At 42.0% G+C, this 139,558-nt stretch overlaps 2 protein-coding genes across 8 annotated transcripts in view; both read left to right on the top strand.

Moving 5' to 3' along the window:
* Positions 1-35,127: 35,127 nt before the first annotated feature.
* On the top strand, positions 35,128-102,042 carry pcloa (piccolo presynaptic cytomatrix protein a). 7 transcript variants are annotated; one of them, XM_015959624.3, is made up of 25 exons: positions 35,128-35,483; positions 38,640-39,636; positions 40,687-41,697; positions 59,057-59,260; positions 61,487-65,543; positions 65,856-67,402; positions 68,101-70,168; positions 72,191-72,238; positions 72,765-72,847; positions 75,301-75,376; positions 76,836-76,961; positions 79,212-79,320; positions 79,572-79,636; positions 82,252-82,436; positions 82,601-82,651; positions 82,746-82,876; positions 88,107-88,133; positions 88,949-89,042; positions 89,219-89,290; positions 89,368-89,614; positions 92,343-92,484; positions 94,939-95,000; positions 95,260-95,394; positions 99,926-100,071; positions 101,764-102,042. In XM_015959624.3, exons 1-25 carry the CDS (start codon positions 35,272-35,274, stop codon positions 101,905-101,907), a joined length of 12,039 nt encoding a protein of 4,012 aa, XP_015815110.3. In that variant the 5' UTR covers positions 35,128-35,271; the 3' UTR covers positions 101,908-102,042. The 7 variants fall into 7 exon arrangements, with proteins under 7 accessions (XP_015815110.3, XP_054595707.2, XP_015815126.3 ...); XM_054739732.2 differs by lacking the exon at positions 59,057-59,260; XM_015959640.3 differs by lacking the exon at positions 72,191-72,238.
* Positions 102,043-121,072: 19,030 nt separating this feature from the next.
* Positions 121,073-139,558, top strand: part of cacna2d1a (calcium channel, voltage-dependent, alpha 2/delta subunit 1a) — a 122,114-nt gene continuing 103,628 nt past the window's right edge. The window contains exon 1 of the mRNA XM_070548726.1: positions 121,073-121,293. Coding sequence (XP_070404827.1) covers positions 121,214-121,293 — 80 coding nt within the window. The 5' untranslated portion in view covers positions 121,073-121,213. The remainder of the gene's footprint in view (positions 121,294-139,558) is intronic.

Here is a 139,558-nt window from a genome sequence, read left to right as displayed (position 1 = left end):
TGAAGGTGGAAAGAGAAGGGTTCATCTCAACATGTGCACAACTTTCCCCATTTGTTTTGAGACAAATGAAAGAAATAAAGAATAAATAAATCATGCAAAGATACTCCAATGTGCAGACCGAGTGCTCCATCATGACCTTCTCTGCTGCAGCTGGGAAAGCATTGTGCATGTTGTCAGTGTTTCACAAAGCTAATTATTTTTTTTACATCCTAACTATATCAAAAACAGTGTTTTTTTATTTTATTTACTTTACTTTCCAACCCTATGTTTATGTTTTGAGGGCGAAGTTTCACACCAGCCTTCCCTGTGCATAATCCCTTCTGCTCCCAACATCTTCAGAGTAACTTATTATGTTGAGACTGTATTTCTGCCACTGGGCCACAAATCCCAGTGAAAGGCTATGGTAAAAATACAGTCTGAGATGAGGCTGTCAATTTTTGTGTACATATATACAGCAAACCAAAATCTCTGTGTATATACAGTACAAATACAGTACAAGAGCACCACTTGAATATTATTTATTGTTCGTTGTTTTGTGAAAGGGTTGCATTTATTTTTGATATTTTGGTATATTATGCTCATCAGTCTATTGGAGAAACAACAGCAACAAAATCACATTAACAGACCGACTGTTTAAAATTTTGGGATTCCAATAATCACATTTTTGACAACGATAAGCACAATTTTGTCTTTCATTTTGTCCGCCTTCCCCCTCCAGATCTTGCTAACATGTCTTCATTTCACCAAGTAGCTAATATGTGTGTGAAATAATTCTCCAAACTGGTAAAAAAAAAAAAGAAGAAAAAAATGCATTAGCTGTGAATCTCTGTATGAAATAGTGGAGAATAATTTTAAATCTAGTCTGAGGAGAAGACATGGTATACTGCATGTGAATGCTACCTACGGTAAGTGCATCTTTTCTATTGTCTTTTAAGTGTTTTTTGTGTGAGAGGTTAAGATTCCCTTAATTAAAACTGTGTGAATTACTTTTTTGTCTTTTTGCCAAAACCGCTATATTGATATTCTGGCCAAAGCTGTTTTAGATCCAAGCTCCTTAAATCTTTCATTCAAAGATGCCCCCCCCCCCCCCCCCCCAACACTTGATATGAGTAAAGTGTCAAAGCAATAAAGTGCACAGTATTCTGTACCAACTCCCACAGCTCTCTCTCTCTCTCTGTCTCTCTCTCTCTCTCTCTCTCTCTCTCTCTCTGTCTCTCTCTCTCTCTCTCTCTCTCTCTCTCTCTCTCTCTCTCTCCCTCTCTCTCCCTCTCTCTCTCCCTCTCTCTCTGTCTCTCTCTCTCTCTGTCTCTCTCTCTCTCTCTCTCTCTCTCTCTCCCTCTCTCTCCCTCTCTCTCTCCCTCTCTCTCCCTCTCTCTCTCTCAGAGTTCCAAACAGGATGTAGTTGAGAGTTGCTGCTGCTGTACCACATCTTTCTGGCATGCATTCGGTTGTCTAAATAAACATCTCCGTTACAATGAAGTTTCTGCTATTTTTTTAATGAAAGACAAAAGCAAAATTGCTTAACACTATTTCTTTGATGGCAGATGTTTCGCTAGTTGTGTTGCTCAAGGCTTGGAAAACTTTAACTCCTTTAAGACGTGCATATGGACAGTCATGCAAAATATGACAATTTTGCATTAAAATGCCTACAAGCCAGATTCGCACACTTGCTTTTGGAATACTAGTAAAACAATTATCATAAACGTAGCCCTAAACCTCGTGGTAAGCATTGCCCACAAAAGTTGGAGCTTCAGTTTAATGTTTACCAATGCCAACTAAATGCGGCAGCCATCTTGAATGGGTTTGATGCCAATTATTCACTTTTAATAAATAACATCCTGAAGTTTTATTCAAATTTATCAAGTGGTTCATAGTTTGCTTTAACAAGGAGTGACTCAGCAGTTTATGGCAACATTCTAAGCAAGAATTGGGTGAAATGTGCTTGAATCTGGTAGCTGCCTCAATAAATATTAGCTCAATATCGATAAGACTGTCAGGGGTTCCTTAGTGTGGTGCGCGCACCCCTGGGGATGCACGAGCTGCCGCTAGGGGGTGCGCGGGGTGAAAAGTGTAATGGCTGCGGGACCTCAGAGCGTCTGTCACATGTCACAGACGCAATCCAGTGAAACCACGGCCAATGGGTGCAGAAGAGCGCATATGCTGGAGTGAGTGATTTAAGAAACTTGGCTGAAATAGCACCTAACGAGAAGCCCTGACAAAAGCATGCTCTGCTCAGCCTTTCACGGAGCTGCGCCGCAGTGATTCAGTCAGAGCGCCAACTCCTCTGCACCATCCATGGGCGGCGCCAGGCGGATTGGGCCAAGCAACGGCTTCGCAACCCCAACTCTTGAACGCACCACCACCACCACCCCACATCCCCGCGTGCGCTCCGTGTCGACATGAGCTGGCCTGGAGAGTAGCATGACCAGGCTCTGTCTCGCATTTAAGACAGTATCCCATGTCGTGTTTAAATCTTCGTGGAGCAGGGGCGTGTCCAGGGAGTGGCCTGGGGTAGCACATGCCACCCTTAGAATCTGATTGGCCACCCCAGGTGTCACCCTACTAAGTTCCAGTTTAAATTGACTTTACATTGTCGACAAAAGGCTTGAGTTGTAAACTCCAAAAATTGTGTGTGGTAGCATGCACCTTTAACATTGTCTTCTAGCCCAGGCCTACAGAACATTTCTGTAGAATTAATGTTATTTGTTATTTTTTCATATTCAATCAATTTCCCTCTGGGATTAATAAAGTATTTTTGAATTTGAATTTGAATTTGAAATAGTATTTAGAGTCCCACTCAACTCCAGTTGGTGGCAATAATGCAACAAGAAGTGACTTGCTAACCACCACAAAACTAGAAGATGAATAGAAAAAAATGGTGATTGTGCAATGTGAAACTCCAAAATTCACTGGAAAGTAAATAAATAAATAAACAATTTGTGTAAATAAATAAATAAGCATAACCATTGGTGCCACCCATGCATAAACAAGTGCCCCCACATGGGCCACCCCATTTTAAAAGTCCTGGACACGGCTCTGTCGTGGAGGAAGCCGGAGCTGGCATCAAACCGACCGTACATGTCCACTTTTCACTCTCTGTCCAGGGCGTCCGGGGGGGGGGGGGGCTTGCATTCATGATAATGTCCGGTTTTTCATCCAGAAGCAGGGATCAAAGTATGGGGCAGCGTTGGTGCGCTCCAGGCAGCTATGTTCTTCACATGGCACATTGTCAAAGTGGCGTAACCAAAAAACTATAAACACACGGCCGTTCATGTCCTTTTGTATCCTCTGGTATTCTGTCTTTTAATCGTGCCTGACGCACTCGCTCATCATGTGTTGCGCTGATTTCACCTCACTGACGCATCATCGAAACGTGCTCTCCGCTTTGCGATCAGAAGATCTCTTCGATCTGCTCAAAAGTAACTGATGAGGAAAAAAGTAAGAATCCAAGCAGCAACTTTTCTAGAGATTTTAGAGATGCAGGATGAGAGACAGACAGGACAGGAAATAGTTAACTAAAAACAAGAAAACAAAAGTGTTTGAAAAGTAAAATGTAGGTTGATTTATCTCCACTACACGTTTTTACCTGTATAAAACAATAAGTTCTACACATGTAATATTTATACATCTGATACAATTCAGATCACCTTCAAAACTCTGTCACACACCCAGGGCCATTTCAAGGCATTTTGGGGGCCAAGGCCAAACAGAACACCCCCCACCCCTATAACTGTGCTCCCCCACAAGCCTCTGTGTAATTCATACCCTGTCCAGGAGTGTTCAGTATACATTGTTTGTAAAAACACCTCAGGCATTACTGACATGTTCTAATATTGTCAGATGAAAAACAAAACTGTTGGACCGTTGTCTCATCTGCTTCTTCTCTAAACCCACAAAAATATGCCACAAAACCAACTGAAAGCCGCGTTTTGTGAATTCTCTTAACGTTTCCATGGAGTCCATGACAAACATTCTTTTTCATTGATCCCATCGACTAATCTCACAGCTGAAACAACACATTGTTAATAATCTGAAGCTTTAACAACACTGTAAAACACAAGATATGATCATTTCTTATTAATATTACGTTGTTGCAGCACTGGAGCAGCAGAAAAATTAGATTTTGCAATAAATATACAAAACATTTACATATGAATTGTTTTAGAGCCGTTTTGTTGGCAGAATCTGATATTAATGTTAGCTACAAGCTAGGTGTTCTGATAGAACGCCGGGAAAAATGGGTCCCAATGTGGTTTGTGTGCATTGTCATGTAACAGCGATAATGAAAGGCAGGATAAAAATGTTCACCTTTTTTCTGTACTTCATTTTGTTGCCCTGGAATTTCATGTTGTGCCATATTTAGGAGTGCCACTGCCACTCATGGATTATTTTGTAATTGTCTGAATATGTGCTTTTAAGTACTGAAGTGTTTTTTTCTATTTCAGACGTATCCCCTATTAGGAGTAGGTTTGAAATACCCCCCCATCCTCTTGTCATCTATCTATATGGGAGCGCCATGATGGCTGCATGCCCACAGGACAGCCTAATTCTGTCTATGTGTTTTTAATGTGCTGTATGTCAAATCTTGGACGGCTTGCACTGAAACGAAAATTTCATTGTGCCGGGACGCTGGCTCAATGACAATAAAGTGGTTCTAATGAGTTGGCGACCATTAAGGTTTGGGTTGATTCCAAGTCAATCAGTCGTAAAAGTATGGGTAAAGATTACTTTCAGACAGCTTCATTAAAATCTATCCAGTAGTCCAGGAGACAGGCCATGCACCAAAACTTCTCCCACACACACATTCACATGGTGGGGGTGGCGGTGAGCTACGTTGTAGCCACAGCTGTCCTGGGGCACAGTGGCAGAGGTGAGGCTGCCAAACACTAGAGTCATCAGTCTCCAACGACCACCAGCAAGGTGGGTTAAGTGTCTACACAAGGACCAGGGGCCTCATGTATAAAGCTTGCTTACGCACAAAACGGGGTCGGAAAACTGCGTAAGCAACTTTCCACGCAAACTTTGGGATTTATGAAAGAAAACTTAGTGGAAAGATGTGCGCAACTTTAAGTTGACTAAGGACTGGGCTTACACACATTTTGGACATGGAGAGCACCTGCAGTGCTGCTGCTGAGAAGGATAAAATTATGAAATCCAGCAGAATAATCACTTGTACTGCTTTGTTTTCTCACAGAACAAGACCCCCCCCCCCCACACCACACACACACACACACACACGCACGTGCACACACACATGCACGCACACTCACACATACGCACGCACACACACACAGCCTGAAGTGCAGAATACGGAATGCAGAATATCAGCAGGGGGGCAGATTGAGACCGAATGTCATGGGTCTGTGACAGGGTGTGTCCTGTCACTTTGACCCGATTGATCATGCGCCCTGGCTACTTGGACAAGGGAGATCTCTGTTTGGCTGACTGGTTGGCACGTGATTTTCACCCGGGAGTCTGGGGATCAAATCCTTTTCGAATCATTTTCTTTATATCCGCCACAGATCTCTCTGAAGAACTCAGCACTGATGGCTTCAGCAACACTGTGCCACTCCGTGGATTTTCTCTTATTTGTTTTGCAGAAGCGCTTCCTTTCATTTTTCCACCTCACCCACAAGTACCTCAACTTCTGCTTCTGTGAAACTGAGCTTCCTTGATCTGCCTTGATCTACGGTCGCCATCGTAATTGGCGGAGCGCTGCAACGAGCCGGCTTATGTGTATGCATGAGATCCACAAGGAACTTTGCATTGACTATTTATGGCAGTAAGTGGGCGTGGTGAGGGCGGGATGTGACTAAAATGCAGCTGAGAACCTTTCTGGATAGTTTCTGATTTATGAAGCGGAGATTACGTGCAGCTGTGCGTAGTCCATGTTTGATAGATCACAAACCTACTTGGCATAAGTAAAAACATTTTGTGCTGAGCTTAAGTACGGTTTTAGTAAGGAATCTACGCAATGTTTGATAAATGAGACCCCAAAGCCGTTTATTGCTATTTGCAGACTACACAAAGTTGTAGGACCCCACATGGCCACTAGGGGCCCCTCTTCCTGCAGTCTACATCCTCATCTGAGAATCAAAATGACTTGCCTACAGAGCTAATTTCGTTGATTTAATATTTTTGTTACCTTTGTCCTGATCAATTAATTTTCGCATATTAAAACAAAAAAAAGATAAAAATACATGCCATTAAAGATTAAATTATGACAACTATTTATGAACATTTTTGTTGATGAATTAGAGACGACAACAAAAAGAAAATCCAATCTGACAATGGAAAAGATGGGAGGATGGAAAAAGAACCAACCAGAAAATGGAAGAGGTAGGACTAGACGAGAAAATAATCAATCAGAACCAATAATCTAATGTATGTTGGTTCAATTATAATTTGGCAAGATAGGGGCCCTGGAACAGCATCTTGCTTAGAGACCCCACAAAGCTAAAAACAGCTCTGACAAGGACACAACAAACTTCCTAACCGCCAGTTACAGGGCGGGCTCTTAACTCCTCTCACACTGTCGCCTGAGGCTTAAACCCCTTGTTAGATTTGATTCATTTCACCTGGTAGGTTGCGGCTGCAAAAGCTGAAAGGTGTTTCAATTGGGATGAGACTTTGAGACATATTATTTTAATTTGACCAAGCAAAGACATGTGCTGTTTAAGTGATTTTAAGTGAATTGTCTTCTTAAAAAAGAAACAATTGTACTCCCACTTAAACCTTAAACCTGTGGGTTTTGTGTTTTATACTTTGCACATTTGCACACTGAGCAGCTTATTGTGAACCTCTGCTTTAAGGTATAAAATTTCTCTGCAGCCACAAATAGTTTAATATGGACAAGAAAGCGATGCATGATGAATGACTGCATATAAATATGGTCAAAATATCTAAATAAATAATGGTTTGCTTAAGCATCAGAACTCAGATGGGAACACAGGAAGAACAGTGCCATTAACTGGTTAATAGCAATCAAAGAATGTGATCAGAATGAATTAAATGTTCTTAACATGAATAACTAAAATTGTATCCAAGAGTTACTCTTCTTACTTTGGAGTTCTCATGATAAGCAAAAATGCACTTCAAGGGGACACCTCTTAAGAGTTACCACCAGAGGTCACTGTTAAACTACTATTAAAGATATTTCTTTAAAAGGAAACAAAGTAATCTTTTCATTATTTTTAAATAATTTTTTTGAGCCAGAATGTGCTAAAATGATCCTTTACAGGGTTAATGAAAGGTCACTCAGCCCCCTCTGCTTCTTGTGGCCAGAAGACCTGAAGACCAAGGTCCTGAAGACTCTGCTCTTCAGAGAGCATCTTCTTAACTAGCACCTTCCCTGCACAACCTTTGTTCCCTCCTCTCCATGACTGATGTCAGGTTGTTGTTATTGTTGTTGTTAGCCTCAAGGGCAACATGCCGATTTTCACTTGTAAGTCGCTTTGGACAAAAGCATCTGCTAAATACATAAACATAAACATAATACCACACTTGCAACTTTTAGAGTATCTGGATCACTTCCCTGAAGTCTCACAAAGTCGCACTTTTTGGCAATCCATGTTTATGTCCAGGGGGCGTCTTTTGAAATTCTAGGATGTCCAAGGAAGAGCCCGCCTTTCTGTCTCTTGATTGGCTAGAAAGCCTCTACTACGATTGGCTATTTCATTTAACAGCAAACTGGCTGTCCTTGCTTAAAGTGTCCTTCTGCCACCAGCAGAAAGCTGTTTTGGGAAGTTTAGTAAAGAAAATATGAACTTAGCGCTAGAATAAACGTTCAGTCCTGGTTTGCAAAATATTTTACGATTTATGTTTCATAAAAAAAATGAAAAATGTAAAATGTGAATTTTAAATATTGTTGCATTTATCAAACTGTTGGACTTACTTTATATCTCTTGGCTCTGAAGCACTAGAGTACATAGGATAAACATATGTGCCTTACCTGGGTATGGCATTTAATAAAACTGGGGACAGATTGAGACAGAATGTCATAAGTCTGTGACAGTGTCCTGTCACAGTGACCTGATTGATGATGCGCCCTGGCTACTTGGATAAGGGAGATCTTCATTTGGCTGATTCGTTAGCGTGTGTGACTTTCACCTGGGAGTCTGGGGATCAAATACCAATAGGACCATTTTTTTTATATCCGCCACAGATCTCTCTGAAGAATTCACAACATTGACGGCTTCAGCAACGCTGTGCCACTCCGGAGATTTTCTCTTATTTGTTTTGCAAAAGTGCTTCCTTTCATTTCTCCACCCCACCTACAGGCACCTCAATTTCTGCTTCTGTGAAATTGCGCTTCCTTGATCTGCCTTGATCTACGGTCGTCATCGTCATTGGCGGAGCACTGCAACAGCCGGCTCATGTATATGCATGAGATCTACAAGGCACTTTGCATTGACTATTTATGGCAGTAAGTGGGCGTGGTGAGGGCGGGATGTGACTAAAATGCAGCTGAGAAACATTCTTGTTACCCCGGCTTTCCACGGGAGCCGTCAGCAGCACGTTACTGCAGCAGCACGTCATAGCTGCTCATAGGAACCGCTGTGGTCAACAGAACCTTTTCCACTGGAGCCGTCGGCAGCCGTCAGCAGCGCGAGTCGGCCGCGTCTCAGGAGCAGCATGTCGCGGCCTTTACGCGCCGGTTCTATTTTCTATGCGCAACGCCTCTGAAACGGGTCAAGTTCGACATTTTTGGGGAAGGAAAGACAGGAAATCGAACGCGGAAATGGAGAGAAGCTCCCGAGATTTTCAGAATAAAGAACGTACTGCCTTCCGGTTGCTTTACTTTTAAAAACAGTTACTAACTGTGCGGCCCCATGAGAAGTTATCACACAGCTAGCGGTCTCCTTTGTTTTTCAGGTCCGTATTGGCGATTATAAAACGGACAGAACATAAAACACAAACCATGTTGTAATTTTCTCCTGCTTGTTGTTGTGTTTACTGACGAAGTCACTCGTGTGACTTCGTGCTCTGTCGGTGACAGCTGCTCCCCTGCTGCTTCGCGTCTCGTGGGAAGGGCCAAGCAGCAGTTTACGCAAGCAAGACGTGCTGTTGCAGTAACGTGCTGCTGACGGCTCCCGTGGAAACCCGGGGTTAGTCTCTGATTTATGAAGTGGGGATTGTGTGCAGCTGTGTGTACTCCATGTTTGATAGATCACAAACCTACTTCATCTTTGAGCAGAAATTGTCTATCTGTAATCTCATGCTGTAATTCTATCTTTTTCTGCTCAAACTCTGAAATCTGGTTCTCCAGATGAATGTTTTCAGCTTTTAAAAATTTCTTCTCATCATATAGAGTCTGTCGTTTCTCTGCTATGTCCTGTTCAAATTTTTCTTTAGAGTTTAAAAACTCTGATTTCTGGTTCTCCAAAGAAATCGTTTCAGCTTTTAAACGTTTCTTGTCATCATATAGAGTCAGTCGTGTCTCTGCTCTCTCCTGTTCAAATTGTTCTTCAGACTTTTTAAACTCTGGTTTTCCGGTGAATGTGTCATGTTCTGTGTCCCCGTGGTCCCCAGCCCCTCAAGCTACAATTACAGTAATGTCAGTAAATGTAATTCGTTACTTTCCACCTCTGGTGGCTTCAGTTGAGGTATTATTTCAGCCTTTCCAAAGTTAATCAGCTGCTCCCAATTGTAAACCAGCGTGTTGCCATGGTTACGCATCATAACAAATGCTCAAAAAGTAAAAAAAGCAAAATAATTGCAGTAAAAATCCTCCAAGCTTCACAGCACCAGAAACAGAAAAGTAAAATGTCCAACAAAATACCGTTTTTCTTGAGAAAGTAGAAGAAAAAATGTCCAAGAAAAGACAAAACTTACATATCGTCAACAGAGCTTCTCCAACATGCAGCCACCCAGAGCAGCGCAGTTCCGGAAAGTTCAGTCATCATGCCGCTGGGTTGATCCCCAAGGCTGCATACCTATGTTGACAGGGCCTATTGTAACCCATGAGAAGTATTGGGCTACTAAACCTGTTTATGTTGTCTGAACTGTAATACCACAAATGCCCACCAGGGTGCGGGTTACACCTTCTGAAACCTGAGCTATGGACGTGCAACATACTCACTTTTCACCTCCAAGCACATGCGTGGCTGTGCACTGAACGGAGCGAGTAAGTAGCAGAAAATAGTGATGTATGAATCAATATTATTGGATATTTTATTTATAATATACTGTGAACAGGCTGGAACCTTGTGAGTCATCTGTGAGCAACTGGAGTAACCGTTTGTTGAGAGCTAGCTTGTGGAGATCCCGGTGAGTGAAAAGTTAGTTGGCCTGCCTTAGCTTTCGGCTAATGTGTTATTTTGGCATAAATTACTGACTTTTATTTAAAATAAAACCAATCGGGAGTTTTATGGACACTGTCCCAATCTTTTAAATGCTTTGATGTACTCCACATCATCGTAACGTGTGAGAGATTTGTTTAAAAAAAAACGCTAATGCTAGCGCTAGTGGCTACCGCTAGTTCCAATCTTTTACAATGGAGCAATTAGCACTGTAGCAAGAGGGCTCGTGCTCTCTGCGTACCAACAGATTCATTTGTTAGAACGGCAACAGTTGATTGTGAGCCGTGTTAAGTTAGGCTATACAGTTGGCTTTAGTAAATAAATGTTTGTACAAAGTTGACAAGCAATTAATTTAATCTACCTGGTTACAAGGATTAAAAAGATAAAAAATTGCTTTAAAAGTGATGAATATTGCAGTTATATCATATAAATATGATTAAGTCATAAGATGTTTAATTAATTTATGTTTAACATAAGGTTGCTGCTAAACAGCAGGAAAACTGTACACAAATTACAGTTTAAAGTGAAAGCTAAGAGCTGGAACTGGGAAGCATTTCAGTTGTTTTGATAAGGTTTTCCTAAACCGTTGGATAACTACTAGTGATGCTCTTTTGAGTTAGATCTGAGGTCTCATAGGGATAGAAAAATGAACAGAATGATTTACTTTCTGCATTCTATGTAGATTGGTTTTATAGTGACTCTGCATTCTTGACATGATGGCGAGCCAAGCCCAGATGGACTGCGGACAGGTGTAAACGGTGTGGCCAGCCGAGACATTCTTTCGCAGAGGAACCTTCACGAACTGGAAAAGTCCATACAAATCTACAGATAAGACACAAACACTACCCGGGTAGCAACGTTGCTCAAGAACTGAACCCTAAAGATCAACATCTATATTTATTTTTATTTTTTGGGGAAAAGAGCTCTCTTATTTTGGGTATTGTATTTGATTTTGAAAATATTGTAACCACACATTCTCTCTTTATTTTATTTTATTTTATTTATTTTTTTATATGCTGGGTGAAGCAATAAATCACCGTTGTTCAACTTTCGGATGGTTATCCTAATTCTCTTTGTAGATAGAGCCTAGTAGATGTCTAGTACCTGACTAAAACTAGTCCCCTCTATAGGTGCTACACTATCATCAGGTGTCAGGTAACACCAGGGCTGACTCTACCCAATTTGGTGCCCCAGGCTTGATTAATCCTTGGCGTTCCCCGTCCTTGCCACATGCACGCACACACACACTGCACCCCCCACAAACACACACACACACAGACTCGCAATGATCAGAATGATCAGACATTTTAAACTCTCATTTAAATCCTTTTAGACTTTCATTGAAATCACCTTTAGCTTCTTCTACAGCTTTAATAAACTCCCTTTTCTCTTCCTGCAGATTCTCTCTGAGAAGTTGAATATTTAATTCCTCTTTGAGCAGAAATTGTCTATCTGTAATTCAAACTTTATTTATTGCAAGAATTCATATTTTATTTTCAAATTTAGGGGGAAATGATCCATTAGCTGTGCAGGATGTTCATTTTGGGGTAATGAACTGGTGTGTCAGTATGGATAGGGTGTCACTGGCTCTTTCTAAATTTAAAGAGCAAGTCACCCCCAAATCAACTATTTTTTCTGATAAACTATATAAATGCGTGTCTAATCGTGCTGCAGACACGTGTAGTCAACAGTTTTGCACTTTAGTGCATTTTAGTTCAAATTGGAATTTTCTGCCTGAAACTGTCAGTGTTGTGCCGTTGTCAGGGAAAAACCCTTCACTGCATTTGAATTTAAATCTGCCACCGCTATTGGCTAAGAGGTATGCTATGATGTAAACTGGTACATTATGATGTCACAATGTCGTGAGTGTGTGTATTTGTTAGTGGCTCCACCCTCTCGGTCTGCTAGGCAACGTCATTTGTTGCATTTTTCAAACATGATGTGGGAGTGAAGTACGCTTCTTGTAAGGGGTGACTTGCTCTTTAACTCCCCAACCACTACATCTGTGGTGCTAGATGAATAGATTCAATTCAATTCAATTCAAAAATACTTTATTAATCCCAGAGGGAAAATGATCGCTGTAGTAGCTCAGAATAATAATAATAATCAAGTCATCAAAGAGTTGTTGTATATTACAATGGCTGTTGGCAGGAAGGATCTCCAGTAGCGGTCAGTGTTGCAGCGAAACTGAAGAAGCCTCTGACTGAAGACACTCTTCCGTTGTCGGACAGTCTTGTGAAGAGAATGCTCAGGGTTGTCCATCATTTTCTTGATTCTCTGGAGAATCCTTCTTTGCATTATCTCCTCCAGCGGTTCAGAAACTCTGACTGAGTCCTTGAAAGGGCTTGGAGTTCCTCCATCTTGTTGACCAGTGATCTCACAATGCCCATTATGATCGATGGAAGAGATGAGTTTCCTGTTTCTCTGTCTCCGTTTTGTTCCCGCTCTGCATCCATGCTTCTTGCGTTTTAGCTCATTTGGGGTTTGTGGCTTCAGTTGAGGTATTATTTCAGCTTTTCCAATGTTAATCAGCTGCTCCTGATTGTAAACCAGCTTGTTGCCATGGTTACGCATCATAACAAATGCTCAGAAAGTGAAAAAAGCTAAAAAAAATAGCAGTAAAAATCCTCCAAGCTTCACAGCACCAGAAACAGAAAAGTAAAATGTCCAAAAAATACCGTTTTTCTTGAGAAACTAGAAGAAAAATGTCCAAGAAAAGACAAAACTTACATATCGTCAACAGAGCAGCACAGTTCCGGGGGAAAAAAATGCTCATGCTGTAATTCTATCTTTTCTGCTCAAACTCTGATTTCTGGTTCTCCAGATGAATGTTTTCAGCTTTTAAATGTTTCTTCTCATCATTTAGAGTCTGTCGTTTCTCTGCTATGTCCTGTTCAAATTTTTCTTTAGAGTTTAAAAACTCTGATTTCTGGTTCTCCAGAGAAATCGTTTCAGCTTTTAAACGTTTCTTGTCATCATATAGTCAGTCGTTTCTCTGCTATGTCCTGTTCAAATTGTCCTTCAGACTTTTTAAACTCAAATTTCTGGTTTTCCAGGTGAATGTGTCATGTTCTGAATCCCCTTGGTCCCCAGCCCCCTCCTGTTCTCCCTCAGGTTCTCCTCATGAGTCTTCTTGTGGTCCCCAGCTCCCTCTAGGCGTTCCTCATGTTATCCTCCTAGTCACTCCCTTGTAATTCCCATTTGTTTGCATTAGTCCTCCTCACCCCTCTAGTTATAACCGAGCAGCCTATTTGCCTGCACGTTTGAAGCTGACGGTGGTTAGCTTCACAGAGCTCCCACAGCTGAGGAATGAAAGAGGAGGTAAACAGCGAGTGGATCACAGGGACTGAACTGATGTTTTCTTAGCAAAACTGCGGTAAAAATGGCTGTTTGTCCTCATCATCGAAAGTGTATGCCCCCCCACCCCGCCCCGGTTTAGATGCGGTGCTCATGCAGGTGTTTCTTTATGTTCCGATGCTGCTACATTAAGCCTACAATTTATTTTTACTCAGTAATGAATATGATTTAAAATGTAGCGAATTCTTATTCTTCGTTTTAAAAACGACTTAAAAAGTATAAATAAACAAAAAAAGCTACTCAATTACAGTAACGTGAGTAAATGTAATTCGTTACTCTCCACCTCTGCTGGTTTCAGTAGAGGTATAACTTCAGCCTTTCCAATGTTAGCTGCTCCTGATTGTAAACCAGCTTGTTGCCATGGTTACTCATCATAACAAATGCTCAAAAAGTGAAAAAAGCAAAAAAATCAGAGTTTGAGCAGAAAAAGATAGAATTACAGCATGAGATTTCAGATAGACAATTTCTCAGCTGATTTAGCAGTCGCATTCCAGCTTTCCATCATTCTGTCATGCCACCGCTCCAGCCAGGCCCGGTTTCCCCAGCAACCACAACCAGCTCATCATCTACCTGATTCAAACCACCTGTCTCACATTAACTCATCAGCTCCACCTGCAACCACCTCTATATAACATCAGGAAAAACACCAAGCCAGTGCCAGATTATTGAAAGCATTTTGCTAGTAGATTCTCCAGCATTCTAAAACCCTGCCTAAACCTCAAGTTCCTGACCTTGTTTCTGAACCTCGACCTTGCCACCTGCCTGCTCCCTGACTGGATTATCTCATAGTTTCTGATCTTCTGGACTCCTGACCTTGGATCTGTTACATGGACTCTGCCTCTGGATTTCCCCTCCTGACCAAGCCTTCTGCTTCTGCCCGTCCTACAGACTGGTAACACTCCCCATGTGTGTTCTCAAATTAAAACTTTAAAGAGTCTTACTGTGTCTGGTGCTTTCACGGGTCCTCCAGCCCTGGTTGTTACACATTCAGCAGTCAGTTCTAGAGAACGCTACGGAACGGCCGTCCGGAGCGAAGCCTCTTTAACCCTGAGCATTTTATCAGCTTCATAGCTTAACGCAAACCAAATTCTTTCCTTTTACACCCACAGCTCAGTTCTTCTAGATGCGAAAGTTCTGACAACATCATATTCACACATAGTCAGCACACATCTCATTCCATCCACCTAGATCCATCCATCACAGTAAATATTAGTTAACTTGTCATGTCTTAATGTTTGGAAAACAAATTCTTACTTTCTATAAACCTGACTCTTTCCTTGAATCAAGACGAAGTGTTCTACAATCCCCGAATTAACAAAGAATCCTAAAATGTTCTAAATAAACATCCAAAGACCAAGCAGGTTGATATTCCATATTTATATAGAGTATCACAGCTTATTGGTCATAAGTAAAGGTAATATATTAAGCTTTTAAAGCACTACATTTAGCAACTCTTACATTTACAACCTCAGTACAGACGAGCTATACTTGGTTAGCATTTATTGTAATGTGTTTATCATGGTGGAGCATCAGAAAAGACAAAGAAATTTATCAGATGAAACTAAACAAATAAAAATATCGGACCACAACAGGAGTCAAACAAGAGTCAACAGCAGGAATTTTCTGAATCACGAAAGCTCAGAGACAAATAAGGATTCAGACTGGATGCAGCCCTAACCATCATCCTATTGCACTTGCAAGTACAAATGAAAAATGTTTTGTTTGTTTTAGCTTTCCCCAGGTTTGTAATTATTTCTAATTGTTTGTCAGGTGCTAGTGATAACATCCAGTTCCATCACCGATCATACATAAGACCCACATGAACTCTCTGCTTACCTGGCAAATGCTCAGTCATTGATGTTTTCTCATCTCAATTCGAGGTTCTATGGTCATACACCATCAAATCCTTAGAACGTCGTGCGAACCCCAGCTGCCGATGAGCAGCACTGTCAGCCAGTTGGTGCCGCTGGCTGGCACTACCAGCTGTGATCCTGTGGGGTGAGGGGAAGGTTAAAAAAGCAAGAGGGTAATGGTCAGAATTAGGTGAAATGTCCGTTTTTCCGAGGGTATCTGAAACCAACGCTTTGGCATAGTGCGCCTCCCTATGCGTTGGGGCTGTTAACATGTTGGAAACAAACACTTGGTCGCCCATCGTCAGTTTTCGACACTTCGGTTGTGAGAACGTGTTGGTCTTGTCAGCTAGCCGGCACCATTCTAGCTTGCAGAGTAACAAGGCTGTTAAAAATGCACATACAAAACTTCCTATCGAAACATGATATAATGTTTCATTTGTCCCAAATTTTACATGAATGTCATCATTTCTTTCAGCCCTAACAAAATATAATAAAAATTTGTGTTTCTGAGATTTAACCCCTTTATTGTCAGGTTTATTATGATCAATACCAGAATTGTAAAAAAATGTAAAAACTAAATACTTTTAAAAAAATCTATTAATTTTTGTGTTTTATGTTCAGATGACCTGTTTTGGAGTTAAAGTGTCACAGCCTTGGAGTGTCACAAATAGGCATAAAAATTGTTTTTGATCACTTTATAGTTTTTATGTAATTACATATTTCCTAAAAAGGTCACAATTTTAATCTTAGTGTGCAAGAAAATACAGACACAATACTTCATCATATAATATTTCATAGGGTGACGGTGGCACAGGAGTTAAGTGCTCGCCCCGTAATCGGAAGGCTGCAGGTTCAAGCCCCGCTCAGTTTGTCGCTGTCATTGTGTCCTTGAGCAAGACACTTAACCCACGTTGCCTGCTGGTGGTGGTCGGAGGGACCGGTGGCGCCCGTGCTCGGCAGCCTCGCCTCTGTCAGTGCGCCCCAGAGCAGCTGTGGCTACATTGTAGCTCATCCCCACCAGTGTGTGAATGGGTGAATGACTGATTGTGTTGTAAAGCGCCTTGGGGGGGTTCCATGACTAGAAGGCGCTATATCAAATACAGGCCATTTACCATTTACCATTTGGTGGTTGTTGGAGGGACCGGTGGTGCCGGTGCTGGGCAGCCTCACCTCTGTCAGTGTGCCCCAGGACACCACCAGCATGTGAATGTGTGTGTGAATGGGTGAATGACTGACTGTGTTGCAAAGTGTCTTGGAGGGTTCCAGGACTCCAGAAGGCGCTATATCTAATACAGGCCGTTACCAATATTTCACAATTCACACATTTTTTACATGAATTTTGTCCTTGTCTCCAGTCCTCACAAAATATGAAAAAAATACTTGTTCATTCTCAGATATAACCCTTTTATTTCCCCCTTTATTGTCAGGTGTATGAGCATAACCAGAAATGTGAACAAATGAAAACATATTCTGCGTGTGTTATGTTCAGAAGATTGGTTTTCTGGGCAAATTTTCAACACATTGGAATGTCAAATGGGCGTGAAAATATATTTCGTTAAATTTTTTTTATTTGAATGCAGCGTTCGTTATTGCCTTGATATACATAGAGAAAATGTGGAATCTAGTGGAAAACATTAAAAACTCAAAATTGAGTCTGCAGCTGGCCTGGGAATTCAGACAGAATAACAATAATATCTTATGCTGATATTTAGGCTTATTAGAAAATAATTATTTACATGTAGGTCAATGGTGGAAAAAAAGCACCAAGAACATAAACATTACAAAATTATTTAACCGATAATTTGAATGGAGTATAGAAATTTTTCTAATTGTTTTACATAATTTCCCCAAAACACACAACCTCCCTAATAAATTAGAGAAACTGCATTAGCATAGCCAAAATTATTCACAAAAACACACCTGTCAGTGCAAAACAATACACTAAGGGCTTATAAGGGTTAAAGCTCAAAATGAAAACACAAAAAAAGCCCAGAGTTAAAGCTTTAACCCACCAACCTGGTGTGAAAACTTACATTCAGACACAAAATGTAAACAAGTCTACACACAGAAATGAAACACAGATCGATGTTCCTATCTCCAGGTTATGAGCACGTTATGAATTAGCTGGTTGAGTTACCATGACAACTGCCCCTATGTGTTTGTCTGAGTCTTTACTAGACTCATTTTCTGCCTCCGAGTGGAGAAGTCTTGGGCGACGTTTTGGAGGATTTTTATGATTATATGCTGTCCAAACGGTTTTCCTCTCATTGTTCCCCCTTAGCAACCACACTTCTGCTTTGTTTACTCCATCAAAATCCTCATAACTGACTTTTGTTTTACTCTAGAACGACTCATTTATCCAAAGAGAAAAAAAAGAATTCACTTCCTTCTTTGTATGATGGGAAAAAAGAGAGGCAGATGTGACCAAATGAACAAAATGTTTGTAAAACATAAAAAAAAAAAAGTCATTTTCTAATCTAATTTCTGAGCAGAGTCTGATTATGTCATTTTAATACCATGGACTAAACACACATTTAACAGCTCATCTGAACAGCTGATTGGTAATTCAGAACTTGGGCTCGCTCTACAGCCTTTGGGAAATTTAGACTGTTAGCAAGCAGCAAAGAGACGCCTAACAGGATGCTAAGATCACCACACATTTCTTTGTAGGGCTGTTTATTTTATTCTATCTCGTGACTTTCATAATGCTTTTTATTTTGTTTTAGTTATCTTCTTCTGAATGTTTCCTTGCATTTCATCTCACTGTCACATGTTTTGCTCGTTCCTCCGTTTCCTTCAGGCTGCTTCAGTTGTTTTCTTTGTGTCTGCCTGCTCTGTTAGGGTAAGCCTAGGTGGCACTTACACGCGTACGTACATTTGTGCTGCACTTTACCACAGGCGTCTGCAGTGTGCAATATGTTAATCTTCAAGGGTTCTCATAATTAGCAACCCCGCCGGTGAGTGGCAGCTGTAGCAGAAACCACGGCAACTGGAGATGGATCGCGTAAAGAGCAGCTCTCCCTGATGACAGGTGACATTTTCCAACCAGACTGTACCCTGCTGTGTTCATCAGGTGGGGTGTTTTGTCCTTGGCTCTACATTGATGGTATGGTCTAAGAGACATGTGTTAAAAGGCAGTTAGTGACAAAAGAAAACCTGAACTTGGGCTTCTGCACTGAAGGGAACCCGTGGAATTTTTATAACATTGTCATGTTCTGTGTCCCTCTGTCCCCAGCCTCCTCCAGGTTCTCCTCTTATGTCCCATCATCCTGCTTTGTTCTTTCCCCATTAAGGCCCTGTCCACATGTAGCCGGGGATCTGCCAAAACGTAGATATTTTTCTACGTTTTGGCCTGTCATCCACACGAAAACTGAGTTTTTTCACACGAAAACGGATCTTTTTAAAAACTCCGGCCGACGTGAAGATCTGCGTTTTCTCCGTTTTGGGTGTCTGTGTGTGGACAGACAAAACCAGAGTTTCAAGGTCTGCAACGTCACTTTCCGCGACAAAAAAAATGCTGACATCACGTGTGCGACCTGTGTTTACACTAGCCGACAGCATGGGTGCCCTCAGAGCTGCGCTCGCTTTATCAATTGTCCAAGCGCTTTTTGCTTGTTTGTTTTTGCAAGCGGAATTACTGCTCCTTGCGGAAGACCACAGACGAAGGACGAGGTTAAGAACGGGGGAAGTACTGCCGCCTACAGGTCTGGCATGTCCTTAACAACGTATTTATCCGGGTACGTGTGGACAGAGTTTTTTTTTTTAAACGAGGTGGTGTGGATGCAAGTTTTTGGAGGGGCGGATATTCGTTTTTAAAAATCCCCGGCTACGTGTGGACTAGGCCTTAGTTTATTGAATACACATGCCTTCCCTGCAGATCTCACTCACACCTGTCACCTGTTCCCCTGATCACCTCCCTCTGTGTTTAAAAGCCCTGTCTTGTCCCTCAGTGTTTGTCGGTCCATCGTTTTGTCTACGTTGTTCTGTTCCCTCCGAGTTTTGCCCGAGTCTGTGCTCAGTTTTGAGCTTTTGTTTTTGATTTTGGATCTCTCAATCAAGTCTCCTCCTTTTAGTAAAGGATTTACTTATTTTCATCTGCTACTGTCTAGTATGTTCTGCGTTTTTGGGTCCTAACCTCCTGCTCAGCGTGACAAACATTTCTTTAATTAAAAATTAATCAAGTTCAAAATTCTTCTATTATACTTTTCTTAAATATATCTTTTGAAGTTCCACACCCATTTCTTTTATGAAGTTATACTGTAAAGTATTTCTATAATTCTTGTTTGAAGGTGTACAATTTTAGCCGATTCTGGTGAAACAGGTTTTCAAGCTTTTGCAGCAGCACTTCTGATACTTGGGGTGCTTGATTTGAACTCTTACTCTCTGTAGTGTCTTCAAGCTGTTCTTCACAGACTGATAGAAAATAACCAACAAAAAGAGTAAATTATTTTTCCATCATCTTTGGGGTTCCCCAGGGGTCAGTCCTCGGGCATATTCTTTTTATCGCCTCCGTCAGTGTGTCCCAGGGTAGCTGTGGCTACATCATCATCATCATCAGTGTGTGAGTGGATGAATAATTCACTGTGGTGTAAAACCCTTTGGAGTCCGTTCACTCAGAAAGGCGCCGTACAAGTGCCGATCAGTTATCATTCATCACGTATCATTGTTACAGGATTTATTCATACATTTTAAAAGTTCTATGAGAGCTGCATAACTATCGGGCAAAAAGTGAGGCTAGCTTTTTTTTTACATTTTAACTGACCCCATGTACTGGTTTAAAGCAACTATTCCCTCATTAGCTATCTCTAAATGTCCCTAATTGCTTGATATGACATGTGAACAAAACTAAGCTCATTTTTGTTTGGGCTGAAGGAATAGCTGCCAGCTTATGTTTGTCTTTAACTTTTAGAAAAGGTGCTTTTATATTTATTACCACTGGGGGTTTCGAGTGCATAACTAGCACAGGTTGGTATGGAAAGCTGCAACATCATGCCTTGAACACTGAGCTAAAAGCCCAGCAATAATGTTCAGAAAAGATCCTACATGGTTGCACAACTAAACGTGTGATTTATTCACTATAAAAATTTTACCAACTTGAACTAACGTGTACTTTTCACTGACTGGAGGGAACACTGATCCAGACTAAGATTCTGTGTAACATTCAAGGTCTGCCAAAGCTCTCTGGTCCAAATATCATTTGGGATTTTATTAATGCTGTATCAGGACTTGGAAAGGTACCTCGGGGCCAGTATGAGATGGAACTTTATGTAACCCGTCCTTGTCAGATTCATAATGCGATATGTGCACATGCTCATTTAAAATTGTCATCCTGTGACTCATCTGTGTTTAGTCCAGCTACACACGAGGGACTTACCCCCTTGTTGTAATGTGATGACGCCACGGTGCGTGACGCACAACAGGTCTGTGTGTGTGTGTGTGTGTGTGTGTGTGTGTGTGTGTGTGTGTGTGTGTGTGTGTGTGTGTGTGTGTGTGTGTGTGTGTGTGTGTGTGTGTGTGTGTGTGTGTGTGTGTGTGTGTGTGTGTTAAAGATTCAAATGCACGAAGAACAGAGTGTGGGATCTAATTGGCAATCAAAGCCACATCACTGCATTATCTCTCACACCTCTCCTTCTAAAATAAGAGCTTCTTCCTTGAGGGACTACTCACAGTCCTCTGTTGATGAATCAGCCCATTAGATCCTAAAGGAGCTGCAGCTACGACGTCTACTCACAAACACAACTAAAAGGGGAGAGTGGAGGAAGAGAAAGGCACATGGAAGGTAGGAAACATGAAAGAGGACAAGACAAAAATGCACTGATTTTCTATGAGTTCAGTTGTTCCAACAAATATTTAATTTAGAAGAAAACTGGACGTGTAGTGAAATGAGAACATCATTAAAGCTCCGTTTTTTCCTGCTTGGTGGAAATCATGAGTAGACACCATGTCTGCAATGATGTAACAGTTTTGTAGTGTAGTATTTCATAGTTTGTACTTACACTAAGTCTTAACTCCGCAAACCCCAAATATTATGTATTTTGTACATACTTTACATGTTCCTAGATCTCTACTCCTTGAACAGGTTTAGTTCTTTCCCCACAAACCTGCTGTATCACATTCGTCACCGCCAACCATTAGTATAATTGTTAGGCAGAACCTGGGTATTTCAAGCTGAGACAGACAACGGTCCTGGATAAGTGGTTGGTTCCAGAACAAGTTTAAACACTCACCCCCTCTGTAAATAGCTAGTAGATGTGGTATCACATAATAATGTATCAGACTGTTAATGTGATTAAGTCCCTTTACTACTTCAGATGATGAGGATGCTCATATTTAGCTGAACCATTCACCAGAACAGGAACATTTGTCGCAAAAAATGAACATACTTGCAAAAACGGCACTCTAGTTGGTGTCAAAGACACACTGAGTTGTTATTTTTTTCTGTTTCCTGTTTCATTTTGTCACAGCTGTGTTGAATTTGGAATTAGCACAAGTGTTCGTTATATGTCATCACCTAATGGGCCGTTCTGGTTGTACTTTTGTAAGATTTGATTATAGAACTGATCCTTTGTAGTAATTTTGAAATTTTGGATTAAAGGTGCATTATGTAGAAGTGAAGTAAAAAAGACACACTGTGGTAAAATGTGGTTACTGTAACCACTTTAAACAACTCTGGAGCTTTTTCAATTCAATTCAAGTTTATTTATATAGATCCAAATCACGACAAGAGTCATCTCAAGGCACCTCACATAGTAAACATTCCAATACAGGTCAGTTCGTTAAGCCAATCAGTAAAACGTTTCCTATATGAGGAACCCAGCAAATTGCATCAAGTCACTCACTGGTGTCAGTCTTCTCAGCAACCCTCATACTAAACAAGCATTTAGCGACAGTGGAGAGGAAAACTCCCTTTTAACAGGAAGAAACCTTCAGAGGATCCTGGCTCAGTATAAGCAGCCATCCACCACGACTCACTGGGGATCGAGAAGACAGAGCAGACACACACACACACACACACACGTCCACACTGGTAACCACATCCATCTGACGTAGATGAGCTGCGACCATCTTTATTAGGTGATGACCACCCCCCTCAGTCTCTGTCCGTCTCCCCCATGCACAGAGAGGCTAGACGCACCACTTCCTCCATCTCCCCTTCCATATATATACCAACTAGTGTTTCTATGGTTACATTGTCATTTCTTAGTAAATATTCTATTTGGTGAGAAATAAACGTAATTGTATTTATCCAAGTGAATCTATAAATAAACGGGGAAACTAGTAGTTTTGCCGGCTGCCGTCAAATTATAATTGTGAGTGCTGCAGTATTAGCTTGCAGGAGACATGGCACCCCCACACTCATGATAAACAGTAGTGATGGGTAGAAGAGGACTTGTGAAGCCTTTTGGCACATTACCTAAACTGTATCAATACCGTGTCATCGCTGTGTCACCATGTTAATCTACTGACACCTGCTGGATTATAAACATCACTGCAAGAAAACCTAATGGCGAGACTACTGGCATCAAGTCCAAAGCCCCACACGTTTCTCAGGGATCTCTCAGCATTGACAACAGTCTTTTATCAATGTCTGTAAGTTCAGCTCAACAAGTGTGACATTCAAACTGCATAAAATAGTATAAATTATTTAAAAAGAATAATTTAGAAACAAAATTCTGATGGATCAAGCAGAAACTGAGAGGAACAGGATGAAACAAGGAAATAAAAACAAACTAGAAAAATTGCATTTATTGCACAAATGCTGTTTGAATGCTGGATAGCTGAAACTGTAAGCTGAAGCTGCTGAACAGCTGAACTGAAGCTGAAATTAAGCAAAACTGTCAAAATGAGCTGAATGTCTTGAAATATGTAGAAGCAAAAAGCACCAACATGCAAATAAAGCACAAAAAGTAAGTGAAGAATAGAGAAAAAATAATGCTAAATAGCAAAAAAAAAAAAAAAAAAAAAACAACTTAAATCTGTGAACATTAAATAAAAATCTGGACAGCTTAAAAGTCTAAACACCTGTTATTTCAATTTGCCAAGATTAACGGTTTAATCTTTACATTTAGCTGAAATGTGAAATTAGCAGTTTATGCTAAATTTAGTAACTGATTGCTGAAGTTGTTGAATAGCTGAAGTAAGCTGAAACTAAGCTAAACTGTCAAATGAGCTGAATGTAGTGAAAGATGTGAAAACAAAAAGCACCAAGAAGCAAAAAAAAAAAAAAAAAAGTAAGCGAAGAATCAAGAAAACTAATCCTAAATAGCAGAAAACTCAAATCTGTGAACACTGTTTAAAAAATTGGACAGCTAAAATGTCTGAACACCTGTTATTTCAGTAGGACTAGTTTAACAGTTTAATTTTTACATTTAGCTGAACAGTGAAACTAGCATCATATGCTGAATTCAGAAACTAATTGCTGAAGCTGAAACTAAGCAAAACTGTTAAAACGAGCTGAATGTTTTCAAAGATTTAGAAGCAAAAAGCACCAAAATGTAAATAAAGCACAAAAAGTGAAGAACGGAGAAAACAATCCTAAACAGCAGAAAACTGAAATCTGAACATTATTTAAAAATCTGGACAGCAAAAATGTCTAAACACTTGTTGTTTGAGTAGGACTAGTTTAACAGTTTAATTTTTATATTTAGTTGAACTGTGAAATGAGTAGCATAAGTCGGATTCAGAAACGGATTGCTGAAGCTGCTGAATAGCTGAAGTGAAGCTGAAACTAAGCTAAACTGTCAAAATGAGCTGAATGTATTTAAAGATTTAGAAGCAAAAATCACCAACAAGTGTAATAAAGCTCAGAATATAGGTGAAGACTGGATAAAAAAAATGCTAAACAGCAGAAAACTTTAATCTTTGAACATTTATTAAAAACTCAAAATTTGAAATGTTTAACAGCTGGAATTTGAATGAGAATAGTTTAACTTGTACATTTTTACAATTGGATGAACTGTGAATTTAGAAATATTTGCTGATATCTGAAACTGATAGATTAACACATGTTCAGATTCGACATGGGATGGATGAATGGTTGGATGAATGAAATAACGGATGGATTGTTGGATGGATGTTAGATGGTTTATTGGATGGATGGATGGATGGTTGGTTGGTTGGATGGATGGATGGATGGATTCCTTGGGCCAAGCCGATCGATTTGATGTCTCACATGCGTAGGTGTGTAATTCCATTTAGCCAGAAGATGATTGACCTCTCTCAACCAATCAGGGAGCTGGGAGGGAGCGGGGCACTTTCCCACCTTCTGACGGTCAATCAAATTGAACTTGTTTCTAGTTTTAAGTAGAGATAGTCCAAAAAGATCAAAAACAGGAGTCTATTATTGGCTCAATATTCAGCTTTTTAATATTCATTCCTATGAGACTTGGTTAAAGTGATTTGTAGTTCCTTGTGTTGCCATGGTAACAGATAACGCATTTAAAATTGAATACAAGATTCCTGAGACCAAACCGGCCGATTTGATATGTGTGGGTGCTGGATTAGAGCCCTGCACGGGCCTAAAATCTGAGCCCGTGTCCTGCCCGGCCCGAGGGGGTGGAGCCCCAGCACAACCCGGTCCGAAAAGGTTTCAGGATTCCCTGGCCCGACCCGAGCCCGACTTTTTTTAACCAACTAAATGAAAACAAAGTGCGTCAATCCTGACCAAAGTGTTAAAAGATGTGCAGGATCTGATCAATTTGTTTTTCCCTCATTTACCGTCACGGAGATAACGGCGCAGGCTCTGGTGGTAATCAAGTTAAATTTTATCTTTCCAACAATTTTTACAAGAAAACAGAACAGACGAACTGACATTTTATTCGTTATGCACATTGCAGATGTAGCTAAATCACCCAAGAAAAGATTCCCATCTGAACATCTGAGCTGGACACTGCTCAGCGCAGCTCGCTGTCAGCGCATATGTGCACAGCGAGCTGAAGATGTGATGAGGGGCTTGGAGCGCGTTGCAGAACCAGAGCGCATGCGGGACCTCCCACTGAAGCGAGCATTTTCCAAACCCTGTCGCTCAGAGAGATTTGTCACTTAGAAAATGTTCCCTGATTATGAAACTTTGGCTGAATAGTGCTTCTTCCCGTCTCCAATGTGGCGATGCATCCAGGAGCCGTCTGAGGAGAAGCCCAGAATCTCACATCCTCTTCAGCTCAGAAGCGCATATGATTACGCACAAGCGTGACCCGTCAACCCGGTCTCACGGTTAGACCGGGTTGGGCCTGTTCAGGTTTACGCAGACAATCTTTACATACATAGAATTGACACAGATATAAAATTTATTCAGTAAAATATAAAGCATTTTACTTAAATATCCATTCATTATTTTACAAGCACAGAGAGCCGCATCTCATTCAGATCAGCGGGAAGATTCCTCTGACTGAATTCAGTCGGAGGAACCTTCCCGCATGCGCTCTGGTTCTGCAATGCGCTCCAAGCCCCTCTACACATCTTCAGCTCGCTGTGTACCTTATGTAGTGCACGCTGACAGCGAGCTGCGCTGAGCAGTTTCCAGCTCAGATGTTCAGATGGGAATCTTTTCTTGAGTGATTTAGCTACATCTACGATTTGTGTAGAATAAAATGTCAGTTCGTCTGCATGCGTCGGGGTAATTCTTTCTATTCTTTCTCCGTCAAAATAAATGGTCAAATACGGGAACTATCTGGTCAACACAAGCCCTGCTTTTAACTTCTGTTTTCTTGTGAAAATTGTCGCAAAGAGATATAATTTAACTTGATTAACACCAGAGCCAGGCGCACTGCACCAGTATCTCCGTCACTGTAAATGAGGGAAAAACAAAATGATCAGATCCTTTTCTGACCTTCCCCACCTAATTACAACAATCAAACGTGACAGAGCCTGGATTTGTATTCTGAACAGTCTAAACATGTTTTAAAAAGAAACGTATGACAAAAGTGGCACCTGCTCAGTCAAACCACCAACAGGGTGAAAAATATCTAAATATTGTCGGCAGAGACGGGCTACAGCTTCTGGATCCACTTTATATAAATCGTTTTATTGATTATCATCTTATGAAAGATAACTTTGACGTACACGAGCGACCGGTACTGGCTGCTGTCACCTGTTGTGAGCAGCTCTCTGCTGTCTGAGGGTAGGCCCCGCCCACAACACCGCGGCTGCTGTGGCTCCCAGTGTTTTCTTTACTGTGGGAAATGGGTAATAATGGCTCTTTGATGGGATCAGGTTGCCGACCCCTGGTTTAAGTGTTTCAATTTTTTTTTAATGAATTCGATTAAAAATAAAGGCGCCCGGCCCGTGTCCAAGGTAATTACACCATTGTTGGCCCGAAGCCGACCTGAGGGCCTAGGGGCTTCAGTGCAGGGCTCTATGCTGGATGCTGATTGGACAGAAAATAGTTGAACACTCTCAACCAATCAGAGAGCAGCACTGTTTTCCCGCCTTTTCCCCTGGCTGTTGGAGGCCTGCAGCTGTACTCCTGTTAATGAGAGAAGCCTTTAAATCTGTTCTTCAGAAGTGAAATTGGACCAGTCAAACTTCTCATCACCATTCGAAAAGTACTGCACCGAATTGAAAAATTCAAAAAGCGTGAGCGGCAGAAGGCTTTGTTGGTCATCTGTGTCCATTTTATGTGCCTACCATGAATTGTCTAGAAGCTATGACGAGAAACTTTTAGCTGTCTGAAGCCGATCAGAGGAGAAAATCTCTGTTCCTTTAACATGGGTTTCAATGAGGGACAATCTGGGTCTCTCCTCTTTCTGAGACTTGTAGCGAAAGAACGGTAACACTCACAGATAAAATGAAACCCATTCTGAAAAGCTGATTCCTACTTTTTGAGTTATAATTTGTTTTGGTAGTCCAAACGGTCTGGGGGTAGTAAAGAGTTGTTCACAGAAGATGTGAAGTTCAAAAGTTAGAGTGCGGAATTTTCAGTTTAGAGTGGGGAGAGAAATTTTTTTAAATTTGAATTTTCTCAAACAAATGAACCGTACGACCACAATGTTTAGAGTACAGTCATGACTTATAGCTCAAAACGAAGGTATATTCGATAGCTGTAAGCCAGCGTGTGACTCATTTCAATCGGACCTACAGTTCTCTCGGGACAATGCCAGAAATGGAGCGAGGGAGGGTCACTGCTCCTATATTTCCCCATTACAACTTTTGTGAATTTTTCTGAAAATTTTAGGTCGTACCTGAACTTCTACCTGCGATTTTAGAAAAACCGTAAAAGATATCAAAACGCCTCTTTAATATGTTAAACAGGAAAGTCTTGTGAGTTTGTTAAACTTTGAATGAAGTCCCTAAGTTAAAAGGAACCCAATAGAGTTTGAGGTCAAAAAAGTGATAGGAATTTGCTGAAAATTGACCAATCCCATTCATTTCAATGGGAAATTTTTTTTAAAAATCAATGTCTAAATTAATAGCCGGAAAGAGCTTGACGAGCTGAACGTTTTGATATAAAATTGTTGAAATAGCTCAAAATTTGAAGGAGAAGAAGAGGTTCAAAAAGTGTACACGGAAGCAGAATAAGAAGAAGAAGAAGAAGAAAGAAAAACAGGAAAACAATAGTTTGAATGCTTAACAGCATTTAAACACTAACTTATTTGCCAATATTAGAACAACCTTGCATTTTCTTTCTGGCTCCTTGATCTAACAGTGGAATAATTTTGCTTCAAAAGATGTCATTGTGGCAGAAACTCATCCCATTGACAAAGGGAGATGCTCCTGCATTTAAACACAGTTCGATGCTTCACTGACGAATGAAACAGCAGCTGTATCGATCACGTGGCTGCTTCCAAAATGATAAGCACACTGACAGGGGTGTCACTCTAATGAGCCAGATACATGTGCTGGTGCGTCAGCTTTGCTTGATCCATCAGCAAACAGTAGTTACGTCCTTACTTTGTTTTGAAAGGAGAAAAACTGACAACGCCCGCAGCCAGCTGGATAGAAAACATGTTTCAGTAAAACCTTCCTTCCAAAATGACTGAAACTTTAGACTCTTTTGGGATTTTCTCACAGTAAATTTTTCACCATATTCTTACATACTGCGACTTGAATTATTCTAATCAAAACACTAATTTTGTTCTTTGGTGTTATTTTCAATTCAAGAACATCATTATGTTTTAACTACAAACTTTTGTCAGTTTTATCTTTAAATCCTGTTTTCATCACTGACTGCAGCTTGTCCAACATACTTTGCTGCAAATGACTTTATGTAGCACAAGCAACTGACCAGACATGGAAATACCTGATGCACTAGCGGGAATTAAGATTTCTAAGAAAAAGGGGATCCCACTGAGTCATCTGTCTCTCTCTATAAGTCCCTCTCTCTTAGCTTCGGTTTTGAACAAAGTCAAAACTATAGCTCCAGATTCCCACCTCACTTTTATCACTGCAAATGAGTGCAGCAAGAGGCCATCCTGTTGTCACATCAATCCGCTGCTGCACTTGTGGCTTTAGAGATTTGGCCTCCAGACAACGAGTAAATCCTATTAAGAGTCCTGCTACAACGTTAAGTGTCCTTCCTGTGCCCTTCGCTCAAGCTCAACATCCTTCTTTAAATAAATCCAACAGCTTTATCTTCAGGTGTGCACATCTGTGATAAATCTTAGCAGAAAGGAAAATGTAACTCTCTGCAACTTTAGCTGTAATGCTGAAATCCTCGTAAAGAAACTGACTTATCAGACAACTGATGTGCACTTCAGTGATATTTAACACTTCTTCTGCCATGAAGCTTTGTCTGGTGTCATCCTAAGTAGTTTGCCAGCTTTGTGCATACACATTATTTCTGTTTGTTTTGTTGTGAGTTTGTATGAAACAAAGAGACTCCTCTTTTTTTTTGTTTGCTGCTTCAGTTGCATTTAGGGGGATCATCCGAAGTTAACATCATGGCTGCATCCTGCAGCTTAGCAGAAAGGAATATCTGTTTGGCAAAAAAAAAAAGAGAGAAGAATTGATCTTGATAGGATTTTGTTTTGCTGTTTGATTTCAGGTTTAACCCTCAGCGTCAAACATGGGCAGGACTGTTCATACTCCCACTAGATGTGCAAGGAACCCGCTTACAGTTGCAGAGGAGTGAGTGATTGGTCTATCTCTTACGAGAAAAGAGGATTAGAGCAGAAGCTTATGTCTGCGCATGAGTGTGTTATTCAAGAGTGTGTGTAAGTGTGTGCTTCCAGCAGGTGCATCCGCGTCTACCCATGTGGGTTGTCAGGTGGGGTGGAGAAGGCTGTGTCTTTAAAAATACTTTGAGTTCTCAGCACTACTAAGGCCAGGGGAAACTGGCACCGGGGGCAGAATTAGTAGGATGCTAATAAGGATAAGAGAGGCTCAGCCCTACTATGCCAGAAATTAAACATCACTCACAAGGACACTGTTACCTGGGACTCCCTCAAGTCGTCACCACCCTGAATTTGAGGATTCAAGCAAGAACACTCTCCTGTAAGCTAACAACGGTATGTTACTTTTTGCTTTTTTCTTCATTTTCTAGTAAGAGCCGAGGATTGTAGAGTGAAGGCTCTCAGGGGAGGTTTCTTGTAGAACAAAAATATCACAAGGGACAAATGAATCATTTAGGACTCGTTTGAGCTCAGAAGGATGTTAACACAGTCCTTTCAGGTAATTGTTGTGTATTTAGGCTGATTTACTTCAAACTTAAAGTCTAAAAGCCACCTATAGAGAAAAAAATGCTGGCGTTGTTAGCTGTATGCCTCACAATGAGTATTAAAATTAAATGACCAGTGTCCAGTCTGTGTTATCTGGTTACAAGAATCAAGTTACATTAGCAAGGCTAAATACTGACACACACACACACACACACACACACACACACACACATCTCTCAGACAAAGTAAGTGTCTAAGGTGGGAGTGGATCCAAATATAAAGTCAAAATTAGCACAAACAAGAAACATTGCTCTCGTCAAAGCCAACTGATCCCACATTAGGACACTCCATGTGTCTCATTGGAAAAACAATTCAGGTAGAAGATTTCAAATGAAACCACACAACACTAAGCTGCAAGCTGCATTTAGTAGTTAAATAAATTATGTAAGTTTAGGAAACTTTATGGGTTTTAATGATCAGAAATTCCAGCTATTTTCCAAAAACACTTGAATTTTTTTATTTTATTTAGTTCTTTACTTATTTATTTACTTATATTTCGATAGGATAAAACCCCTTGAGATGCATCATCTCTTTTTCAAGGGGGTCCTTCTTTAAAGCACCGAAACAGGGAAGGGTAGCAAAACTATCGGTGGCATTAGCAAAAACTAAACAATGCAATCAAATAAAATCCTAATACAAACAGGAAAGAGAGAAAAGTAAAAAAGAAAAACTTTGCTTCATCTGCGAGATTATACAACATCAAATGCCAAACTCTGTTTCTGGGAACCGCTAGAAATAAATAAAGCCAAATTCGATACATTTTAGTTGTTCAACAAGAAGACATTAAAATACTTCAAAATGTTTTGACTACACAACTCATAGATTCTCAATGTCATAGTGAATAAAAGCCTCACAAATGGATCTAGTAAATAAATTATAAGATGTAAATCGGTGTCATATATATATATATATATATATATATATATATATTCAAATCAGAACTAAAACAGAAAATCCGTAGGTTGCTTTTAATTTAGTTTAAAAAGAAAGCAGACCCAGCTTCAGCCTTAAGTACGGGAAAGGGATGTGAGATGGGTTTCATTATAACACCATCATTTATCACTGAAGTCACCCACTGAAACTCACTTCTGCCTACACATTTACAGAGGTAAGGAGGAGGAGAAGTATGAAGGAGACAACTGTAAAAAATGAGGCACATCTACACACCAGGAAGGTCAAGAAGATGAGGAAAGAATGGAGGGAGTCATGATAAATGATGGAGGGAAAAGAAAAAAAGCATGAAATGAAAGAATGAGGTGGCTGAAACAACAAACTATTTTAAGACTGCCAGGTATCATTAAATGACAAAAGTAAAAATACTTTTAAAAATACTTTAAATTTAAGCAATGAAAGTTGGACTTTACTTTAGAATTGTGCTTTATTATTATTATTATTATTATTATTATTATTATTATTACATTTTTTGTATATTTGTATGCTTTCACTGAAGTGCCAGAATCGATCTTTGCTTCTTTGGCAGTTTCAGGGTTAGTTTATGGAAAGCGTCCTTCTGATGATGCGGGCACTTCCGAGAAGAACGATCTTCTGGATCTCTTGGATTCAATTCAATTCAATTCAAGTTTATTTATATAGCGCCAAATCACGACAAGAGTCGTCTCAAGGCACTTCACATAATAAACATTCCAATTCACTGTTCATTAAGCCAATCAGAAATAATGTTTCCTATATAAGGAACCCAGCAAATTGCATCAAGTCACTGACTAGTGTCAGTGGCTATACAGCAATCCTCATACTAAGCAAGCATGCAGCGACAGTGGAGAGGAAAACTCCCTTTTAACAGGAAGAAACCTCCAGAGAATCCTGGCTCAGTATAAGCAGCCATCCTCCACGACTCACTGGGGATCGAGAAGACAGAGCAGGCACACACACACACACACACACACACACACACACACACACACACACACACACACACATAATGTGTCTATAGTTATATTGTGATGTCTTAGTAAATGTTGTATTTGGTGAAAGATAAACTTTATTGTATTTATCCTAGTGGATCTATAATTAAATGGATAAACTAGTATTAGCACATCAAAAGTCAGTGAAAACAAAAAGTTATTATCAGGAGACGGTTGGGTTTCCAGGAATCTGTTTTGTTCTCTTTTCCGGTCCCTTCTTGATGAGGCCAAGTGCACCCACTACGACGGGTATTATTGTTGTCTTCATCCCCCACGTTCTTGTGACTTCTTTTTCCAGGTCCTTGTACTTTGATAGCTTTTCAAGCTCCTTGGTGGTGACTTTTTGTTCAGATGGGATGGTCATGTCAGTCATGAGGCAGGTCTTCTCTTCTTTGTTTTTGATGATTAAGTCTGGTCTGTTGGCCATGATTTCTCTGTCTGTGTTGATCGGCATGTCCCACAACACTGTGATGTTGTTGTTTTCAGTCACTGTTGGTGGTTGGTGTTCATACCACTTATCTGCAGCTGGTAGATGGAAATGTTTGCAGATCTTCCAGTGGATATAGCTTGCTGCCCTGTCGTGTCTGTGGATGTACTCAGTTCTGGCTAGAGTGGGGCAGCCTGAGAGAATGTGGTCAATGGTTTCTTCATATTGGCTGCACATTCTACACATGGGGTCTGTTCCATCTGTCATGATCTTGTGGTGGTATAATCTCGTTGACAGGCTCTGGTCTTGTGCTGCTATCAACAATCCTTCAGTTTCTGCCTTCTGTCCTGCACTGCGTAGCCACTGATGAGTATGATCTTGCTCTACGTCTGCTTTTTGTACTCTCAAGGGGTATTGTCCATGCCTTGGGTTTTCCTCCCATGTTTCTCTCATCCTCTTTTGGGCCCATTTCTTCTTCTTCTTCTTCTTCTTCTTCTTCTTCTTCTTCTTCTTATTCTTATTCTTCTTATTCTTCTTCTTATTCTTATTCTTATTCTTCTTCTTCTTCTTCTTCTTCTTCTTATTCTTCTTATTCTTATTATTATTATTATAAAGGCCATGGGTCTTCTGATTACACCCCTGGATGACACCAGTGGGGTGTTCTGACATTGTCACGGTGGGGCTCCGGCAGTAACCCAATCGCAGGAATAACAAGCCTTGGTTCTGGTTCAGCATTTTTAATAACCAAAAATCACCACACAAAATTCACCACACACAGTGGGAAAAACTATAATCAGAAAGTAACTACCACAGTGAGGGACTATTGGAATGAGCTGCAGCTGACCTGCTCAAAACACAGAAACAGAGATGATCAGAAAGCCAGTAACAGAAACCAAAACCTGAATAAAAGGAACAAAGCAGAACAGACATTTTCTTCTGTGGCTCCTGATCTGAATGATGTTGAACATCTGTGGAAAGAGCTGGAACTGGAGAAAGAACCATTGACATCCCACAAAGCTTCAGCAGCTAACCTACAAAGAGTGAACCAACATTCTTGTTGACAGATTCATAAGTATATTTGAAATCACAATCACCACAGAAATCATAAAAAATTTCCTTAAATTATGTGCAATAAAAAGTAACAGCACCACCATTCTTGCTCTGTTTTTTCTTCTACCGCAATTAAATCATAATTCAGCATAAACAATTCGGTATAAACAAACACACGGAGGATGATGCATGTAGTCTAACATCTAACTAGCAGAAACGTTGTCTTATTTGTGAGCTTCCTGTTAAGGTGCTTGAGGCAGTGAGTTTTCTCCATGGAGGAGGACACATCTGCCCGAAAGCTCCAACGGCAACACAGCAAATGAGCACTTGCTGTCATATCATTACACGTCCCATTGATACAGAGCAGAGCCGACGTGTTTTATTATCCTTGTTGCTGGATCCGGTAGCTGCTTGAGCATGTTCTCATCACTGCAGAGCTAAATACACTGCAGGTTTTATTTGCAGTGTGTGGATTGACACATTTTTAATGTCTACAGATTAAAATTAGCAAATTTGCATTTGTTGTTTTTGTAAAGATGGAATTCTCCATGATCATGCCCTATGCTTTCAGATAACACTAATGATCAGATCTTCTTGAGAAGATACAGAGCCTGCCAGATCACGTGTCTAGTTTTAACAGACTACGATCATAAAATATTTAAAAACAGATACGACATTTGTAAAGGTCTGCAGATGAATCATGGTATAAATTAGATCCCACATTTTTTTGTTTTTGTTTGCATAATTTTTATCATTTTTTTCATGTTTGGCTCAGGTGGCAGAAGTGTGTAGAGAAATCAGCTTTCAGGCACCCCTGCAAGATCAATCATGAATCAGGTTGCTATGATGTTTTTTCTTCTCCAGGAGGAATTCTCCTTACACAAGACCCCTTTTGGCCTGAAGAGGTCAGAGAAGAGACCACGACTTTTCACCCACGATGTTTATTTACAAATGCCTCTTTAAATAATTTTGTATCTATTTTAAACCACAAATTAAAGGAAAAAACATTCATGTAAGTCGAAGCTGATTAAAATCGTCTCACTCAGATTGTCTGGAATTTGCAGGGAATCATATTGGATATAAATAGTTGAGATGTGCCTTTAAATACATTATTTCTCCGTGGATGTCTTAAGGTATCTTGTCAGAGCAGGAGCATGCGCAGTTGAAAGGAGAAATTGCGTAAAGGTTACCAAAATTGCTTAAGTGCAAGCGGAAGTTTTATTTTACCTTCAGAATAAAGTGTTGAATATTGGATTTGAGGTGTAAAACAAAAATAAAATAAAATCTACGTTTCTGGGAAGTTCATTTTAAGAGATTTTGTTTTGTTTATTGTAGCAGGCTAAGAGGGCACGTGGATGAGAACATTAATTTCAAAAATAAAGTTTCAAGTCATGATCTTTTCAGAAATGAAAAATGGGGTATTTTATTTTGTAAATTTGTTCCGGAAACGACTTTCTGTGGCTGTGAGCAGAAGTAAAACGAAGACCCCGCTCGCGGAAAACTGTGGTAACTGTGGTGTACAGCTGCAGAGATGCGCGACAGAAAAACAACCACAAACGATGGAATTGGAGAAGCAGCACAAGGCTGGAAACTAACCACAGCAATCTAAATCACCCGAAATGCTTCGAGACAGCAAGGGAAGCCGTCTTTTGAGATAATAAAGCGAAGACAGCTCGATCTGAATACAGGGGACGGGAGGGGTCGATCATGGGGAACGAAGCGAGTCTGGAAGGAGGCGATGGGCCGCCATCTGGGCTACCGGAGGGGCTGGCACCTGACGGGAAGGGCGGCTTCGTCAGGGTCTCCGATGGGTCTCCGGTCAACCTGAGCGACCTAAGCGAGGAGGAGAGGAGGCAGCTCTCCGCGGCGATGGCCAGGGCACAAGGCAGGCAGCCCGGAGCTCCAGCGGCCGCACGAAGGCAGGGAATTTCAACCCCCTTATTTTAATACATCTCAAATACCTCCACTGAGACTTGAATGGGAGAGAGCGAGTGGATGTCTGTGGTTGTGTGCATCATTCGGTGGGATGCAATAAGGAGGCGGAGAGCCGTTCACGCCCATTTTCAGTCCTACAAACCGCACAAGAAATCATTATTCAACTGAGCTCACTGTGATGGATTAACACCAACATCCGGTGATGGTGTTGATGTTCCACTCATCGCAAATAGCTCCAAGAAAAAAAAGATTCAGACTGGAGCGTTTGGTGTTCATACCCATCAGAGAAACCAAATGGGTTTGATCAGATCATTTTGTTCAGTGTGAAATCAGAGGAGCCTTGGCTCGGAGACACACCTCCAGTAGACTATTTGTGAGAAACTGTCGAAATGCCTGCTGGGTAAGAAAACCTGACGTACCCAGTGCTATTTTCTTCTCTTCCTACGACGCTTTAACACCGATCCAAACAAATGAACCATGATTATTTGGCGTTTGTTCCCAATTGAATCCCACCGATTTAATCAGGCGTGTCAAAAATCCTGTTTATCCGCGGCAGCGAAGATCTGCAACAAAACAAACAAAAAACATCCGTCTTATTGGGATTTAATTTTTAATTCTTGTCCCCATCTGGATACACTGACGCTCTTTATTGCTAATTGGCTCTAACTTGGAGTATAATTGTTATTTATTACGGAGCTGGAGATGGGGGAGGGGTGCATTATTATTAATATGACTAAAAATAGAACAGGGGCGTTAATGTTGTCCCCAGAACATTCCCCCTGCTGTGTTCTTGGTGTTTATTCTATCTCCCGCCGTCAGAAGCATTGGTTTGAGCCCTGTCGCTGTCCGTGGTGCTGAAACACTCGCGGCAGAAAACGGGCTCCTATCCCGAAATTACAACACAATCCAGCTACCCCCTTACAGTCATATTACTCACTATGAAAATAATCAGATGCTACATTCATTATGACATTAAAACTTTATTGCCCGAGAGTGTAATTTAATCAAGGCAATGCATCAGGGACATGGAAATGCCAGCAATATATTCATGTGTTGTATCCATGCAAGAACAGCCAGTCCATTAGCAGTACACTGATGCTATCCTCTAATATCAATTTGGCTTTAGTTGTGTGTGTGTGTGTGTGTGTGTGTGTGTGTGTGTGTGTGTGTGTGTGTGTGTGTGTGTGTGTGTGTGTGTGTGTGTGCGCGCGCGCACCACAAATTTCTCTGTCTAAGTAATCTGCAATCTACATAACTCATAGGGAGCCTAAGTTATCCTATCTACTTCCGGACCATGCAAGAATGAAAAGTGAATGCAAGTCAATGGGTCTATATGCTATTTAATAATACAGTTTGTTATGTGCTATGGATTTTACATATGATGTCCATTAATTCTACAAACACATTTTGATGCCAAGAAAACACTTACTTTTGAAAGTTATTTTAGGTTTTGTGTGAAAAGATGAGTAGGACTACAAATGTGCATCATTAAAGTGACATCATTGAACCAGACACAGAGATTAGCAGAAGAAAATGGCTGTAAGTTCAGCAAACCTTGAATCCTTCTTTCGGGAGGGAAGAACCACCATAAATCTTGCCTTGAGGTAAGTAGCAGCTATGCTGGGGCAGAGGAGAATCTGTGGTGACGTCATTTATGCGACTTGCAGACAAGCTCATAAATCTCAAAAGTATGTGACTGGCATGGTCGAAACACCCATCATTACTTTTCATTTTAATAGAAGTAGAACATATTTGTGATCCAGGGCGTAAGGCAAAGCAGATCAGAAAATTGCTCTTTTAGCTCCGTTGACTTGCATAAATTTTTTTCGTTCTTCCGGGTTCCCATGAGCTGACCGGAAAGGGAGGAGACTTAGGCTACCTATTAGGATTCATGTTTTCTGTAAACTTTAAACAAAATCTGCCAGTTACTCATTTTTCATTCATTCATTTTTTTGTTCAGTGATGTGTTTAGCAGATCGAGGGAGGTAGAGGGCTTTAGCTTTGTATTTGTAAGCACAGCAAAACATTTTTGGCATGTAATGCAATATTTTTATTGCAAACTGTTCTTTTATCCTCAGTGTAGCATGATGGGGCTAGCAATAGCCCAGGAGCACTGATAAAATGGTAAAACACAACCCCATAATACAAATAGAATGGTTTACCCACCCCACTTGGCAAGGACACAACTATTACATGAGCTGCATGCTGATTGGCCAGTTTATTCTGATGACTTGATGAGCCTGAAACTATAAAGCGTATAGATGTATGTATCTGACATTCATTCATAGTCTGGATGATCCTAGTACATCCTGGAACATTACATTTATGTTCCAACATTCTTTTTTGTTGTTTTCCTCTTATGCGACAAAAGACGTTAGCATGAGCTCAGGCAAGCGTTGCTCCGTGGTTAGCAGTATTTTCATCAGCATTTAGGTTTAAGTGGGTTGAGATATGAAACTGTAAGGTGGTATGTCTAATCTTGTGACATGTTAAAGAAACTTTTCTCAGAACAAACAATTTCTATTTGACTGTTAAATAATGCTTATTTGCACAAGACAGTGCTGATATTTTGGTATGCTACATTAGACACCCACATCTGCCTATATTCAGCAACTACAAGTTGAATGCGGGTTGGAATTCTAGAACACATTTAATGTAACAATCAATGTGTTCATAATGTGTTTTCAGTAGTTTGACTCAGATGAGGTTTTAACGTTGGGGTTTGTAGCATTCTTTTTGTTAATCTATTCATAATTTAGGACAATATGTCCCCAGGATGAATGTGTGTGTGCTTCAGCATATCTGGTGTCGACAAACACATTATTGTTTCTTCTCAGGAACAATGCACTCACAACTGGATCTTTCTGAATGTGTTTGTATTGGCCACAGGCTAACTATTAACTGCTACCAGATGTTAAAAAATTCCATCAGAATAATAATGAATAGCATACATGAAATATTTAGAGCAGAAGTACATAGCAGTACATTTCAGATATCAGAGTGTGAGGCTCCGTTTGGTGGTTTATTTTTGTTCTAGAACAGCTGTGAGTCGGTGTGGACTTGGCAACTAGCATTTGAAGACAGTGCCAAATAAAACACATGTGGTTATAACAAATGCTGTCTCTTTGTCTCTTTTCCAGACCTTCAGAATCTGATGCTCAGCAACAATACCAGCAGACAGGGGCCTCCAGGGGCCCAACAGGTTTAAGTAAAAGCAGAACTGTTGACGCCTTCAATCAGGGTCCACCTGGCAAGCCCACACCAGGCCGCAGCCCCTCATCCCTCAGCCTCTTTGAATCTCGATTCCGGCAGGAGCCAAAAGGCCCTGAGACCAAGTCATCCGGCATGTTTGGTTCCAGCTTCCTCAGTGGGGCAAACCCTCTCAGTGCGGTATCATCAATGACATCCTCTGTTTCATCCTCCATATCATCAATGGGTGATGCTGTCAACATCCCCAAGTTTGGGCTGTTTGGGGATGAAGAAGTGGAAGATGCATCTGCAAAAACTGAGTCCAAACAAGGAGGGAAGCCACCGGGAAAAGGTTCTCAGCAAGGACCGAGCCCAAAGGGATCACAGCAAGGAGGACCCCAAAAACAAAGTCAAGGTCCTCCTGGGCAAGGACCAAAACCAGGACAAGGACCCCCTGGGATGGGACCCAGGCAAGGTCAGGGTCCCCCGGGTCATGGACCCAAATCAGGTCAAGGACCTCCAGGCCAAGGACCCCCTGGTCAAGGACCTAGGCAAGGTCAGGGGTCTAAATCAGGTCAAGGTCCTCCTGGTCAAGGACCCCAGGGGCAGGCCCCCAGGCAAAGTCAGGGAAAACCAGGTCAAGATTCTTCAGGGCAGCAAGTATCGAAACCAGCCCAAGGTGGGCCTCCTCAACAAAAAGCTGGTCTTCCCCAACAAGGATCTGAAAAGCCTGGAAATAAGCCCCAAGAACAGCAGGGCCATCCTGGAATGTTGGTAAAGGGTCCTCCTGGGCAACAAAAAGCTGGAATGCCAGCAGGGGGACTCTGCCCATTGTGCAAGACCACCCAGCTGAACACCGGATCTAAGGACCCACCAAATTACAACAGCTGCACCGAGTGTAAGAACCAGGTCTGCAGTCTCTGTGGTTTTAGCCCCCCTGACTCAGCGGTAAGACAACAGCTATGATTTCTCTTAACTCCATCTGTCTTCATAATTTGGTCAAATGCTCAGAAGACTGCTTCAACCTGAACCTAGCCCCATAGAAAGAGTAGGGCCAATTTAGCTGAAAATAGTTCTTATTTGGACTCATAATACAATCAGTAAATGCACACATACAATTTCACAAACTAACAGCTCACCATAACCTGTCAAATTTTAATTGTAGAAGGGTCTGGAAATCCATGAATGTCAAATATTTTCAAAACACAATTGAGCGTATCGCTGTCTGCCGTGCCTGGTAGAGGAGGGAGTGTGTCTCATGAAAGCACCACACATGATTTGAGAAATTGAGGGACCATATGGACTCAGGGAATGCTGATCAAGGTGACTCATATCAGGGCCACAGGAAAATACTGTGCCAGCGAGTGAGGACACTGCCACACATGAACTGTAAATGCCGGTGGGCCACGATGATTAAACACAGCTGAATAACCGGTTCTGCCTGCCTGGGCTTTTGTTTTCTTTTCAGGCATTGTGGATCAAATCTGGGGTCAGCTGTCTCCCATTTTTTAGTGCCAAAGAAAAAGTCATTATTTACATTTTGGGCTTATGAAACTGTCGACATACGTGTAAGCAGGAAGCATGGTTACATCCACTGCTTTTAACTAGATAGCGATCAAACTGTCAACAGTGGACTTATTCAGCACCGTGTCTCACACACAGTGGAAACCAAGGAGATGTCCTAACACTAAACAAAGAGCTCTGTGATGAAGCCATTTTTTTGTGAACAGGTGTGTTGGATGGTAAAAACAAACACGTTGAATTGAGACATTTATTATCAACATTTAATTAAACCGGCGTTGACATAGAAACGATGTGCATCCCTCTGAATGACCATCTAGCTGTTTCTGGGTTTGAAGGGTCTTGTTTTAGGAAGCCAACTAAACTAAGCACATAAACACAAGGATAATGTAGTTAGTTTGTTTTGTTTCATGTGAAGGTGCTGAGTCATGTTGATATGTATGTTTACAGTCATTTGGAAATCTGTTTTATTTGCAGGGTAAAGAATGGCTATGTCTGAACTGCCAGATGCAGCGAGCAATGGGAGGAATGGACCCCCCTGGCATGGCGAGGCCCAAACAAGGCTCAGCTCCACCCTCGCCCCAGAGACAGGCGTCTGGTAAACCTGGAAAGCTGCTGATAAAGCAGCAGAGCACCACCGACCAGGGCTTAACACCACCAACAACACCAAGGCAGAAATCCCCAAGTCCTTTGTCTCCAGGACCCCTTTCCCCAGGTTCATCAGCAGCAGGGTCTCCCAAAATTGACCCCAAGACAGGTCGTCCCATTCAGCAGAAGTCTAGTCCTCAGCAGTCTCCAGCTAAAGCCAAACAGGAGTCCAGCTTCTTCAGTGGTTTAGGGGGTATCAGTTTGGGAGGCCTCACAGATGCAGCTAAGCCTCCTGCAGCTGCTACACAAGCTGCTGAATCTGTCACAGGAAAACTGTTCAGTGGTTTTGGTGGTTTGATGGACTCATCAAAGCCTCCAGCACAGGCTGCTCCTAAACAAGAGGAGTCGGTGGCTGGGAAGTTGTTTGGAGGTTTTGGGGGGTTAGGGGAGTCGGCTAAATCTCCTGCTGCTGCTTCTCAAGTGTTCAGCTTTGGATCGTCTCTCCTGAATTCAGCCACCATTCTCGTTTCTGGAGAGGATGTCAAGGCGCCAGAGTCTCCCCCTGGATCACCACGCTCTGCTCCAGAATCAGGGCCTGGTTCACCACCTGACTCTCCATTCTCTGCTCCTGGTTCTCCCCCAGACTCAGACTCTGCTCCAGACACTCCACCTGCTGGTTCTAAGAAACCCCCCAGACAAAGCTCTGTAGAACAGAAACAGAAAGTCCAAGCTGATGAATCAGTTCAAGCTTCGGCTTCTGTTCCCAAGAAGAACTGCCCTCTCTGTAATTTGGAGCTGAATATCGGGTCAGCAGACACACCCAACCACAACCTGTGCACTGATTGCAAGAAGGAAGTTTGCAATCGTTGTGGGTTCAACCCTAATCCACATTTAGGAGAGGTAAGAAACCTTGTTATAATGACAACTCTTCAAATTGCTGTGCTGTAACATGTTGCTCATTCCAGTAATGTATGCCTCTTGTTGCTTATAAATAGATCATTCTTCTATATGTTTCTTTAAACAGGTCACTGTAGAGATATTATCAGGCGTTTTCGACAGATTTGCCTCAGCAGTACCTATAGTGAAAAACTTGAAGCAAGGATTTTATATAATTAGCTGCACTAAGCACATCTGTTTACCTGAAACCCACTTTGCACACATTTAACCCTCTACTTATTGAAGGTGCTTAACTTTGGTGCATTTGAACAGTTTGACATAAGAGAAATGCAGTTACAGCTGTGCATGTTTGCTTGCTTGCAGACTCTTGTGACCTGCTTAAATCTCGTGGTGCTGGGACCTCCACAGTCTAGTCTGTATTGAACGTCCCTAGAGCAGATGGTGATTTATGGTGTGGTACATTATGGGAGGAGTCCAAATACGGTTGTTAGTTGAACGGATTCTCAGCTTGCAGCAAGACAGAGCCACATGTTATTCTCACTTACTGTGTTCAGTGTGATAATTAGTCATTGTTCTGTTTAACACCAATGTCATATTTTTCTAAAACTATATAAACCCCACTGGAGTGGATGAACTAAAAGAGTGTTTGTCTGTGGTCTCTTAGAACCGATCACGTGTTTTTTAAGCATCTTCACGTGTAAAACTTCCTCCTTAGCTGGTGGTTTATTTATGTCTTCACTAAGCTGTTGGTTATTTCTGGCTCTCTCAGGAGCCCTTTGTAGCAGCAAGCAGAGTTAAGCTGGTGATGAACCTCCGGACAATGTCTGTCAAGGATGCCTTTTTTTATATGTATTTGTTTATTGGGGAAGGGGTGAAGATTTCATTTAAAATTGGATTTAAAATAAAAGCATTTGTCCTGGGTATCTCAGGGCTATGGATGTTGTAGGGCTGTCATGGTTGACACGTCTCTGCAACATTGCGTGGTCATCAGGGGCAGTTCCTGTGGAGTGGCAGACCGGGGTGGTGGTCCCCATCTTTAAGAAGGGTGACCGGATGGTGTGTTCCAACTATAGGGGGATCACACTCCTCAGCCTCCCTGGAAAGGTCTACTCCAAGGTACTGGAGAGGAGGGTCCGATCGATAGTTGAATCTCAGATTGAATTTCTTGGTGCAGCCGTGGTGTGGAGTGTGTCAAGTGTGGTGGGAGGAGAATCTCGTCTCTGCTTTTTGCGGATGATGTGTTTCTCCTAGCTTCATCCAGCTCTGACCTTCAGCTCTTGCTGGGTAGGTTCGCGGCCGAGTGTGAAGCGGCTGGGATGAGGATCAGCACCTCCAAATCTGAGACCATGGTTCTCGACCGGAAAAGGGTGGCTTGCCAACTCAGCATCGGTCCTACCTCAAGTGGAGGAAAGTATCTCGGGGTCTTGTTCACGAGTGAGGGTAGGAGGGATCGGGAGATCGACAGGCGGATTGGTTCGGCGTCTGCAGTGATGCGGACGCTGAGCCAATCTGTCGTGGTGAAGAGGGAGCTGAGCCAGAAAGCCAGGCTCTCGATTTACCGGTCGATCTACGTCCCAATCCTCACCTATGGTCATGAGCTTTGGGTAATGACCGAAAGAACGAGATCACTATACAAGCGGCCGAAATGAGTTTCCTCCGTAGGGTGGCCGGGCTCAGCCTTAGAGATAGGGTGAGGAGCTTGGACATTCGGGAGGGACTCGGAGTAGAACCGCTGCTCCTCAGGATCAAAAGGAGCCAGTTGAGGTGGTTTGGGCATCTGGTCAGGATGCCTCCTGGACGCCTCCCTGGGGAGGTGTTTTGGGCATGTCCTGCCGGCAGGAGGCCCCCGGTCGACCCAGGACACATTGGAGAGGTTACATCTCCAATCTGGTCTGGGAACGCCTTGGGGTCCTGCAGGAGGAGCTGGTGGAGGTGGCCGGAGAGAGGACGGTCTGGAGCTCCCTAGTTGGGATGCTGCCCCCGCGACCCGGACGGAGGAAGACGACGACGGCATCATTCAAGAAAAAACATTTTTTCTAGGTAGTTAACGGCAATATGTAGCATTTTAGATCATTCAAAGTTGATTCAGTGAATGAAGTTTATAATCTGTGATTTTCTTTCACTTATTGCTTTAAGGTGGATTTGAGCTACTCCTACGTGTGTTAAAGAAATATTGTTCCATCAGAAAATCTTTAAAGTACCTTAGAAGGAATCTGTCAGATCAGCTTCTATTAGATGTATCAAGAAATAACTTTTTACAACTAGTGGTTATTGTCAGTCAGGATAACACGGACAAAAACAGCCAATTTTAGCTACCTGAGCACCTCGATGCACCTGGTGCACGATCTGCACCATAGCACCTTTCTGGGTCAGAGGACTCCAAAGCACTTCACACTACATTAACCCATTCACTCACTTATGGGGATGAGCTGGTATTTATATACGTAGCACCTTCTAAGATTCTACAACCCCCCAAAGTGCTTTACAACACAAACACTCATTCATCCATTCACACACATTCACACACTGATGATGAGGAGCTACATTGCAGTCACAGCTGCCTGGGGCTCACTGACAGAAGTGAGGCTGCCTTACGCAGGCACCACGGCCCTTCTGACCACCAGCAGCTGGCAAGATGAGAGAAAAGTCTTGCCCATGAACACAATGACTTAGACAGACTGAGCCGGGCTCAAACCGGCAACGCACCAGTTACAAGACAAACTTTTAACCCATGAGCCAAGTCACCCCCTAAATGAAACATGGAATGTGAAGCAGAATAAGCATTTCCTAGTCGCTGGTTCCCATTCACGCTTCATGTTACTCCCCTTTCATGAAAACAAATTGGACCCAATTAAACTACACCCTAGATAATTTTGTAGTTGTGAGTTCTTGTTCATTTATTTATTTATTTATTTATTTCACTTGCCAACAAATTTCACTGCATGTTGTCTCCGCCAGAAATGCTAAATAGATGAGTCGAGTAATTCGGAGCAGGGAGAACTGAAGATGCGGTTAGGAAGGAAAGATGGGCATCCAGAAACCGACGCTGTAATGTAACCCAGATTTCACTTCCCGAACTGTTTTTTGTTTTGAGCCTCGAATCGTCAGTCCAGTGTTTCCTTCAAGAGCAGCGGAACGAGACTTTTTATTTTTATTTTTTCGCAGCATCAAATGAGAAACAGATGTCAGTCAGAAATATGAGACTTGTACAAGTAATGTTGACAGATAAAACAAGCGGGACAAAAGTCTGGAGTATTCTGCACACAACACCTTGGTTGAGTCATCTCACCCCCTACGTAGACCGCCTCACTGCTATGTCAGTCGCTGTCATCATGTCAGCTGTCAGCAAAGGTTCATTTGCTGACGCATGTGAGGGTGTGAGTGTATTTGCAGGGATGGGAGCATGAGGGTGCTTGACAGCATTGTTTTATTTGCAGAACTTGTAGACTTCTAGACTTGTGGAGAATGGCGTAAATGGGCAGGTTGCCGGGAACTCAGCAGCTGTAAGTTTGTGACTTCTTTTTTTTTTGGCGTAATGTTGTTGAGAGTAAGAACGTGTGGAGGCGCACCTCTCTGTTTCCAAAAATGGCTACAAGGAGTTAGACATCTTTATAGAGACTCGATCCCAGACTAAAGTTTCTACTTGATCCCCGTTAGGTTGTAAAAATAAGTTTATTTGTTTCCATCTTTTCCTTTCTGTACAAAATGGTTTGACATCCTTTAAAACTCAGTAGTTCCTCTGTCAGATTATCCCTTGGATGCCCTACCCTCCTGAGTTTTGCTCTAGCCGTTCCCTTTGATGTCGAGGATGTCTGTAAAAGTATGTCTGGTGTTGCTCAGCCATGTTGCTGCAGCTCAGGCTCCATGTCATCTTGGCCTTTTCAGTAATGAGAGTGCATGTTGTAGAAGTCTTATATAAGATCAGAGAGGCATTGCTTTGCTAACGAGCACAAATCAAAGAACTGGAGCAGTTCATCTCTCATCATCAGCACCAACAGGATATACAGCAAGATTTAGGAGGGATTGCACTTTAAAACTTCAGAGAAAGCTTCATGAGAGTTGAAGCGTTTAGACTAAATATGTTTTTTGTGCTTTTCAGTGTTGATTGGAAGTAAATTAATTAGTTGCTTTCTAAACTAGAGCTTGTCTTTAGTAGGGAGAAATGCAAACGTGCATTGCTTCAGGAGTTGCAGTATTATTTTGGAGTATACTGGAATGCTCTATTAATAAAAAATGTACTTTGGACTTCTGTTCTAAAGTTTTAGGCATCTGACTCATTCATTCCAAATATTTAAAGTTTTTTGATGGATTTTCTGTTCTCACGCCGCCTCAGGATTATTTTGAATTATAAGCTCATTGAACCACATGATTTAATGTAATAAAAACTGCATCCAAATTCAAACTTCATCTGTGATAAATTAGAGTAACAATCAGCTCCTTTTTAAGATGTAGAGTTTGAGTTTTGTCCAACATTACAAGGCCTGAAAAAGTTGGTGCTGTATGCTAGAGTTTTCATTCTTAAAAAAATACCGCGTCAAAAACAAACGCTTGGTCAGCCACCCTCCGCGTCAGACCCCTGATGCCAAAAAGACCCTTTTTCATTTCTTATGTGTGAAAAGGGGTTTTTCCCTTTTCTGACTGCAGATCCCAATGCAGCGTTACACTGACGCGATGGGATGTCCGCAGCCAAGGCACCAAACAAGCTCATTGTACCTCACCCTAACCTTATCCTCTTGTTATTTAACCTTCCCTTCACCCCTATCCTAACCTTAACCATCTTGCTAGCGAACACGTCAGTGATGTGCCGGTCGCTCTATTTGTAACCTCCCCTTCGCCAGATGGTATGTTCTAACGTTCCCCCTTGGGCGGCAAATACGAAAACTCACAGTCAGAATGCATGGGAAACAAACTCTTGATCACAGTGAGAGTAATGTTTTAGGTAGCGAGAGGGTTAAGGTTAGGATGAGGGTGAGGGGAAGGTTATAAATAGCAAAACGTTAAGGTTTAGGTGTGGTTAAATGAGCTGGTTCGGTGCCGCATCAGCGGATATCCCATCACGTCAGTGTAACGCTGCATTGGGATCTGCAGTTACAGAAGGGAAAAAACCCTTTTCGCACATAAGTAACGAAAAAGGGCACTTTTGACATCAGGGGTCTGACACGGAGGGTGGCTGACCAAGCGTTTGTTTTTGATGCGCTGGGAGTGAGAATGTGTTGATATGTATCATGTAAATTGATATGTAGATGAATGACCTCAGTTTGGAGAAACAGAGTTTAGTTCTGGTCAGACTGAATAGCTAACACCTAGCCAAAGTAGGCCATGCACAAACAAAATGTCTTAAAACAATTGTAATCTCAAAATATCCATGGTAGTTAGAGCAAATGCTATTTTATAAACTTTAAATAACTAAAAATATTTAACTTCTTGGTTATTCCTGCTTCAATATTAAATCCCATGATGGCAAAATGGTGATTTTAAGCCATGTTTTCAGACTCTCTCACACACACACACACACACACACACACACACACACACACACACACACACACACACACACACACACACACACACACACACACACACACACACACACACACACACACACACACACACACACACACACACACACACACACACACACACACAGACACACACACACACACACACACACTTGTCTCTGTATCCTTGTGTGGTCCCTCCATTGACTTCCATTAGTTTTTGGAAATCCACTATGCCTAATTCATACCCTAAACCTAACCATAACCAGTGCTGTTCTATTCCTAACCCTGACTTAAACCAAAAGTTAATTCACACCAAACCTCTAAAACCACGTTTAAGGGTATTTTGTCATTGTGCAGATCAGCTAAATGTCACTACAATGCAGAAATGTCCACACACTACAGGTTAAACACTACAATTTGTCCACTTTAGCATCTAAATACAAATACACACACACACACACACACACACACACACACACGTTTTTCACATCAGAGGCTTGCTACTAAGCATATATCCACGCTTGTGTGGTGATCCTGTGTTCTCCTTCCTCATTGGTATTCCTTGGTTATTCCCAAACTCATTCTGAGTATGCACTGGGAGATAAAGCCTGGCCACTCTTCCTGACATACAGTTACATATTAGAGCTAAACAAAACTATTAAATGAATCTGTCTCTAATTTGAAACCCTCTGTATTTAACTGTATGTGCTCCATACACTTTCCTTCCCTCACAGCTCATGAGCCCGAGGTGTACAAAAATAGTAACAGCCACAAAGGAGAGGGAGGGTAGGACGCAAAGGACCACAGGGCAGCCCCCTCTCTTCCTTGGCAGCTCTTTTGTGTTTCCTCTTTCATATTTCTCAGGGTCTTTCTGTGACATGAGACCACTCACTGAGTCCCCACATGGCCACATTAGCTAGAAATAAAGATTATTTTTAGCTTTTCCAAGATTTTTGTGAGATCTTTTGGTTAATGCTTGCGAACTCAATAGTCTGCATATTTTTCCTTACTCAAGCAAAATATATGCTTGGTTATTTTCCCATGTTTCGCAGAATCTCTTAGAAGCCACGAGAGGTTTACCACAGCTAATTATTGTGATGCAGATTAGCAGTTTTTAGCCTGTATTTGTGCAGCTTCACTTCTAAATGACTTATAATTATCCTCTTTCTATTTTACTAATTTGGACACTCTCAGCCAAGGCCAAATTTTAGCTATCAAGAATCATGTTCCACCAATAGGGGAGAAAAGCCAAGACGTCTAGCGTGCCAGCGCCGAGCCCTCGTCAGACGGAGAGCGGAGGACAGGCAGGCGGAAGCTCACAGGCACTTGAAAACACGCATTCTGGCACCGACCTCATCTTGTTAGTATAGGCTGCTACATCCTGACTGTTGCTGCTCTCTCTGTTGCCTTTCATCACATACAGTCTTTATTTTTTATTGTAGAAATGCACCCTGATGATACTCAGTGTGTCCAGCAGCACAGCGTGGATTAATATTCAACTCTGCACGTCATTTTTATGCATAAATAGAATGAATTTGAGATCCTGCTGAAGTGTGCACATTTCAGACGAGGGTAGGTCGTTGAGAAAACGGACGGTGAAGGCAGCTTGGAGGTTTTTGATTGAGAAATTAACATTTGTTGTAAAACTTAAAGCAAGAAATTAATTAAAAACACAAAATATTTCAGTGTGGAGAGAGGCAGGACAGACTAGGAACAGAGGAGGAGAAAAGAGACAGAAAGTAAAGCGACAGAAATGCGAGTCAAATAAAAGATGGAGGAGGAGAAGGAGGAGGGGGTGGGGGACGTGTGTCACAAAGGATATGGGTATCACCTTATGCAGCTGTAAGGACTGCAGACCATGACAACCTGACTGCTGTGATTTGTCTCAGCGCTTGTGACTCATACTCGTGAGTCACATCAGCAGCTATTGGCAGAATCCCCCATCAGGCAGAAAACATCTGATGAGGCAAAAAAAAAATTCATCATCAGTTAAGAAATTGAGGTGGCAAAAAAATCAGTTGTTCTGAGTCCAGAAATCTGTTTTTGGATCAGATTGTGAAAAAGGTTTCCTGTAAGAAAAAAGCTTGAAGGAGATCCATGTCAGATTGAAATGTTGCCCAGTTACATCAGCTAAGAGCAGTGGGGAGAAGTTTCTTGGCTTTTGAATAAAATTGTTTTTATCAATCAGTTTTGTCCTTGGAGTGGAAAGGCTCATTTTTCCTAATCAGAGCTACAAATGAAAAGGATTTAATGGAAAATGCACGGATTCTGGTTACGAGAGCCGATACCGTTTCCCAATTTTTGTAGCATGGAGCTTCCAGTACTGATTGTGGCTGATTTTATCCATCTCAAGGAATTATGATTCAGCTCAAAATGTATGATTCTTGAAGCAAAATGTCAGAATTAGAATATGTTCTTAGTGAAGGTGAATTCACAAACCGGGAAAATGTGTCTGATTATTTAATGTCGCTAAAAGGCAATAGTTCATTTATATGGTTTAATTTTGAACAGCCATGTTGAATATTGGTCAGTTCTGATTACCAGGCTCAAGACCCATCTATTTCGGGTAGCTTTTATCTAATTATTTACTATAGTTTTATTTCTCGTTTTACATGATTATGTTTGATTGCTTGCTTTGCATGTTTTATATGATTATATTTTAGCATTGTTTCATTATTTAATATTATTATTTTACTGTCTATATGATTTTATTTATTAATAATTGTCTTACATTTGTCATTTATATTAGCTCTTTTATTTTCATATTTTTACTCATTTTAATCCAGTGTTTTCTCCGTAGGGGCCCTCTGCCCGGGGGGGGGGGGGGGGGGGGGGGGGCGACTGTTGCTTCCTGGGCGTTCTATGGGTAGTGTTTAAGTAGAGGTGGGGGTCTATGCTCCCCCTCCTCTGAATACCCTGACCTATTGTGTAGAAGACCTGATGCTGCCGGGGCAGACGGCTCCTCTGATGGCGTTTGCTTGCATTACCTTACTTGGCTCATCTGGACTCTGCCAAATATAATGTTTTACTGGTGTGTGTGTGTGTGTGTGTGTGTGTGTGTGTGTGTGTGTGTCTGTGTGTCTGTGTGTCTGTGTGTGTGTGTGTGTGTGTGTGTGTGTGTGTGTGTGTGTGTGTGTGTGTGTGTGTGTGTGTGTGTGTGTGTGTGTCTGTGTGTGTGTGTGTGTGTGTGTGTGTGTGTGTGTGTGTGTGCATATGTCTGTTAATGTTTTTAAACTGTTACGGGAATTTGGGGACATTTGGTAAAGCACTTTGCTTGAAAAGCGCTTTATAAATAAAATCTGATTGATTGATTGACTCTCTGATTTGTTTACATTTAATTGTAATTTTCTTAAGGTGATGTGCAGCAGAGTTGCCTTATCTTCAGTCTTGTCGATCCAGTTGTTATTGTTCTATTGAAAATATTGTCTCACTGCTTCATTCTTCCACCAAGGATGTTCCTCATTCCTGAAAATTATTTAGTTTTTTCCCGGGGCTTAAAACAGTCTCCTGTTTCCTCTCATGTAAAATGTAGTTTGTTTTTCAAAATTAAAATCTGATCAGTATATGAAAACATAATATGAGTACTGCACACTGAACCTGATGTAACATCTATGAAAGTAAAACATTTATCAAGACAAAGCTCTTTTTCGGCTTGCAGAGGCGCTGATGCTGTAACGTTCCACTTCCAGGCTGGTGCATTATAATTAAATTGGCTGGGTGTCGATGAGAAGAAGGGCAACGACTCACAATGTTTTTAATTTTGCAAAAGCGTTGGCATATATAGGTAATTCGAACCATGGTGATACAGCTGATTTCTCATCTGTCATCTTATGTTTGTACTGTTTCTGGTTGGTTGTGGGACTGGGAGAGATTGTTGGTGCATGTGCTCGCTTCTTTCAGCATGCCCCAGGACAGCTGTGGCTACAGTGTAGCTCATCACCATCTGCATGTTAATGTGTGTGAATGGATGAATGATTCACTGTATCGTAAAGTGCTTTGGAATCATTGGACTTTGAAAGGCACCATACAAATTTCGCTACTTGAATGCATATCTGTTTTCTGCATTTTGGGTCCAAACCCCTACTTAACATGACAACATCGTCTTTGGTAAGGAATTAGAAAAACATAAATAAAGAAGACATGTCTTACTATTTAAAATGATAACATTTAGCATTTATTGATCAAGTATCCCACTTATTGTACAGTATTTTTCACTTGCAGGCTATTGTCATAATTATCCTCAAAACAGATGCAATGCTAGAATTAGTACTTTCATCACACACCTGCCATCTAGTCCTAAACGTGTCTTCTGCCCTTTAGTAAAAGATCTACAGGCGGTGAGTGCCACTTTTATTTCTTTAATTCTCTTATATTGTTATAGGATAAATAAAATGGATTAATAATTAAAAACAGGTAGAATTGAGCACATCAGTGGGGTCATGACTCTCATGAGTCGTTTAAAAAAAGCTATGGTGCTCCTGTTCTGAGATGCAGTCGTTTGCTGGTGCAGAGGTGGGCTGAAAACAGCAGGATTGCTCATTATTTTTAATGATATGGACACACCTCACTTCTGATTGGCTAACAGAATGCGTTCAGCCATGTTGCAAAGTTACAATTAACAAGACACTCTCCTCTCTTTCTCCTCGCTGCAAAATACATTTTAAAAAGCCTTCCTGTGAGCAGGTGCGAGCCAAGATGGGCAAGGCCATTAATGCCAATTCACAGTGTGACATAGATATGTGAGGATTTTCAAATCCTTGCATTTGACCATCTTATCAATTGCTCATATTTTACCATTAAATGATATCTAGCTGCTGTAAACCAAGGAAAGAATATTTTCATTTCTTTTGCATTATCACCCAAGGATACATCTAATCAAAGAGGTAGCTGCTCACTTTTCTTCTTATTAATCCGAATACCAACAGACTGTGTAATTAAGGTGCCACCAATCAAATCCAGGTTGAAAATCTTATCTTTAAATACTCTTTTGAATCATTTGAATCATATTAATAATCATATCTAACTTCCAGAATGAATGCAAATATCTTTCCTATGGAAGTCTGATATTTTCGGTCTAGCATTAATATCGGCCGATAAAGTCATTAAACTTTAATATTGGAGAATTATTGGTATCGGTTCTTAAGTCTTTTAATGACCAAACTTTTACATACAAAACACACATTATCAGAATCAGAAGGATTTTGTTGCCGTATGTGTGAGAATCACAACATTAGGAAATTGCTGCGGTACTTGGTTCAAGAAAAATAAATGAAAAGCAAACTTAGAATTAAGAAATAAACACAATGAAATGATGAAAATGTAGGGAATCAATAATTAGAGAAGCAGCTGCTTTATACAAGTCAGTGTAGGTGCTGGTCAGAGGGGGTCAGTTCAGGTGCAAACACAACACAGGGTCATGTGACTGAAACAAAGCAGCTGGAGTGGGCAGGTCAACGATTGACATTAATGAGACCGGCTGCAGAGGGGAAGAAAGAGTTTTTGTGGCTAGAGGTTCTGGTCCAAATGGATCGGAGCCTCCTGCCAGATGGGAGCAAGTCCAAGAGACTGTGTCCAGGGTGAGACAGGTCAGCTGTAAGCCAACGTGCACGCCTCAATTTCCTGGAGGTGTATAGGTCCTGCATGGAGGGGAGTTTGCAGCCAATGGCCTTCTCAGCAGAGAACACGACACGCTGCAGTCTTTTCACGTCCCTGATGGTGGCTCCAGCATACCACACATGGAGGTGCAGCTGTTGGTGTACACGGAAAAGAGCAGAGGGGAGACAACACAACCCTGAGGGGAACTTGTACTAATGGTCCGCAGGCCAGAGGCATTTTCCCCCAGCCTTACTTTCTGCTTCCTGTCTGTCAGGAAGTCACTAATCCACCAGCAGATTGGGTTAGGCACGTTCTTCCTGGACGGTTTGACTTGGAGGAGGTGTGGAAGCATTGTGTTGAAGGCAGAGCTGAAGTCCACAAACAGGATCCTGGCATGGGTACCCAGGTAGTCAGACGCTGCAGGATGTTGATGCATCATCTGAAGACCTGTTGGCTCTGTAGGCAAACTGCAGGGGGTCCAGGAAGGGGGCTGTGGGGGTCTTGTCAAGGAGAACAACTTCATGACCACAAATATCAGAGCCACAGGTCTGTAGTCATTGAGTCCAGTGACCCTTGGCCTCTTGGGGATGGGGACTATGGTGGAGGTCTAGAAGTAGGCGGGCACATGACATGCCTCCAGTGAGGAGTTGAAAATGCCCGTAAACACTGTGGTTCAATTACACACCAAACTCCTAAACTTCTCCCCTCTCTCAAAACATGAAAATATGACTGATCTGAGGTTTAGTTTTTGAGATATTTTGGTTTATTAGGCACAACCTGTGAAGTAGAAATTAGCAGAGTGTAGAGACAAACACCCAAAACAAAAACAAGATTCTTCACCCAAGGCTGCTTTGCTTATCTGAAGAATTTTTTAAATGCTTATCATTGTAACTGCAATATACAGAAAAAATACATTATAACTAATGAACACATCTTAACTTCCTGTTTAGGGAGAATGAGGTTCAGCTAACTTAAATTAAAGGAGGTAGAGCAGGTTGATCAGTAATCGGAAGGTCGCAGGTTCGATCCCGGCTCTGACAAGAGAATGCTGCTGTTGTGTCCTTGACACTTAACCCGCCTTACCTGCTGGTGGTCGGAGGGACTGGTACCGCCAGTGTTTAGCTGGCCTTGCCTCTGTTAGTCTGCTCCAGGGCAGCTGTGGCCATATCGTCGCTCATCCCCACCAGGGTGTGAATGGGTGGATGACTTGTTGTGTTGTAAAGCATCTTGGGGGGGTTGTAGTACCCTAAGAAGGCACCATACAAATATAAGCTACTTACTATTTAGTTGTTATTATGTGGTGCAGGTGATGTTTGTAACCCGTTCTAATGTTTAATTTTTTCTTTTTTATGAGATGAGGACACAGCATATATCGGTATCGGCTTCCCTGAGGTCCAGTGACCAAAGCCTACTGGTTGTGCAACACCAGGATCATTTGCTGCTGTGGTCCCCAGACTCTGAATCTCTCTCCCCCGAGCCTGAGATCTGTGGGCTCAGTGGTCTCCTTTAAAAAGCAGCTGAAGACTCACCTGTTCAGGCTGGCTTTGGTGTGGCCTTCGCTTGATTTTTCATCACTACCTTCTCATCATTCTGCTCTTTCTACCAAATCTGCCTTTCCCAGTATCCACAGATTACATTTTTCATGATCATTTTTCTTTTTTACATTTCTCACATTATTGTAATTTATCATTTTTTATTCATTTAAAATAATTAAAAAAAATTTTTTTTTTGTTCTTGTGAAGCACCTTGTGATGTTCATCTTGAGCGACACTATATAAATAGTTTATTATTATTATTATTATTCCTCTTCTTCTTCAACAGCGGTATATCAGATATTGGTTAAATGCCATTGTTGAGCATCCCTAATTTTTCCCAAAGGTTTTCAGACCAACTTTCAAATTGAGCTGAAGCAGGACTTTGAGCATTTGAATGTCACCACCTGTACATCCTCAGTCTATGCTGTAACATTTAGGGTAATTCTTTTGTAGATGTAAAGGTTTTCATCCTCATCCTCTTTGGGTGTGACTGGTTGTTGCTTCTAATCGTCGGCATATTTATGTGTACTTCTTCTACCACCTGCTTTCCGGTTTCTTTTCATGCCAACTTCACACTTTGTTTAAATTTAGATCTGCTAATCCCACTTAGAAACCCTCGTGTTGAAATAAAAATCTACTCTGACCTTCACAACATTTCAACTCGCAGTGGGAAACACTATCCAAATATTCCTCATCCATTTCTAGTATCGAAGTCGTTTTCACAGTTGTCAGAATTTCTTCCCTTTTTGACCTCAGAAAAAGCTCCCAGGTGGAAAGTTTTGGCACATTTTGACTGAATTTGTTCCCATTTTTTATGTATAATCTGCACCATCACAAATCCATTTATGCAGCTCTCAGTTCAGTGTCAGCACTTTGGTGATGGTCTCCATCGATACAAGAGTGACTGACATCCCTACTTGTATGTGTCATCCATGTTACAGAAGCAATCTCAGAATACACAAAGAATACTTTGTACTCTGTACTTGCTGTGAGCAGAAAGGTGAAATACCTTGGTCATCATTTAAATGATCGATTAAGTGATGATGAGGATATGTATGTATAGGCAGTGCTGTAAGCTCTACACTGAGGCAAATACTATTGCTCACAAGATTAGCTTTTGCTCGTCTCCAGTTAAAGTGGCTCTGTATTGCACTCCGCTTTATACCGCCCAACTGTGGTCGTCATATAAACAGTGCAGCGTGCGTAAGCTGTGTGTTGCACTGAGAATCATCCTAAGATGGGGGAATGCCAGTCAGATGTTTGTAAATGCAGGTGTGTGCACTTTATAGAGCTCCGGACGTCACGTGACTCTCAGAGTAGACGCCATGTTGGCAGGCAACAAGGGTAAACAAAGTGAACGGGATCGGCTTGGATTTTACTTCGTCTGAGTTTTTTTCACACTTTAAAACCGAAGAAATCGTTTTATATAGTCAGAAATTGAACAGACTAAACATCTCCGACCCTTACCGTGCCCCTGGGATACTTTTTGAAAATGCCAGAAGCTGTCGGAGCGGACTTCTTACCGGACCTGGCCGGGGAACACCTTGGGATTCCCCCGGAGGAGCTGGCTTAGGCGGCTGGGGAGAGGGAAGTCAGGGCCTCTCGACGCTACATGCCCCCGCAACCCGACTCCGGATAAGCGGATGAAAATGGATGGATGGATGGACAAATAACATAGATTTACTGTACATGTAAGTAGTTTAAATAGAGTGCTGTGCTGTTTGAATGTATAAACTGAACACCAAGAGAAATCACTAGTTTGATTGTTTTCCGTGAATAAAATAAATATGTCAGGCAGGAGCGTCTCAGGATCTGTCTGAGATCTGTCATGGTGAGACATATAACAGCAATCCAAAGTGATTTTTATGTGTGATCTGACAATTGATCAACCATTGCTTAAAAATTAAATACAGCTTAGCCGGTTAATTGCTGTGATCATAAAACACGTAAACGGCAGCACGCAGAACTCACGAGGAAACGTTTTACGTGACGTTTACTTGTTGCTGTGAGTAATAAGACAGAAAAAGCCACACCAAAATAAGTTTAGGAAGCCCACTAAGAATCGTAATAAAAGCATTTAAAATAAATACCATACACAGTTGAGGAAACGTTGGTTTAAGTACCTGATATGAAGTGGTCGTTGCATAAGCGAAAACCTTTACTCTCGGGATCCCACAGTTTCATTTTAGCCCGGTCACTAGTGCGTTTAATTACAATGATCCAACGTTTGCGGCACTCCGGATCTTGGGAAATCCTGTAGATGGCTCATTCCTTATGTCGTCCGCGTCTGTTCTGCATCCTGGGACACAACAGGAATCTACCATATTTCCCGTTTGATTGAGTTTTCTGACAATAACAAATAGTCCAGCTGCGGGCTTCTGCCTGCCAAATGGCGCCGTTTCAATTTGAACTGTCGCATGCCGGGAAACGTGACGTCAACTCCCGGAGCTCTATAAGCACTTTTAAGAAAACTGATATTTGGATTCAGAGAAAGTGTTGATGGGTCAGATAACAGTATTATTATAGCAATCTTTGATCCTACTGTTAGTTGCTGTCGTTACTCATCAGGATTAAGGAAGCACTGGTTGATGAGTCTGTGTGCTCAGATTGTAGTGTGTTTTATTTGAATCTATTTTTACATTTTTTGTAGCTTAATCTTTATTATCTTTGTATGGTGCTTTTATGTCTTTTATCCTCCCATTTCTTTTTTGATGTATTTATTTATTTTTATACTTGTATGTTTAAGTATTTATTTTAGGTGCTGTTTCTGAGTTTGTACTGGACCTTTGAGTCTATTAATAAAGCCTATCTATCTTTCTAATACTTGGCAAGGAAGCAAAGTGTGTGTGTGTGTGTGTGTGTGTGTGTGTGTGTGTGTGTGTGTGTGTGTGTGTGTGTGTGTGTGTGTGTGTGTGTGTGTGTGTGTGTGTGTGTGTGTGTGTGTGTGTGTGTGTGTGTGTGTGTGTGTGTGTGTGTGTGTGTGTTTTGAGTAGAAGACTATTTACATGATCAGCCCACATGACAAACTCGGAGTCACCGATTATAATCAGAAACAAATAATTAAATAAATAAATAATGTATTTTAGGTTAATTAAGAGACTTTTATAATTAGCATTATAATTAGCATGATAATATGATCCAATAAATAAACTTATATAAATCAGTCTACTGTATTTTTGTCAAGTCTTTATTTTGTGTTTAAGTTATATATGCATGTACATTTTTAGCAAGGCACAGACTTCATTTTGTAACAAGCTAGACTTGGCTGCAATGAGAAGTTACATCAACACATGTGTTATCTTTTTTTAACTGCTGCTTAAGATCTCTGCAGCTGGCAGAAGCACATTGATTGAGTGGATTTGAAGGGGTAATAAAAAGCTTGCCTGTTGCAGTTTCTTGATAGCATCAGTGATGATAGATGCTGAAGTGGCTTTGAGTCTGGGCGGCTTTTCAGCATTTACTATCAGCAGCCACCTCTCTCCAGCTTTCTTTTATTTTTATTTTTATTTTTTTGATTTATCTGGCTGAAAAAACTCCCAACTCAGTTCACTCATACACCCGTGAACATCTGCTTTGCTTCCAACAGTTTCTGGTTTCTTATTATTATAGTAAATCATGTGAGGTTTTCTATTATTATTTCTAAAATATAAGTTCTTCATACTGAAACATGGCGCTTCATGCTTTATTAAATCAGACTGCACTTCGCTCCGGTTTAGCTTTATTTTTCTACTTTAATATACTTGAACAGGGAATCATAACTTTGCTGTAAGGTCCAGGAGAGGAAAAAAGGGTGTGGTCTCCAAGGAATTTGTTGAAAAATGAACAAAGGTTTTTTTTATGACTACATGGAGTTCATGCAAACTCATGGTTTGGTGTGTTTGCTCGAATTGTTTTGTTTTCCTATCTCAACATATTGATTGTTGATCATTTTTTCACTTTAGGCAAAACAAAACATGAGCTCCTCAACCCCAATAATAGCTCCAGTTATTGAATTATTGCACCTGGGAGAGTGTTCAGTTTACATGGGATATTTTTATCTGGCGTACTGTTTCCAGGCAAGTGGATGGGAACATACGGTAATGACGATAATTGTGACATTGAAGTTTTAACAATAAAATATCCCAGAGGTGTTTAGCTAGGAAACCGTGGTCAATTATTTCATAGAAAAAATGAAAACATTATTACAATGGTCTTTTACTTGTTGTTTTAGTATCAAATTTAAATTGGAGAGCAGAGAATCCCAGAAAAAGTCCATTCAAGCTGACAAATGTGGATGAAAGGCAGAATTGTTTTGAGGTTTAAATGGTTTAGACATATGTAAAACATAGCTGTTTGTCTATGGTTTGCATAGATATTAGCATAATAAACAGACAGGAAAGCACGAATACACAGTCTATATTTTGCCACGTGAAATATCTGCACAGTGTCTTTGAAATACCTCAGTAAACCTCTGTCCCATTACCATACATTATGAATGTGCCCATTTCTTGTGTCCCACTCATGTGAAAGCCTCCCTTGAAATAACCCAAAATGCACTGTCAAAGCTGGAGATGTCAGAATTAACAATTAATGCATATGCATTTAAGAAATGTTACATTCATGTGAATCCTTGACCATTATTATTAAGCCATTAAATCAAGCAATCCAGTTTAACTTTATGGTAGATAGTAGATGGAAGAGATACATTTAACAGAATTTTTATTTTTATTTATTTATTTATTTATTTCACAGAAAGAATGGCTTTGCCTCAACTGTCAAACGCAACAAGCCATTTCAGGCCAGTTGGGAGACATGCCGCCTCCATCTATGGCTTCTCCAGAGACGCAACCACCTGCTGCTCAGTCTACTCCTTCCTGTGTTCCCGCTCCTGCTTCTGTAGATAGCAAACCTGTAGCCGAAGCAATAGAACCAACCCCACCAGCTCCCGAGCCCAAGGTAGCACCCTCAATCATACCAGAAGCCACACCAATTTCACCGGAGCATATTTTTCCTTCTCTTGTGAACACTACACAGGAAATGCCTGAATCTGAAGGATCAAATCAGCAATTAGTAGATGAGTTAGTGCTTGAAGATGTGATTCAGCTTGAAAACAAGCCTCTGAATTCAGAGAGTTTAGCTGAAAGCAGCCCAGGAATCCCACAAACTGACCAACAGCAGGACAGTTGTGAGAAAAAAGCAGAGGACCCCCATCACTGTGATACAGAACCACCTTTTTCTAATGAGCACAATCAGACATCACCTGTTAGTGAAATCCCAATAGTAGATCAACAACAGAGTTGCTCTGAGAATTGCACCAAAGCTGTTGTACCTGCATGTTTAGATGAGACAGTAACTTCTGTAGAGGAACAAACTAAGCCAAGTCCAGAGACTACTCAAAGTGAAGATACAACTTCCCCACCTGATCACGAGAAAAGAGAGCCACCAGAAAAGCTTCTAGACATGACAACAAATCCAGTTGAGTCTCCACCTGCTTTGATACCTGCCGTTGAAACACAAGAAGTACCTGTCGATCAGTCAGATTTCTTAGCAACAACTACAGCTGAGAAGAAAATAGCTGAGATTTCCTCTGAGAAACCTCTAACAGACACCCCCCATGCCATTCCCGTGGGACAAACTCCATCAACTCCACTGGACAATACATTAGATGTCAATCAAACAGACATGAACATAGATAAAACTGGTGCAGCTATCATTACATCCGGTGTCATAAATTCAGTTAAAGAAGCAATACCCTCTTTTGGCCCTGCTGACCAAGTCAGTGTTCTTAAATGTGAAAAGATAGAGCAAGAATTACAACCAAAGCCAGAAATGTGTCCAGAAACTGAAATCCCAGCTTCCCAGGGGCTTTCCCAAACAAGTGAAATAGACAAAGAGAAGGTGACTACAGCAAATGAAAAAGTCGAGATTCCTCCCGATGCTGCGCTGTTTCAGGGAGAATCTAAAATTCAGACTAATAATGAGGAAATTGCTATGGAGAAAGTGCTCAAAAGAGCCGATAAAGAAACTTCAGATGAGCATAAAATAAATCTGAGTGCAAAAGGAGCTACAGAGGTAAAAGCTGATGAAGGAAGGGCTTTAGAAAAGGAGGGAGTTCAACAGAAAACCACTGAGAAGACAACTGTTCTGGAAAAGAGTGGTAATAATTTAGACTCCGCTCAAGCAATTACTGGTACCGAAACAGAAAATATCAGTATTTCAGAGAGAAGAATAGATTTACAAATGTCAACAGAATCAGCAAATGAAACCACCAAAGAAATAGTTCAGACAATTAAAGAACTTCAGCCAGAAACAAAAACTGAGACGTTTGAAATAGAGAAATCAGAGGAAAAAGGCCAATCTTTGATCTTAGCAGAGGAAGGATCACCAAAAAGGGAGAAACAAGAAGTGGACGATCCTGTAATAAAGGTGGATGACGGAGCAGTGCTTATATCTGAGCTCCCACCTGTTGAACAGAAAGAGAAAGAAAAAGTGAATGTTGGTGTGCCAGTGAATACTATAGATGTGGTTTCAAACTCAGTTGTCTTTAGTGAGACAAATCTCAGTGAGAAAACATGTGAGGCAAAACACTTCCAAGTAGAGATAGAGGCTGGCTCACTAAAGGGAAGCAATGCAGCTGAAAATCAAAATGAGCCTCAGAAAAATCTTCAGCTGTCAATCAAGGAATGGAAAGCAGAAAGTGACAGGAAAGAGGATGAGTCACAGCCTGCTGTTGGTAGCATCCAGGAAACTGTTTTAATAACTGAGGCAAGTGCAAAGGGCAGCAAATATGGCAATACAGTGTTTGATGTAGGAGTATGCACAGCATCAAAGCAGGGGGAAGTGTCAGAGTGTGCACATGCATTGGTACCTTCTGTCCTTGTAGCAGAACCTGAAACCCAGTCTGTAGTTAGTGAGCAGGATGAAGGCACAAGGCAAGAACACACGGAGAAGAAAACGGAAGCTAAAGCTAAGCCTCTGGAAAAGCACAGGGAAGAAGATACAGAGTCTAAGGTGACCATAGTATCTAGCAAACATAGAAGTAAAATGTATCATGTTTTGGGCATCAGTTTATTTACAAATTATTTGATTTTTGTGTAAATGGAGATCAATAAAACCATTATGAAAATTTTGCCAGAATATTGTTTTAAATGAACGAATGAATGTCTTTTTTCAATCCATCAGATTGAAATGATGAAGACTTTGAAGGAGCCTGATGTAAGGGAAGTGAAGGCCAAAGAAGGCAGTCCCACCAGTCCCTCAGACATTTCAAAACTAGAAAGTTCAGTCCTTCCCATTCTTGAGGCCCCAGGGAGTACACCAGAGGAAAAACAAACTCTAAAGGCCAGGCGTAAATTAGAGGTACTCCCTCTTTCACCTGATTCTCCTAGTTCTGAAGAGGATAAGGAACTTTTGGAGAAGAACATCAATGGCACCACAAAGAAAAAGCTCCTTGTCCCAATGGATGTCAAGGCTGATTCTTTAGATGACAGCAGTGAAAGCTTTGGAAAAGAAAGCCCAATGTCAGGAGAAGATGAGGACTTTATTAGAAAACAGATCATAGAAATGAGTGAGAATGAGGATGCCTCACCATCTGATGAGGAAAACCTGATCAGGCGTAAGATCAGAGAGGATGAGAAGAAAAAAGTGGAACAAAGGAAAACTGAGACTACAGACAAGAGCTCATTGGGGAAAGCTAGACGACTCACAAAGAAAACAACTATAAGTCCAGATGATGATGATAAAGATTGTGCATCCACACTGGATAAACCTCTTAGTGATCAAATGGAGCAACAAGAAGAAAAACAGGAAGATGATAAAATCAGTACCGCAGTCCGCAATTTCCAAACCATGGAGCTGAATACAATCAGCAGCCCAGTGCGTATACCGATTGCTGATGGAGAGGCAGAAATGGAAAGTCTTACAGACTCTCCAGAAGACCGGTCCAGAGGTGATGGGTCTTCTAGTCTGCATGCATCGAGCTTCACACCAGGAACATCCCCAACATCACTTTCATCACTGGATGAAGACAGTGACAGCAGCCCGAGCCGCATCCGGTCTGGTGAGGGTAAACAGCACAGAAAAGCCAAACATAGACAGACTGGTCAAATGCTGCCAACTATTGAGGACTCCTCTGAGGAAGAAGAGCTGCGAGAAGAGGAAGAATTACTCAGGGAGCAAGAAAAGCAGAAAGGTTCAGGAAAAAAATCTAAGAAAGACAAAGATGAGATCCGTGCCCAGAGGAGGCGAGAACATCCAAAGACAACACCAAGTAACCTTTCTCCTATTGAAGATGCCTCGCCTACTGAAGAGCAGAGGCAAGAAGCAGAAATGGAGGAGATCAGACGATCATCCTGTTCTGATTTTTCCCCGAGTTTTGAATCAGATCCTGAAGGATTTGAAATCCACGCTTCAAAGAATGCAGCAGTCCACAAAACATATCAGCTGCCTGTATCAATGTCTCTTCACTCACCAACAGATGACCAAACCACTGATGAACCTCAAACAAAACCTCTCAAATCTGCTGATGAAGCCTATGAGGAAATAATGCTGAGGGCCAAATCACCAACAGTTGACAGAGTTGAGATTCAATCAGACAAACAGTCTGTTTATGGACGTGTGCTAATTGAAGACTATGCCTACTCATCTTTTGATCTAGAAGAGCCAGAAAAAATTACAGTTCCCACTCAAAATAAAAAGCTAAGGTCACCAGATGAAGTGTATGAAGATATGATAAAGAAGAGAAAAGAATTTATGCAGCTGGAACAGGAATATGAAAAAATGAAGCCAAAACATGAAACGCCAAATCCAGAAATTGTGCTTCAACTTGCTGAGAATATCTCCAAAAGCAGCACAGTAATATTAGGTAAAGATGGGAAACCATTGTTGGATGCAGAGACTGCCTATGAAGAGCTAATGAAAAAAGTCCTAACTCCGGGAACGAGTCCAACTCAACTTGAACCAGAAGTGGAATTTACTGTAACAAAAAAGGCCCTCCGTCCCATACCAGACCTAAAAGTGACACAGTGCTCTTCAGGAGAGTTATCATCTGATGAAGAATCTGCAGTTAAAAAGGAACAGGAGACAGGTGCTGTGTCAGTTGTAAAACCTGAAGTGGAGCCTGAACCTTTGAAAGGTGTTTCTGAATCTTCCCCATTGCCCACAACTGATCAGCAACCTCAGACAACAGTAATAACTTCCCATGTTGCTCTTGTAGACTTATCAAGCACTTTCACAAGATCATCAGCCCCTGTAATTGCCAGTGCATCGCCTTTGCCCACAGTCCCACAGTACACACCTAGTATACCCAGTGTAGTGTCAACAGCACCACCTGTCCCCCCTAAACCAAATGTCTTGCGTAGGGCAAACTCTCAGGAACAATCAGAAGAACCTGTTGCACCACCCATGCCTCCTCCCACTCCTCTAAAACCTACTGTTTTCCCCAGAAAAGCTCCAATACCACTTCCACCTCAGGCTTCAGCTCCCCTGAAAAAAACAGAGTCAGTGGTTATGACAACACCACAAGGATCACCTGTAAGACAAGCAGTTACCCCAACATATAAGCCTCATGTTCCTCCTCCTGTTCCCCCAAAGCCAGCCATTCCTCCTGGAATTGGGGACAGTCATAAAGCAGGACACATTGCCAAACCACCAATTGCACCAAAGCCTGGTTCACAGCCACCTTCACCTGCTCATGCCCCACATGCAGCAAGACCCACTGTACTACCTACCAGTCATGGTGACACAGTCCTTAATCTGAGCCCTTCTTCTGAAAGCAAGATATTTCAGCCCTCACCAAAGTCTCCTTCCTCTCCAAGATATGTCAGCAACCTCCGTGACACATATGTAGTCATCACACTGCCATCCCAGCCTAGTTCTCCTGTTGACAGTGTCACAACTCAAGCTCCCTCTAGTCCTGGACCAACACCCCCATCACGTCAAGCTCAGCCCGAAAGTTATTACCAACCACAGTCTCAACAACACCAATATTCACAGCACTATCAACACCCAACTCCTCCTCAAACAACCAGGGTGCCTCTGGCATACACACGTGTCACTGAATCTATTGAAAACCAAGAGGTTTGTAGCCCAGAAAAACATGTATCCAGTTCTTGTCATATAATTGAGGCAATATCGGCCTCAGCACAGCAACCCGTTGTTATGCCTAACCTCATATCGCAAGTGGTTACTACAGAAGTTCAAAGAACCACTGTCTCTGTTGTTCATGAAAGAACACCAGCACCAATACCAGCCCCAAGGGCAAATGGTGTCCCTATCTTGATGGAGAAAGCTATGCCCCTGATTTCTGCTCAGAATGAACAGGTCTCTCAACCCACTGAGGTTGTGGATCTTAGAACAGTGAAGGTTGATTCAGAATTAAACATGAATGGTGTTGATCTGACTACCAGCCCAGATTCAAGACGCCCATCTTTTGCAGGGGAAGGCAGCCGTCACAACAGTGCAGTACAATCACCAGTGGTCAACCTCAGCACTGAATCATCCACTGTTTCTATAGTGACTGATAGCATCACCATTGTAACTTGTGCTGCTACAATCCAGCAAAGTGACATTGTAGAACTATCTCAAGCATCTTCAGTGCCCCTCCAGCTAACAACAAACAAGTCATTTGAACCAGTTTCTCAAATTGTATATCGACCAATTGATTCCCAGCCCTCCACTCTTGCTACCACAGAGATCCCAATCAACCTAACAGTTGGATCAAACACAATTGTAGGAAGTTCACAAGCCACTTCAGCTTCTTTTGCATCCAATTATGTTGCAAGCTGTGTTGCCAATGGATTAACAACAGGAAGAACAACAGTGGCAGGAGCTGTTGACCTCAGTACCACAAAATCTTTCAATACTATGGTGTGTATAGATGATAAATCTACAGATGTGGTCACAGCTGTAATTACAGATGACGGCAAACCAGTGGATCTGACAGCAGGGAAAAGAGCTGTCTGTTGTGACGTTGTGTACAAGCTCCCTTTTGCAGGAAGTTGTGCAACTCAGCAGCCTACCACACCTCTTCCCGAAGATCGTTTTGGATACCGTGATGACCATTATCAATATGATAGAACACCTTATGGCATGAGAGGATTTGGAGGAATTAAACCGTCAATGTCAGATACCAACCTAGCAGAGGCTGGCCTGTTCTTATACAGGAGTAAGAACAGCTATAATTTCATAACTACAACAGATGGTGCAGTAGATCTTACTTCAACAAAGATATCAGATGCAGGTCAGTGCAGTGACATTGCTGACCTGTCACTAAAATGTCATTTTGAACTGCTTCCACTTATTCATGGCTAATGTGACATTTTTTATTTCTTTGTTTTTCATTTGAGTTTATTTTGCATGGACTTTTCTTTGCCTTTTTTTTTCAACATCAGATTTTTGCATGCTCCTGTGCCTGTTTTGCTTGTTCCACATCAGTCTTGGATTATTTTTTCCTTGTTCGGCTTTTAAAAATATTTTTTAAAGGCATGGCTTGCTTCAGTGTCAAATGGGTCTACCATAAATGGACTGAACATATATTTTTGATTTTTGACAGGTGAAGCTGTTGACTACTCCAAGAAAGGGAGTTATTCAGGAATGGGAATTCTACCGCATTCCCAAGCCAGTGTCGCAAGTGCTGTCAGTACACTCTTTGGCACAACCAGTGTTTTGAGGTCATCAAATGGAGTGGTCTATTCCTCTGTTGCAGCACCAATACCATCTACATATGCCATTACTACCCAGCCTGGTTCTATATTTAGTGCCCCAACATACAATGCCATTGCAGGTATGCACACAAGTGACACAATGCCTTCACTGTCTGCTCTCCAGAACATACCACTTACAAGATCCCAAAGTTTTCTGTCGACCGTCCCTGCGTCTTCAACGGAAGATCAAGGAGTTGTGCCTCTCAATCTGGAGATCACCAGAGGTGGTGCTTTAAGTATTGATACTATGTCTAAAGCTACCACATCTTTATCCCTTGACACTTATACAGATGCATCTCTGGAGGCTATAGCTGCTTCTCTTGAGGCCTTGTCCTCACCAATGATTCCTGGGGATGGCCAGTATCAAGCAGAGCGTGAGAGGCTAGAAATGGAAAAACTCAAGCAGCAACGCCTGGCTGAAGAATTAGAATGGGAGCGACAGGAGATTCAAAGGTTTCGGGAACAAGAACAGCTCCTGGTACAAAAAGAGTTAGAGGAACTACAATCCATGAAGCAGCAGATACTGGCACAACAAGAAGAAGAAAGACAGGCCCACCTCATGATGCAAAAAGAAACCTATGCCCAGCAACAGCAGCAGCTTGAGCAAATACAAAAACTCCAAGAACAGTTGCGTCTACAACTTGAAGAACAAAAGTTTCGCCAAATGTACCCAGATAGGGATTTGCTAGGGCATGGAGTTCAGGAAGCTGTTGTCTTGGGCCCTGATGGCACAGTTCTCTCTCGAAAGATCACTGACAGTGGGTGCCAGACGGATGAGGAAGATGAAGCAGTAAGCAAAGCTTACACAGCAGGAAGAAAAAAGAGAAGTGCTAAAAAGAGTGTTGATAGCTGTGTGCAGACTGATGATGAAGATCAAGAAGAATGGGAGGCACAAAACAAAAGCCATCAAAGCCGTCCACGTACTGCTAGAGGTGACAGGACTGGGTATTCTGAAGTGTCTCTTCAAGCCCACACTGAAATTTCAATCCAAACTGACAAAGAGGGAAATATTCGAATGGACACCAGAATGGAGTTGTCAGACTCTGAGAGAACCTCACCAAAGAGGCGACCTACTCCCATAGAAATTGCCCAGTCTCCTAGCCTTAAACCAGACTTTTCTTCCCTTCAAGCTGCTCCTAAATCTCCAAAAGTGTTGTATTCTCCTATATCTCCCTGCATATCACCTAGCAAATCTCTTGAATTTGTGTCTTATGATAAGTCTCTGGGTGACACAAGTCCACAAAAGCTAAGGGAAAACATAGACCCATCAAAAGGCTCTCCAGGAAGCACCAGAGGAATCAAAACCATTCAGCGATCCCAGTCTGACCCCAAGTCCATGAGTCCAACTGCAGAGGAAAGAGCAGCTTCAGGCACCCAGTATGCTGATGGCCACACAGTGAGTACTTTTGCTACACGTCATTTTAAAGGTTACATAAGCATGAGAGAGGAATCCAAAAGGGTTCAAATCAAGGCAACTGGACTTCTTTGGTTTCGTGAAGACGTTTTGCTTCTCATCAAGGAACTTCTTTGTCAATTCTGACAGGAATATGGGAAAGTCAAACTTATAAGCTGTAGCTGTTTATTGTTCTTTAAGGAGCAGAAACTACTTTAAATATTGTCTCGGAATGTGTCATTAAACAACACTACAGCTTATAAGCTTGACTTTCTTGTATTCCAGTGAGAATTCACAAAGGTCCTTGGATAAGAAGTAAATCGTCTTCAAGAAACAGAAGTGCAGTTTCCTTTATCTGAACCTTTTTGGATTACCATGACCTGGATGACTGAGAACCTTCGCCAGCACACGAGAGTGCAAGATAATTAACAATTTATAGGCAATATATAGATTATGAAAATCTAGAAAAGGGTGAATAAAAAGTATTTAATGTTAAAAAGAAACAAATACACATAAAGTTAATGGTTGAACTCTCGATTACATCACTTTGTACAAAAAGTCACATTTCTATACATATTTTTAAAACATGGTTGAAAAAAATAATGTTTTTCTGTCTCTGAAGAACCAAACCTAATTGGCTTCTTCATGTATACAAATTATTGGCTAAAGAATTCTACAAATCTCACCTTTCATTGTTACAGGGGAAGGGCTCTGGAGGCACACCAACAGGCACTCAAAAGAAGGTGAAGAGAACTCTTCCCAATCCACCATCTGAAGATGAGTCAACAACCACTGGCCAGACTGCATACAGTACTGGTTCTGCCAGGAGAAGAATGTGCCGCAATTCCAACATGGCACGTGCTAAGATCCTACAAGACATTGATCGTGAGCTAGATCTGGTGGAGCGGGAGTCTTCCAAGCTTCGCAAAAGACAAGCTGAATTAGATGAAGAGGAAAAGGAGATTGATGCTAGACTCAGATACTTAGAAATGGGGATTAATCGGAGAAAGGATGCACTCCTGAAAGAGAGAGAGAAAAGAGAACGGGCTTATCTACAGAGTGTCGCAGAAGATAGAGATTATATGTCAGACAGTGAAGTTAGTAACATTCGAGAGACGAGAGGTGTTCATGAAGGCGGTGATGACGAGGAAATTGAGAGTGTTGGTCTTGAACGTCCAAGGACAGCTCCTCATTCAGAGCTTGATGACTTTGTTCCACCTCAAACCAAGCATGAATATGGAAAATACTCTCAGTACCAATATCCTCACAGCCAGTACCAACAGTCAATCTACCAGATTCCACAGTCCTATCAATCTCATTCTATCTACTCATCTGTTCCCTCCCTCACTACCTCCCAGCAGCAGAGTTACCACCAGATGCTTTTGTTACAACAAAAAGCTGCCAGACAAGCTGCCCTCCTCTCAGAACTTGATGCAACTAAATATGATGTCATTAGTCAGCAACCTGATCCTACATCCTCAGCTTACCTTGGTGTCAAGTATGACAAATATGGCAACCATCTTGACCTCAGAGCTTTAGAGGTGGGAAGTATGGCAGGTAGTCCATTGCCAACTGTCTCAGATTCCTATTACACAGATGTGGACCATCATACACCTCGGAGCTACATGCTGCTAGAAGATGCTGCAGAGCTTGCTAAGACATCTACAGGACTGTCTTCATCATATAGTCTGGCTGAGAGAGAACTGGCTAAGGCCGAGAAGCTATTGCGTAGAAGTGCTGCAGATCTTGGGTCAACTGACTATCTGGGTTCCTCCTCTCGAATCCATACTTTTGGAAAAACCCCTGATGAAGAGGACACAATGGAGGAACCCTATGAACTGAAACTTCTGAAGCAGCAGTTAAAGCAAGAGTTTAGAAGAAGTACAGGTGGGACAGAAAATTTAGAGCAGCTGACAGGTGTCTCTCAACACTACTATACTCCAAGTTCTGGTATCTCTAGTTACTCTCAAAGACAATATCCCAAGTCAGAAAAGTACAGCATCAGTCGACTTACTTTGGAGAAGCAGGCAGCTAAACAACTTCCGGCATCTGTGTTGTACCAAAAACACAAAACTCCACTGATAGATCCTAAAATCTCTTCCAAGTATTCCTCCATTTCAGACAGCCGAGGTTTGGAAACTGATTATACCGGCTATCTGGGCTCTACCAGTGCATCTCCAAGATCAAGCCGGCTGATGCAAGATGAAATTACCTTCGGTCTTCGTAAGAATATTGCAGAACAACAAAAGTATCTTGGATCTACCTTGGGAGCCAACTTAGCAGGGTCACTAAATCTAGGCCAGAGCTTGGGTTTGGACTCCGCCTATCCTAGTGGTAGTCGGTCAAGACCCTCATCAAGACCCACATCTTGTTATGGCCTAGACTTGTCGATCAAACGGGACCTTTCAAGTTCTTCACTGAGGCTTAAAGGAGATGGAGAAGCATCTGGAGATGTTCCAAGTTTTCAGACACCCTCTGGTCGCACTAAGCCCACAAGCCTTCCTATTGTGCAAAGTGGCCGTGGACGAATCCCAATCGTGGCCCAGAACTCCGAGGAAGAGAGTCCCTTGAGTCCTGTTGGTCAACCCATGGGCATGGCACGTGCATCAGCGGGACCTCTGCCTCCTATCTCAGCTGATTCAAGGGACCAGTTTGGTTCTTGCCTGTCTTTGCAGGATTCCCAGCAGCAACATATAAGGGAAGAGACAACGAGGGGTAGGGGTTATGCATTGCTCGATGATCTTCAAGGAACAATGTCGGACAGTGAAGGTAAAAATCAAACTTGTCATTTATTCACCATTTTCCTTTTGAAAGTTTTATGAGTAAGACTTTGTAAGTTTGACTTCTATTAATTATATTTAGCTTCAATGGTTCAAAGTCTGCATGTTACTGTGTGTTTGTGCTGTACCATATTTTTGGTGAATGCATGTTGTACAACCAATACAGCTCGGTTGGTATGTTTAGATGTGGTGTGACTGCATGCCTTTGTGAATCTTTCTTTGTCTTGTCCTCTCTGTTGCTTTTTTTCTGTATTCCACACGTTTTGTAATATATTTTCATCTTGTATGCTACTTGACAGACATTTTCTTTCTTTTAATCCTTTTAATTTTAAGCATGCTGCCATTTTGTATAAACTTTACTTTCTTCTTGGCTATAAAGAGTTTAGACCACAAAGGCAGATTAATGATTTCCAGTTTGGGTTATAGTCATTGAGTGTAGCGTGGTTACTGTATATGATTTAGGTTGTTTCAGGTCACATTTATTTCCCTTCTTATAATAAAAAGAAAAGTTATTATCATTTAAAAATTAATATGAGTGAAATTCTTGGGGGAAAAACAAGAACAAGGCTTACTAATAGACATGTATTTGTTCAAAAGGCAATGTTTGATTGCAACATTTCTGCACGTGAAATAAATGTACAACTCAACATTGCATGCCTTGTCTTGAATATTTGTATTGTCTGATATTTCAGCTGATTTATGAACATATTTACAGTACGTCCTTTATACTTTTCATTCTTTTTTGTGTTAGCTCCTGGGCTCTTCTGCCCAGGTGATTAATTCATAGTCTTAGTTCTCATTTTTAAAAACTGTGACTTGAATTCTCCCTGAAATTCAAGGAGGTCATATTATATTTTTTTTTCCTCTACTAAAAATTTTATGCATAACATTTTGAGAATCTGTAATCTACAATGTTCCTTACTTTACTCTAAAACTTCACAATGCCTATTTCAAATAGGTTTAGTTACAGTGCTGTGCAACATTGTCCCAAATTTCAATTTGTTTGCAGGGGCTCAAACTCTCTTGAAAGATTTTTAAGTAGTTTTGAAAAGTGTATCTTCTGATTTTTAGAGATAGATTTTCTGTATATGTTGGCTTTTTTTAAGAAAATTTCTGTCTCGTACCTATTTTTCATCAGTGATAAAATCACTTAGCCTAATTCCATAATAGATTCATGGATGGGTGGATGGATTCAATTAATATTTTCTTCAGAATTCTACACATAACACCCCATAATGACAACATAAAAATGTTTCTTTGTTAGTTTTTGTTTAGTTAGTTTTTGTGAATTTTTAAATATATATTGGACAAAAAAAAAGAAACCACAAGTACAAGGCTGTTCACAGTGGCAAACCTGAGATCATTTATTTAGATGTTTTTGCAGCTTAATTGGAGTCCACCTGTTGTCAATTCATTTGATTGTATACAAGGTCCCACAGTTTACATTGCATGTCTGAGCATAAACCACGCATGAAGTTAAAGGGACTGTCCGTAGACCTTTAAAATAGGATTGGCTCGAGGCATATATCGAGAGAAGGTTACAGAAAAAAAAAAACTTGTGCTCTTTTGAATGTCCCAGTAAGCAAAGTGACACCAATAAGCATCAATTAGTGGAAGACATTTGAGACCCTCAGGACTCCTCCCAGATCCTGCATGCTATCTAAACACAATGATCCCTTGATCGTGGAGGTGACATGCTCCATTTGTCCAATAATTTTAAAATAAATCAGCATTTTACAATTTTATTCTCAGGGCATTTTTCGGTTTGTTGCTAACAGATAAATATTTACCTTGGAAACTTTCAGCAAATAACCTGCATTTAGTTTTCTTTTTGAATGTGAACAAACAGTATTTTAATAAATTGTGTTAAATTAGCACAGAGGTGGTTCATTTTTGTAGCTCAGGACATTTTTTTTTGTCATCCGTTATTGTGAAAATATCTGATTTTAATTGCTTTACGAATGTAAACCTCCAGTATTTTAAATTGTAAATCAATTTGCCTTGATTCCAGCCCTAAGTGATTCCGTGATGGCTTTGAACAGAGAGGATGCATCAAATGGTAGAGTATTAGTATTAGTTGTCTATTGATTAATATATTAACCTGCACCATGAATAAAGATGTGTATATTGAAGATATCAGGCCTAAACATTGGGAAAACATTTTGTAATAAAACTTACAATTTTTAATTCTTAAATTAACCATAAATGACAGAAAGTTTCATGTGTTTCAGAAGAAAGTTTAACTTTGTAAGAACTAGAGATTGTTGATAATGATAGTACATAGACATACCTAACATTTACATTCATAAAGGAATTCTGCCCCATAGCTTTAAATTTCTACATATATTTTATTAATCTTAATAAACTTTCACACTACATTTTTTTCTGCTTATTTCACAGTTTCTTTGCCTTTTCTTGTGTTCTTATTTCAGTCATTATTTAGTTTTCACAGTGACACTTAGATTTTTACAGAACAACATGTTTTCACTGGTAAATAATTCAAAAATTCCTTTTCTGGAGCAAGACTTAAGTGGCCAAATTCATTGCTCAGTTTATAAGCACAGCTTGTTTCTTTATACCTTAAGCTTACCACCTTAGAAGAGAAGAGACAGACTGGTTTGACAAACCAAGAGAAGGACGACCAGAGAATGGCCAAGAAAAGAGACAGGTGAGATGGGAAAATACCTTTGATGGCATGCTTTTTTTTAATGAAAAAAAACAACAACAACAACAACAATATTTCTACCTTCTTTCAAATCCAAGATCCCACAGCTGTAGGTTTTACTGATGAGTCTCGACAGCAAAGGTTATCTATTTATTTAAATTATTTAAATATTTTTATTTAACAGTCAAATAAAAGCATGTGAAAAACACATTACCATGATAATATTGCAGACCTTCAGCTGGTGGAAAAACTTCATTAGTTTTTCACATTATAACAATAGATCTTATCCTACATTCTTCCATATTTGGTTCAGATAAACCATACCATACCATACCATACCATAGTTTATTTATCTAACACGTTTAAAACGCAGCATGGGAGCCGCCCAAAGTGCTGCACAGGCTAAACCAAAACACAACCAATCTAAGCAACTAAAACAGAAGATAAAAATACTAATCAAAGGCAGATAAAAGATGAGGAAAACTAAGAACACATTAAAACAATAACACAATAAAACACTAAAACGAGTCCACTGTCTAAAACCCACATCATAGAAGTGGGTCTTTAAACAAGATTTTAAAACCGCCAATGATGGAGCCTGCCAAACTTTAGTGGGTAACGAGTTCCACAGCTTTTGGGCAGCATGTACAAATGCTCGTTCACCCCATGATTTGTAATGCATCTGGGGCATGCACAGCAGCAGGAGGTCAGCCAACCTCAACGTGTGCGTGGGTACATAGGGAGTGAGCAGGTCAGAGAGATAGGGAGGTGCCAGGTCGTTGAGTGCTTTAAATACAAAATAACTTAAATTGTACTCTGAAAATGACAGGGAGCCAGTGAAGAAGTTCCAGGACAGGGGTAATATGGCTATGTTGGTGCATATTTGTCAAGAACCTGGTAGCAGCATTCTGGATGACCTGCAGCCAATTCAGGGCAGAGACCGGAGCACCAACTAGGAGGGTGTTTGCATAGTCCAGGTGAGAGGTAATGAAGGCATGGATGACTGACTCCACATGCCTCCGTTTCAAGATTTGTCTGAGGCGTGTAAGGTGGCGAAGCTGATAAAAGCAAGACCTCACTACGGAGTTTATCTGTGGGGCCATTGAGAGTTCAGGATCCAGCTTTACCCCGAGACTTGTCACACACTGTTTGGGGTTGAGGGTTGAAAGGTCACAAACAGGGTGAGAGCCATGGTGATTGTGGGATTCAAAAATAATAGACTCAGTCTTTCTTTCATTTAACTTTAAGAAGTTGGATGCCAGCCAGCCCTTCACGTCGTCTAAACATGCAGCCAATCGCGAGCCCGCATTTTCCTCATCCATTGCTATATATAATTTACAGTCATCAGTGTATATGTGATAGCTCAGGCCGTGCTGATTCAGGATTTTGCCCAGAGGCAGAAGGTAGATAGAAAACAGCAATGGCCCAAGAATGGAGCCTTGTGGCACCCCCCAAGGCAGTGGGAGACAGGAGGATGCACAGTCACCAATCTGGACAGAGATGGATCGGTTGGATTGGTAGGAGTAGAACCATTGATGGGCCACCCCTGTCACTCCAACCCAAGACCCAAGCCGGTCCAAAAAAATATGGTGATCGACCGTATCAAAAGCCGCTGAAAGGTCCAGCTGGGGCAGCCGTACCCTAGACCCAGAGTCGGATGCCACGAGAATGTCATTTAGCACCCTAATCAAAGCAGACTGAGTGCTATGACGTGGTCTGAAGGCGGACTGAAACACGTCCAACAATGAGTTGCTGTTCATATGAGCAGAGATCTGACCATGAACAATTTTCTCAAGGGCCCTCGAGAGAAACGGGACTTTTGATATAGGGTGGAAGTTCTCATAAATGGTGCGATCCAGACCAGGTTTCTTCAATATCGGCTGAACAGCCACATCTTTAAAAACCATAGGGGACACTCCAGTGCTGAGGCTAATGTTAAAAATGTTCATGAGTGCGGGGCTCAGTGCAGACACCGAGTCGTGCACTAATTTAGCCGAGAGGCAGTCTACCGAAGAGCCAGCTGGCAACATGTGTTGGTGGTTGTTGAAGTTGGTGTTTCACCCAATTTTAGGGAATTGAAGTTTGGAATCTGGGCCATGGCAACACCTGGCTTCTGGTTTAAATCCATGCATGGGATCAATGTTTCAGGTCTGGGATAGATGGAATCATATTGGTCTCCAAAATACGGAGGTGTGCAGGAAGGTTTATAACTGACTTAGTGATTGTTATGTGTGCCAGCCTGAAGACACCAAAAGGAACCCACCGTCCTTCCAAAATGTTCCAGTTGTAAAAAAAAAAATAAAAGACTACTTTTCATTCTCCTTAAAGAATACTGACAGCAGTTTTTTCATAAACAAATATGAAAAGCTTACATTTAACCTTGCTGACGAATTGAGAGGATGTGCATAATCACAGAGAGATAAAGTCACTAACATCTTGCTGTTTTTGGGTCACAGGGAAAAGGTCCATACTACCCGTTCCCTCATCTTAGGGTCAAACTGCAGAGGGATCTCAAAGACCGCAGTGTCTCAGGTAAAGTACAGGACATTTACCAACAAACCAAAATGGATTTTTTTATTATGTTTGGCAATATGCAAACGGTCATGCAACTCAAGCTGATTTTTTTTTATGTCACAGCTTTTATGTTGCCTCAAATTATCAAGTAGAAAAATATTAAAGCTGGGTGAGGATTGTAAAATATACACATTGGAATAATTGGTTTACACATTATTATTCATCATGCATCTTATTTGCTTGATCACGTTCCCTGCATCCACCACACAATTCCTTCCTTCAGGCTTAAAGTCGGCAGACATTCAATGGCTCTCTTTTTGATTTGACTTCACGCTCATGAGTCGTCGCCGTGCTCAAAATGATATATCCTTTAAATTTACAATTATCTCCTGTAATTAACAAACACAAGGGGACAGTTTTGTTGACAAGTGGATGGAGATAATCAGGATACATTTTCTTCAGTCAGTTCATTCTGGCTATAATTACCATGTCAAATTGTTTTTATTGGTGTGAAATGTGTGGTTCTGGTTCTGATGAACACTCGTGTACAAATAAAAGATGTTTTTAGAGGGTTACAGGCACGCTGATGGCTGTTCTGTTTAAGTGGACATAAGACATTTAACAAATATAACTCATTTAAACTGTCTATTAAATAAGGAACATACAGTTCCTGTGATCTATAAATGTCTAAAATATGGATTTTGGGATTTTATAGGTTTAAACTGGCCATTTCTATTTTCTATTTAATTCTAAATGGAAAGCATGAAGTACCAACGTCAGCTTCTGTGTGGGTGTGCTGTCCTTTGGATGAACCAGTCATTGCTTGAGGGTGTTGTAGGATTTTAACTCAGCCAGAAAGTTGTGCTTCGAAAAAATATTCTAAACTTTTCATCAATTTGTTAACAGTCGTCTCTTTGTTTGATCATGTACGGTAGTCCTTTTATCTTCTGATTAGATACATTTTTTTATTTAACAAAGGCCCAATTTGGGTCTCTGCATGTTTCTTGATGTTTTTTCTGTTGGTATTGTACCTTTTAAGGATGTCTTTAACTCCATAGTGAAAAAAAAATTCACTCTGCTGCTTTGAATCTAATCCTCAGACCTTTTTCCCAGCAATGTACACTTTCAGGAAAGTGTCCAAAACATTTAGCATGCTGATCTGATGAACAAAGTCCTTAAAGTAGTAATGAACAATCTCTAAAAGCTAAGCCCTTCACAAATACATCAGCCTTCAATTCACCAGCATATTCCCTTTGGAGGTGAATCATTGTGAAAATTACTGGCATTTAACACATTCAAGTGACAAAGTGTGTGTGTGTGTGTGTGTGTGTGTGTGTGTGTGTGTGTGTGTGTGTGTGTGTGTGTGTGTGTGTGTGTGTGTGTGTGTGTGTGTGTGTGTGTGTGTGTGTGCATATTTAGCTGTATTTATGTGGAATCCAGCACACACTCATCACTCTGGTTTTTGCTGCTAAAACAGGAAATGGTTTGGGGATCCGTATAGTTGGAGGAAAGGAGGTACCCGGCAGTAACGGTGACATCGGAGCCTATGTTGCAAAAGTCCTGCCAGGTGGAGCTGCAGAACAAACTGGAAAAATTCTTGAAGGTGAGATCTTGGACCAAATTCCACCTACTTTCATAACAGCTATTCATGGTAAATGGCACTTAACACAGTCATTCACCCCTTCACACACATTCCCTGGAGGTGATGAGCTGCAATGTAGCTACACTGGCGCCACCAGCAGGCAATGCGGGTTAAGTGTCTTGCCAGCAACCTTCCCATTACGGGGCGGACACTTTTTAACTTCTCTGCAACCGTCGCCCCGGTAAACTTTGCAAAATATTATTTGCCACAAATTTAAATGCGTAAATAAGAAAAATACTTGTTGCCACAGATTGCATTTCATTTAGATGTGTCACGCAACCTCCCTCTCAGCCGTCAACCTCCTCTAGGGAGGCACCGCAGAGCCGCTCAGACTCCATTACCCAACATCCCCAGCGCCAGGCTTCCGGTTCACGTCACCCGCCAAATCTATTTAAGGAAGTGCCGCACAACGCCGACTCACTCAGTCATCGTTCGAACCGAACCTAACCTAGCGTCCAAACCAGATTGTCTCAGATCACGAAGCCTGTTCAGATCAGACCAGCCAGATCTAAGAATCCTGCCGGTTCTTAGAGACCAGCCTCAGACCAGGAGTCGCCGGATTCAGCTGTGTCACCATACAGCTGCGCACTCGGCTCCCAGATTAAACAGCGTGTCCATTCAATCCGGCTTCTGTCACTCCGCGCTTGGGTTAAAAGCCACGCCACATCCAAACTCTCGCCCAGCTCGAGTCACCCCGTTACAAGATGGAAATGGTAAAAACTGCAAAACAAAGACTTTACGATGGCATAATATTGAAAAAAGTCTTTGAGAAAAGTGTTTAAAACCAGATTTGTAGCAGATTGCTGTTTCCCAAGTCACCACCATGCTTTAGCCTGTTGATATATGAGCTGTGATGTCACCCCTAGACACCACCTGAAGATTTATTGCTGCGTGGTGAATTAGGTAGAACACGTTTTATGAGGTGTTATTGATTTCACTTGGGGGCTTGTGAGAACCGTTATCCCCGTCACCCTTCCTCCCCCTCAGGCTACTCGTAGTTGGATTAAAGCTGTGTGACAACTGGTAGAACTGTGTCCTGAATCATTTTTGATCATCTGTGTTCAGCCATACAAATGCCCCAGCCCCCTTTTAAAGTTAAAGTTAAAGTCCCATTAGTTGTCACACACACTGATGTGTGTGCGAAATTTGTTCTCCGCATTTGACCCATCCCCTGGGGGAATGGTGAGCTGCAGACACAGCCGCGCTCGGGAACCATTTGGTGGTTTAACCCCCCAATCCAACCCCTTAATGCTGAGTGTCAAGGAGGGAGGCATTGGGTCCCATTTTTTTCAAAGTCTTTGGTATGACCCGACCAGGAATCGAACCCTGATCTCCCAGTCTCAGGGCGGACACTCTACCACTAGGCCACTGAGCTGGTTTTGACCTGAATAGCATGTGTTCTTCAAATAAACTATTTTCTTTTTATTCTAAATCCAAAACAAAGTCCTCCTGAAGTGATACCGTTGCGTCAGAGCAAGAGTCTATTTGCATCTGTCATGTTGCTTACTGCAAAGACAGCGTCTCTGTCACCAGCACCGAGCAGAACGGCCGTGAAGGAGACGGTTCTGTCAGTGGGAACACTGAGCGTCAGTGTGTGTCTGTGGTGTTAACATGGAGGAACGTATTCAGAGTCTTAGTGTCACAGAGGAGCAGTGTGTGTGTGTGTGAATTCATTTATGTCTGACTGCTGAAAATCCAACTCTCCAAAGTTTGTCTGTGATTTAATGAGTGAATGAAACTACAGAATAGCTTCCCTGTCAATTGCACCCATGCAGCTCGAGAGCAACGTCGCAAACAGAAGACCCTGTTGATGAGCTGCTTCAATCTTTGTAAGTCAGGGTGGATTTTTTTGGTTTTGCTGTGCAGTGGACTTGAAACAAGAAACAAGACATTTGTTCTTGCAAATGTTGATTAGAAGAAAAGTGGATCTACTAAAACATAAAAATTCTTTTTAAGCCTTAAACCTGCAGGTAGGATCCTTTCTGTAGATAAATGACGAATGAAACTTTGCTTAGAAAAGCCTTTAACTGATCATATTTAAACAAAGAATTTTCCTAATGTAAACATGACTCTTTTTATTATTACTGGATCAGAGTGCTTCATTCTGACTGAACCGAAGTGGGGGTTTGAGTTGGTTTTTGTGGTTTGAAGTGAACTGATTTTGTTATCTGTGTTGGTTTTCCCTGAGTTCTGTGTGCATTTTATTTTCAGGAATGCAAGTCTTGGAGTGGAACGGTGTTCCTCTAGCGGGTAAAACCTACGAGGAAGTACAAGGATGTGTGGGACAGCTGTGTAACGACGCAGAAGTGTGTGTCAGGCTGTGAGTATGACCTTTGGCACCTTCGTTTTACCACATTATGGTCTTATGATCTCATTCAACTATTTAAATATCACTTTGAGTTTAATTTATTTTTTCATCAGACTTACATTTCCATAATTATAAATAATGTAGCTGATTTAGGAATGATTTTTTTTATGGTGTTTTGTGGCTTTTTATTTTCCTATCCTCCAGTAACGTTCCTCCGTTTTACTTTTCTGTGGTACAAAAGCTGTTTATTTTCTAAATTTCAGTGATCTTAACATGCTGGCGGAGTGTGAGGGTTCTCAGCACCTGGATTTCCAGGAGCATCATAAAGGTGAGTTAGCTGTCTCGTTTTTCATGATTCCACTACTGATATACAGAGGGGGTGCAAACGTTTGGGCAGTCTTGTTAATCTTCATGATTTTCCTGTATAAATCATTGGTTGTTATGATAAAAATGTCAGATAACCCTCCCAATGTGCTACTGGGTGTGACCCCGCAAAGAAAGTTGACCATTGAGCAGGGTTGATGGTTTAACCCTCGAGGTCCGCGTGGCAGGGGTGAGGTGGTGCTCACTCCTCACCCCTGCCCCCTCCTCTTTCCTCGCGGGGTCACCCATGAAGACAGTGGGAGGGTTAAATATATCATATAGGAGACACACACAGTGATATTTGATAAGTGAAACAAAGTTAATAGGATTTGGTAAATGGCCTGTATTTGATTTAGCGCCTCTTAGAGTCTTGGAACTCCTCAAGGCGCTTTACAACACAATCAGTCTTCCACCCATTCACACCCTGGCGGTGATGAGCTACGATGTAGCCACAGCTGCCCTGGGGCGCACTGACAGAGGTGAGGCTGCCGAGCATGAGCTCCACCGGTCCCTCCGACCACCACCAGTAGGCGATGGGGGTTAAGTGTCTTGCCCAAGGACACAACGACAGCGACAAACTGAGCGGGGCTCGAACCTGCAACCTAGATTTACAGAAAGTGTGCAATAATTATTCAAACAAAATTAGTCAGGTGCATGAATGTGGGCACTGTTGTCATTGAATTGATTCTAAAACCTTTAGAACTAATTATTGGAATTAAACATGGGTTTGGTAAGCTCAGTGACCCTTGACCTCCATACAAAGGCGAATCTAATTATGGAAAGATAAATCCCTCCTCTTTGAATATTCTCAGAAGAGCAGCAACATGGGGCTCTCAAATGAGCTGAAAACAAAGGTTGTTTACGTCGTGGTTTAGGGGAAGGATGCAGAAAGCTGCCTCAGAGATTTCTGTCTGTTTCCACAGTTGGGAACAGACTGAGAAAATTAAAGACCACAGGCACAGTTCAAGTCCTTCAACCAGCATCCAGATTGGGTTCATTTCTTTTTTGTGGTGCCCAAATTTATGCACTGGCCTAATTTTTTTATCATAATATCCATCCATCCATCCATTTTCATCTGCTCATCCGGAGTTGGGTCGCAGGGGCAGTAGCCTAAGGCGAGAGGCACAGACTTCCCTCTCCCCAGCCACTTGGGCCAGCTCCTCTGGGGGAATCCCAAGGCGTTCCTGGCCAGGTGAGAGACATAGTCCCTCCACCGTGTCCTGGGTCTACCTTTAGGTCTCCTCCCGGTTGGACGTGCCCGAAAAACCTCACCAGGGAGGCGTCCAGGAGGCATCCTGACCAGATGCCCGAGCCACCTCAACTGGCTCCTCTTGATGTGGAGGAGCAGCGGGTCTACTCCGAGTCCCTCCCGAATGACCGAGCTTCTCACCCTATCTCTAAAGGAGAGCCCAGCCACTCTGCAGAGAAAACTCATTTCGGCCGCTTGTACCTGCAATCTCGTTCTTTCGGTCACTAACCAAAGGTCATGACTATAGGTGAGGGTAGGAAGGTAGATCGACCGGTAAATCGAGAGCTTCGCCTTCTGACTCAGCTCTTTCTTCACCACGACAGACCTGCACAACGTCCGCATCATGGCAGATGCAGCACCAATCCGCCTATCAATCTCACGCACCAACTCGTTTTTATCGTAAAAACCAGTGATTAATAAAGGAAAACCATGATGATTAACAGGGTGCTCCATACTTTTGCTTACCACTGTATTGATTTTAAGGATTTGTCCCATGTTTCTCCGGTGGAAAAACAAAGTCTTTGTCAAGTTGCAGACACTTTTAACCACGTAACACCAGCATTGTCAAATTTGATTATCATGATTACATTTCTAATCTTTAACAGGATCAGTACTTTTTTCATAATTATGTTTCACATCCTATTTATGCCTCATGCTCTCTAGTGGATGATATAGGTACTGTGGAAAACCTGCATCTGTTACATTTATTTTTTATAGCCGTGTTAATATGTAATTATATAATGAAAAATGAAAGGCTTTAATACCATGAATGAAGAAAAAGTTCAGGAAAAATAGAAAACAATTTATAAGAATTTAATTATTTTGTAAGGAAATTATAAAATATTTTACTCAATGAACAAGAACATTTAGGTTCTAAAACCCAAACGTAAAATACAAAATCTTCTGGTTACTTTTCTCTGTAATTATGGTAAAACTGTTAAAATTACTAAAATATTATAATACATTATAATGATTATTTAAAAAATAAAGAAAATGAGTGTATGGGCGTTTGAAATGTAAACGTCAGGTTTTTCTTATATATCGTTTTTAATTGACAGAATAAATTATTAGACTGAATATTAATTTTATTATTTCAGAGTTGAATTTGACTTTAAAATAAACAAATACAACAATAATAATAATAATAATAATAATTATTATTATTATTATTATTATTATTATTATTACAAAAACAACAACACTTAACTGGCCCAACTTGTTTGTATGTTTGTCCCTTCATTTGAGGGAAATTATACTTAACAAATGATATTTTCCGATGCTGATAATAGGATATTTATATTTTATTTATTCCTGTGTGTGTGGCCCTTCAGGTGACAGACCTCCCAGGTCTCCAGGTGTTGACCCCAAACAGCTGGCAGCTGAGCTGCAGAAAGTTTCACAGCAGCGGGGTCCAACGTCCTCTTCTTCTTCAAGCCTTCCTGCCCTGACCTCAGCGACCTCCAGCCCTGCTCAGCCAGGATCCCCCTCTGTTAGCAAGAAACGCCACAGCAACAAGGCAGGTTCTCTGGAGGTGTTTTAGATGATTATTCAGCCTCGAGCTGTGCTTCAAACACAACACAGCTCAGTACAGCTTGTACAGTTTGTCCATATCCCAGTAAACACCCCGCCTACAGATTTTTATTCAGTCTTGTCTTAGCATCTCACTTCCCTCTCTTTCAGGCTTTAGATGGAACCAAAACCCAGTCCCACCCAGTTTCAGGAGAGATCCAGGTCTGTGAAATAAAAGTTTTAGAAAGATGCAAAAGAGTACACCCCAAAAGTTCATTCCTTTTCATACTTTTAAATGCTGTGTTCATTTTTACAGCTTCAGATTCACTACGACAAGCAGCTGGGCAACTTGATAGTCCACGTCCTGCAGGCCAGAAACCTTGCACCGCGGGACAACAACGGCTACTCTGATCCATTTGTAAAAGTGTATCTCCTGCCAGGGAGAGGGTGAGTCAGGAGACTGGAAACTGTAAGCACTACTTGAATCATTCAGCTGAAGCAAGGTTGATTAAGACTGAAAAATCAGTGTGAAAGAGATGGCAGTGGTGTCAGCTTAGATTCAGTGTAGGACTGAATTTAGTTCTAGCTGACATTTTTCCTTCTCTGCTGTGCAGACGACCACTTCTCTGAGCCCAGACTTAATTTCCATTCATTGTAAAATCGATTTAGAATTGATTTTGGCCAACCATTGCATCATTGCAGCATGTGCCTGTTTCTTTGTTACCAGCTCCATATCACCGCGACGCATCGAGTCCATCAGTTACAGGACTCATCACGGCTAAGTGACATGAGCATTATGTAAATAACATCAGGTTAAAGGTGTACTTGCGCTACCTTTGTAGATAGATGTTGCGCTGCAGGTGTGAGTGCAGTTAAAATCAATAGCTCTCATGTCTGTGAGTAATTTGATCCACATTCCCTCCTAAGTCCCTTTCAACCTATATCGATAGCATTGAAATGCAATCTTCCACACTGTCTTCTGTCTGACATTAGATCCCTAGAGATGGGTTTGGTTTTTTTTTGTTTTCATTCATGATTTTTGATGAAGTGTCACTGTCTCACAGCTGAATGTGCAGATTCAAGCACTGTCGTGGGATTTTACTAGAGCAGCAGGCACGAGCTCTGCTGCCATTGCCCTGGGTTTGAGGATATGCGCGCTTTTTTTCATACACAAACAGTGAAAGGTCAGACCTCCTCCTTCTGAATAATCTGGTAGAAAGCAGAATCCATAAATTTTATCAGTTACAGCAAGAGATCCTGGTTCTGAAGCAGCAAAGCAGCCCCAGATCATCACACTACTGCTCCCATGTTTGACTGTTGGCATGACGTTCTATTTCTGAAATTCAGTGTTCGTTTTACTCCAGAGGTGACCAAATACACACCTTTCAGATAATTCTACTTTTGTCTCCTCAGTCCACACAGATTTTGCCCAAAGGTGTTGGAGACAATTGAGATGTTTTTGGCTAAAGTGAGATGGGAATTTTTGTCAGGATTACTTCTTACAAATAGGAGGAATGTAGGTTTGCTATGTAGCATTGTGTTGTAACGAGATGAACAGATTTAGCTCTATGTTGCTGTCCACAGTCATAATTTTTTGATTTTTTTTTTGTGTGTGTTTTCTTATTTCTTTTTTTTTTTTTTTGTTTTTTTTTTTTTTGTTTTTTTTTACAAAAGAGCAATTTCATATTAGTAAGTAAATGAGTGAAGAACAGTTTTTTTTTTCTCTTGCACCGCGGGACAACACTTCTCACAGAAACAAAAATCACAAAATGCTTCATGAAGAATAAAACTGAAAGGTCATAAAGTTCAAAACAGCAAACTACCCTGAAGCCAATGAAAGATCATTAAAAAACAGAAAAGGTCATTGACAGATGCAGGAAAACCAAAATTTTCATTTAAAATTACAATTAAATAAAAAGGCTTTAAGCTGCTTTTAAAGGTGTCCAGACTGTCAGTTCATTTTAAAGTTGGGGTGAAACAACCTCGAAAGAGAGATCAACTCTAGCAGCAGCTCAGGAGGTAGAGCGGGTTGTCCGGGAGTCGGTGGCATGTTGGATCAATCACGGCTCCTGGCAGAGAATACTGCTGTTGTGTCCATGCCTGCTGATGGTGGTCAGAGGGACCGGTGGCACCAGTGTTTGACAGCCTCACTACCGTCAATGCTCCCCAGGGCAGCTGTGGGTACATAGCAGTTCATCACCGTCACCGTAAGAATGTGTGTGTGTGAATGGGTGAATGACTGATTGTGTTGTGAAGTGCCTTGGGGGGTTGTAGAACCCTAGAAGGTGCTATACATGTGCATGCCATTTACCATTTTACCACTTTATAACTGGTCTTTAGAACTTTAGAAAGTAATAGTCAGGATTTTAAAATGAATTCTAAATTGAATGGGTAACCAATGCAGAGACATCAAAATAGGAGTGATGTGAGCTCTTCTGTTCGCTCCAGTTAGGAGCCTCGCTGCAGGATTCTGAACCAACTGAAGCCGGTCTAGAGCTTTTTGTTAAAACATGTGAAAAGTTTGTTATAGGACAGTGTGTGTAATAGATCTCAGAATCCTAAGAGGAACAGTACAGCTGAATCTGCATTTATTAACATTCATTTGTCCCATATTCAATTAGTCTACTCAATCAGTAGCATTATGCGGCTGGAAGGATTTCTGTTTCTATATAAGATAAGATAAGATAAAATAAGATAAGATAAGATAAGAGACATCAGGAAATGAAATATTTATCTACCCTAGAGGGAGTATCTATAGTTAAAAACAGGAGTGGACCCAAAACCGAACCTTGGGGCACCCCACAGAACATCAAACCAAATTTTCATCAGACATTAGACATTGCTAATTTGTGTGCAAAGGGATTCTACAGTTAGCTTTAAAAAAGCTTATTTTAATAACAAAATGATGTTATCCTATTTCAGAATCATGAACCTACATAATTTTGTACATATTTAGTAAAAATGTTGCATATCAATCTAAACAGACAGTAGCCGAAACAAAATGATTATGCTCTGCATGCTAGTCTAGCCACACACAGGGTCCTCAGCAGCTCAGACCAGTCTTGCGTCTTGCTAATCACAGCGCTCTATCGGTTTGGTGGGCAGGATGTAACTGCAACTTAGTGAAAAAACAAAGATGGTGACAGCTCGTTTGAAACGACTTTGATGTCAACTTTGGACTATTTAGACTTTGGCTTTTCTTTGAGTCAAGAGCAAATCGAGGTACTGTATTGAAGAAAAGGTTGTATTTGCGTCTTCTTTGACAGGGTACGGCAGACTGCCCTGCTGACTAACACCTGTAGCGGTGATTGTGTCATGTTGTTTGTTGTCCACAGCATGCAGAGACAGTTTTGACAATGGTAGATCTCACCCCACAACCAAGCTCTGTCTAAGGGTCGTGGCCAGCCTATAAATTCAGAAATGTTTATGGCTTGCCAGACCACTTATGTTGTTCAGCAAAATGAAACAAAATGTAATGTATGTGTGGTGTTTTTCAAGCTAATGAGGGGCAGGGTTTGCTGTGGTTGATCAGGGAACCCTTTGCTTATTTATTTATTTGCTTATTTATTTAATTAGATATATTTCTTCCTGCTGCTTAAGTCCACAACACAGTACAGACCATATCTGGACACTACAGCCCCCTGCTTCAGTTTTCTTTGTAAATCACACATCTCCCCTAAATCTATCCTTAAAGGGGCATTATGGAAGTTTGACAGCCTAAACATGTATAGAAATAATAAATTTCTTCTTCATACATTCTCCTGCAATGCCCTGGTCCTGTTGAATGAGCCCTGGTTTTTTTTACTGCGATTGCCTATTTTTCTGTAAAATCACAGAAAAAGAGAGTTGCTCGGGTCGAGCAGGCTGCTTCATGCGTGTTCATGCTCAGGCATCGCCCTCCAAACTGTTCTTTGAACGTTGTTTCAGCTGTTATCAAGGATATAAATGTTACACATACAGAAGACATCACTGGTGCTTTAGCTTGCCTAGTAAGACTTCGGGCTTTTGTGCAGAAGACCCAGGTTCGATTCTGGATGTGAACATACCGTAAATCCTCTAATACAGGCCGGTATTCAATTAAAGGTCGGGTCTCCAATTTTGGCCAGTATCGGAGTTGGCGGAGGTGAATAATGGCTGGTCTCTTATTGTGGCCGGGTGGAATGTGGTAACAAGCAAGTACGGGGGCGATCGTTCATGTCAGTTAATTTCCTTTAATGTTTTCTGTCTTTTATTTGCGCCTGATGTGTTTTGCTGCTGTGGAGCGGGGCACATCACCTTGTCCTCCGACGCACTGATCACCGATGCGGCCGGCAAGCAGCAAGCACTCCGTTGTTTTTGCGGTCGGTAATCTGCCTCCTGAGCACGGCCACAGTAACAATCAGGTGTTGCCAAATTATTTAACACGCGATCGTTCATGTCGGTTCATTTCCTTTGATGTTTTCTGTCTTTTATTTGCGCCTGATGCGTTTCGCTGTGGAGCGGGGCGCACCGATCACTGATGCGGCCGGCAAGCAGCGAGCACTCTGCTTTTTTTGCGGTCGGTAGATCTTTTAGAACTGCAGTTCAAAGGTAACTCATAAGGTGAATATGAACCCAGGTAGCAGTTTTTCTTTAGGATTGAGAGGAGATGCAGGAAGATAATAAACAGACAGGACAGAAAAATAGTCAAATAAAAACAAGTTAGTTTTTGTACCTGGTTGTTGCAACAAACAGACACCATTGAAGGTAATCAGAAGTGAGGAACAGAAAATGAAATAATTATTTTAATGTTTAGAGCAGCAGGAACTCTGAGAGGCTGCAGGCGCATCAGTGAGTTTGCGGCGCTGCGCAGGGGGAGGGGGGAGAGGACTGAAGCAGAAACTACCGTTGTTAAAAGAAATGTGTTTAACTTTGAAAATGTGGGAGCAATTTTACTTGTCAAAAACTCCAGCGAACCATTAGTCCATTTTGCTCAAATAGAAATAGAGGCCTGTCTCTAATACTGGCCCTCCTTCCAATAAAGGCCTGGAGCTTGATGAGCTTGAGTCAAATACAGGCCCGGGCCTGTATTAGAGGATTTACGGTAGTTGTTTTAGAGTTTATTTTTTACATTAATGGTAAAAAATTTTTACAGTAAGATGCCCAAATTTTTATTTGAGACTCGCCGAACGGCATTGAATTCACAGATAAAAAAGATTTGGGTTCAACTTTCATTTTGGAACAATTTTTCAAGCAAGGGAAGGGAATGATCTGTGCATGCAGGAGGACTGACCCATCATAAACCTTGGTCGGCTGTGCTGAAGAGAAAGGTACAGAACCAAATTCTCTAATAAATTAGCTGCGCGTTCTCCTGTACTCTGTCCTCCGGGCCACACACACACACACACGCACGCACGCACGCACACACACACACACACACACAATCACACACGACTGTCTCAGCTGTTATTTTCGTTAAGGAGTGTGCACGTACAGCATGCGCGACTCGTGCACGAGCCTACTATTGAAGCTGCCATTACGCTTTTGGCCTGAGGGGGCAATCGTGAGCATAAAAATTCAAAACTCCGTGAAGTCCCTTTAAAGTCCCCTTTTACACAAGCACTCACGGTCCACAGGACTTTATGTCCTTCCACCTCCCTCTGACTATTGTTTTTCTGTATGTTGTTTTCTATATTTAATGCATGCTGGACCCCCTCAGTCAGGTCATGGTTGTCCAGAATGCCAGGTATGTGATTTGCCCACTCTAGTTCTGTTTTGGTCCCTAGATATAGTTTTATTTTTATTTATTTTTTACTGAGTGGAAGGATCATAGTCATAGTCAGTAACCCCTTCACTCTTTGTCATTTCCTCACTCTTTTTATTCTCCCATGATGTTCCCTTTAACTTCATGCGTGTCGTGAATTCCAGAGGATAAAACTCGTTTCAAATCCCTTAAACTAACATATAAATGAATAGTCTCAGCCCTGCTGTCTTTTCCTTCTCTGCTTGAGAAACCTCCAGTAATGTCCTACATTGTCCTCCTCTAGCATCATACCTCTCTTTTAATGACCTTCCACATTAAATACATTCATTTGATGTAATATAGAGTAGATGGTTATACTGTCATTTCCTTGAATCTTTAATCAAACCCAACACTCTGCAAAAAACATCCATCTGTAAAAGTCATTCATTGTTTCACTTTAATGATTTGTGAAAGATCTGCTCTATTTCATTGTTTTTAATATTAAATTTGGATAAACATGTTAAATGTTTTTGCAAACCTTTGTTTGATAAAACTGAGAAGGGCTTCTTTTGACTCTTTTTGCTTTTTGTGAGACTAAATGACTTGATGGACACCAACATGGACTTTTTTGCAGCACGCCCCAACATCACACCTTGCTCTTCATGCACGTGGTTCCATACCATCCAATCATCTTCCTTCCTTGGTGCTCTCACTCTGCACTTTTCTTCCACAGCTCCTCGTGCTCCTTGTGGTGGTTCACTAACCTGCTCGTTAGCACGCATGATGACAAGGTGCATATGTTGTGATTTGTTTTGTAGTGCTGAAAACAAGAGGAAATCCAAACATGCAGGCAAGAGTCTCAATCCTGAGTGGAACCAGACTGTTATTTACAAAAACATCCACCTGGAGCAAGTAGGACATTTTTTGGATTTCTGTCGTTTTTGAGCTGTTTCTCTTAGCAGCTTAGAATTTTTTTCTCCAAGATGCTATGAACACAATTTGTAGGCCAATTAATAATAAATAAAAATAACTTTACCAGTCGTAACAGGAATGTGTGAGAACTTTTTAACTGCGTGTGCATGTTCCAGCTGAGGAAGAAGACTCTAGAGGTGAGCGTTTGGGATTACGACAAAGGTTCCTCGAATGACTTCTTAGGAGAGGTAAACCTCCTTGACCGGCATTAGTTTAAAGGTAATCAAGTTCGGAACATTTGCTAAACTGCTTTCTTCACTCCCAGGTCCTTATCGACCTTTCCAACACAGCTCAATTGGACAACATTCCACGATGGCTCCCTCTTAAGGAGCAGAGTGAGGGGGACCACCACAGACGCTCCCACTCTGGCCAGAGCCGACACAATTCCTCCAAACCCTCCTCACAGCACTCGTCTCCCAAGACCGCAGTCTCTGGACAGGAGAGTCAGGATTCCCCCAAGTCATCTGTCATCAAGAGCAGAAGTCATGGGATCTTTCCGGATCCAGCCAAGGGTAGGACACAATGAATTCCCCTCACCTGCCCGATCCAGTCATTCCCAATCAACATTCTGTTTTCTGCTTTTCCTGCTTTATCTCCACTGTGCTTGATTGTCTGTGTGTCTTTTCACTACTTTTTGTTCCCCTCTGCTATCTTTTCATTCTTTCATTTTTTCACGTGTACTTCTCGGCCTATTTTGCACCGTAGCTTCTGCTTCGTGCCTGTTTTTGTTTTCTCTTGGTCTGTTTTCTTGGTTGCCATGATGTCACCGGCTAGGAGGCATAGCCTTAGCTTCCTTTCATCTTTCCTCCCATCACAGAGGGCAACATGGCTGTGGAAGGCTTTGAATGCTTCTGTACTTTAAAGCAATAGAGTCACAGTGACATCAAATTAAATTAAATTTATTTAAAGACTGCGATTGGCTGAATTGTATCCCCGATAGCCAATCACTCCTTCACTCCAGGTGCTATACAGCTGGTAGCAACCTCTAAGTTCACTGAAGGGAAGGTATTTTTGGTAATTTGGTGAATCTGGTTGTTTTAGACACGCAGGGGCCCGCTATCGAGAAATCTCACAGTAGTCCTGGCACATCGAAGCCTTCCTCGTCCGAGGGCCAGAGCCAAGGCCACAGCCACGGGCACAGCCAACAATCTCGCTCACACGGCGCTTCACGCTCCAGCAAAAACTCTGCACGACACCACCATCAGGACAGCAGCAATGGAAGCAGCGGAGGCGCTGTCATAGCAACGGGCGAAGCCCAACAGCAGCCACAACGCCTCCAACCAAGTAAACCAAGACGCAAATGAAGCCCACGCAGCATGGCCTCCCCACACTCATCCTTGTTTAAACTATTTATTTCAGTTTCTTTTATTTTCTTTTTCTTGTTTTTTCTAAATTTTTACACTCTAGTGTATTCCCCGTTACATCCACTGTTTCCACTTATCGCCACTGATTGTTTAAGCTAATATTTAGAAAAATAGTTAATAAGCTTAAAAATGATCTGAACCAGAACTTTAACTTTAAACAGAAAGCTTTCTTAGTCAAGTAAAATGCAGATATTTTTGCGCTTTATTTTAAATACATAGATGCTGCTTTAGAATAATGTTTAAATAATGCTACTCAAAAAACAGAACCAGCAATTTATGCTGTTTTTAATAACCAAAAGATTAGCAAATAGAAAAAAAATTATAGGAAAATGTCTTCGATTTTGATTTATTACGGTCGCTCAGATGGTTTATTATTATTATTATTTAATAATTTTATTTTGTTAAAAACCACAACAGCCAGCTGTTGTGAAGTTCCACCACTGAGATGGCTGTGCATGTATTACACCACCACCACCCCCACCTTTACGGACCCACAATGCACTCCGGCAGATGCTGCACGCCTCTCTTGTCAGAGACATGCGTGAGGGGTGAATGTGCACTGTGGCTGCTTGTGATTTTCAGTCAAGCTGGTTGCCATGGTGAAGACAAACTCTAAACATTCATCTTGCTCCTTCCTCTTTCCATCTTGAACTGCAATGCCCTGATCTTTGTTTCCTGCTGTTGACCCCAAACCCATGACGTCTGATCTGTGCTTCTGGGAATAAAAATGAAAAAACAACCCGAAAAAAAAAAACCACTTCCAGGCCAAAATGGCCACCACCCACTGAGGCACCAGAGACACAGCATAGTGGGAGTGCTCACCATTCAGAGAGCCCAGTCTGACTGGCTGCCCACCCTGCCATCGAACGTGACGGCCAAAGGGAGCAGAGCAGATGGCAGACATTCGACCCTCAGGAAAGCTGTGTCAGAGGAGAGGCCGCAGAGCATCGGAGGTGAGAGTTTGCCCAAGAGTCTCCCCCCTCCCTCTGTCGTGTGACTGAAGCAAAGATGGAGCAAAGAGAGAAAGAGAGAGTGAGAGAAAGAGAGGATGCACTGCAGTACTACTAACGCACACCTGCAGAAAGAAAGAGAAAGAGAGAGGGGAGTCTTACAAACTAACAACAGAGACAGGAAGGGAGAGGAAAGTTGCCACATCACCAGTGATTCATGCAGCGAGGTGCGCTCTCTTCAAGGCCACGGACACAGATCACTAAAACCAGGAAATCAATGTCTCAAACTGCGATGTGATTCACTCTTAGTTAACACGACTGCTGCATCATGACGCCTCAGCGGTTCCAATGAATTCTGATTGAACAGTGAGATTTGTGTCGAGTGGCCTGAAAGAGAGTCGTGTTGGCATGGATCCTGTTCTGCACCACATCCGAACATCATTCATGCTCACTACTTAATCAGTTATTCAAACATTCAGACTCATGCATCTTGCATGTAAGCAGGTTCTAAAATGGGTAGAATGGTAAACATTCTTTAAATTTCTCCACACATATAATATCCTCCTTTTTAATGACTTTTTACATTTAGTGAATTCTGTTTTTAAGTAGTAAGAATCCTCAAAATTCATGTAGATTATTAACAATTTGAGTAGTTTTTGTGCCTCTCATGTAATGTGCATCAACATACATGTTCATGTTGAAGCTTATTGTTGTGTTTGTTAAGAGAGGCTTCAACTAGCTGTCCATTTGCTTCATTGCTACTCCTCGATGTTTGTGTGCAACATCACCGTCACGTCTCGTAATCTTTGGAAAAGTCTTGTTCGTTACGATGATTTCATTTGCCTGGAGATTTTTAACTTTGTAGCCTATCGCAGTTTCATTTCCCATTACTTAACTGTAATGGGTGTGGTTGTGTCTCTGCACAGCACGATCGAGCTACAGATCCGGCGATGCCCCGGCCATGGCCGCCTCATTGGACAGCGGGCTGAGCGGCAGCGCTTACAGCCTTTTGGACGAAGAAGGAGAGACGAACGAAGTGGACAGCGCTATCTTCCAGGTTCCCCGATTGTGAGTATGGTCTCACATGCACAAAAGAGGCATCTAGAACAGATTTAGGTTTGAAAAGAAGATTGTAAAGTACAAGAAGAAAGATCATTTTCTACCAAGTTCACAGAAAAATGTAGATGTTTGCTTTTTGAGACCATCAGGATCAGACTGACTTAATGGAACAACAAATCATAAAGTAATACTTTCAAAGGGGTTATAGAATGAGTTTTGTGGGGCTCTTTTAATTGATTGTATCACATTTTTCTCAATGTTTATTTTTCTGTGCATTTGGACAGTACCTGTGCTGTGTGTGTAGAAGCAAAGAACGTGCCTTGCTGGCTAAACTTGGTGCCGATAGCTTTGCTCTGAGGATGGAAAACCCCTGACATAACTGTGAGCTGACCAGCTAGGTGAATCAGAAAATCTGACTGGTTAAAAAAAACAGCTCCATTGCTTTACAGTATAACAACGATCTGCTCTAATGATTCTGAAGGCCTTGAGCAGATTACATTCCTCTTGGTAACATAGAGAGTAAATATGATTGGACGAAACACTGAAAATGACTTCCAAGTGAACCTGACCTCGTTCTTAGAAAACACCAGTGTTGGGCAAGTTACTTCAGAACTGTAATACATTATTTATTACTTGTTACCCTCATTTTAAAGTAATTCATTACATTACAATATTACTGATTTTAAAATGTAAGGCATTACACTACTTTTGCATTACTTTAAGTTACTTTCACCAAAATAACTTCAGTATGAATGTGGTCATGTGACGCTCAGTGAGCTCATGACATATATGTGGAAGGTGATGTGGTGTCTGAGCTAGGATTGCTGTTAAAACAGTCAGATATAATAACAGTGCTTTAAAATGATTGTTTATTAAAAAAAAGCAACAACAATCTTTACTCTCAGCGCGCTGCCATCTTATATTAACTGAGCAGGGAGTGAGGTGGTGGGGGCTCCAAGCCTATATTTGCCTTGGTTCCCAAATGCCTTGATACGGCCCTGGATGTGGAATTGACTTCTGGGGTGATCTGATTCTATCACATGTATAAATATTAAATGCTTTTATATTATTGCTTTTCACTGGTAAAAATGTGTATTGGGGATAAATCTACCTACTTTTTTCTTTTTTTCTTGATTTTATTTGAATAATTTCCAGCCCTTCCTCTCTCTAACCTTCCTGCATGCTGCATGTTTTCTCCGTCTTCCAGAAAAAAACGTTTCCTAGACTTCCTACTTTCTAACGATCAGCCTCACATGTGCGGCGCTCCAGCAGTAATGAGTTGAAATCACCGGGGCACAGATTATGAACTCAGCTGAGGCAAAGCACGTCAGAAAAGCACAAAATACCAGAGAATATGCGCTGATATGAACGATCGCAAGTGAATTATTTTGTTTTAGTGGAGCGATTTTGTGAATGTTGCAGCGGCCGCTTGTAGGACGCAGCTGAGCCGTTACCGCTGCGTCCTCTCTGCCCGCAAAGCTGAGTCCATAAATGTCGTAATATATGCAGATACTGGATCTTTCTTCGGGTTTCCCGCAATTTGAATTTTTAAGGAACACATCTTGATTCTGGGTTTAAAAATACATTGTAATTACCGCGTTACTGACAATTGTACCGAGTAAATATTACCATTTTCTTTCCCTGTAATGCCTTACATTACCACATTACAGCAAAAGCAATGCATTACAGTAATTAAAAACTTTTGTACCGCATTACTCCCAACACTGGAAAACACCTCCCACCCAATCTATTCCACTGTGGAGACCATGGACAGCTCCTTTGGTGAAAGATTGAGACATTTAAGATAATTCATTCCCTCTGCAGTAAGAGTATCTCCACAGTTTAACTGGTACTGGCATTGTCTTGTCACACACTAACATCAAAGCAATACAATATTCAGGATGTGTTTAATCAGATGTCCCTTATGCTGCGTAATTCTGGAAACCCAATTTTGTAACTATATTTGTTGTTTTTAGTGCTTGAAGGTTGCAATAATAGCCCACTGTCTGTATGTATTTACCTGTACTTTTGTTATTACTGTTCTACCTTTTCTCTAAGTGGATGTGTTGCTTTAAAAAGGGAATTTCCCCACTCGCCACTTGATGAATGAAGTCTATTCTATTTTATTCTATTCTAAACCCACAGATGTGTAGTTGGGCAGTGCAGCCAAGAGAAACTTTTACAAAAAGAGAAAATAAAACCCTTAAACCCCTAAACTAAGATCACTTACTGAACAAACATAATTATAGCAATAGATATAGGTTAGTAATGCTGATCATTTTAGGCCAGCAGAGGAGGCCTTGCTGACTCTGACCACACACACCAGTTATTGCACCAGTCGTGTTATTAATAAATGGAGTTGCCTGTATTTAGCGGGATGCTGGAATGCTACATTTTAGGTTGAGGATGCTCGAATTTATTTGATGTATTGAAATATTCATTGTGTCCTTCTCTGTCTTTTAGTGGAAAGATCCCAAACGGCACAGACGTTATTAAATCATCAATGGGACACAGTGATGCTGAAGGTTAGAAAAGGCCTCACACTTAGATTATACAAGTAACAGCAGAGATCACATTACCCCAACACAGCTTTCACAAACATCCTTTTGAATCTTTTGCCAAGGCAACCAAAAACCAATGAGAGCATAACTTATCTCACTCATATTCAGCAAATAACTGTAACTGCTTGTTGGCGAGGTTTGATTGTGATGATATCGATATTCTTGTTGGCCACAAGGGGGCAGCAGAGGTACTTATAAACTGGTCAAACCTAATGCTCTGTAGGTAAGACTCAAGTGATGGGGGAGATCAGGATCGCGCTGAAGAGGGAGATGAAAACCGAAGGGGAGCACCTGGTTCTTGAGATTCTTCAGTGTCGCAACATCACCTACAAGTTCAAGACTCCAGACCACCTGCCTGGTAGTAATTTTCATTTTCTGTCCACTAATAAGGCAAGGCAGCTTTATTTATGTGGCACATTTCAAACACAGGGGCAATTCAGTGTGCTTTACAATTAGCATTAAATGGCAAACAACAACAAACACGAGAACGCAAATTAAAAATACACACAGAGAAAATTATAATTTAGAGCTAAAAGGAAAAGACAGAATTAAGGTTGAGCGATTACATCACAGATTACAGTGGAGACGATGCAGCATAAGAAAAAAATTAATTCAAAGGCTGATGAGTACATTAGGGTTTTAAGTTTTGATTTAAACAACACGAGGGCTGGGGCAGATCTGAGATCCTGGGGGAGCTGATTCCATATGTGAGCAGCATAGTAGCTAAAAGCATCTTCACCCGGTTTGGTTCTGACCCGAGGTTCTACCAGCTGACTGTTTCCTAAGGATCTCAGAGTCCTATTGGGTGTAAATACAGGAATAAGATCGGACTTGTATTTTGGTCTGTCTGTGAAGGTTCTCAGTCATCCAGGTCATTGTAGTCTAATGAGCTTTGAAAGAAAAGCGTTGTAAACCACCGCCTCTGTTCAAAGATGGTTGCTCACAGTGGACATAAATGGCTTCCTTTACTCCTCTTTCAAACCATCTGTCCTCTCTGTCCAAAATGTGAACGTTGACACCAACTGTCTGCCATCTATAATCCAGTTTTGAGATCCCTTCCCAGATGCCTCAACGCCCACGCATATCCTGGGCCATCTGACCTCAGGAATTCACATGATAGGGTGGGGCCAGGCTTCACAATGAGTTCACCCGAAACTCTGGCTGAATAGGACCCACACCCACCCTCACACCTTGGCTCATGTGTTTATGTAGAAGATCATCAGGGGGTCTTTTGTTGCCTCTTCGGGGGGAAACTCCCACTGGGTTTAAATCCGGGACTCTCCACTATTTGACCTTAGAACTGAAGAAGCCTCTCGGATGAGAGGTGAAACGTCTTCAAGCAACTCAAAGAAGTCCAGACGCTTTTCTTTCAAAGCTTGTATTTTGGTCCCATGCCACTGAGTGATTTATAAACTAGTAGCAGCACTTTGACCTCTATTCTGTGGTTTACTGGTAACCAGTGTGGGGATCTAAGAACAGGAGTGATGTGCTCCGTTCTCTTAGTTCTTGTTAAGCCTCTAGCAGCAGCATTCTGAACAAGCTGCAGTTGCTTCACAGCTTTTTGGGGAAGACCGGTTAGGAGACCACTGCAGTGGTCCAGCCGACTAGAAATAAAAGCATGAATAAGTTTCTCTAAGTCTGATCTGGACATGTGACCTCTGACTCTTGCTATTTGATGAAGGTGATAAAATGCTGATTTAGTTATAGTCTTAATGTGTCCAGAGACGCTCAGTAGAGTAGTAGAATAGTGCCAAATAATAAGATAATGACAAGGTGATCATTAGGCAAGCCAAGGCAGCTTTATTTATAGAGTACATTTCAAACATAGAGGCAATTCAATGTGCTTTACAATTATCAGGACGTGATATGGAAACTGCATAAAAACACAAATTAAAATACACATAGATAGAATTATAGTGATACGTTTGTATCAGCAGGTTGCCTAGCTACCTCTTCTGCATTTGTCAGTGTTATAGAAGCAGCAGAGTTAGATCTTCTGTGAACAAAAAAACAGTTTTATAAATGTGGGGTGCTTTTGTCTGTGCTCCCTTGGACAGCCCCTACAGCTTACTACTGGCAGCAACATCAAACAATGTTTAGAGACAATAAAGAGAAAAAATGGCACCTGAACGTACATGTTAAAGTCTAAGCTGTGCTATTTTGGAGATAAATTTGTGCCTGAACAGATTTTAAGCTCCTGATCACAAGGCTCAACATTATTGTGTGCTCTGAAGAAGGTTGCATGCATAAAGATTGAAACAGGTGGCTTGTTTTGCTAACTTTATGTGCAGTGAAGATAATGTGGTGTGCACAATTCCTTCCTGCGTGGTGAATCACAGATCGCCACCCACAACACGGCTTCTCCTTTAAAATTTACTGTATGTTCAGAGGCTCAGACTGTCTGCCAACTTGTTTAATTAGCAAAATTTTTCCCCCCAGATGGGATCTGCAGCCTTATTTCCTGTGAGAATTGAAACTCTGCAGCATTGGGTTTGTCTCAGTGACTCAGAGCGTGCAAGATTCTCCATCATTTCCATTGTACAAGACACATTCTGAATCGCTGCAGTTGTTTCTCGGCTAGATTAGGCTGTGTGTTTTTCACAAAATATCTGTCTGCAGGATTTTTCACAGAGTTTTGACTCTGATGACAAAAACACTAAATTGATGTGATATGAGTTTGTTTCCAGTTGTATGTTTTGGATCTCTGGAGACAAGTTGCAGGTTTTGAAAGTGCTTCTCTAGCACATTCCTGAGCTGCAACTTATCCATATCTCAGATTCGTATTTGCCGTTTCTTTATTTAATGCATCAGATCATTTTCAGGACACTTCAGCGCCTGTTTCAACGGAACAAACATTGAATGTGTTTACATTAGTTATTTTATTTAAAAGAAAAGGTAATTTATTGAAAATGTAACTCTTTTGGCATTGAATATTTGTTGGCAGTGGAAATAATATATAAACTAGGGATGCTTTGATCAGGTTTTTTGCTGCTGATCACCAATACAGATCACAAAGGCCACCGATCACTGATACCAATCGCAGGGATTGGACATAGATTTTTTATGCCATTTTAATTAGTGCTACAGATCTGGGGGGGGGGGGGGTAGCATCAATTTAAATGGTCTGTAATTAGACAAAAATAAATTTTTACTTTTTCAAGAGAAAAAAAATTACAATCATTGTTTATTTCCGACCACAACTTCCGAGCCTCCGACTCACAACCCAAGATTTAGTACTGAAAGAGCTTCTCGGATGAGAGGTAAACCGTCGTCAAGATGATCTGAAAATTCCAGTTGTTTTCAATTAAAACTCTAAAGATAATAATGTTCAGTATGAATGAGAATTTACACCAACATGCAGCAATCAGCAACAATGCAGTCAAAAGTCAATCAAACTTAAATGTAGCTGCTATCAGTAATAAACTAACAGATTTAAAACAGTCAAACTCTCAACAGTCTAAATTAGGGATCACCAACTCTGGTCCTTGAGGGCTACCATCCTGCACATGCTAGCTGTTTTGTTGCCCCTACACAGCTGAGTTACTCAATGAGTAATTAACAGGCCTGTGCAGTAAAATTACTCCATTTAGGTGTGATAGAGCAGGAAACACAGAAAACTAGCAGGATGGTAGCCCTCGAGGACTTGAGTTGGTGACACCTGGTCTAAATAGTGCAGAAAAGCAAAAAAAAAATCAAACAACCTTTTGTTGTGAGACTGATTTATTAACTCTTTCACTGCCAGCCATTTCCTGATCGCTAAAGGCCTTCGCTGCCAGCGTTTCTCACCATTTTTACTGTTTTTTAAAGAGTCACAGAACGTTGCGCGCTAGGATGATGTCGATGGCAAAACAACCAAAACAAAGAGGAAAATCACCTCTTACATCAGAAAGAATCCACGTGCTTCGAGCGTTATCCATTATTTCATAATCCGCTGTCGAACTGTGATCGGCAGAAGCTTTTCCGGTTCGTGCCTCACTTTTTTTTACAGGAACGGCCCAAAACGATCTCCTGACACATGGATTTTCTGCTTCCTGATCATGTGACATGTGACGTATGCGGATGAAGATCGGCTTCAGAGCTGAGATGCTTGTTCTCTCGGCGCGGGGGCTCGTTCCAACACCCAAACAGTAAAAAAAATGCAAATGACGACTTTAGTCGTCAATGGCAGTGAATGAGTTAATATTATTGTAATGGCTTGTTTGAAGCAGTAATGATGCAACAGTAATGTTGTGCATTACAGTTTTATTCTGTAGGGGAGCTCAGCAGGCAATAAAGATTGTTGTTTCCGGATCCGGTCAGCAACTTTCTGAGGAAACCCGCTACGTTACAAACTGTTCTGTGGATAAACGGAGAAGTAGCCCAGATAAAAGACCCTTAAACGAGGAACCTGAGAGTCAGAGTCATGTTAGTTGCTTAGTTTTCTGACGGTCACACTGATAGAGGTGAGTGTTGGCGAGTGCAGCCGAGTCAGACTGTTGGCACTCCAAGTGTTTTTATTTCTGCAGTGAGCATTGAAAACTTACCTCACTCGGCCCAGAGTTTGTTCTTCCAAAGTTTGATTAAATCTGCTGTCGACGCGTTTTAACAAGCTTCCCCCACAGACTACATCACTCCATCAGAGTCAGTTTGATTTACGCTTTAGTCGTTGCGCGCATGTGCAGTACGAAGGGAGAGTGACGTGATGCCGCACACAAGATCTGTGTGGGCTACAAAGTAGTGACAGGTGATCAACGGGTATGATCGGCTCTAAAAGGCGTGGAACGTAATTTGCCGATCACGTTTTTCACGGAATAGGATAATTTTGATCAGTGGCCGATCAATTAGAACATCCCTAATATAAACATTTCCTGTAGTGTCCACTTCAAGCAAGTATCCGTCTTTATCCACAGATCTTTATGTGAAGCTGTACGTTGTGAACATTGCCACCCAGAAAAGGGTCATCAAGAAGAAGACCAGAGTTTGCCGCCACGACCGTGAGCCATCTTTTAACGAAACGTTCCGCTTCTGTATGAATCCAACTGGACACTCACTCCAGGTAATGTCAAATCAGCTTACAGTACATGCCCAATCTGTGTCTGCCATGGCGCTTTCGGCTGTGGATCACTGAGGTTTTTTGAGTGCAAGACCGTCATTGCGCCTATCCAATCATGTTGCATTGATGTCATGAATCTACGGGTCCTGCAAAAGTAAAAAAAAAAGTGCTCAAGTTGTGTCATTCTGCTAGCTTTGCAAATCATCCTATATATGTGCATAGTCTGGCCACGACCCATTGACGGATCTCGGTCGTAGGGCGGAAAATATGATTGCCTTCCAAACTGTCTCTGCATGCTAATGGAAAATGAAAAATCCTCACCGCTACGCATGGGATTCAATGAGGCAGTCTGCCATACACCGTCAAAGAAGATGCAAATATTTACTTTTTCTAAAGAAAGGACAAGTACATCTCTCTGCTCTTGACTCAATGAAAATCACAAGTCTAATTAGTCAAAAGTTGATACCAAAGCCGTGTCAAATGAGCCAACGCCATCTTAGTTGGCGCTATACAAATACAGTCCATTTACCATCGTAGTTGTTCTGCATTGTCCTGTCCACCAAACCGATAGAGCTCTGTGATTGGCCTAACACAAAACTGTTCGGGCCTGCTGAGGATCCATTGGATTGTGGCTAGACTGACATGCGGAGCAAATTAGTTTCGCTTTGGCTATTGTCTGTCTAGATTTCTAAGCTATCATTTTGCAACATTTCATATTTCGCCCATGTTATTATCATCAGCTTAAACGACTCTGAAAATAGATAAGGCCCGTTTGGGCTATCTGTCAAGAAAGAAAATAATCCATCCATCTATTTTCAGCTGCTTATGCAGGGTCAGGTCACGGGGGCAGTAGCCTAAGCAGGGAGGACCAGACTCCCCTCCCCCCAGCCACCTGGGCCAGCTCTTCTGGGGAAATCTTAAGGCGTTCCCTGGCCAGGTGAGAGACATAGTCTCTCCAGCGTGTCCTGGGTCTACCTTTAGGTCTCCTGCCAGTTGGACATGCCCAGAAAACCTCATCAGGGAGGCGTCCATGAGGCATCCTAATGCTCGAGTTACCTCAACTGGCTCCTCTTGATGTGGAGGAGCAGCGGGTCTACTCCGAGCCCCTCCCAGATGACTGGGCTTCTCACCCTATCTCTAAGGGGGAACCCAGACATCCTGCGGAGAAAACTAACTTCGGCTGCTTGTATCTGCGATTTCATTCTTTCGGTCACTACCCAAAGCTCGTGACCGTAGGTGAGGTTAGGAACGTAGATCGACCTGTAAATCGAGAGCTTCATCTTCCTGCTCAGCTCTCTCTTCACCACAACAGACCAGTACAACGCCCGCATCACTGCAGATGCAACACCAATTTGCCTATCGTTCTCGCACTCCACCTTACCCTCACTTGTGAACAAGACCTCGAGATACTTTAACTCCTCCATTTGGAGCAGGCCCTCATCCCTCACCTGGAGAAGGCCTTCTACCCTTTTTCGAATCAAGGCTATGGTCTCAAATTTAGAGGAGCTGGAAAGAAAATGATATTTTTTTAAATCACAATCCTGAAAATGTGGACAATTCATATCACTGCAATGTGATTGAATAGTTAACATGTTGGTCTTGAGCCAAATATGGTAGGCAGGAAATAAGAAAACAGCAACACATGAGGTCTTTTCATTTTTATAATCTCGTATTTGCACTCTGTTCTCATCCCAGCTGTTCCTGGTGTCAAATGGTGGCAAGTTTATGAAGAAGACCCTCATCGGAGAGGCCTACGTCTGGCTGGACAAAATAGACTTGCGGAAGAGAGTGGTGAGCTGGCACAAGCTGCTCGCTAGCACTGCTCACATCCACTCGTAGGACTGCACTGAACTGATTTTAAAAAGACATCAGGTTTCTGACTTCTGGGGATATTTAGAATCAGTGTTTTATATAAAAAAATGATCCAGTTGTCTGTTTGATTTTTTGGAAACAGAAGAAACAAAACCTTCCTGTTTTCAGCTTTTTTTTTCCCAGGGCTCGGATAGCTTTTGTTTTGGGGGCGTGATTACAGGAAATATACACGTTTACAGAAAACGGCGTTCGCGATAGCATAGCCAGGGCTGAGGAGAACACAAAGCTCACAATCAACCAGGTACTACACACTTTAGTTCACAAGCACATGCATATGTTTCATTTGCACAAAAGCATGCGGATGTTTAATTTTAATACGTGAAAACAAGTTCATAAATAGATGTTTTATCTGGTGAAGATTCTTTACATCAGCACTTATCATTGCTTTAGCGAAAGTTCTAATGGTTTAAAAAGCATTTTAAGAATGAGATATTGGAGCTTATTTATTTTTATATTAGATATTATTATGTCTTTTTATTTATTTAGATTCTTTAAAAACACATTCATCGTTGAAGGGGCGTGTCTTTTCCAACATTTCTTTTGTGTTGAATTCAAGACAGAAGAATCACAAATTAGATTTTTAGTTGAACAAATCCCCCTGCACATATTTGCTTTAGCCTTTCATCAGATATTTTTATTAAAGGATGAATTATAATCTATACAAAAATGTGGATATTATACGGTACATTGTGCTCACGACGTGACGTGCCATAGCTGGAGATGAGTATAAATAGATATTTAAGATGACTTTATCACAGACAATCAAGTCTCGATGATTGTGACTTAGAGGTTTAATTTACCCACAATGCCCTTTAGAATGTGAGACACTGACGATTAGAGATCTCCTGGGTTTTTTCCCCGCCTTTGTGAGACCCGTTAGGATTTCTTCAGTTTGGGAGGACAGTTGACTCAAGAACGCTCGCTTTCTGTGGTTTTTTGCACTTTTTTCTGCTTTAGAATGTAAAACTGACGTACGTCTAAAGGTTTTCCTGTTAATCGGTAAAAGGAGACGACGAATCGCCATCCTGGGATACGACACTGCTGCAACAGCGCTACACTGGTGTTCGCGCCTTTATTTGTTTATTTGTTTTTGTTGTCATATGAGTCATCTCACAGTAGAAATAGTCAGTGTTGTGTCTTTGAAACTTCATGCGCTTTGTGGGGGTCATGAGACAGTCCTGCTGGTCCGATCGATATTTTCAGCCAAACTTATTGAAAGTTATCTTCAGTTCTGAGTGATTTCTATGCAACATCCACTGTAAATGGTAGGAATTGCATCTTGACTTGCCAGAAATGAATCATTTAAAGATTTTTGTATTTCTTTGGAAATTCTGCACCACTTTCTTTCACTTGAACAATGCTTTGATATGATTTAATTGTGTTTTATTTCAACATGTGATTTTTCTAACGCTATAAGGTTGTTTAGTTTTGGCTTCTGAGATCATTTCATATGTTATATATTTGTTTACAGTACATATCAGATGTACAGAAAACGGAAGACTTGCCCACAACGTAGTACTTGTTTACAATGTTTGGAGGGCCTGAAACTCAGAGATCTAACCTTTCTGCCCTTGTGCATGAACAAACACACACACACACACACACACACACACACAGTAAAAAATTCCACACAGCAAAGAAATTAGAGTTTTTTGTGCACTTCCCCTTTAAAGAGTTTTAATTTGGTTTGCATATCAGAAAAAAACAAAAAAATAAAAGAAAAATGTTGTAAGCGATGGACGTTTCCCCCTATAACAACTGAAATGTTAAGGTTTGTGTGTGTGTGTGTGTGTGTGTGTGTGTGTGTGTGTGTGTGTTTTATTATTACTTCTTGTCGATGTGCTAGTGTGTGTAGCATCTCCATACCAAGTCCATGCACGTCATCCACTCTAATCTCTTCTTTTAAATGTTGTCTAAGAAATACAACTCAAAAGTCTAACACAACACACGTTTCACACACACACACACACACACACACACACACACACACACACACACACACACACACACACACACACACACACACACACACACACACACACTTTCCACCTCTATGTTTCCAGCTTTGTAAATACATGAATTCAATTTTTATTTTATATATTCTGGGGTTTTGGGGGCGTGGAGTCTTTTAGCAGACAGAAAAAGGTTTGGGATCTTAGAAGCAACAAGAAGTTGCGTCTCTTTTGATCAGCTCACATGAGAGAGAATAAGAAAAGAACCACATGCTTGTCTACAGGGACTCGGATCCACCACCCCCTCCACACAGACCGCTGAGAGGTTCCCACGACCTAAAACACAAAAGGTTTTATTGTGTCAACTCGAGTTGCTGCAGGAGAATTTTAAATGTGCTCACTGGATGTTGCATGTTTTGTTGGTGGTTCATACTATTTTTGTGTCCAGATATTATTACAGAAAAACTAAGTAAGAAAGAGGTATAGAATAATTTAGATGAAAAAGTGAGAGGGGAGGGGGCAGGGATTATGAGGGAGAGTTATTGATCATGTATGCTAACTGTACAAAGATGATGCTTGTAAAACCTGTCTGGTTTTCCACTTGTAAGTAAAACAGAAGCTAAATAATAATTACTGTCATGGTTTTGTGATTGTATACAGAAGGTATTGATAAATTATGCAAAATGTGCTGTAAAAATGGCTATTGCCTCATGTCTAAATATTAAATATCAGTACAAACGAATCATTTTGGCTCTGGCTTTAATATGTTGCTGTACAATTCACTGAGTGCTACACGATGTTTTGTTTTGATTTTGATTTATTTCAGCTGTTTGTGTTGTTGGTTAAAATGTAATTTTGTGCAGTAACGTGTAATGGCCAGAAGGTGGTGCAATAGCATATTTCTTTTTTACATAGTTGGGAAGTGTTTGGTTCAAACCCAGGTGTTCTCAGTTTTAGCTAAACAGTTCCTCTGGTGGAGAGATTCCAAGCATAACCATCACCAGGTGAGTGTGCAGCTGCTAGACACTCTAATGGGCCTTGGTGTATGTTAAAACACACACACTATGCAATGTGATTCCCTGAAAAATATGTAAATGCTGTCTCTCGCAGTGGGAATGCACCTACAATGTGAATTCAGAATCTGAAGGATTTCATGGCCATATGTGTGAGAATCACATTAGGAAATTGCTTTGGTAGCCTACTTGGTGCAAGAAAAAAATAAATGATGAGCAAAGTTAGAAGTGTGTGTGTGTGTGCGTGTGTGCGTGCGTTTGTGTGTGTGATGAAATGTCAATGGAAGGCTGTTGTAAGAGATTGAGGAAGAAACATTCAGTCTATAAATCATAGATGTTTGAATAATTTATACTCCTATTTTAACCCTAAGTGACGTTTAAACACTTATTTTAACCAATAAATAAATGAATAAAACATCCAGCTCACAGTCAGTTTGGATAAAGTAACAGATGAAACCATCGCTGGAAGGAAGATGTGTTTTCTGCAGCTCACCTTGACAGCTTTCTGCAGGGCAAAGAAGAGTTTTATCAGACAGGAAAAAGAGCTCTTGTGCTCTTATGGGTTCTTGAGAAAAACATCACCACCATTTAACACACGTGAACCAAAGAGTCAGCCGAGAAGTTAATGAAATTTAACGACCCTTCTCCAAACTAAACGGACCTTTAATGAATAGTAATATGACTGTATGTTTGAGGAGTTAAACTGTTTTAGATGTTTTTAGATACAAATGCAACCAGTTGAATTATTATATTAGAATATGTGCATCTCAATCTTCTTTAACCCAGTTTTCTTGTACGGACTGAGCAAAAGAAGTCTTATAAATGGTTCTCTGCTCATTTCCATCAAGATGAGTTTGAAGACTGATTTTTACAGTTTTGTTAGCTTAGCTTTAACACATGCATGTACATGCAAACATTTAAATTTAGCATTTAGTGGGATTCCTCCTGCAGGGGGAGGCATTAACAAATTCTGCAAGTTTTTTCTCATTGATCCCTTTTTGGTGGGAATTTCTATAAAACTTCTTATCTGATTTCACAATCATAAATAACCATTTTATATTGTACATTGCTGGAATGCATAGCAACAGTTCAGAGAAAGATTGCACGAGGCGACCTCAGAAGGCTAGATGCTTCTACCAAACGTTCTTTGCAAAAACATGCATTCCAATTATTTCAACCAAGGAGAATTTTAAAACATGTAGCATTTTATATCCTTCCTGATGAAAGAGCGTTGGTTTTACAAACATTAAATATACCTTGCACAGTGGTTTCAAAATACGATGCAAATATATCAAGAATTTGTTTGAAGAAGTAGGATTTTTTGTTAACTTTATGTCTTCTCCATTGTTTACTTTGTGTTATAATTGGTGCCACATAAGGCCTGATGATGACTAGCATAGAGGCTCTTCATCATGGCTGATGGTCTGATGGGGTTTTAATCTTAAAACACCTGTTCTGTCATAAACTCCAGAAGTGGTTGTGATTACAGTTCGCTGCCCAGAAAGCTGCAGCTGGTCTTCAAATATGAAACTGAATTAGAGGTCGAACATTACAGCTGGAACCTCAGGCACATTACATTTAAAATGTCTCATAGGTTTCAGATAATAAATGCTTTTCTTCTTCCGGCTCTCGGAGGGTGCAGACGCTTTTTTCCTCCTCTCCTCCATATCTTATCCTCAAGGCCCTTTGTCTGTCTCTGGGTGCTGGGTGCACGGCTGCTTCTGCATTTTTCTGGAAACTGGAAACTGAAATACACTAAAATGGATCTCGTCAGTTGGTCTCTCAACGCGATTGATAACATTTTTTCAACGATGAGTACGGGAGAAGGGGCTCCCGGATGCCCCGCCGGGACAGACCCAGTTGGACACATCATGGACTCCTGGAAACAGTGGAACTTGATTTGTTTATCTCAGCTGTCTGTGGAGGACTCTGAAGATGTGTGGATATTTGTGGTGTTGGTGTCGGGTTTCCTGCTCATTGGCCTTGGAGGCTACCTGCCTTACTGGAAAATTGATGAGCTGTCGAGGAATATTGACCTGATCCCGGAGCTCAGAGATGGTTTGCACCGCGCTGTGAATTCACAGACTCAAATAATTGTCGAGATGAACCGTAAGCTTGGAACTTTGGCCGAGATTCAATCATTGGCACAAAAGATGGATGCCATCAAGGAGAGAGTGGACGAATCAGCACGGATTGGGATAGATTAATGTCCATTATTGGGATTTTGAGAGGTTGAGGACCAACAAATTGTAAGACAGAGAGGAAATTATCTCTGTCTGGCCCCAAAACAATTTCTAATCGGATTCTGGCGTCCTTGAGCCTGCAAGGCTCCAACGAAAACTCCCCCCTCAGAAGAAATGTGGAGTGTGCTGTTGTTATGGCAACTCAACTCTGTCTCCTTTCCCAGCCTGGGTGGGACGGCGGGAAGGCCGTTGAAACGTTCCAGGGTCACTGCAACCCTCCAACCCTCAATGCTCCTCCCCCTATCCACACTGAGGTGACATGCGCTGCTTATCGTGGCTGCAGGAACTGAAGTGGGGATAGTCCCAACCAAACACCTAGTGGATACTTATGTTGTGTTGTCTGAAGTCTGTTGCATATCTGTCTGAGGTGGTTTTTTGCAGAGCAAAGCTGCTCTCCTGGTGGGAGGGTAGCTAAGAAGTGCCTTTTTTTCCCTCCACCTGAACCAATCCTCATGTAACCCTCTGATCTCTATTAAGGTAGCGCGACTCAGGGTTGCAAATGACCACAGTCACCAATTCTTGTCATGTGTCTTGCCCATGGATGTCTGATCTCTGAATTGTGTGTACTGAAAATCTAATTTCCCTCTGGTATTAATAAAGTATCTTTGATTTGATTGATTTAAAGTAAAGTTGGACTTCAATGAATCTACTTCTCAGCTATGTTTCATCCTCAGCATGTCTTTGTTCAGTTTTGCTCTCCTTCTTCCCCTCTGCCTTTGTGTTGGATCCCTCTGATCCATCACTTCTGAAGATGTGTTTGTTCCCTTCTGTTGCCTTCAAAGATACGGCTTGCATGAGGTCGGGGACATGGAAACGAGCCGCTGTCGTTCTGCATTTGTGATTCACCGGGTGTGGAGGCTGATCAAAACGACAGAGATCTCCGGCACAGCAGCATCAGGCCATGTCGCTGAATGCATCATCTCGTCTCGGGTTAGGCAGAGGTTATTCCTTCAAGAAATCTACAAACATGAGTTCCAAGCATTTATTTGAGAAATATATTGGAAAAGGTTCAGGGTTTGCTTTCAGATGATGATTTCAAATGAATTTGTAATACTTATTTAGTTCAGTCAGAGCACTTACTGCACAACCTGCACAACTGGTTCATTATAACTTCTGGTGGAGTCCCTAAATGACGATTCTCCTATCTGAGGTGAGTGTTTGGTTTTTGCACAAACAAAACTGAAAATGTGTGTCTCATGATCACAAATCAACACATACTAAGCCGGTTAGTTTTGCTTGAGTGGTTCCTAAAGTTTATTATTCTCATCGTCTTTTTTTCTGATGGGGTCATCATAATGTTTGTGGTCATGGGAATGTTTGAGGCCACGATCTTGAGAGCGGCTCCAGCAGATCCCAGGAACAACATGCAGGATCTCTAACCAGAACATCTAAAAACAGCTCAGATTCAGCCCAGAACTCTCACAAGCTCACGTCAAATAACTTCACCACCCACCCCCCCCCCCCCCCCCCCCAAAAGACTGAATCCAGCACTGGATGCCTGCTTCACCCTGTGTCTCCTAGACTCGTGACAGAAGAGCTTTCACTAATAGTAATGGGATCAGTCAGTGCACAGAGGCTACAGCTAGGATGTCACAGCACACAGTTTTCTGTGTTAAAGTGCAATCTTATTATCTCATTGATATTTGGGGGAAATCAAGGGGTTAAAGTGCATGATTTATAAACTATGATTGTATTTTCTGTTTAGCAGAGGACAGAGCTAAACAGACTTGTCAACAGCATGGCTGTGGAGAAGTTCTGTCCAGAGTTTCTTTACAGAATTGTTTATCATTAGATCAAAGCAGAATTTATAGTTCAAACATCTACAGGAAGTAGTCGTGGAACAGTAAAGCAGCCCCAGATCACCATGCTACAACCACCATGTTAGTGAGACATTTTCTTAACCACCTGTCTGCTGGTTATGTTGTTCCGCGTTCCTTTGTTCTTTAGAACAGGATGTGTTGTGATGCTTTTAGAGATCTTTTAGCCCTCCTCTTGTTGTTGGACAGGTTATGTTGTTAATTCTACAGCTCTGATAGTAACCCGGTTCGGGTGTGGCTAGTGGAACAGAACTCAGCTGTGCAGATATTGTGGATAATCAGATTAGTCATGATTTAACAAGTGGAAATACATTTTAACTACAAACAGGTTGGTTTGCTTTTATTGGTTTGTGTTTTGTTTATGAAAAACAAAGTAAATTAAAGTCTACATTTTGTATTTATTCAGGTTATTTCTGAAATGGAAATTTGATGGCTGTACTGAAACTTTTTAGTAAAAAATGAAAATATAGATCATTCTTTTAGTTTAGTACCTTTACCATCTTCTTCATGTTTTGTCATTCTCAATGACGAGTTAATCTGTCAGCTCATGTGGCGATGGAACGTGTGTCCTATCTTCTTTACCAAGAAGATGCTGTGTGGGGGTGATGGTTACTAAAGTTTCAACTTCAACATCATGTGTTGCCATGGTAATGGACTCACCCAGCAGAATCAGTGAATGAAGGAAGTTTGAATCCATGCTTTCGTTCTTTTTTAAACACAGAAACAGTTTTGTTTACCTGTTTGTAGCTACAGTTTAGATGTTCAAAGAGAAATAAGGAAGTTTGAAACCCTTTGGTTGAGGACAGGGTGTGTGTGTGTGTGTGTGTGTGTGTGTGGTGTGTGTGTGTGTGTTATTGTAAGATAATACAAAATCATAAACACCGAAGGCCCAGTGAGATGAGTATTGTGACAGGATATGATGGCAGCATTTCAACTTTTCAGACAGGGCTGGGATTTGACAGATGCTGCTTCTTCTTGAATCAAGTCCTGCAGCTCTGACTGCTCTTTATCTGCGTAACATTATCAGAACAGAAACAAATCAGTGAGAAAAAAAATCTGACGATCACAATGCTGAAAAAGTATTAACATCTCTATTTTCTTTTCAAATCTGCTGAGGTTTTTCCACAATTCCTCCACCAGAAGTGTGTGCACACACTTGCACATGCACAGGTTGTGTGTGTCCTAACAATTTAAGTTAGAACACACATGTTTGGAAATGTGGGACGCCATGTAATCAGGACCAAAGAGGACAAGGACAACCCAAGTTGTTGCTAAGCAACAACAAGGCAACTTCCTTGATTAAGTGGGTGGGATTGGGGGTTTTGAAGATAGGGCCACACCTGCAGCATGCACACACACACACACACACACACACACACACACACACACACGCACGCACGCACGCACGCACGCACGCACACACACACACACACACACACACACACACACACTTTCATTATTAGACTCAAAGCCTTGTCACTTCCTGTTACGTTAGCACTGACTTTACCTTCTGGAATCATGACCTGTGGTATGTTGCACGTTGGGAGTCAAAGGCTAAAGTAAAAGTTCTGTGAGTTACAAAGCTGATATTCACACAACCTTTAGAGAACTTTACAGCAAAGTTTTTTTCAGCTTCATTTAAATAAGGAGGTTGAAATGTCATTGTCGTCTTCCTCCGCTTATGCGGGTCCAGGGCGGGGGGCAGCATCCCAACTAGGGACCTCCAGACCGTCCTCTACCCGGCCACCTCCACCAGCTCCTTCGGCAGGACCCCAAGGCATTCCCAGACCAGATTGGAGATGTAACCTCTCCAACGTGTCCTGGCTCGACCCAAAGTCCTCCTGCCGGCAGGACATGCCTGAAACACCTCCCCAGGGAGGCGTCCAGGAGGCATCCTGACCAAATGCCCAAACCACCTCAACTGACTCCTTTCGATCCGGAGGAACAGTGGTTCTACTCCGAGTCCCTCCCGAATGTCCGAGCTCCTCACCCTATCTCTAAGGCTGAGCCCGGCCACTTTATGGAGGAAACTCATCTCAGCTGCTTGTATCCGCAATGTCGTTCTTTCGGTCATTACCCAAAGCTCATGACCATAGGTGATGATTGGGACGTAGATCGACCGGTAAATCGAGAGCCTGGCTTTCTGGCTCAGCTCCCTCTTCACCACGACAGATCAGCTCAGCGTCCGCATCACTGCAGACGCTGAACCAATCTGCCTGTCGATCTCCCGATCTCTCCTACCCTCACTCGTGAACAAGATCCCGAGATACTTAAACTCCTCCACTTGAGGTAGGACCTCTCCCCCGACCCAGAGTTGGCAAGCCACCCTTTACCGGTCAAGAACCATGGTCTCAGATTTGGAGGTGCTGATCCTCATCCCAGCCGCTTCACATTCGGCCGCGAACCTACACAGCAAGAGCTGAAGGTCAGAGCTGGATGAAGCTAGGAGGAACACATCCTCCGCCAAAGCAGAGACGAGATTCTCCTGCCACCAAACTCAACACACTCCACACCACGGCTGCGCCTAGAAATTCTGTCCATAAAGGTAATGAACAGAACCAGTGACAAAGGGCAGCCCTGGTGGAGTCCAACCCTCACCGGGAAAAGGTCTGACTTACTACAGGCTATGCGGACTAAACTCACGCTCCTCTGGTAAAGGAACTGAATGGCCCTTAACAGAAAGCCACCGACCCCATACTCCTGGAGCGTCCCCCACAGGGTGCCCCTGGGGACACGGTCATAAGCCTTCTCCAAATCCACAAAACACATGTGGATTGGTTGGGCAAACTCCCATGTCCCCTCCATGACCCTTGCAAGGGTATAGAGCTGGTCCACAGTTCCACGGCCAGGATGAAAACCACATTGCTCCTCCTCAATCTGAGATTCAACTATCGATCAGACCCTCCTCTCCAGTACCTTGGCGTAGACCTTTCCAGGAGGCTGAGGAGTGTGATCCCCCTATAGCTGGAACACACCCTCAAATCACCCTTCTTAAAGATGGGGACCACCACCCCGGCCTGCCACTCAACAGGAACTGTCCCCGATGACCACGCAATGTTGCAGAGACGTGTCAACCATGACAGCCCTACAACATCCATAGCCTTGAGATACCCAGGACGAAGCTCATCCACCCCCGGGGCTCCGCCGCTGTGTAGTTGTTTGTCTACCTCAGCAACTTCTGCCCCCGAGATCGGACAGTCCATCCCCAGGTCTCCCGGCTCTGGTTCCTCCTCGGAATGCATGCAGGTGGGATTGAGGAGCCCCTCAAATTATTCCTTCCACCGTCCGATTATAGCCCCGTTTGACGTCAGCAGCTCTCCATCCCCACTGTAAACAGTGTGAGCGAGTTTCTGCCTTCCTCTCCTGAGGTGCCGGGCAGTTTGCCAGAACCTCTTTGGAGCCGATCGATAGTCTTTCTCCATGGCCTCACCAAACTCCTCCCACGCCTGAGATTTTGCCTCGGCAACTGCCACTGCTGCACCCCGCTTGGCTGTCCGGTACCTGTCTGCTGCCTCCGGAGACCCACAGACCAGCCACGCCCTGTAGGCCTCCTTCTTCAGCCTGACGGCTACCCGAACCTCTGGTGTCCACCAGCGGGTATGGGGGTTTCCACCATGAGTGGCACCGGCCACCTTGCGACCACAGCTAGCAACAGCCGCCTCAACAATCGCAGAGTGGAACAAGGCCCACTCGGAGTCAATGTCCCCCACTGCTCTCGGGATGCGGTCAATGCTCTGCCGGAGGTTGGAGTTGAAGACCGTCTTAACAGGTTCTTCTGCCAGGCGTTCCCAGCAGACCCTCACTATGCGTTTGGGTCTGCCAGGTCTACGCGGCATCTTCCCCTGCCATCTGATCCAACTCACCACCAGGTGGTGATCAGTTGACAGCTCCACACCTCTCTTCACTCGGGTGTCCAAAACATACGGCCGCAGGTCAGATGATACGACTACAAAGTCTATCATCGACCTGCGACCTAGGCTGCCCTGGTACCAAGTGTACCGATGAGCATCCTTATGTTCGAACATGGTGTTCGTTATGGCCAAACTGCAGCTTGCACAGAAGTCCAATAACGATACACCACTCGAGTTCAGATCAGGCAGGCTGTTCCTCCCAATCACACCCCTCCAGGACAAGCTGTCATTGCCCACGTGAGCATTGAAGTCCCCCAGCAGGACAATGGAGTCCCCTGATGGAGCACTATCTAGCACTCGTTCCAGGGACTCCAAAAAGGGTGGGTACTCTGAACTGATATTTGGCCCATAAGCACAAACAACAGTCAGGACCCGTTCCCCGACCCGAAGGCGCAGGGAAGCTACCCTCTCGTCCCCCGTGGTAAACCCCAACACACAGGCAGAGAGTCTTGGGGCTAACAAAAAGCCAACCCCAGCCTCCGCCTCTCACCCGGAGCAACTCCAGCAAAGGAGAGTGTCCAACCCCTCTCAAGGACTTGGGTTCCAGAGCCAATGCTATGTGTCGAGGTGAGTCCGACTATATCTAGCCGGTACCGCTCAACCTCTGCCACAAGCTCCTGCTCCTTCCCCGCCAGCGATGTGACGTTCTATGTCCCAAAAACCACATTTCCTTGTCTGGGGATCGGACCGCCAAGGCTCTCGCCTCGGTCTGCCACCCGATCCACACTGCACCGAACCCTTCATGTTCCTCCTGCGAGTGGTGGGTCCACAGTTGGATGAGCCCATGTATCCGGTTCGGGCTGGGCCCGGCCGGGCCCCATGAGTGAAAGCCCGGCCACCAGGCGCTCGCTCACGGGCCCCAACCCCAGGCCTGGCTCCAGGGTGGGACCCACAGTTAAGCTCTATTTTCTCTGTCTTCTTCTCCTCCCTAATCTTATGATTTCCTAAATGATAAAAACAAAGATTAGGATTTTTATTCAGCTTCACTGAGATAAGGAGGCTCAAATGTTTCCTAAATTGTGTAACATAACCAGAGTGTAGATCCGGTTTGCGGCCACTGGAGGGCGGCAATTCCCCTCCTCGTTCATATTGAGTCAATGAAAAACTGAATTTTTTAAAACTAGGTAGGGGAGCGTTTACAGCAATGTAATGCAATATGTAATACGGACTAATTAAATATTATTATCAACATGTGGACCCGTATTCTCTGTGTACATTCTGCCCTTGGGTGACATCTTGTGTACGGTAAGTATGGTATTTCATTCTATTTCTAAGCCAATGATTGTTAGCTGTGGCTGCACAGTGCAACAGTGGTTAGCTCTGTTGCCTTGCAGCAAGAAGGTCCTGGGTTCTAATCCTGGCCTGGGGTCTTTCAAAGAGTTTGCATGTTGTCCCTGTTCATGTGTGGGTTCTCTCTGGGTACTCCAGCTACCTCCCACAGTCCACAGATATGACTGACAGGTTGATATCCCTCTAAACTGTCCTTAGGTGTGAGTGCGTGCATGATTGTTTGTCTCTGTGTTGCCCTGCGATGGACTGGCACTGTGTCCAGGGTGTACCTCGTCTGCTTGCTCGGAGATGGGCACCAGCCCCCGCGACCCTGTGTGGACAAGCGGGCAAAGAAAATGGATGGATGATTGCCAGCTGTACTTACCACACACAGTTACCACATACTTACACTGGCTGCCAGTTTTATAATTTGTTTTTAAGCGTCTTTTTTTGTTTTTCGTATATTTGAACAGTCCAGCCTACCTGTCTGATGTCCTCTCGTGCTCTTCAGTCTTGTTGCTCTTCTTGGTCCCGTCTCAGCTGAAGATGAGGGGTTGATGGTTTAAAACCAATTTTAATTTTTTTCTTTTTGTCTTTTTACTGTTACTTTGTTTTTTGTGTCTTTTTTACTGTTTTTGTTGCAGATATAAGATTCTTTATCCTATGTTCTCTTTTACGCATATCCGTACAGCACTTTGGTAAAACAAATTTGTCTGAAAAGTGCTAGATTAATAGGATTTGGGACGAGTTGTTGGCCTGACAGCTTCAGAAACTGCAGATCAAGTGAGATTTTCACCCACACCCATCTCTTGGGTTTATAGAGAATGGTTCAAAAATGAAGAAAAATGCAGATTGACGCAGTCGTGTTGAAGAAATGGCCTTAGTGAGGCTAAGTTGGTCTGCAGAATGCCGTCTCTGAACCACAGCATGCTGAACCTTGAAGTAGCAAAGGGCTAAAATTCAGAGAGAAGCACCAGAACTGGAGTGAGAGGCTGGAAAACTGTTTCCTTTTCAGATGAGTCTCAGTTTCAGCTGCATCGTTCATGGTTGGCATGAATTTGGTAACAATAAAGCAAGCATGGATCTATACTGTCTTGTATCAATGGATCAACTGGTGTGTGTGTGTGTGTGTGTTTCTTTCCTTTCCTGTGTGTGAACTGAACTTGTCTGACTTTTTATGAAATCATCTTGTGCCATTTTCCATTCAGTACTAATACATAAACAGTATAAAATGATTTTTTTCATCATTTAAAAGCTTGTTTCCTGTGGTAGGACTTGACACCCCCTCCACCTGCCTCCTGCCCGGCCGGAGGCCCAGAGGATCGACTTCAGTAGTGAAACCTGAGAAGAGGAATAGTGGCAGCTGTTTGCACAGTAAATCTATTTGTGCCATTCACATAACAGCAGGTGAGCAGCTCTTTGCCTTGTTTGCTTGTTGTGACCCTCACTGACAGAACCGTCACTAATAAACATTTAGTTATAACCAAGGAGGAAATTAGCGTTTAACCAGCGATCTTTGAGGGAAACCATATCCTTCTGGTGTTTACCTCAATGAGTTCCTCAGCAAAGGAGGGTGTCGCTTTATATTAAGTTATCCACAACAACCTTGGAGCAAGTGGAATTTATTATCACATTTCAGCATAAAGAGCGGCACTGCACAACTGGAAATTAGACAAGGAATACATTTTAAAACAGTGAGGCCTTATTAGATGGGCGGTCCGGATGTTTCTGGAGACGCCTGACTGAATCGGACATGGACTGAAAATAGGTCGAGGGCATGGACTGCTGTCAGCTACACATGTGACCAAACTTGTCCTCACATTTACCCTGGTTGCTGTGCAGCTCTATCAGGAGATCAAGGGGAAAAATGTATACTTACAGCCAGATTTGGCTCTTCATATCTCTTGGTGTAAATACTTACAGGGTGTTTGATTTTTCACATGACACCAGTCATGCTTAGTAGAAATTAAAATGACTTAAGGGTTTACAGCCAGTTTGACTATTTGTTGTGTTCTGATAATAGTTTGAAATTGAACACATTTTTCATTTGATCTTCAACCAACTTTCCCATTTCTGATCATGTTAAAATGAAAAACTACATGTGGTACTTCCCGTCTTACACTTACATAAGAACATTCAGAAACAGAAAGAAATAATATCCTAGTGACTGTCTGCAGTGATCAGATGTAACTTATGCTAATGCAGATTTCCCTTTTCCCTGTACCTGAAGGTCATCCAGTTGGTAGATTGGAGTTTAGCTCCTTTATCTATGAAAACATGAAATAAACCAATAAGAAAATAGTAATCTAGAAATATTCTTAAATGTGTGGATGTGAATATATCTTACATCCTTGCTGTCTTAACATTAAGGCCATAATTTATGATTATTACCTTACAATACATTAGCTCTTATTGCATCTAATTCATATAACATTAAATAAAATTTAGTTCATTGCTCATAAATCTTGCTGTGAACAATAAAGTAAAAAAAATACCTTTTAAACAACTGAGGAAAGCCTTCATAAACGAATCATTTAGGCTTAGAAGAGGCTTAAAACCCGGTTTTAATTGTCTTTTTTGAAATATAGCAATTTAAAATGTGTCATGTTTTGCTGCTGAGGTAGGACCCAAACACAACAAGGTGAGAAGACGATCCGGGAAGCAGCCAGGTAAGGTTCTGTGATGGGGCTGGATTTAAATAAGATGGAGGTCAGTGGAGACAAAGGGAACAGGTGTGCTGATGACTGATTACAATGAAGGGCAGGTGAGAGTAATTAACTATGGACGGAGACAACAGGAGGAGAGCTAATAACACAAGATCAAACAAAACAAGATGCTAGTGGATGAACTGAACCCTGAGGGAAAAATTTAACACAAGGCTAAATTATGGAGAGCAGAACACAATAAAACAAAAAACATGACTAACGTCATCTAAACTGCCAGGATAAATAACCTCAAACATTATCAGGGAATAATGTAAAGAGCAAAGCACACAATTCAATCCAACAAATAAGATCAAATCTGAGAAAGGGTATGTCCGTGAAGGACCGGGGACTGAGGAGTGGCTGGGAGGAGGCTAAAGGGGAAGCACAATAGGAGCGAGGGGGTATGGAAGGGACTGGGCAGACACAAGACAAAGGGTGTGCTGCAGCCAGAGACAAACAGACAAAAATATGGGTGCAGTAGAATAAAATGTACAACTGACATTGACTCCCTCCTGGTGGCTGCCCGTGGGGTCCGGGCTCCTGGGCTCTGTCGGGTCACTGTCGAGGTCGGGTGCCCTTGGGTCCCGGGTCGCTGAGTTCTGAGCTCGGCCTGCCCTGGAGTGGGCAGCTGCTAGCGGGTCTGAGGGCTTGCCATCATTGTCTCCTGGGCCTCTGGCATGGCTGCTGGTAACCCCCCCCCCCCACCCCCCCACCCCCCCAGGTGGTCCTTTGCACCTCTTGGGAGGGGTTGTGGGGTGTGGGGGCTGCTCCAGCGGCAGTCTCCCTGGGGTCTCCATGGTCCAGGGGAGGCCTCTGGGGTGTTTCTCAATGCCAAGGAAACTAGCCTTGATGTCTTGGCCCCGCCCCGGTTGCCTAGGAGATACGTCATCAGGAGCCGCCAAGACGTGTTCCAATGTTCATGTTCTACCGAGGCGTGCGTTCTCTGTCTGTTAGCCGTTTAGCTAGCTGAGCAAGTATACATGGGATATGTCTTGTAGCCTAGCCTTGGTCAAAAATTACCCATAATACATTGCGGTATTATCAAAGGGATCAGAAGCTGGCAGCTACTTTGGAGGCAAATTTCAAGTTTAAGAGTAAGTCAACTAATTTTAAATGTATTTTTTTTAGATCCAAAGAAGTTATCTATGGTTGGTTGGTTGTTTATTAGTTGCAGCTTCGGTGCAATATAAGTGAGTTACAGGTAGTAACTCACTTATATATTTAATTTAACAAATTTAAACACAATTTAAAAAGTAAAGGTCTCCTTATATATTTATATTGAAACTAATATGTATAAAATATAACGTTATCTCCCTTGTCACGTGACCGCTGTGGAAGGCTAGGTCACGTGATGTAAATCCGTTCCATTTAACCATTTTCTTCTACCAAGGAAGGACAGTGTCCTCCTAAGTAAGGCACCTGGCCTCGCAAGACATCACCTCGCAAGGCAAGGTGCCTTGACATTGAGAAACACCCCTGGTTTTCTTGAGCTTAGATCTCCTCCATCTTCTGTGAGTCTTTGGGGGCAGGTCTGTGACCCCTCAATACTCACTATAGAGCACTCCTATAGAGAAACCTTACATGCACAAGCATGTGTACATTAGAGGTTGTATCAACTAGTCGACTAGTCAACTAGTCTACTTCACTGCTCTGTAGAGACTTTTTATGCCTTCCATAGACTAGTCTCTATCACATGATAATGACCGACAAGATGCAGTCCTCGGAAAAGACAGCAGGTGACGAGCCCCTGCGCGTTGGGAGGCGACGCGCTGTGCCAGAGTGTCGGTATCTGGCGCCTGTGGTAAAACGGACCTTTGACAGAATTGTGACCTTTACCCTTTTGCAAATTAACCTTCCCCTCACCCCATCCTAACCTTAACCAGCTTGCACATGCAAAGCTCTGATCGTTGACGCGCTCCAGACATCTGCATCCTGAGCATGGCCACAGTAACATTATCAAAGTGTCGCCACCTCAAAAACAAATTTAACACGCGATCGTTTGTGTCGGCTCATTTCCTTTTATGTTTTCTGTCTTCTGTTTTTGCCTGATACGTTTCGCTGCTGTGGAGCGGAGCGCATCACCTGTTTTGTCCTCTGGTTCACCTCATCGGTGCAGCCGGCGCACAGCACCCACTCCGCTGTTTTTGCGGTCGGTAGATCTTTTAGAACCGCAGTTCAAAGGTAACTCATAAGGTGAATAAATATGAAGCTAGGTAGCAGTTTTTCTTTAGGATTGAGAGGAGATGCAGGAAGATAATAAACAGAAAGGACAGAAAAAGTCAAATAAAAACAAGTTCGCTTTTGTACCTGTTGGTTGCAACAAACAGACACCACTGAAGGTAATCACAAGTGAGGAACAGAAAATGAAATAATTATTTTAATGTTTAGATCAGCAGCAACTCTGAGAGGCTGCAGGAACACCAGTGAGTTTGAGGCCGTAGCGAAGGGGGGTTGGGGTTGGGGGGGGGGGGGGGGGGGCTGAAGCACGGAAGCAGGGGGACATAAAGATGCAGAAACGAACGTTGTTAAAAGAAATGTTTAACTTTGAAAATGTGGGCGCAATTTTAATTGTCAAAAAGTCCAATGAACCCCCCCCCCCCCCCTTGGAAAAAAAACCCTGCCTCATCAGTTTTAGCCGCTTCAGGTGTGTGACGTCATCAATGACTAGTCAAAGTCAACTCGATTTTCATTACTTGACTGCCAACTTTAAAAAAAATTAAGCCATGCAACCCCTAGTGTTCACACACAGGTTCTCACATGGTGCTCTCACAAGTATGGTCTTGGGCATTTTTGACACATAACATAGGGATGGGGTTGGCACTAAATGCACTAAAATGTATTACTGTTCTACATCCTCAAGTTTTTGACACAGTAATCTCTCTCTCTCTCTCTCTCTCTCTCTCTCTCTCTCTCTCTCTCTCTCTCTCTCTCTCTCTTTCTCTGGTGCATCCTTCATTGTTTACTTTTAAGAAACCCCCCACCCCACCTCTTCCTTCCCCTCCTCCCTTTCTCTTTCATTTCCATCTATGTGTCCAATGAGTGCCCTGCGATGGACTGGCTCTCTGTCCAGGGTGTACCCCGCCTGATTGCCCGTTGACCGCTGGGGATAGGCACCAGCCCCCCCCCCCCCCCCCCCCCCCCCCCCCGCGCGACCCTGCATGGACAAAGCGGGTTCAGAAAATGGATGGATGGATGGCGTCCAATGGGATTTAAAACACCCAAAAGCATTTCTAATAAAGTTTTTATTTCAGACGGGCCTTTATAGCTGAATCTAGAATGCTCCACCTGTGAGAGTAAAACGGCTTTTCTTCAGCGCTCAGACAAAAATTCTGATTGCTTTACAGCCAGACAGGACACGGGGAAAAAAGAGAACTGACATCGAGTTTTTAAGGTTCTAGACATGATTTCAAAGTCATACTTGGTTTTAAACGGCCTTTTTGGTGCAAACCTCTCACACCAGTGGTGTTCTGTTGCTAAATACGTGAGTGTGTAATGAGTGGAAGACCCATGAGAAGTGCGGCGGTTTGGTTAGACAGACCGTCCAATAGTAGTCCAAAACGTATTACTGGTGGAGTTTTTAGACAAATACGAAAAAACCTCTTAACTAATGCTTTTATTTTTTTTAACCCTTCCACTGTCTTATTGGTGGTCTTATTGGGTGACCCCGCCAGAAAAGTTGACCATTGAGCAGGACTGGTGGTTTATCTCTTGAGGTCCACGTGGAAGGGGTGAGGAGACCACCAATAAGACAGTGGAAGAGTTAAATCCCAATATATGTATAGCTATGTTGGAATGTTGTTTTAATGAAATGAAAAGTGTTTGAAGCTTTTTTGTTTTCCAACTTTTTTATTGCAGCTTAAATCAATCCGTAAACATATCTACTTTTTCTTGTGATGATTTGTAAGCGATTCAACGCCAAGTACCAATGGGCTTTCATACATTCACTCTGAGAATAAAGACAAATAAAAAAAACTAAAGTCTTGTTGCTGCAAACTCGTAAATATAATATAATAAATAGTCTAATGAGATCAAACATAGATGTCAAGACAGTCTAAAAGGAATTCAGGCATCATTATTGTGTCATGTCACACACACACACACACACACACACACACACACACACACACACACACACACACACACACACACACACACACACACACACACACACACACACACACTTTAACTGTACCGGTGGGCGGGGTGGAGAAGTGGGGGGACGTAACCGGGACCGGATTCGTTTCCTAATGCGCACCGATGGCGGTGTGAGGCTGAGGGAGTGCGCGCGCGCTGCTGTGGATCTGTAACTCTTCTCGTCTCCCTGCCTCGGTCCTGTCCAGCAGAGAAGGATCTAAACAAAGCTATGGATTACTCTTTCTGTCTTTTGCTCTTCTTATCAGCCGTCTCGTCTGCCTCCACCAATAATTTCCCATCTCCCCAGAGGTGAGTACAGCAGCCTCCAAAACAAACAGCCTGTTGGCTTCCCCAAGCCTGAGCGCGGATCTGCGGGAGTTTCTCGCTCTTGTTCCAGATGAAGTTTCGCTTTTCTCTCAGAAAAGATCTGTAACGACTGCACACACTGTCGGATTCAAGTTTAACTGCTTGAAACATGAAATTTGAAGCTATTGTCCTGTCATTTTCAGTCTGAAGCGGGAGTCACGTGTGACGTGCTCTCACACGAATCCTCCTGGGAAGACGCATGGAGTTCTGGTGCCTGAACTTTTCTGTGCATCCACACCTCATAGTTTCACATGATGCATTTCAAGTATTTAAAGTGCAGCCAAGTTATTCCAGTTGTCATTGATGCTATAATTAGACATGTGTACTTTATTTATTGCAATAATTCAGATTTTATTTTCAAATTTAGGGGGAAATGATCCATTAGCTGTGCAGGATGTTCATTTTGGGGTAATGAACTGGTGTGTCAGTATGGATGGGGTGTCACTGGCTCTTTCTAATTTTAACTCCCCAACCACTACATCTGTGGTGCTAGATGAATAGATGTCGCCCATGATCCATCTGTGGTCTGAAGAAGACAAATTAAACTTCAGGATTAGAGGTGTTCCCTTTGTAAAGGTTTGTCAGTCTGTTCTGATTTACCAACACGGATTTTGGGAAGATTTTTCCCAATGAAGTAGCAGAATGCAGTCATCTGATTTATTTATTTATTAAAATGTCTTTCTGGAAGTAAAATCTTCCACAAACTGGTACAGATTGGAGAAATTCATGTGATTGCAAAAACGCTATCTTTGAGTTGGACCAGCGGCTTACCAGTGAAACTGATTATGCTGAACATAACCAGTAATTAACTTCTTACATCTGGATCTGATTTGGATTTTGTTGCACCGCTGTTCAGGATCCATCCTGCATCAACAGGTTTTAGCCCGGTCAGACATCAGGGTTTGGTTTTTAACTGGAGCCTGAGGTTTGGTCCTGGAGAGATGGCGAGCCATCATGGCACTTAGCCTAATGACCAAGCGCGATGATGTCAGACTAGCAGAGTGGCCTGCCCACTCCCTATATTTCATGGGCACTAAGTGGATTGATCGGTGGGTTCTGCGCATGAAAATCACACAGCGAGCTGCGCATCCTCATGTAATCGATTTTTTTAAAAGACGAAATTTAACCAAAATATTCAGCACACAGTCTGACAAAACAAATTGATAATCTTTGAGTGCTTTCCCCCCCTCCCCTCAGACCTCCCTCCTTTCTATCTCGGTTTATCTCATTGCTCACTGTTTCGTGTTCCTACTCTTCCTGTCCGGCTCCCTATGTGTCTTTTATCTCTCTGCTCTGCTCTGTTGCCCGAAGGCAGCTGATTAACATCATCAAATCTGAAAAGCGACATCTGATGTCAGGGATCGTTCTCCGGAGATCTTGGCGCCATCCTTCCAGCTCACTGACATCAGGAAAGATGGAGAGAAAACAGCAAAGCAAGAAATTAAATAGAGAACATACAATTCTATTCACTTTTGATATAGTTTTTTATTGTATATGCATGCGTTCAAAACTTCATTTGTTTTTATTCAGTCATATCTTTATCCTCCTTTTTTTGTCATCCTTTGCTCTGTTTCTTCCCCTCCTACTTGTTTTTAGTTTTAACGAATAATTAGATTTCATGCTTAACCGGCTAAAGGGTCATGCTCCTTGTGTTTGAGGTCTGCTCTCTGGCGATGGTGCCATGTGAGAAGGTGGTGCATTTCTAGATGTACTTATTATCTACAAACAAAACTCACACTTCAGCCAAGAAAACAACTAGAACCCAACAAAATAGGACGTTTGATGAAATAAATGTTTCTCCAAAGCAGCAACATCATGACTCTCAGCCCTGACTTTAATCTGCCCCGTGGAGTCATGAATTCAAAGTTGCAGCAAGTAAAGCTGGCTAGTATTTGTACATTTGCTTCATCCATCCATCCATCCATCCATCCATCCATCCATCCATTTTCATCCGCTTATCCAGAGTCGGGTCGCGGGGGCAGTAGCCTAAGGTGAGAGGCACAGACTTCCCTCTCCCCAGCCACTTGGGGCAGCTCCTCCGGGGGAATCCCAGGCGTTCCTTGGCCAGGTGAGAGACATAGTCCCTCCACCGTGTCCTGGGTCTACCTTTAGGTCTCCTCCTGGATTGACGTGCCCGTAAAACCTCACCAGGGAGGCGTCCAGGAGGCATCCTGACCAGATGCCCGAGCCACCTCAACAGGCTCCTCTCGATGTTTGTTTTATGTAATCATTTTGTATTTGAACCATAAAATGCATCAGAGGAACAAACACCAGTGCACCATTTCCAGGAACTAGAAGTGAGCTACATCACAGCTGAGCTTCAGACGGCAGGATTTGGAGTCTTATTTCCTGATATTTGGACATCTCGCCTCGGTTTTGCTCTGAAATGTGAATGTTTTTTTTCTCCACAAATAACTCAAGTCTTGAGAAGTTCTGCTGTGTGGAGGAGTTGCTAATGCTAAAAGTTAGCTTCTTCTAGCTGAGACATGCTCTGCTGTTTCCTGGACACTAAACCAACAACAGCCTTTCCCGTCGTGAGTCAAGATGGGTGAGTTTATGAGCGTTAAGCGACAGCGTGACGTAGATCTCTTACAATCCTTGAGTTAAAATCCTATTTTCTATCAGAAGCTATTGCAGGAGATAGGCGTAGGAGACGGTTTTCATGTTCAGCCTTCATGAAGCACTCAAAGGTGACCCATTATAATCAGAAATAAGATTGTAAAAATGTTTTTTTCAGTGTTCCACACCTTTAAACCCTTTCCTTCATGGGTTGGGTTGAATTTCGGGAACGCTGGTGAGCTTAGATCAGGAAAGGATTAGAAGGGAGCTGTCGGTGGTTCCCTTGGCTGTGATCTGGCTCTCCTGATGTAAGCACGTATATTTCAGGAGGCATTGAGTCGGGCTGAGCGGTATCTGTTGCACGTGCAGGGCTGTAAAATCTGGACCTTTGGATAATGTTTGCTCTGGTGTCTTGGTGATTTTATTATTATTACCCTGACTTTATGCCGTGCAGCACTCAGGTGTAGCGTAGTTGTTTTTAAAGTGCTAATAAATCCATATCGACCTTTTATCTCAATGTATCCTCATTCACAGCTTTTTTTTCAATTCTCACAATTAAATCTGTTTTCAAATTTTTTATTTTTTTGCCTCATTGACTTTATCTTCGCTCCTGTTTGCTCCACTCTGAGTCCTGGCTATATTTAGGCAGACTTCTCTTTTAGGGGAGGGGGACTCGTTGGGTATCCTGACTCAGACTTCAGAGGGAAACTTACAGGATGGTGCTGACTGAAGGCAAAGTTCTCATAACTCTTCACTTGTGGCCATATGTGAGGTCTCTAAGTCTTGTTCAAGTTTCTCCACAATCAAGAGCCACAGTCAGATGGAAGTTTGTAGGAAATCACAAAGGAGAAACTCCAGCGCAGCATTATTCCATTAGGAATATTTTACCACATGGAAATTCCCAAGAAGTTTCCATTGCACGGTTGCCCCAGCAACCTTGGTAATAGCCAACAGCTGTTTAAATGGGAGCTGTTTGGTACAGGAAGCAGATGTACACTGAGATACAATGCTGCGGGAGTGTGTTGTTAACCACTTTTCAGTTGTTAAGAAGCTTAATAATTTATATGCTTTTATTGCAAATGTGCAGAATTATATTAAAGGATGAGCTGCCGATGAAATCAAACGATAAAGAGAGCTGAGGATATCTAGCGGCAGACACGAAGAAGCTTGAAGAATACCTCGTGGAAAAACTCTAAAAATGTTAAAGTTTTATTCCCCCGTGACTGGAGGAGTGAATAGATATTTTTTTGGGCGGCTGGGGACTCGTGGTCAAGTTAAAGCTAAAGTCCCATTAGTTGTCACACACACTGGTGTGTGAAATTAGTTCTCCGCATTTGACCCATCCAGAAGTAGATGGGTGTGGCTTAGGCACCCTATAATATTAAAATTATTTTAAGGTGTACGATTGTTTTAAAATCCCACAAAAAGCTGATTATTACTGCAATAAAGCTTCATTTTGTAGATTTTAAAATAACTGTTCTGGATTTTTCAGGACATGCCTCCACAGGTTTTTGTGCGACACCACAGGCCCATTTGATGTGTTGAACTGGATCAGAGACAGCTTTTGTTGGAGCCACCTAATGAAGTAACACTGAGACATCAGAGCTGTCGGTGTTCAGACAACACTGGACACTGTGTGTAACTAGAACTCAGCACTGCTTTGACAGCAGGCGACCTGAGTGGGCGACTAGATTGATGTTAATTGGACATATTGGCCAGCGGGCTGAGAGGGTCCTGACATCTCTATATAGAACAAAAGGTTTTCTGGATGGATCCGTTTATCAGAGTCTAGAGGGATGTCATCTATGTGCTGGTGAACATAACCCTAACACTCACAGGTGTACGTTGTCTAATTTAACAAGTCACCTGCAGGGAGAGATGCCACAGCAGGGGCCAGTAGCTCTGCCAGGTTACATAAAATGCTTAAGCTGGAGGTAGATTGGTTGTTAGAGGTTAAAACAGAGGCTTGCAACAGTTATTCGGTTCGGATTAGGAGGTCAAATGTGGCAAAAAGGGATGAAAAAATGTATTTGACCAAAAGGCCTTTGCAGGAGTGTTAATTTTTTAGTTTTTTATATATGTATATTATTCTAACCAGCCCTTTGTTGTTCTTCTAGCACTAATAATTTCTAATTATCTTCATTTATTAAACATCTTGAAACTTATTGTTGACATAGTTTCATTTTGCCACAGCTTTTCTGGTTGAAGAAGGGAAATGCTCCAGCTGGCGACAAAGAAAATGAAGAGTAGAGGCACAAACATCAATAAAGTTTTGTCATAGAGGCAATAAGGCAAAGAGATGCTTGCCGAGCCTGCAATTATGATGTTATTGACCTCAGAACAGGAGGAGATATCCCCTTTTTTTCAGTTTTTGGAGTAATAAATATGAGAAGGGTGGAAGGATAGATTTCAACAATATGAGTTTAATTTCCTTCTATTCTCTGCTGTGTTAACCCTGACTGTGGGCAGCATGAGCTTACATTGGTATATTTAAGTTCGAGCACTGACAAGACATCAAATTGGGATGGAGACAAATCTGAACAAAGCAACGTTTAAAACTTGGTTCTGTTTATGAAGGATGAAAGTGTCAATAAAAGCACACAAACATTTAATTTGACTAAGAAGTTGTAAAATTGATCGAGATCGCCGTAAAGTGAGAGATTTGTTCATAATTCTCAAGTGGCTCAATTACATCCAACATCCTTAAATACTCCTCCCCTCTTTTATGTGCATCCTGTGAGTTTAACAATGGTCTCAACCACAGACATTAATACGTAGACGTCCCATGGGTGCTGGAGAGCGTAATAGCGTCACCGCCATATTGGGTGGGTTCCTCACTCTCCAAACCAGAATGGAGGGCAACTGTGCTCGTTTTTTGTGCACCCTATGAATGCAACAGCTGGCGAGCTATTGAAAACAGATCGCGTCTGGTTACAGTTGACATAGCCTTCATCTTGGGATTTTATATTTTAATTTATTTTAACTTATTTAATTTAGTTATATTTATATTTTCATGCCATACCAAATGTCTGGTTTTGTGAGGTAGCATAATAAATGTGTTTTAGTGGGATAAACACATTCCTCAATAGAAATAAATGGCGAATGGAAATCTATCCAAGATGGCAGCCCACTTCTACGCCAGCTCTGATAGGCAGCATCAGTCCATGTGGTGTCTATGAAGATGATTCTACTCCTTCTCCCTTTTTCCAGGGCGATGGTTGCAGAGGAGTTAAGTGCCGCCCCGTAACCGTAGGGTTGCAGGTTCTCGCCCTGCTTAAGCTTGGTTTATGCGTGACGCATTTACTATCCTCTTGGTGATGCGGCTCATGGATGGAACGCGCTTCACAACTTGCAGTGTTTATGGTTCGTGCGGCTCGTCCCTGCGGTGAGCCAATATTCCCCCAAACTGTAGGGGGCAGCATGGAGCTCTACTGCATGCATCCAACACTACACCATAGTAGAAGTAAAAATTACTGTTTACAACATGGCATTCCAGCATTTTTTTACAGCGTCCTCATCTTTTCCGACAGTGCGAGCTATTTCTCTCCAAGAATTATTAACAACATGTTGATCACCATGATCTCTGAGAGCTGAATCATACAAATGTCTGTATTTACGAACCTCTGCCATACTAGTTCTTGCCGGTCCACCATGTTTTTCCGCGTTCGACCGTCCGTGTGGTTAGAAAGTTTCCTAGGTGCGCGGTGCGGAAAGTTTGGGCTGTGCGGAGGCGCGGTGGAGGGGCGTGGTTGTTAAAATGATGCAATTTTGCTGCGCGGAACCGTGCGAACCTCGCGGATGCATCAAGCATAAACCAAGCTTTAGTCCGTCTCATTTGTGTCCTTGAGAGAGACACTTCACCCTCCTTGCCTGCTGGTGGCGCCTGTGTATGACAGCCTTGCCTCTGTCAGTGTGCCTCAGGGCAGCTATGGCCACAATGCACAAGTGCTGGGTGAAAAAATCAGTTTAGATAAAAATTCCAAAAATGGATTTAATGATTTAACAAGGTTTCCCCTTTTTACAGCTAAAATTGGAAGTTAAAGTCCAAATGGCCATTGAAAGGATTGATACAGTTCACCCAGGTGACCTGTAACTCACCCCATGTTGCATCATTGAATTACTGGTAGGGGTGGGCAATATAAACGATATAAAACTGAGTAATGATAGAGTTTTTGGCTATATCGCAATACCGCGATATCGCTATAACACATGACGTCACTAAGATGTGCACCCTGCTGACATTGGGGCAACAGAATGGCAGTGACTGCAAGCATGGAGTGAAGAAGAAGAAGAAGAAAAAGAAATCATTTCTATAGCTCCTCTCAAATTAAAATCACGAGGCGCTTCACAAAAACAAAAACACAAAATATAAAAATTGTAAAAATATAAAAAAGCATTTAGAAAATGTTCAAACATATATTTAAAATGAGCAAGAATAAGCAATTGCGATTTAAAAGAAAAAAATGTTAAGAAAGAGAGAGAGTGAATAGAAAAGAGGGAAATCAGTGGATCATGAGGAAGGTGGAATAGGTGGGGAGAGCAGAATAAAGAGAGAGGGGTGAAGAAGGTCATACAAAAGCCAGCTTGAACAAGTGAGTCTTCAGCTGCTTTTTAAAGGAGACCACTGAGTCCACTGATCTCAGGCTCAGGGGGAGAGAGTTCCAGAGTCTGGGGGCCACAGCAGCAAATGATCTGTCACCTTTGGTCTTTAGCCTGGCGCTGCACAACCAGTAGGCTTTGATCACTGGACCTCAGGGACCTGCTGGGGGTGTAGGGACTAAGAAGATCACCAATGTAAGATGGTGCTTGTCCATGTAAGGCCCTATAGACCAGAACCAGGATCTTGAAATGAACCCTGAAGTTGACTGATAGCCAAGTGGGTAGAGGAGGAGGCCTATATGCCTCAAGTGGCATATATTTGCCGCATGAGGATATATATGTCATTTTGACATATATAAACAGAGGAAAAAATATATTTTGCAATATATATCATTACCGCACATGCTTCAGATTATATTGCAATATAGATTTGAGGCCATATCGCCCAGCCCTAATTACTGGCATATAATGAAGGCAACAGCTCAAAAAAATGTTTTAACACCACTGACCCACATTAATATTGAGTTGGAGCATATTGGATTAGATCGTGATCGTGATCCAAATATTCTTTTCATCACATTATTTTAAAATGTTGCTCCTGTTCTGGTGACCTTTGACCCCTGGAAAACCCCCTGGTACACCCTGCGCTCAGGTTAGCAATGAACATTGGTGAGCGTGGACTCACACAGCAGCTGCTGTGACTAAGTCATTGGAATGATAGTGAAGGAGGGAAGAGATTGTACTTAATTTAGAAGCGTGAAGTGAAAATTAGGACCATATTTATTCAAATGAGCTCACTGGGTCTGATCTGTCCTCCAACATGCACACAAGCACATTGTTCATCCCTGGAGATGCGGTGTCAAACAGTAGTGTACAAATTCCAAAAATTTGTCAAGGATGACGTTTAATTTCACACCAATTAACTCACTGGCGCATTACTGCGCACGCTGAGCACATGGAAAGAACCTGATGAAATTTTAATGCCATTCATTTAGAGTTTGAGCTCTTATGTCATACACCCTGTTTGTCTAAACTCCAACCAAGTGTGTCTCCAACTCTCCGAAGTCAGTGAACCTGAGATGATGTGTTCCGCTCCTGACTGAGTCACGTTTCACTTTTATGAACAACTTGCAGGAACGATGCAGGGACCAGAGCCTCTGGTTTCAGGATATTATCAAACTCGAAATGAAATGAGCTTACAACTTCCTTCATTGAGGTTCGTTATGTCCCTTTTCTTCTGAGGCTTTTCTTGACTTCAAAAGTGAGCGACATTAAAATACATCTCCAGAAAACAGACACTCCTACAAGATGCAGCTGTTGCTGATTCTTTTCTATTAACAAACTTGATGTAATAGATGCTGCTGGGACCCTTTGAGTGGGCATAGTTCTACAGATTTATGCAGCAGATCAACGAAACCGAAGCCTTTCATATCTGTTAGATTAGTCTGTTATATTTCAAAGCACCCAACTGAACATTTTACGTGTTGACTCACATCTAACTTTGCTCTATGGTCCTTGTGAAGGGATGTACCAATACCACATTTTTCCAAACCAAGTAACAAGTACTCACAGTTGAGTACCTGCCGATTTGATAAAATGGAAAATAAAAAGCCAAATGCTATTGCCTGAGTGGGAAAAGGGTAAAACACCTTCTCATGTCAGGGATGAGATCCTGCCTCAAGTAGTACCTCGGGGTCTTGTTCACAATGGAGGGAAAGATGGAGAGCAAGACTAACAGGTGGATTGGTGTCTGCAGTGATGAGGGCGTTGTAACCAGTCTGTCATGGGAGGCAGCGGAGCCTTGATTTACCGATTGAGCTACGTTCCTACCCTCGCCTATGGTCACGCGCTTTGGGTAGTGGTCAAAACAATGAGATCGCGGATACAAGCGGCTGAAATTAGTTTTTTTTCTGCAGGTGTCTGGTATCTCTCTTGGAGATAGGGTGAGAAGCCCAGTCATCTGGGAGGGGCGTGGAGTAGACTCACTGCTCCTCCACATCAAGAGGAGCCAGTTGAGGTGGCTCGGGCACCTGGTTAGGATGCATCCTGGATACCTCACTGGTGAGGTTTTCCTGACACGTCCAACCGGGAGGAGACCCAAAGGAAGACCTGGGACACAGTGGAGGAAATATGGTTCTTGGCTGGCCAGGGAATGTCTTGGGATTCCCCCGGAAGTGCTGGCCCCAGTGGCTGGGGAGAGGGAAGTCTGGGCCTCTCTGCCTAGGCTACTGCCCCCATGACCCAACCAACGGATGGATGGATGCCATTGCCTGTGGGAAAATTACTCTTGGATTAAATTAATAAAAGCACAAATCATGTGCTGTAGCAAGTTTCAAATTGTGCTTGATTATGTAATATGATAACTTTCCATACTTTCAGCACTCAGTTGTCTTCACGGCATAGAGAGTTCCACATCTGGTTAGAACCAGATTTTTTAATCAATCATTTCTTGCGTGTTATTTGGAAGCAGCTGTTCACGTAGGGAGCTTTAATCAATGCTCCTGCTTTGTGTCTGTTCATCAGATTCCTAGGATACCTTACTATATGTTCCCACAGAGTGAGCAGCTGCTTTCTCCCGCTGCAACTCAACTGCGAGTTTAGCATCACACAACATAAAGTGGTATCATTTCTAGGATGTCAGGGAAACGGCAGGTGTTCACTTCATGGCCTCCTGATGGGGCAGACGAGCAGTCGCAGAAGCAGCAGGCGGCTGCTCTCATTGTACTCCTGAACAGAGAGAGGCAAAGATCTTTTGTTGCCACAGCTTTTAGGCCTTTTAACACTGCGGATGAGCTAAGATATAATATGCATCTAATTTTAATGCCTGCCTTTTAATGTCTTGAATATGTTTCTAACAGTATTAATGGATGGCTGTTTGGTTTAGAGCATATCGTTGATCTTTCTTATTTATTAATGCTACCTATGGTGTGTTTTGTTTGTGGGTGTTACCTGACACCTGAATATTCCCTCTGGGGATTAATAAAGTATTCTGTTCTATTTTATTCTATTCTAGTCTACTTGTACAAGTGCAAATGCAAATATATGACCAAGTATTGGATTAATATCTGATGCTGATGTTGGTATCGGTGCATCGTTAGAGGTCACCTATGTAGACCAGTTTTTCCTTTTATTTTGCTGCCTGCATGCTTAGTGCTTCAGTTCCCGTAAGGACGTAAAATTCTGTAAAAATTATAGATTTCACTGGAGCTCTATTGGTAAACTTGTTGTAAACCAGTTAAAGAAGAGATTGAGCTTACTAAATACAACTAAATAACAATTAATTGTTCTTATTAGACAAATAATGTTTCAGGACACACCATGTTATTGGACCATACATTTGGTTTCCTCTCGTACCACTTGGAGTTATTTTTGAAGTAACTTTTTGCAAGCAGTTGGCAATAGTGAAAAGACAAGCTGGAGAAAAACAGCAAAAATGTTATTTTTTTCTTTATTTTTCCCCTTTCCTCCAATAAATGCCACATTTAGTTTTAGATTAGTGTTTCTTGGAAGGTTTTGCCTTCAGCCTGGAAGTTTGGCTCATCTAAAGTTTATTCACTCCACTTTCTGTTGGCTTTTGTGCCCGGTGTGCCCACAGCAATGCTGTGCTGTTTGGTTTTGAAACTAAATACAAGTCAATCTTATTAATTAATCATTAAACATAAATGTTAAAAGCTCCACGTAATGAATGGTGATTGCCAATTAACCCATGGATGACTCAGTGGGCAGATATGACGATAATAAGGACGTTTTAGTGAAACTTTGCCAAAAATGTGGATTTAGTCATCAGTTTTCTAAACAAGTGAATGCAAAGGGTTGGAATAATTATGCAAGTAAAATGTAATCAGCTCATATGGCAGTCCAGGATGACTCTCAGCCAATTTCCCAGTGGAAAGATGGACATTAAGACTTTAAGAAAGCTTTTGTGAGTACGGTTAAAGCTGCCTAACCTCAGTACAAAACAAGTGGAGCAAGAAGTTTAGAAAAACATATATAGGAAAATTAAATGTTTCTAGTTAGGCCTAAAACGTCCAGTTTGGGACTGACTGGCTTGAGCATGCTTGTGCTTGTCCTGCCCCAATGAAAGAGAATCTTTGGGAATGTGATTATTATCCTTAAACAAATTTAGGTTACATCTCATTCCCAAACCTAGAAGATAGTTATGACTAAACCTTTGGCTAAACAGCATAGGGCCTGGGATTTTAAAAATTCCTTTTCCACAAATGAGTTGTTCCCACATTCGGTATTACTTCTGAGCTTGTTCTATGGACCATGAACCACGCACTTGAAGTAGAGTAACACATTTGTTAACTTCAGATTTTATCGGTCAGTGTTTAAACCAGAGGAGCTTTATACACACACACACACACACACACACACACACACACACACACACACACACACACACACACACACACACACACACACACACACACACACACATATATAATGATGAGCAAATAAACAAGGGGGTTAAGGGGTTAAAGAGCAGTTTGTATTAAAATAAGTACGATAGTAATGACTCAGTGAGACGAGTGTGAGGGAAAAGAGGATTCCAGTGCCAGCAGGTCTCACACTTGGCTGAGTTTTACATGGTTTCTCACACTTCTGCCCCAGATGTCTATACGGCCAAACTAGACGGGTGGCCACATGACTCGAGCTAGTTTAGGTGTTTCCTTCCTTGTTTTATCCCTCTCTATTTCCCTATCCTATGTTCCTGATGAGGTCAGAAATTGTGTGTGTGTGTGTGTGTGTGTGTGTTTTTTGCTGTCCATTCTAGTTTTCATTGTACCGTTTCTAGATACTCATCTGCAGGTTGGTATGGCTTTTTATAAACATGAAATTTGAATCTCTTCAAAATAAGCTGCAAATTCAAATAATTATGTTTTCTGTCATGCAGACTTTTAGCTGTTTAGCCGTTTAGAAAGAGAGTAACCAAGATCAAAGGGATTTTGCAAAACCTCAAATGAGCCATTAGTACAGAGATTTATGACATCATGTTACAAGCCAGTATATCCGTAGGCTTCAAGTAGGGATGCACCAATATGAAGTATGTATATATATATATATATATATATATATATATATAGAGAGAGAGAGAGAGAGAGAGAGAGAGAGAGAGAGAGAGAGAGAGAGAGAGAGAGAGATGTATATATATTTAAATATATATATATATATATATATATATATATATAGAGAGAGAGAGAGAGAGAGAGATATGTATATATATATATATATATATATATATATATATATACATCTAGATGTATATATATATATATATATATATATATATATATATATATATATATATATATATATATATATATACATATAGATGTATATATATATATATATATATATATATATATACATATAGATGTATACATATATATATATATATATATATATATATATATAGATGTATATGCATATAGATGTATATACATATAGATGTATATACATCTATATGTATATACATCTATATGTATATACATCTATATGTATATACATCTATATATATATATACATATAGATGTATATATATATATATATATATACATATAGATGTATATATATATATATATATATATATATATATATATATATATATATATATATATATATATATATATATATATATATATATATATATATATATATATACATCTATATGTATATATATATATATATAGATGTATATACATATAGATGTATATACATATAGATGTATATATACCACATTGTCCGGTTGGTTCACCATCACCATTTTGTCTGTCTGGATCTGGAAGTCGCACAGGATCTTTGACCTTGGGGCTTCCAGTCCATACTCTTCCCAGATGTTCTTGTTGACTGTACCAGCCACTTGGTTGTGGCATTCCATGTGTGCTTCCCCAGCCAGCATCTTACACCCTGCAGTTATGTGGTGGATTATCTCTGAGGCCTTTTTGCATAGCCTACACCTTGGGTCTTGTCTGGTGTGGTAGATCTTGGCCTCTGTGGCCTCTTGCCCCTGTGCAGCCATAAGTGTATTATGTGCTGTCCTTCAGACCAGCTCTTTCTAGCCATTGGTAGGATTTCTTGACAGCACTTCAGTTATCTGTCTGTGGTTCATCCCATATAGGGGTTCGTCCTCCCACGATCAAATTTCCAGTGCCTCCTCCTCTGTTTGCCATTGTCAGAGACATTAACTGAGCACGTAATCTGTGGGCTCCTTATCCTTGTTCTTTGGATCTAGGATTTTTGGGCAGTGGACAAGACTGGCACAAAAATGTAAATTTTATGTCATATAATTGAATTTTTTTTAAAGATTTTTTCCTTCATTAAAGTTTTCTACAAATAATATTTGCTCAGTTCTCCAAACAGAAAGTGAGTAAAAGAGTGAATACATATTTAAAACTCCTTTCCTATGGTGCATAGCCCACAGATGTTCCAGGTTTTCCTAAACACCCTTCGTTCTGCCTCTCTTTTTCCTTTGTGCCCAGCTGGGCTCATTAGTTGCCACTCTTGTGATAAACTCTACACACAAGTGAAGCATATCCTGACTCTGGAGCTGCTTTCATCCATTCCAGCTCTGATATTATAACTGAGTTTATGGTTTTTGTTGAGAAACCAAAACAACTTAATTTATTGTCCTGTAAATCTTTGGGCTCAGCTAGTTTTCAGAAGCTGAAAAAAGCCCAATGCGCTGACAGTAGCTCCATCCTATATCTGCTCTAGCAGCAGCTGTCCCATGGATGGCTAAATATACGCACTGCCACTGCTCATATTACACTTTTTTTAATCTGAAAACATACCATGTTCATGTGTTCATAACAATTTCAGAAGTGTGAGAAGAGTAAAAGCAAATTCCCACAGGGATTTTATATGAGGTATATTTTAGTGAATGCTTTGCAAGCTTTAAAAAAATAGATGACAAGCCAGAAAAACTGCTATTTTAGCTGTTTGATTGTAGTTCCCATTAGAAGTTTTTGTTGTTTTAATCTTATGTAATTTCTTGATGCTTGAAAGTAGCTTTTACAGTGAGATTAGGGCTGTCGCGGTTGAGGAATTCCCCCTGCGGTGATTCAGGGTGGCTTAATATTGCGGTATGCGATATTATTGCAGTCCTTTTTTTTATTGCAGTACTATCTAAACATAATGTTTACACATTTAAAAAAGGTTAAAAATTGCCGTGCCTTCTTTTATAACGCTTTACTGAATGCAGATCAAAGGGCAGTAACAACACAGATCGCAGTAACGTTTGTTTGTCCGACAGTCGGAGTCCGACTGAACTTAAAAACAACAAAATTCAGGAGGTTAAACTTTTAAATGCAAATTTGGCTGCAGCATCTAACAAATAAGAAACAAGTCCCCATTTTGTTTAGTTGTTTAAAATCAAGCATAAAAAATTACATGTACCGGGCGCGCGCGCGCCGGGGGGCGGGCGCACTATCATTTCACTTTCACACACACGAATGACGGTGATTTATAGCTCGGTCACGTCCTTGTTACCCACAAGGAAAACCAGCATGTTAACCATATACGGTTTGAGAGAGCATCTGAGAGGGGTGGCAACATTTCCAGCAACACTGAAAACCCTCTCGGATGGTGCGCTCGTTGCACTTACCCCAAATTCCACTACCTCCGCTCCCCTCCGCTCCGGTCCGGCCCCGCTCGCTTCCGAACTCAACTTGCGTGCGACTCTGGCGAGCAAAGGGAATCTCTCCCGGTTGTTGCTCCACCATGTCAGGGGGGTTCTTTAGGGTGGATGCATTCCTCCTACAGGTAGCGAGTGAGCTCCAGCTCGGCTCAAACTCTCTTCGGGACGGTTGCAGAAGCAGTGCTTGTCCGGGACTTCAGGAGGTCTCCGAGCGTTTATTATTATTTTTTTTTTTTGCCGCTGGTGGCAGCTCCGTCTCGGCCAAGGACTCTGGCTGCGCAGCAGCTGACGTACTGAAAACCAAAGTGCTCCCAAAGGAGCGAAGTAACTTTTCGTTTTGATACCAGTGCAGCCATCCTTCTCAACATGCATCATTGAGTTGAACCAAGTTCAGTAATCGCGGTGGACCATGATGCAGCGCGGTGGGCGTCTTCATATTGCGATATTTCATTTTTGCGGTTACCGCGACAGCCCTAAGTGAGATCTGATCTTTTCATTCATTCTTGATTTTTTTAAATCATTAAATGTTAAATAAAAAAAGTTAAAGTCTTCTAGATACTTTTTGGCTTATCAATCATTAGAGGTGTGGAACACTGATAAAAAATTTTTTTAATGATTACTCGGTCACTCTGTGTTTTTCATGCAGGCTGAACATAATAATAGTCTCCTAAACCTATCTCCTGCATTAGCGTCTGATAGAAAATAGACGGTGAAACTCTAGGATTTGAAAAGCCTGACAGATCTACATCACACCGTCACTTAATATTCATAGACTCACCCACTTGCAACGGGGTAGACTGTTGTTGTTTTAAGCCTGGTTTATGCTTCTCCGTCAGCTCCGCAAGGGACAGATACGCACAGATTGTCGGAAGCGTTTTGCTCTTTTACTTCTCCGTCTCCTGGAGAGTGTTGCAAAGCAATTGCCCGGCAGGACCACAGAGAGCGTAGCGCTGTTCTGTGGTATCCTGTCATGTATCGGTCTAAGATCGTGTGTTTATATTGTGTTTTTTGTGTATATGAGACTTTTAACACGGACATATTTGTCTCATTCTCCCACCGCTTCATGCGCTCCCCACCTCTAACCACGTTTCCTGTCATTTCCGTCCACAAATAAAACGCTTGCTGCGCATCTTTTCACTCCTCCAGTCACGGGGGAACTAAACGTTCATATTTTTAGAGTTTTTTCGCAATGTATTCTTCAAGCTTCTCCGTGTCTGCCACTAGTTAAACTCGGCTCTCTTTGCAATGGCGGCACTGTAAACAACAGCGGCGTCCTGACCAATCACAAGCTTGCGTAATCCGTTTCGTTTGACGGATGTTTAAAAAAGTGGGCTCGACTCCGTACGTACTTGCGTGCCTGCCGGAGCCCTACGCAAAGACGGATAATGGCGTTGCGTGTCTACGCACTGATGCAGATGGAGAAGCATAAATCAGGCTAAGTTAATGGTAGTATTGTGTTGTTATCCAATCAGAGACGAGATGTACATAATAATGTTTGAAGCTACTTTCACCTCCAGCTGAAGTCTCAGTAGCGGTACAGGTGCTTCTTTATTTGTTTTATAGACACTCACTCACTCACTCACTCACTCACTCACTCACTCAATCAGCGGTCTCCCAGTTCTGGCTCCTCCTCTGAATGCACATAGGTGGGATTGAGGAGCTCCACAAATTATTCCTTCCACCACCCGACTATAGCCCCAGTTGACGTCAGCAGCTCTCCATCCCCACTGTAAACAGTGTGAGCAAGTTGCTGCCTCCCTCTCCTGAGGCGCTGGACAGTTTGCCAGAACCTCTTAGGCGCCGATCGATAGTCTTTCTCTATGGCCTCACCAAACTTCTCCCATGCCCGAGATTTTGTCTCGGCAACTGCCACTGCTGCGCCCCGCTTGGCTATCCGGTACCCGTCTGCTGCCTCTGGAGACCCACAGACCAGCCACGCCCTGTAGACATCCTTCTTCAGCCTGATGGTTCCCCGAACCTCTGGTGTCCACCAGCGGGTACGGGGGTTTCCACCATGACTGGCACCGGCCACCTTGCGACCACAGCTAGCAACAGCCGCCTCAACAATCGCAGAGTGGAACAAGGCCCACTCTGAGTCAATGTTCCCCACTGCTCTCGGGACGCTGTCAAAGCTCTAGCGGAGGTGGGAGTTGAAGACTGTCTTGACAGGTTCTTCTGCCAGGTGTTCCCAGCAGACCCTCACTATGCGTTTGGGTCTGCCAGGTCTACGCGGCATCTTCCCCTGCCATCTGAAGAAGAAGAAGAAGAAAATATCATTTCTATAGCACCTCTCAAGATAAAAATCACGAGGCACTTCACAATAATATAAAATGTAAAAATATAAAAAAAGCTTTTAGAAAATGTTTAAAAATATATTTAAAATGAGCGAAAATAGACAATTGTGATTAAAAAATGTTAAGAAAGAGAGAGAGAATAGGAAAGAGGGAAATCAGTGAATCCTGAGGAAGGTGGAACAGGTGGGGAGAGCAGAATAAAGAGAGAGTGGTGAAGGAGGTCATACAAAAAACTCACCAACTCACCACCAGGTGGTGATCAGTTGACAGCTCCGCTCCTCTCTTCACTCGGATGTCCAAAACATACGGCCGCAGGTCAGATGATACGACTACAAAGTGTATCATCGACCTGCGACCTAGGCTGCCTTGGTACCAAGTGTACCGATGGGCATCCTTATGTTCGAACATGGTGTTCGTTATGGCCAAACTGCGGCTTGCACAGAAGTCCAATAACGAAACACCACTCGAGTTCAGATCAGGCGGGCCGTTCCTCCCAGTGACACCCCTCCAGGTCAAGCTGTCATTGCCCACGTGAGCATTGAAGTCCCCCAGCTGGACAATGGAGTCCCCTGAGGGAGCACTATCTAGCACTCGTTCCAGGGACTCCCAAAAAGGGGGGGGGGGGGTGTAATCTGAATTGATATTTGGCGCATAATCACAAACAACAGTCAGGGCCCGTTCCCCAACCCAAAGGCGCAGGGAAGCTACCCTCTCGTCCCCCGTGGTAAACCCCAACACACAGGCAGAGAGTCTTGGGGCTAACAAAAAGCCAACCCCAGCCTCCGCCTCTCACCCGGAGCAACTCCAGCAAAGGAGAGTGTCCAACCCTTCTCAAGGACTTGGGTTCCAGAGCCAATGCTATGTGTCGAGGTGAGTCCGACTATATCTAGCCGGTACCGCTCAACCTCTGCCACAAGCTCCTGCTCCTTCCCCGCCAGCGAGGTTATGTTCCATGTCCCAATAACCAGTTTCCTTGTCCGGGGATCGGACCGCCAAGGCTCCCGCCTCGGTCTGCCGCCCGACCCACACTGCACCGGACCCTTCATGTTCCTCCTGCGGGTGGTGGGTCCACAGTTGGATGAGCCCATGTATCCGGTTCGGGCTGGGCCCGGCCGGG

The sequence above is a fragment of the Nothobranchius furzeri genome, chromosome 1, assembly GCF_043380555.1.
Source record: "Nothobranchius furzeri strain GRZ-AD chromosome 1, NfurGRZ-RIMD1, whole genome shotgun sequence".
Lineage (NCBI taxonomy): Eukaryota > Metazoa > Chordata > Actinopteri > Cyprinodontiformes > Nothobranchiidae > Nothobranchius > Nothobranchius furzeri.
Note: the sequence above shows the minus strand (reverse complement) of the source record. Positions and strands in the feature narration are given on the sequence as shown.

What these genes read in the sequence shown, in the direction of transcription:
- pcloa (XM_015959624.3), top strand. Translation starts at nt 35,272, where the DNA reads ATGGGGAACGAAGCGAGTCTGGAAGGAGGCGATGGGCCGCCATCTGGG. An exon ending in CAAAGACCGCAGTGTCTCAG is followed by an intron (nt 75,377 to 76,835) that starts GTAAAGTACAGG and finishes CTGCTAAAACAG; the next exon opens with GAAATGGTTTGGGGATCCGT. An exon ending in GACTCCAGACCACCTGCCTG is followed by an intron (nt 95,395 to 99,925) that starts GTAGTAATTTTC and finishes CTTTATCCACAG; the next exon opens with ATCTTTATGTGAAGCTGTAC.